Source organism: Salmo salar, chromosome ssa20, assembly GCF_905237065.1.
Source record: "Salmo salar chromosome ssa20, Ssal_v3.1, whole genome shotgun sequence".
NCBI classification, from domain to species: Eukaryota; Metazoa; Chordata; class Actinopteri; order Salmoniformes; family Salmonidae; genus Salmo; species Salmo salar.
Window position 1 is genome coordinate 29630076 of NC_059461.1, and position 144179 is coordinate 29774254.

General features: G+C 44.6%; 5 protein-coding genes and 1 pseudogene across 13 annotated transcripts; 4 read left to right on the forward strand and 2 right to left on the reverse strand.

The window, feature by feature from the left end:
• Positions 1 to 20800: 20800 nt before the first annotated feature.
• Positions 20801 to 34782, forward strand: LOC106580384 (tuftelin-interacting protein 11-like; annotated as a pseudogene).
• Positions 34783 to 36746: 1964 nt separating this feature from the next.
• LOC106580291 (THO complex subunit 5 homolog) lies at positions 36747 to 62813 on the forward strand. Its single transcript, XM_014161133.2, has 20 exons — positions 36747 to 36881; positions 40421 to 40543; positions 40678 to 40821; positions 47283 to 47396; positions 47506 to 47603; positions 47767 to 47913; positions 48005 to 48119; positions 48193 to 48325; positions 48455 to 48532; positions 48685 to 48731; positions 50432 to 50531; positions 55305 to 55413; positions 55817 to 55918; positions 56039 to 56135; positions 56248 to 56359; positions 56476 to 56579; positions 56801 to 56888; positions 57015 to 57130; positions 57270 to 57460; positions 62548 to 62813. The coding sequence occupies exons 2-20, from the start codon at positions 40451 to 40453 to the stop codon at positions 62609 to 62611; spliced, it is 2052 nt and encodes a 683-aa protein (XP_014016608.1). The 5' UTR covers positions 36747 to 36881; positions 40421 to 40450; the 3' UTR covers positions 62612 to 62813.
• Positions 62814 to 65754: 2941 nt separating this feature from the next.
• LOC106580290 (neurofilament heavy polypeptide) lies at positions 65755 to 71393 on the reverse strand. 3 transcript variants are annotated; one of them, XM_014161132.2, is made up of 5 exons: positions 70602 to 71393; positions 68687 to 68886; positions 68470 to 68594; positions 66678 to 68277; positions 65755 to 66617 (listed from the first exon to the last, which is right to left on the reverse strand). In XM_014161132.2, exons 1-5 carry the CDS (start codon positions 71386 to 71388, stop codon positions 66441 to 66443), a joined length of 2889 nt encoding a protein of 962 aa, XP_014016607.2. In that variant the 5' UTR covers positions 71389 to 71393; the 3' UTR covers positions 65755 to 66440. The 3 variants fall into 3 exon arrangements, with proteins under 3 accessions (XP_014016607.2, XP_045559134.1, XP_014016606.2); XM_045703178.1 differs by having other exon boundaries at positions 65755 to 66647; XM_014161131.2 differs by having other exon boundaries at positions 65755 to 68277.
• A 9702-nt stretch (positions 71394 to 81095) lies between these two features.
• On the forward strand, positions 81096 to 94523 carry LOC106580383 (transitional endoplasmic reticulum ATPase). Its single transcript, XM_045703181.1, has 17 exons — positions 81096 to 81334; positions 82620 to 82731; positions 82935 to 83107; positions 83209 to 83351; positions 85494 to 85624; positions 85859 to 85990; positions 87610 to 87712; positions 87832 to 87965; positions 88203 to 88338; positions 88442 to 88554; positions 89749 to 89913; positions 91633 to 91755; positions 92039 to 92251; positions 92422 to 92730; positions 92931 to 93086; positions 93204 to 93358; positions 93987 to 94523. The coding sequence occupies exons 1-17, from the start codon at positions 81318 to 81320 to the stop codon at positions 94090 to 94092; spliced, it is 2421 nt and encodes an 806-aa protein (XP_045559137.1). The 5' UTR covers positions 81096 to 81317; the 3' UTR covers positions 94093 to 94523.
• A 1151-nt stretch (positions 94524 to 95674) lies between these two features.
• On the forward strand, positions 95675 to 100648 carry akr1a1a (aldo-keto reductase family 1, member A1a (aldehyde reductase)). Of its 7 annotated transcripts, none has more exons than XM_045703182.1 (11): positions 95779 to 95832; positions 95924 to 96168; positions 96681 to 96794; positions 96887 to 97006; positions 97102 to 97253; positions 97378 to 97573; positions 97651 to 97700; positions 97833 to 97982; positions 98076 to 98148; positions 98348 to 98434; positions 98642 to 100648. In XM_045703182.1, exons 3-11 carry the CDS (start codon positions 96714 to 96716, stop codon positions 98705 to 98707), a joined length of 975 nt encoding a protein of 324 aa, XP_045559138.1. In that variant the 5' UTR covers positions 95779 to 95832; positions 95924 to 96168; positions 96681 to 96713; the 3' UTR covers positions 98708 to 100648. The 7 variants fall into 7 exon arrangements, 6 of the variants coding, with proteins under 6 accessions (XP_014016602.1, XP_045559138.1, XP_014016603.1 ...); XM_014161128.2 differs by having other exon boundaries at positions 95924 to 96080; XM_014161129.2 differs by having other exon boundaries at positions 95786 to 95832; positions 95924 to 95960.
• A 1672-nt stretch (positions 100649 to 102320) lies between these two features.
• Positions 102321 to 131426, reverse strand: LOC106580287 (dnaJ homolog subfamily B member 5-like). Its single transcript, XM_014161121.2, is given in 5 exon segments — positions 102321 to 104327; positions 128071 to 128715; positions 128717 to 128736; positions 129296 to 129532; positions 130956 to 131426. Coding segments are annotated over 4 exon segments (1110 nt in total). The 5' UTR covers positions 129507 to 129532; positions 130956 to 131426; the 3' UTR covers positions 102321 to 104093.
• Positions 131427 to 144179: the final 12753 nt, after the last annotated feature.

Genomic DNA, 144179 nt, shown 5'->3' on the forward strand with positions numbered 1-144179 from the left:
GTAGTAACCAAAACAGTGTTAAACAAATCAAAATATATTTTGGATTATTCAAAGTAATCACCCTTTGCCTTGAGTTTTGCACACTCTGCAGCAGTGGTAACTCTGGATCTTCCTTTCCAGTGGCGGTCCTCATGACAGTCAGTTTCATCTTAGCGCTTGATGGTTTTTGCGACTGCACTTTAAGAAACGTTCAAAGTTCTTAATTTTCTGTATTGACTGAACTTCATGTCTTAAAGTAATGATGGACTGTAGTTTCTCTTTGCTTATTTCAGCTGTTCTTGCCTTAATATGGACTTGGTCTTTTACCAAATAGGGCTATCTTCTGTATACTTCCCCTACCTTGTCAAAACACAACTGATTGGCTCAAACGCATTAAGGAAAGAAATTCCACAAATGAACTTTTAACAAGGCACACCTATTAATTTAAATGCATTCCCTGAAGCTAGTTGAGAGAATGCCAAGAGTGTGCAAAGCTGTCAAGGCAAAGGGTGGCTACTTTGAATAATCTCAAATATAAAATATATTTTGTGTCACGACACCTACGGAAGGTGGCGACCCTCCTCGCCCGGGCGGCGCTTGGCAGTCGTCGTCGCCGGCCTACTAGCTGCCATCGATTTATGTTTCACGTTCTGTTAGTTAGGCCTAGGTTAGTTGCGCACCTGTTTTGTGTTAATTGTTAGTGGGGAAGGGTATTTAGGCTAGCTAGTTAGGTTTGTTGTTTGTGCGGGATTGTTCGTTTGTCAAGGTGTGTTTTGTTATGAGGTTCTGTGTTTTGCCTTTTGGAGTGACGTTATTCGTTTTGGGCTGCGTCCCTGGTTACGTTCTTTTAAGGGTGGTGCGTTTTCTTTCTGCACACCTTGCACTCCGTACCTTTTTGCATATTTTTCCGTGTGGTTATTTTATTAAATTCATTCACGGAATCATTCTGTCTCCTGCGCCTGACTCCACCTCTCCTTTATCCACAAGCCACCTGTTCTGACATTTTGATTTGTTTAACACTTTTAGGTTACATGATTCCATATGTTATTTCATAGTTTTGATGTCTTCACTATTATTCTACAATGTAGAAAATAGTAAAAATAAAGAAACCCTTGAATGAGTAGTTGTGTCCAAACTTTTGACTGGTAGTGTGTGTGTCACCTAGCTATATTAAGAAGAATGCACTAACTGTAAGTTGCCCTGGATAAGAGCGTCTGCTAAATGACTACAATGTGTATGTTGGTGCATTTGTATGTTCATGTGTGAGCGGGACAGGCCTGTGTCTGTAGAACTAGAAGAACTAACCATAATGCTCATTGTAATATGGCTTATCTTCTATCCTCTGTTCCAGAGTCCTACTCCCTGAGGTCAGCAAGGGTTCATCTGGCTCGTGTGCTGGAGCTGCTGAGAGCTGTTGGCCCTAACAACGCTTTAACAGAAGGACGATCACCTAGCCTACTGGACTCACTGACACACACACACTCTACAGGTACACACACGGCATGTGCAAACACACAAACACATTGTAAGCGAACACACACGTCATATTTCCAGGGTAATTCTTCCTAACTAGGGCTGTTGTGGTGACCATATTACCACCACAGGCGGACACAAGTCATGAAGGAAGTAAAATTCCACATTACCTTTTAGTTACAGTAATTAGACTTCTCCAAACTCTGATGCTGCTGCTGGTCATTAGTAGCCTACCAAACTTGCTAACTGCCTGGTACTCAGCACTCTATTGTCCCTCTAATCACTCTGACATCAATGCAAATGTATTCAAAAATCTAATCAAACACTTCATGAGAGCCCATGAGCTCTTGTTGCGCAACATTTCCATAGGCTATGCATGTGCGTGAGAACAGATTGATGGCAGCTAATAAAACGAGGAAGATCCCATCAGCTTTCTATAGGCTAGGCCTACTATATTTATTTTTTTGAGTTTCCTAATATTAATATGATAATGGTGTTTTCCGCAAATGGAACATTCGTGCTTAATAGCCTAGATGTAATAATTTTTTATTTTTTTGAGGATTTGTTTGTTTTTAATTTTGACTTGCTCATTTAATGTGTACATTGCTGCGGTTATAATGTGAAGAAATAGTCTAACGTGCTGACCAGACAAGCTAGTGCGCCATTGCGCGCATGTTGATTTTTGTCCACACACACCAGACGAGATCAGGACACGCAGGTTGAAATATCAAAACGAACTCTGAACCAACTATATTAATTTGGGGACAGGTCAAAAAGTATTTCACATGTATGGCAATTTAGCTAGCTAGCATGCTAATTTGTCCTGGTATATAAACACTCGGTTGTTATTTTACCTAAAATGCACAAGGTCCTCTACTCCGACAATTAATCCACAAACCAAGTTTGTTTCTAGTAATCGCTCCTCCTTCAGGCTTCTTCTTCTTTGGACTTTATATGGCGGTTGGCAACCAACTTTAAGGTGCATTACCACTATTAACTGTACTGGTGTGGACTGCAGTTCATCTTTCAATCACCCATGTGGGTTTATGCTCAAAAAAACAATGAGGAGATGGGAGGGGCGGGACTTGCAGCACGTCATGCGTCACAAATAGAACAAAGTTCTAGTTTAGCGCCTGGCTACGCAAATGCTCGCGAGCAGTGTGGGTGTAATCATTGAATAACATGTATGTGTAACTTTTTTTTGCAATGCGAGAGCACGTGGTGTGGTCAGCATGTAATAGTTTATCGACATTTTAAGCTAAATGTTCTGATCAGCTGCGTCAGCCATATTGCATTAAAAAAAAAACATTTGATGCTAGTGGTTGTATTAATTTGGGATCTATCGCATCCCACAATGGTCCCAGACTATGTTTGGAAAATGTATTTCTCGCACAGAATAGAATAGGTCGACTTTTGTACTACGGGGGATAGTAGATTAATAGTTCATCCAATATCTTCAATATGCACCTCGGAATTGGATAAGGACACGTGCAGATGTCGGTCTTTACTTGTAGCCTGTGAGAAAGACCAGATCACATGACAGATCATTTGCAGCACTCCAGCTGCAAAAGGCCTGGATTTTTTTTTAGGGTGCATTACGGCCACAAAGGGGATGCCGCTGTGAAATTAGAGGCATTATCAAGTGCTTTTGAAATTGTGAATGAGAGATTGTTGGAGTGTGTATGTAACCGATGTGAAATGGTTAGTTAGTTAGCAGTGGTGCGCGCCAATAGCGTTTCAATCAGTGACGTCACTCGCTCTGAGATCTGAAGTGGTTGTTCCCCTTGCGTTGCAAGGGACACGGCTTTTGTGGCGTGATGGGTAACGATGCTTCGTGGGTGTCAGTTGTTGATGTGTGCAAGGGTCCGTGGTTCGAGCCCAGGTTGGGGCGAAGAGAGGGACGGAACCTACACTGTTACATGTACAGCCTGTGCAAAAAACAAAGAGCTCATGCATTTCAAGCTTCTTTCAAATCATCATTAGTCTCATCATGCAGCCTTACAATGTATTCAAAACATATAGCCCAACATAGATTAATAACTATAAATGAAGCATATAGGAGTACCTATTTCTTTGTTAACCGCTCAACACAAAATATCCACATGTGCACACTCCCTCAAATCGTTTGGAGAAAATATTTATATTTTATTCAGCTTTGTTCAATTGTATTCTTCATACTAAAATAATGCCACGGAATTATAAACAAATCTTGTCTGGTAAATGAACTAGTGTAGCCCACAGCCATTTGGCATAGCCACATCAGGACCGAGTATGTATGTGTGTGTGTGGACCACTCAGAGTATGCTATTATTTTCTTCTGAAATAGACTACATTTTCTTCATATCATGCTTCTTTAGACCTGTCTAAAATAATGGATTTATTTTGAAGGTGTAGGCTATATTACATGGATTTATTAGACTTTTTAAAATGGCTTGTATGCTTTGTGTACAAGCCAGGAGATGCTAAATGTGTTTATGTTAATTAACGCTCAATTACCGTGAGATGGACAGTTATTTGCTTTACAATCACCAGCTGACAAAATTTTGTGACCGCCACAACCATATTCCCAACCGGCTCGAAGGACCATGAAAAAGAGCTCCTCCATTGGTGCAGCTTAGAACACTAACATAATGCCCATTCTCTTCTCTCTCTGCATGTTTTGTAGACTCTAATGTCCCATCCAAAGGGAAAGGCCTGAAGGGCTCGTTCAGCAACACAAAGACCGAGCCGGCCAATCAGGATGGAGTTCCTCCTGAGTACCTCCTACCTGGAGCCTCTGAGAGACCACTACTGGCTATGCTGCCTCACAACACTCAGCCAGAGGTACACACACACACGCGTACATGCATACATATATATATATATATATATATATATACAGTGAGGGAAAAAATAATTTGATTCCCTGCTGATTTTGTACGTTTGCCCACTGACAAAGAAATGATCAGTCTATAATTTTAATGGTAGGTTTATTTGAACAGTGAGAGACAGAATAACAACAACAAAAATCCAGAAAAACGCATGTCAAAAATGTTATAAAATGATTAGCATTTTAATGAGGGAAATAAGTATTTGACCCCTCTGCAAAACATGACTTAGTATTTGGTGGCAAAACCCTTGTTGGGAATTACAGAGGTCAGACATTTCTTGTAGTTGGCCACCAGGTTTGCACACATCTCAGGAGGGATTTTGTCCCACTCCTCTTTGCAGATCTTCTCCAAGTCATTAAGGTTTCAAGGCTGACGTTTGGCAACTCGAACCTTCAGCTCCCTCCACAGATTTTCTATGGGATTAAGGTCTGGAGACTGGCTAGGCCACTCCAGGACCTTAATGTGCTTCTTCTTGAGCCACTCCTTTGTTGCCTTGGCCGTGTGTTTTGGGTCATTGTCATGCTGGAATACCCATCCACAAGCCATCTTCAATGCCCTGGCTGAGGGAAGGAGGTTCTCACCCAAGATTTGACGGTACATGGCCCCGTCCATCGTCCCTTTGATGCGGTGAAGTTGTCCTGTCCCCTTAGCAGAAAAACACCCCCAAAGCATAATGTTTCCACCTCCATATTTGATGGTGGGGATGGTGTTCTTGGGGTCATAGGCAGCATTCCTCATCCTCCAAACACGGTGAGTTGAGTTGATGCCAAAGAGCTCCATTTTGGTCTCATCTGACCACAACACTTTCACCCAGTTGTCCTCTGAATCATTCAGATGTTCATTGGCAAACTTCAGACGGGCATGTATATGTGCTTTCTTGAGCAGGGGGATCTTGCGGGCGCTGCAGGATTTCAGTCCTTCACGGCGTAGTGTGTTACCAATTGTTTTCTTGGTGGCTATGGTCCCAGCTGCCTTGAGATCATTGACGAGATCATTGACAAGATCCTCCCGTGTAGTTCTGGGCTGATTCCTCACCGTTCTCATGGTCATTGCAACTCCACGAGGTGAGATCTTGCAGGGAGCCCCAGGCCGAGGGAGATTGACAGTTCTTTTGTGTTTTTTCTATTTGCGAATAATCACACCAACTGTTGTCACCTTCTCACCAAGCTGCTTGGCGATGGTCTTGTAGCCCATTCCAGCCTTGTGTAGGTCTACAATCTTGTCCGTGACATCCTTGGAGAGCTCTTTGTTCTTGGCCATGGTGGAGAGTTTGGAATCTGATTGATTGATTGCTTCTGTGGACAGGTGTCTTTTATACAGGTAACAAACTGAGATTAGGAGTGTGCTCCTAATCTCAGCTCGTTACCTGTATAAAAGGCACCTGGGAGCCAGAAATCTTTCTGATTGAGAGGGGTCAAATACTTATTTCCCTTATTTCCCCATTTCTTTGTCAGTGGGCAAACGTACAAATAATTGTACCCCAGTTCATACTTTAGATGGTACCTTTCTCCACAGGTACAAAAGTATGCTTTTTGCCTTTTGATATACCACCACAGTGACAAAACAATTTGTTCTTTGTAAGTGGCAAAAATGTTGCTCTACCAAAGACCACTTAAATTGGTACAACACTTCCACTCACTCCTTACCTTTTTTTAAGTGAATTGTAGATTTACCATCCATGCCTGTATTTGTTAGTGACAGTGACATGGTTGTTGAATTTGTTAATTTTCAGTTCTGTGGCCTTCACCAAGTGAGTTTCTAGGCATAAATTAAACTCTTTATGACAATACATATCTCATAAGGCCTTATTTGAGATTCACCCTAATAAAGTGGCCTAAAATGCATGGCTTACAGGCCACATCAGGCATGCAAGTAGGCTTGCAAAATTCCTCTAACTTTTCCATATTTGTGAGGAGACTACCTAAGCCATTTAAACGCTAACAACCATTTCAGTAACGGGTGAAAAACAATGGGATTTCTTTGTTTAGCATAAGCTTAATCAATCAGTCAATGTACACTTAAAAAAAACAATAAAATAAAAAAAATCTACCTGACGTAGAGTTTGCTGAGAAATAAACTCAGCAAAAAACGAAACGTTCTCTCACTGTCAACTGCATTTTTATTTTCAGCAAACATAACATATGTTCACAGAAATATTTACACAACAAGATTCAACAACTGAGACATAAACTGAACAAGTTCCACAGACGTGACTAACAGAAATGGAATAATGTGTCCCTGAACATAGACTGTTACTTTTGATTTTGCCCCCCCATCTGGTTTGGCCACCAGTTGCATTAAGTACTTCAGTACGCTCATTCCTTCGACGATAAACGCGAATCTGACCATCACCCCTGGTGAGACAAAACCGCGACTCGTCAGTGAAGAGCACTTTTTGCCTGTCCTGTCTGGTCCAGTGACGGTGAGTTTGTGCCCATAGGCGACGTTGTTGCCGGTGATGTCTGGTGAGGACCTGCCATACAACAGGCTTACAAGCCCTCAGTCCAGCCTCTCTCAGCCTATTGCAAAGAGTCTGAGCACTGATGGAGGGATTGTGTGATCCTGGTGTAACTTGGGCAGTTGTTGTTGCCATCCTGTACCTGTGCCGCAGGTGTGATGTTCGGATGTACCGATCCTATGCAGGTGTTGTTACACGTGGTCTGCCAGTGCGAGGACGATCAGCTGTCCGTCCTGTCTCCCTGTAGCGCTGACTTAGGCACCTCACAGTACGGACATTGCAATTTATTGCCCTGCAGTCCTCATGCCTCCTTGCAGCATGCCTAGGGCACGTTCACACAGATGAGCAGGGACCCTGGACATCTTTCTTTGGTGTTTTTCAGAGTCAGTAGAAAGGCCTCTTTAGTGTCCTAAGTTTTCATAACTGTGACGTTAATTGCCTACCGTCTGTAAGCTGTTAGTCTCTTAACGACCGTTCCACAGGTGCATGTTCATTAATTGTTTATGGTTCATTGAACAAGCATGGGAAACAGTGTTTAAACCCTTTACAATGAAGATCTGTGAAGTTATTTGGATTTTTACGAATTATCTTTGAAAGACAGGGTCCTGAAAAAGAGTTTATGATAATTATGGTTCAAATGTGCCTTTTTCAGGGTACCACCGCATTGACAAAGACGTTAGTTCCCTTTAGGTGGCAACAATTCATAATTGTACCATATGGTGAGTATTGAGGGTTCGCAATGTTTTTGAGTGAGAGTTTGATTGTACCTTTGTTTAATATAAAAAATATGGGGTACAAAAATGTACCATTTAAACTCTTTATATGTACCCCAAAAGGTATGGAACAGTACAATGTCAGATCATTGTGTATTTTAGATTTTGTTTTGGTACCCCAGGGAACAATATCATACCCTTATGTCTATTGTAAGAGTGTAGTGCCATTAGTGAAATGTAGTGTCTGCCCCTGTCTCCCTGTAGGCCCCAGCTGCCCCCAGTAGAAGTTATGCCGACTCCCTACCGCACACTGAGCTGGCTGGGTCCCCCATCAGCCTCCCACTCCCACAGAAACCCTCTCAGCAGACTGGGACTGGATCAACATTCTGGAGCACAGGTCTTTGTCTCACACACACAAGGAAAAACCAACTGGCTGTCTGACCGATTGATTGATTTGATGTTTGTGATGTGAAGGCTCCAGACTGGAACGAGGAGCTGCAGGCAGCCAGAGATCTGCCTCAGGGGAGTATGGAGGAGAGACTACAGAGAGACAGAGCTCTTCTACAGGTACACATTTCACACTCACTTTAGGAAGTATTCACTGCTGAAAAGGTATGTTTTTTTCCTTTTATTTTTATTTATTTTTACCAGGTAAGTTGACTGAGAACACATTCTCATTTACAGTAATGACCTGGGGAATAGTTACAGGGGAGAGGAGGGTGGATGAATGAGCTAGGACTGTAAAATGATTTTGTATTTTCTAGAAATGTCTATCTTCTCTTTCATCACCCTTTCAGGTGAACAGTGCGTTTGTGTGGGCAGTAGCGAAGGGTGCGGAGACTGTTATTGACGGCTGTGTAGAGCCAATCAGTGGATGTCCTGATAATCCTGCCTTCCTGTGGGGCGGGCTGTTCCTGAACCAGGGAGGGCCAGGGGTGGCACTAGGGGGCGAGAGGGGACGCAGGTAAGCTCTTATTCTGCTTGTCTACAGCCGGTCTAATTGTATGTAGATGGAGAATGAAGTATTTTTCATAATGTATAATCATAGAAAATCCTGTTAAAGGCACCATGCTGCTGTATAACACACCCCTCCCCAGAGCAGCCCAGAGGCTGGAGCTGAGGGGTATACAGTCATACAGTGACCTGGAGGGGGAGCTCCAGGGCCTCCACACCCTGCCCACTGCCACCGTGGACTACAGGGGGATCCGCCTGTCTGCCCAGGGCCTGGCACCTGGCCTGGAGGGCCCCTCTGCTCCTACCAGGTAAAGCTCAATAGCAACATAAACATTAGCTATTATACGATCATACTTTCCAGGTCTATGCCCAAACAGTTCGAGCTCCTAATTAAAAAAATGAATCTCTCCAGAAATAAGTCTCTCACTGTTGCTGCCTGTTATAGACCCCCCTCAGCTCCCAGCTGTGCCCTGGACAACATATGTGAATTGATTGCCCCCCATCTATCTTCAGAGTTTGTTCTGTTAGGTGACCTAAACTGGGATATGCTTAACACCCCGGCAGTCCTACAATCTAAGCTAGATGCCCTCAATCTCACACAAATTATCAAGGAACCCACTAGGTACAACCTTAAATCCGTAAACATGGGCACCCTCATAGATATTATCCTGACCAACTTGCCCTCCAAATACACCTCTGTTGTTTTCAATCAGGATCTCAGCGATCACGGCCTCATTGCCTGCATTCGTTATGGGTCCACGGTCAAACGACCACTCCTCATCACTGTCAAACACTCCCTAAAACACTTCTGCGAGCAGGCCTTCCTAATCGACCTGGCCCAGGTATCCTGGAAGGATATTGACCTCATCCCGTCAGTAGAGGATGCCTGGTCGTTCTTTAAAAGTAATTTACTCACCATCTTAAATAAGCATGCCCCTTTCAAAAAATGTAGAACTAAGTACAGATATAGCCCTTGGTTCACTCCAGACCTGACTGCCCTCGACCAGCACAAAAACATTCTGTGGAGGACTGCACCAGCATCGAATATCCCCCACGATATGCAACTTTCAGGTAGGTCAGGAACCAATACACACAGTCAGTTAGGAAAGCAAAGGCTAGCTTTTTCAAACAGAAATTTGCATCCTGTAGCTCTAACTCCAAAAAGTTTTGGGACACTGTAAAGTCCATGGAGAAAAAGAGCACCTCCTGGCCATGCTTTCCTTCTGGTTACCCCGGCCAACAGCTCCGCACCCACCGCAGCTACTTACCCAAGCCTCCCCAGCTTCTCCTTCACCCAAATCCAGATAGCAGATGTTCTGAAAGAGCTGCAAAACCTGGACTCCTACAAATCAGCTGGGCTAGACAATCTGGATCCTCTCTTTATAAAATTATCTGCCGCTATTGTTGCAACCCCTATTACCAGTCTGTTCAACATCTCTTCCATATCGTCCGAGATTCCTAAAGATTGGAAAGCTGCCACGGTCATCCCCCTCTTCAAAGGGGGTGACACTCTAGACCCAAACTGCTACAGACCTATATCTATTCTAGCCTGCCTTTTCTAAAGTCTTCGAAAGCCAAGTTAACAAACAGATAACTGACCATTTTGAATCCCACCATACTTTCTCCGCTGTGCAATCTGGTTTCCGAGCTGCTCACGGGTGCACCTCAGCAAACGCTCAAGGTACTAAACGATATCATAACCGCCATCGATAAAAAAACAGTACTGTGCAGCCATCTTCATCAACCTGGCCAAAGCTTTCGACTCTGTCAATCACCGTATTCTTATCGGCAGACTCAGTAGCCTTGGTTTCTCAAATGACTGCCTCGCCTGGTTCACCAACTACTTCTCAGATAGAGTTCAGTGTGTCAAATCGGAGGGCCTGTTGTCCGGACCTCTGGCAGTCTTTATGGGGTTACCACAGGGTTCAATTCTCAGGCCTTCACCATTTTGTGTACATCTGGCCCTTCTTTGGACACTGTGTTAACAAACGAGCTTACATTTACATTTACATTTAAGTCATTTAGCAGACGCTCTTATCCAGAGCGACTTACAAATTGGTGCATTCACCTTATGATATCCAGTGGAACAACCACTTTACAATAGTGCATCTAAATCTTTTAAGGGGGGTGGGGGGTAGAAGGATTACTTTATCCTATCCTAGGTATTCCTTAAAGAGGTGGGGTTTCAGGTGTCTCCGGAAGGTGGTGATTGACTCCGCTGTCCTGGCGTCGTGAGGAAGCTTGTTCCACCATTGGGGTGCCAGAGCAGCGAACAGTTTTGACTGGGCTGAGCGGGAACTGTGCTTCCTCAGAGGTAGGGGGGCCAGCAGGCCAGAGGTGGATGAACGCAGTGCCCTTGTTTGGGTGTAGGGCCTGATCAGAGCCTGAAGGTATGGAGGTGCCGTTCCCTTCACAGCTCCGTAGGCAATCACCATGGTCTTGTAGCGGATGCGAGCTTCAACTGGAAGCCAGTGGAGAGAGCGGAGGAGCGGGGTGACGTGAGAGAACTTGGGAAGGTTGAACACCAGACGGGCTGCGGCGTTCTGGATGAGTTGTAGGGGTTTAATGGCACAGGCAGGGAGCCCAGCCAACAGCGAGTTGCAGTAATCCAGACGGGAGATGACAAGTGCCTGGATTAGGACCTGCGCCGCTTCCTGTGTGAGGCAGGGTCGTACTCTGCGAATGTTGTAGAGCATGAACCTACAGGATCGGGTCACCGCCTTGATGTTAGTGGAGAACGACAGGGTGTTGTCCAGGATCACGCCAAGGTTCTTAGCACTCTGGGAAGAGGACACAAGGGAGTTGTCAACCGTGATGGCGAGATCATGGAACGGGCAGTCCTTCCCCGGGAGGAAGAGCAGCTCCGTCTTGCTGAGGTTCAGCTTGAGCTGGTGATCCGTCATCCACACTGATATGTCTGACAGACATGCAGAGATGCGATTCGCCGCCTGGTTATCAGAAGGGGGAAAGGAAAAGATTAATTGTGTGTCGTCTGCATAGCAATGATAGGAGAGACCATGTGAGGATATGACAGAGCCAAGTGACTTGGTGTATAGCGAGAATAGGAGAGGGCCTAGAACAGAGCCCTGGGGGACACCAGTGGTGAGAGCGCATGGTGCGGAGACAGATTCTCGCCATGCCACCTGGTAGGAGCGACCTGTCAGGTAGGACGCAATCCAAGCGTGGGCCGCGCCGGAGATGCCCAACTCGGAGAGGGTGGAGAGCTTCAATGCCATACAACACTCCTTCCGTGTCCTTCGACTGCTCTTAAACGCTAGTAAAACTAAATGCATGCTCTTCAACCGAACGCTGCCCGCACCCGCCCGCCTGACTAGCATCACTACTCTGGACGGTTCTGACTTAGAATATGTGGACAACTACAAATACCTAGGTGTCTGGCAAGACTGCAAACTCTCCTTCCAGACTCATATTAAGCATCTCCAATCCAAAATTAAATCTAGAATTGGCTTCCTATTTCACAACAAAGCCTCCTTCACTCCCTCTGCCAAACATACCCTTGTAAAACTGACTATCCTACCAATCCTCGACTTCGGCGATGTCATTTACAAAATAGCCTTTAACAATCTACTCAGCAAACTGGATGCAGTCTATCACAGTGCCATCCATTTTGTCACGAAAGCCACATATACCACCCACCACTGCGATCTGTATGCTCTCGTCGGCTGGCCCTCGCTACATATTCATTGCCAGACCCACTGGCTCCAGGTCATCTCTAAGTCTTTGCTAGGTAAAGCTCCGCCTTATCTCAGCTCACTGGTCACCATAACACCCACCCGTAGCACACGCTCCAACAGGTATAGCTCACTGGTCATCCCCAAAGCCAACACTTCCTTTGGCCGCCTTTGCTTCCAGTTCTCTGCTGCCAATGACTGGAACGAATTGCAAAAATTGCTGAAGTTGGAGACTTATATCTCCCTCACTAACTTCAAGCATCAGCTATCTGAGCAGCTTACCGATCGCTGCAGCTGTACACAGCACATCTGTAAATAGCCCGTCCAACCACCTACCTCATCCCCATATTGTTTTTATTTACTTTTTTTTTTGCTCTTTTGCACAAAAGTGTTTCTACTTGCACATCTATCACTCCAGTGTTAATTTGCTAAAATGTAATTACTTCGCTACTATGGCCTATTTATTGCCTTACCTCTTTATGCCATTTGCACACACTGTATATAGATTTTTCTATTGTGTTATTGACTGTACTTTTGTTTATCCCACGTGTAACTCTGTTTATCGCTTTGTTTTATCTTAGCCAGGTCGCAGTTGTAAATGATAACTTGTTCTCAACTGGTCTACCTGGATAAATAAAGGTGAAATAAAATAAATATGCTCTCCAGTGATTTGTTTTATTTTGGACAGTGTTTGCGCCTGCAATTAGTCTTTGTCGGGAGCATGAAGGCCACCCTCACCTCTTCCCCCCAGGGGTATTCTGTACGGGTTGGGCGCTGGGCCCCAGGAGTCCCCCCCCATCGACGTCATCTTCTGGAGCTGCTGGCCCAAGCGGCTAAAGGCCTCAGTCTGCAGGGACACGCTGTAGTGGGGCCCAACGGCCATCAGGTGCCGCTGTTCACCGCGCTGGATGCTCAGGGCCTGCTTGGGGCTGATGGGAGGTTCTACCTGCTAGACCTCTTCAGGAGCCTTCCGGCCGATGCCAACTACTGTCCTGACGGAGTAAGAGAGAGGGGGGAGGAGGAGTGGTCAGGGGATGAGGGCTGGCCAGAGCAGTACCAGAGCACTTCAGGTCTGCCCAGGAAGTTCCCTCATGGCCTCTGCAGGCTGAGATCAGAGCTGCTGCAGGCCTTCATCCAGGACAAGTCAGTACTGTACACCTCTAGTTAGTTATACTGTAGGAATAGTTTGTATGTATATGGGACAGGCTGGTGTTTACAGTAACATTTTCTTTTAACACAGCAGTAACATGTCAAATAAAAAATGGTATTGTGTCCATTCTAAGATTGTTCCCTCTGTTGCAGACAGTCCCAGTTCACTCGACGCTGCGAAGAAAGGATGGAAGAGAATGGAGGTGTGGAGGAGTGTGGAAAAGCAGGTGAGGGAAGTTTATTTTCGCTCTAGGTTTCAAGACTACATGTAATAACATCAGAGCTGACATATTATTTTATGTCTCTCCTCAGGTGATCATCGAGGTACAGACGCAGTGAGAGGTGCTTGTAAAGACGTGGGATCAGTCAATAACATCATCTTTGAGATGCGCTTCCCTCCCACACACACGACGTCTGGTCCCCACAAGGATAGTAAAAGAAAACGCACACACTCCCCTGTCCAATACAGCTGCTTCTCAGCCCGAAAGAACCTGAGCCAAAACCACTGTTGTGACATTCCAGAGTGAAAAGGTTTACCCTGTCCCTCTCTCACCCCTCTGTGTGTTCAGACGTGGCGTTCTCCAAGATTGACCGTGAGGCTGTGGCGCTGCAGGAGAGGCTACAGAGAGAGGCTGCAGCCTTCATCATCACACAACAGATACCTGACCTGGTGGGTGGAACTCTCTATTGCTGGAGTTCAGTTTGTCAACCTGTTGTAACCTGTCTCTTACTCCAATTTCCTGTGTGTGTCTCAGGTGGAGGCGTGCCTGCGGGGCAGTGAGATGCCTCTAGATGGTGTTACGCTGAACCAGGTGCTGCACCAGAAAGGTATCAACCTCCGATACCTCGGCCAGCTGACCATGGTTATCAGCCAATCGGAACACAAGGACTGGCTCCGACACATAACGGTCAGACTCAACTCACACGTACACCAACACAACGGTGCTCATAGGACAGGATGTACGCGCTGTGATAAGTGACTTTTCTAAGCTTCATGCTCTTTCTTTTTTCTCTCTCAGAGGTTGGCTGTGGGAGAGATTGTGGTTCGTTCCTCCAGAAGGATCTTCAACAACTTCCTCCAGGTACTGAAACAGTCTTCATTACAGTCCTTATTAACTGGTCTGTGATCAGTTCCCCATAGTGGGTGACGGGAAACAAAGATTGTCTGTTATATTGAGTCAATACATGTCCATCCTGATCTCGACTCGTCCTGCCTGCCTTCCATCTTTGAGGACCATTCTAGCCAATGAGAAGGCTGATACGAGTGTGAACAACAGGCCATAAAGATAGAGGACTCATCTTTGTATCTGTGCCATTATAGCATCTGTGACAGCATGGGCATTTTAAAGTAGTCCATTTTCTTCTTCATTGGCTGATTTTTCTCCCAACATAGAAATCCCCACCCAGTTGACTGCTTTAAAATGGAAACCCTCAATGGCAATGTCTATGCTAAAATGGATTATAGCCATCTATCTGACAACAGGCGTTTTTTTTCAAAGTTGCAGAAATGCCACTTGTGTTCACTTCTATCAGTGCATTCGTAACAACCTAATCATTAAGAAACTTATATTAGATCAAATAAGCCTCATGTAGCATATTAGCAATTTACATGTTCGTTGACCAAATTCGACACGCTCATTGACCTCCATACAAAAACTCCTCACTTCGTGGGCTTATTTTCGTGGACAGATTTTGGGCAAAGTAAAACCTCTCGCTTCGCCTCTTCCTACCTGAGGGACTCTTCCTCTCCTCTGTCTGTCCGCAGAGTGTGGAGGTGTCAAGTCTCTCTGCAGCCGTCAGTCACATCCTCTGCTGCCTATTGGTTTCCCACTACAGCAGCACCCCTGCAGGGGAGGAGCCTAAGAAAAGGTTCAGAAGGCGGGGTCGTGGTGGAGCAGCTTCAGACGGCGCAGCCTGGAGTGCGCTCAATGGAGCCGCGGTCTGGAACCTGATTGGCCAGGACGCAGCGTAGACCTATGATATCACTCACAGCCTGGGGTTGGCACATTCAATAAATTCCTCAGTCTGTCACTAATTATTTGTACAGTTCAGTAGACACCTAATGTTTAAAGTATAACACTGCCAGTAGTTACAGTATGAGCTGATGTATTATGTGTCTGTGTTGCAGTTCTACTGCTGACCACCTGGTGGAGACGTATGGGCTGCAAATGGTCTCTCTGCTTAGAGAGTTCTGTTTGAAGGCTGGAATACAGGTACACAAACACATACATGCACGCACACACAAACACACCTTCTCACACTGAGACCTCATCTTTGTGTCCCTCAGCTGCGACTGAGAGAGTACTTATTCGACAACCAAACGAAGGCTCCCGTTGGTCCAGACGACGTGCTCAACATCTTCCCCATTGTCAAGCACGTCACTATGACGACACATGATGCCTCGCGAGCATTCCGAGCTGCTCAGAATAGTGTTCAGAAAGGTAAGGTGGGTGGGTCACTGCTTTGCTTAACACACCTGGTTAGGGTGTGTTTCTTTCCTTGTCAGTTGATGCAAGGACAGATAGCCTAGTGGTTAGAGCTTTAGACTAGCAAGATTGAATCCCCGAGCTGACAAGGTAAAAATCTGTTGTTCTGCCTCTGAACAACTGTTCCTAGGCCGTCATTGAAATAGGAATTTGTTCTTAACTGACTTGCCTAGTTAAATAAAGGTAAAATACAAAATTCTCTGAGACCAAGTTTTTTTTATTATTCTTTACGTGAATCCAAAACGCTCCATTTAGTATGATATGTTCCATTTCCTATGGTATGTATTCATTTGTGGTTGTCCATCACCCATTTTGTATTAAAGTATATGTTACGAATTTGCAAAACCTATGATATGTTACAAGCTATGCTAGGGGTTAAGGTAGGAGTTAGGTTAAAGGGTTAGCTAAAAGGGTTAGGGAAAGGGTTAGTTAAGTAGTTGAAAAGTTGCTAATTAGCAAAATTGTCCATGATGAGATTTGAACTCGCAACCTTTTTGTTACTAGACGTTCACGTTATACGCCCACCCTTCCACCTCAACCAACTACCCACCCTTCCACCCCGACCAACTACCCACCCTTCCACCCCGACCAACTACCCTACTTTCATTTTTGCCTTAAGTAACCATCTGTGTAACCATACCAAATGTTACATTTCATACTAATTTGAGTGTCCCGGATGTCTTGTCTTAACCAATCATAGCACAGTATGATATGGCGGTAAAATGTATCCAATTATAATTCAGTATGTTTACACATATGACTATTACACCGGAATGTACATTTTACTATGTTACATCTAGTCTATCTGACCAGGCTGGTGGATGTGGTGTGTTTCTGTCACCCAGGCGTGATGGACCAGGCGGATGAGCGTCTGAAGGAGGCAGCGTACCTGTTTGGCCGTGTGTGTGATGACCTGAACCCAGAGGCCTGCTCCTGTCTCAGCTTGATGGCCAGAGTGGCTTACCTACGAGGCCAGCCCGCAGAGGTACACAGTCTAGAGGTCGACCGATTTATGATTTTTCAACGCCGATACCGATTATTGGAGGACCAAAAAAAGCCAATACCGATTTAATTTTTTTTTTTATTATTATTGTTTTAAAAATAATATATATATATATATATATATATATATATTTGTAATAAGAAGAATTACAACAATACTGAATGAACACTTTTATTTTAACCTAATACAATACATATAAATAAAATCAATTTAGTCTCAAATAAAAAATGAAACATGCTCAATTTGGTTTAAATAATGCAAAAACAGTGTTGGAGAAGAAAGTAAATGTCACGACTATCAGTGTAGCAGGAAGGGTCAGAGTCAAGGGCAGGAGACTGAGGTCCAAAAACACAGATGTTTATTAACACTGCTTGGAAAAAATAGGCAGCCGTAATACTGGGTGCGCCTAAACACCCGACAGGAGCACAGCTCCAAAACAATAAAGAGAACGGGGCGCAGCCCGGCAATAATAAATTGACAGCTCCACAAAACGCTGCATAAACAGGCAGCGTAAATACGAACAGCCCTTTGACATGACACAAAACAATCCCGCACGAATACCTGAACAAAAAGGACAAACTAAATACCCCCCCACACTAATTACAAACAAGGAACAGGTGAAGACCAAGACAGACAAAACCAAACAACACAGAAACATAGATCGGTGGCAGCTAGTAGGTCGGCGACGACGACCGCCGAGCGCCGCCCGACCGGGGAGGGGCGCCACCTTCCGTGGAAACTGTGACAGTAAAAGTGCAATATGTGCCATGTAAAAAAGTTAATGTTTAAGTTCCTTGCTCAGAACATGAGAACATATGAAAGCTGGTGGTTCAATATTCCCTGTTCTTCAATATTCCCAGTAAAGAAATATTAGGTTGCAGTTATTATAGGAATTATGACGCGTCAACTATTTCTCTCTATACCATTTTGTATTTCATATACCTTTGACTATTGGATGTTCTAATAGGCACTTTAGTATTGCCAGCCTAATCTCAGGAGTTGATAGGCTTGAAGTCATGAACAGCGCTGTGCTTCAAGCATTGCTAAGAGCTGCTGGCAAACACAGTACATTTTGAATGAATGCTTACGAGCCTGCTGCTGCCTACCACCGCTCAGTCAGACTGCTCTATCAAATCATAGACTTAATTTTAATATAATTATCATAGAAATACGAGCCTTTGGTCATTAAAATGGTCAAATCCAGAAACTATCATTTCGAAAACAAAACGTTTATTCTTTCAGTGAAATACGGAACCGTTCCGTATTTTATCAAACAGGTGGCAACCCTAAGTCTAAATATTGCTGTTACATTGCACAACCTTCAATGTAATGTCATAATTATGTAATATTCTGGTAAATTAGTTTGCAGCGAGCCAGGCGGCCCAAACTGTTGCATATACCCTGACTCTGCGTGCAATGAATGCAAGAGAAGTGACACAATTTCCCTAGTTAATATTGCCTGCTAAAATTAATTATTTAAACTAAATATCTAGGTTTAAAAATTTTTACTTCTGTGTATTGATTTAAGAAAGGCAAAAGATGTTAATGGTTAGGTACATTCGTGCAACGATTGTGCTTTTTTCACGACTGCGCCTTGTTAAATCATCACCCATTTGGCGAAGTAGGCTGTGATTCGATGATAAATTAACAGGCACAGCATTGATTATATGCAATGCAGGACAAACTAGTTAACCTAGTAATATCATCAACTATGTGTAGTTAACTAGTGATTATGTGAAGATTGATTGTTTTTTCTAAGATAAGTTTAATGCTAGCTAGCAAATTACCTTGGCTCCTTGCTGCACTAGCTTAACAGGTGGTCAGCCTGCCACGCAGTTTCCACGTGGAATGCAATGTAATTGGCCATAATCGGTGTCCAAAAATGCCGATTAGCGATTTCTTATGAAAACTTGAAATCGGCCCTAATTAATCGGCCATGCTGATTTAATCGGTCGACCTCTAGTCCACACACCTCCAATTATGGCCTCAAGTTTAAGGCGTAGGCTTGTAGGGCTTTGTAACTATTATCCTGTGCCTCTACCCTCACCCACAACTACCAGGCCCGCAGTGTCCAGCTCAAGTCTGTGGTCATCAGTGAGAGGGTCCTGGGCTTTGACCACCCCAACACTATCCAACAATACGTAAGTACCACATTGTCATCCACTACTCTCATTTAAACCACCACCCACAAGTTGGAGGAAATCAAAACACCAATAAACAAGTTAGCCTTTGTTTACCTTATTTATTTGTAATCTGAGTAATCCCTAGCTAAGTGAATGAGCTATGTGTATCCTGTAGGCTCTGTTGGCGGTGTATGTGTTCGCTGGAGGAGAGTCTACTCTAGCTCAGAGGTGTCTGTTCAGAGCACGTCTCCTGACGCTCACAGTCCATGGAGAAGACCACCCCTACACTGCTACACTAGATGTAAGTCTGCTACTCTCCAAACCCACAAATATAGCTTTATACTGGACAGGATTCTGCTATACCTACCCTCCCCACACTGCTACACCCCCAACTCCAAGACCTCTACTCTGCTTGAGGGGATTAACTCTCTCTCTCTCTCTCTCTCTCAGAGCTGTCTAGGTTTGGTTTTGCCAAATGAACAGGCAGGGCAGTTCCTACAGAGCTCGCTCAAAATCAATACTTCCTTCTTTGGCCCCACCGACGTGCACACCGCTCTGAGGTATCTATCACTCAAATCATTCTCACAATTTACCTATCAATCAATTAACCAATCAACCAACCAACTAACTATTCAATCACTTCACCTCCCCTTTCTTCAGTCAGCATCTGTTGGCCCAATGGATGTGCGGAGTGGGAGACTATCGTTCTGTCATGAACCATGAGAAAGAGGCTCTGTCTGCTTTCACCAGCCTGGTCAGTACCTATCACACTATCTGTGTGTGTGTGTGTGTGTGTGTGTGTGTGTGTGTGTGTGTGTGTGTGTGTGTGTGTGTGTGTGTGTGTGTGTGTGTGTGTGTGTGTGTGTGTGTGTGTGTGTGTGTGTGTGTGCACAAGCAAGCAAGGAAGGAAGGAAGAGAGAGAGAGAGAGAGAGAGAGAGAGAAAAGTCCCCATTGGAATAAGGGCACAATTAAGTGGCGCATGCAGAGAGAAACAACACAGAGCATTATGTATAGGGCGAGAGTCTCCCTTTCTTTCATACCAAATCACTGCATCGCCTAGGAATGTCATGACATGATTTTTTTTATCATAGAGGTGAACACGAAATACATTTTCTTATGTGTTTCATCAACATGGCTTAGTAGCTGTTCATTTTAGTCTACTTCATTGTTTTATGGCAGTATGCATACCAGTATTAGGTGCATTACCGCCACCTACCAGGCTGGAGTGTGATAACCAATCAACCAACCAACTAACTATTCAATCACTTCACATACCCTTTCTTCAGTCAGCATCTGTTGGCCCAATGGATGTGCGGAGTGGGAGACTATCGTTCTGTCATGAACCATGAGAAAGAGGCTCTGTCTGCTTTCACCAGCCTGGTCAGTACCTATCACACTGTGTGTGTGTGTGTGTGTGTGTGTGTGTGTGTGTGTGTGTGTGTGTGTGTGTGTGTGTGTGTGTGTGTGTGTGTGTGTGTGTGTGTGTGTGTGTGAGTGTGTGTGTGTGTGTGTGTGTGTGACCCTGTTGTTTCTCTCAGTATGGTGAGGACCACCCCCAGAGACGCTACAGCTACGAATTTCTGCACTCCATTACCCAGCAGGCAGTGCGTGTGGAGCGCTCTCTGAGGAAAGGCGGGGACGCGCTCACAGCTGAGGTAATAACAGACTATTCTATTCTCTTTTTGTGTATGAAATAAGGTCTGGAAGAGGTGACCAATAAGACCCCTTCTGTCTGTCTCCTCTTTCCACAGGGTCAGTCTGTTTCTCCCTCACCTGAGACCACTCTGGAGCAGCTGGCCCTGGTCACAGGCATCAGGACACCAAGCCACAGTTAACACGGAAGAGAAGCACCACACCCCTACCATCCCACAGTGTGTGTGCGCACGTGTAATAGTAGACATGAATCTAAACATAGGCGCGTTCTGGTCTCTTAGTGAGAGGCTTCTGGAGTTCAAACAGAAGCTGATGGAACAGAGAGAGGCAGCTAACGCCAAACCAGAAAACACACGCACAGAAACAGTGAACGAAGAAGAAGCAGAGGGGACATCTAAAGGAGAGGAGGCTGTGGCAGTCCAGGAGACCAACAGCGAGGTGCTCTCAGTAGAGGCAGGTCACGATGAGAACCCAGCCAACAAACAGACAGTGGACTGCCATCAACAGGAGCCCACTGAGGAGAACGTAGAGGAGGGCTCAGTAGTAGAGGGGTCAGCAGTAGAGAGTGGCGCTTTTGGAGAATCCAGTGAGGGAGATGAAGACCGAGCTGCCCCAGAGGCTGAGCAGCACACAGGGACAGAGGATGGAGAGGCAGAATTGATGGTTACTGAGGAAACTGAACCAGTATAGAGGAGAGTCTGACACAAAATGGAGGTTTGGAATCTGACGGAAACAAATCAGACAGTGAGATGGTCAATGATAAGCCAGGGTCAGAAGTGAACGGATCACCAGTGATGACCAATCCTTGATAACCATCGACCAAGCAAAACTAACCCTGACCACAGCAGAGGGTGAGATGCTAGCTAACGGAACATCTGTCAGAGAGGGAGGACTGAGAGGGAAGGACCTTTTTTATTTTACTTCAAAAAAAAATTTAAGGGATTAACAGAACAAATAACCAAAGAAAAGCCATAGGACAGACAAGGCAGTAGCATATTAAAGGGGCTGTTGATTCAGCTGGATCAGAATCCTGAGAGCAGATGGCTGTAGAGGATGAAAGGGAAAAACAAGGAGAAAGAATATAGAAGTGTACCACTGTACCATTCTCTTTTATCTGGGTTCTTTACTGATATTGGGAGAGGGCTAAACTTAGTTGGTCTTTATCACCAATGTTTTGGCATCACTGTGCCATCAGGGTTTATTCAACATTAAACATGTAATTCCATTGACTCTAAATAAACCTGTGTTTTTTTAATCTTACTGCGTTGTTTGATTTAGTAACAGATGGCATATAACTGAATGTTAATTCTTAAACTGAATAAAAAACATGAGCTGGAGCACACCCAGAAAAATTATTTTATGTCGAGGTGCTGACTAATGGCAAATAAACTATAAAAAGAGTTGCGCACTTCATAAACTCCCAGTAATTTATATATGGAGTGTGCGACTCTCTTTATTTTTATAGTTTATAATTCTTACAACTGAACCAAAATATGAAAATGTATTTTTTTTTTAACATTTCATACATACTGTGCATTCAGAAAGTATTCAGACCCCTTTACTTTTTCCACTTTTTGTTGCATTACAGCCTTATTCCAAAATGTATTTTAAAAAAAACAATCCACATCAATCCACACACAATACCCCATAATGACAAAGCAAAACAATTGTTTTTTTAAATGTTTGCAAAATCACATTTACATAGGTATTCAGACCCTTTACTCCATACTTTGTTGAAGCACCTTAGGCAGCGATTACAGCCTCAAGTCTTTTTGGCTGTTCATCAAGTATTTTGCTCCATTCATCTTTCCCTCGATCCTGACTAGTCTCCCAGTCCCTGCTGCTGAAAAACATCCCAACAACATGATGCTGCCATCCGTCTTCACCTTAGGGATGGTACCAGGTTTCCTCCAGATGTGACACTTGTCATTCAGGCCAAAGAGTTCAATCTTGGTTTTATCAGACCAGAAAATCTTGTTTCTCATGGTCTGAGAGTCCTTTCGTGCCTTATGGCAAATTCCAAGTGGGCTGTCATGTTCCTTTTACTGGGGAGTGGCTTCCATCTGGCCATTCTACCATAAAGGCCTGATTGGTGGAGTGCTGCAGAGATTGGTGGAGTGCTGCAGAAATGGTTGTCCTTCTGGAAGGTTCTCCCATCTCCACAGAGGAACTCTAGAGCTCTGTCAGAGTGACCATCGGGTTCTTGGTCACCTCCCTGACCAAGGCCCTTCTCTCCCGATTGCTTAGTTTGGCCGGGCGGCCAGCTCTAGGAAGAGTCTTGGTGGTTTCAAACTTCTTCCATTTAAGAATGATGGAGGCTGTGTTCTTGGTGATCTTCAATGCTGCGGACATTTCTTGGTACCCTTCCCCAGATCTCTGCCTCGACACAATCCTGTCTCGGAGCTCTACAGACAATTCCTTCAACCTCATGAATTGTTTTTTGCACTGACATGCACTGTCAACTGTGGGACCTTACATAGACAGGCGGGTGCTTCTCCAAATCATGTCCAGTTAATTGAATTTACCACAGGCGGACTCCAATCAAGTTGTAGAAACATCTCAGGGTTGATCAGGGGAAACCGGAAGCAAAGTAACAAAATGTGGAAAAGGGAAGAGGTCTGAATACTTTCCGAATGGAGTGTGTGTGTGTGTGTGTGTGTGTGTGTGTGTGTGTGTGTGTGTGTGTGTGTGTGTGTGTGTGTGTGTGTGTGTGTGTGTGTGTGTGTGTATTTATTTATATTCCACAGATGAATAAACACAAGTTATACAGCACTTACACACAGCAGCCTGAGAGTCGGACTATAGAAATCCAACTTAGCTAACAGGATGTCCAGTATCCCACAATCCTTTTATTTTAATGAACTGGAAACCATAGACTACATCATCATTGTCTCTCCATCATCCACTCAGTAATTACTTCATCCTCCACCCCTCCCCTCTCAGCGCTGTGGTTCCCTCTGTATGATCGGGGCAGTGTTGATATTGGGGCTCTGGCACCTCAGCCAAGGTTGATTGTGGGAGTCTTTTTAGGCTGCTGGGATTGAAAGCGATGAGGCCAGTGTAATTGAAGACGTCTGGCTGGGCATGGGAATTGCCACTCCTTATACACACACACACACAGCCTGACTGAGGGAGGTTCAAACACCTCCAGAGACAGTGGATCATATGAAGCTCACTTGATTTCTACTGTATATATCTTGAGTTCTCTATGAAACATCCTGAAGAAAAAGACAATTGTTTAAAGGCAAGGTTTCACATGTATGTGTGCGCACACAGACCTGTCCTGTATACTAGCAAAGCTGTTTCCTATGATAGTCAGTAAAGGCAGCGTTTCTCTACAGCAGGCTGTTTTACAGAGCCTTCCCACAATGCATCAGGTAGAAAAGAGTTGGCCTCGACACAGCTCAGCTGAATACAACAGTACTTCATTAGTCCATCTGCAGAGACCCACATTGTCTTCTGTATTACTTCCCCACACACAACAAACCTACCTCATTTTCAGTCAGCACGGTGAAGTCAAGCTGTCTCAGTACCGCCAACTCCCCTTAGGAGAACAAAGGGTCGTACACACTGCACAGCTCCATAGGGATCTAGACAGGAATACAGTTTATATGACATATAGTATGGAATACAGTGTCATTACACACCACACTGCTCCGTGGGGATCTAGAGTGGGCCAGGATAAACTGTGAAGCTGTGTCTTTTGAGAGAGAGTGTGTGTACCTGTAGTGATTCCAACAGCAGTAAAAGCATGACAAGCTGGTAATGAGCTGTTACACAGGAAAAGAAGGAGCCTAGACCATAACACACAGACTCTGGCGGGCCGTTGGGGCTTCAGGGGCCAGTTCCCCTTCCTCAGGCCCTGGGTCACAGCCTGCTGCTGGGGAGTCTGTCTTTACCACAGCCGTCAGTTGCTCTGAGAAAGATAGGAACTCTTATCATAGTGTTTACACTTATCCAATCCTTTTTAGTTCAGCCCTACAGGGGGAGAAAGAGGGACGTGAGCAACAGTTTATCATTTTGTGTCAACTGCCGTGACTAGATAGGCCTACTGTCCAACATGTAGAAACTATTCTAAAATACTACTTATGAATGGAATTTAGAATGGTCATACGCATTGAAAAAGTGTGATTTATCAAACACTGGTCATATGCACACTGGTAAGAGATAACCATTGATAAATACCAATTGTTCTCAGACTAAGTGCTCACACACAACTTTGGCTTTTTGCATTTCGAAAGTCCCCAATTAACCATATATGGTCAATCATCCCTTTAAAGCTTGTGGGAAATATACAACACCGTACCATGAAATACAACGGCGCAACCAAAAAAAGCTAATACATTGTTTATTTTTTTGAGAGTGAAATAAAGGTGCTAGTGTCAGAGATTGAGTACAACCAAAAGGTTTTATTTGGCTCGCTCAGTTGAGCTTGACCATGAAAAATAAAAACATAGCTACAAAGAGAGGACCATTAGGACAATTAAGTTGCTTTAGCAATGGTAAATATACACTGCTCAAAAAAATAAAGGGAACACTTAAACAACACATCCTAGATCTGAATGAAAGAAATAATATTATTAAATACTTTTTTCTTTACATAGTTGAATGTGCTGACAACAAAATCACACAAAAATAATGAATGAAAATCCAATTTATCAACCCATGGAGGTCTGGATTTAGAGTCACACTCAAAATTAAAGTGGAAAACCACACTACAGGCTGATCCAACTTTGATGTAATGTCCTTAAAACAAGTCAAAATGAGGCTCAGTAGTGTGTGTGGCCTCCACGTGCCTGTATGACCTCCCTACAACGCCTGGGCATGCTCCTGATGAGGTGGCGGATGGTCTCCTCAGGGATCTCCTCCCAGACCTGGACTAAAGCATCCGCCAACTCCTGGACAGTCTGTGGTGCAACGTGGCGTTGGTGGATGGAGCGAGACATGATGTCCCAGATGTGCTCAATTGGATTCAGGTCTGGGGAACGGGCGGGCCAGTCCATAGCATCAATGCCTTCCTCTTGCAGGAACTGCTGACACACTCCAGCCACATTGTCTTGCATTAGGAGGAACCCAGGGCCAACCGCACCAGAATATGGTCTCACAAGGGGTCTGAGGATCTCATCTCGGTACCTAATGGCAGTCAGGCTACCTCTGGCGAGCACATGGAGGGCTGTGCGGCCCCCCAAAGAAATGCCACCCCACACCATGACTGACCCACCGCCAAACCGGTCATGCTGGAGGATGTTGCAGGCAGCAGAACGTTCTCCACGGCGTCTCCAGACTCTGTCACGTCTGTCACGTGCTCAGTGTGAACCTGCTTTCATCTGTGAAGAGCACAGGGTGCCAGTGGCGAATTTGCCAATCTTGGTGTTCTCTGGCAAATGCCAAACGTCCTGCGCGGTGTTGGGCTGTAAGCACAACCCCCACCTGTGGACGTCGGGCCCTCATACCACCCTCATGAAGTCTGTTTCTGACCGTTTGAGCAGACACATGCACATTTGTGGCCTGCTGGAGGTCATTTTGCAGGGCTCTGGCAGTGCTTCTCCTGCTCCTCCTTGCACAAAGACGGAGGTAGCGGTCCTGCTGCTGGGTTGTTGCCCTCCTACGGCCTCCTCCACATCTGATGTACTGGCCTGTCTCCTGGTAGCGCCTCCATGCTCTGGACACTACGCTGACAGACACAGCAAACCTTCTTGCCACAGCTCGCATTGATGTGCCATCCTGGATGAGCTGCACTACCTGAGCCACTTGTGTGGGTTGTAGACTCCGTCTCATGTTACCACTAGAGTGAAAGCACCGCCAGCATTCAAAAGTGACCAAAACATCAGCCAGGAAGCATAGGAACTGAGAAGTGGTCTGTGGTCCCCACCTGCAGAACCACTCCTTTATTGGGGGTGTCTTGCTAATTGCCTATAATTTCCATCTGTTGTCTATTCCATTTGCACAACAGCATGTGAAATTTATTGTCAATCAGTGTTGCTTTCTAAGTGGACAGTTTGATTTCACAGAAGTGTGATTGACTTGGAGTTACATTGTGTTGTTTAAGTGTTCCCTTTATTTTTTTGAGCAGTATACTTCAAATGAGTAAACAACACTGACCAATAAGCCATCCATCCTCAACAGCTCCCTCCTGTAGGCGTATAGGCTAACATTACTGTTCAGCAGAATGAACGAGTCGTGTGTTCCACCTGGCCACCACTTTCAGCAGGGTCTTTAGCGCATCACATAACCTATCACCTGCACATAAAGAGTGGAAGCCTTTTCTGTTCACATAGTTTAAATCGTTTTGGGTGCCGTCTATTGCTCCATTCGTATTTGGGAACCTATTGATGGCATCATGGCAAAGAAACCCCTCTTGACCTCAACCTGTTGTGCGATGGGGTATGAGGGGGCTGTGAGATGCCGATAGGCAAGCTGAAAAGTATCCACTGCCAAAACAACAGAGGGGTTGGATTTGGATGTACATCGGAATGGCATGTGTTTGCCTTTTTAAAGTAGGTCTTAAATCCTCCCAAAAATCCTATAAGATTGGTTTTTGGAAGCTATATCTGATGAGCTATTCAGTACTTTCTGTATAAAAAGGCCCACATGTCTCTAAAAATGTGCTCTCTGCGAAATGCAGCATGTGCCAAATCTTCAAACCACAAGATCAGCCATCTCTCATTTGATTTCCAATTATCTCAGTCTTTTATAGTATTTCAACAATGGTTTCACTTTTACAGTACCTCTCATTTAAGAAATGACTGTACTTTATATGGATTATTATTGTAACAAATGCACCTGATGTGGTCAAATTATATAGCATGTCAAAATATGTTGCATGAATTCACAAAGGAAGTACAGTGAAATCAAAAATGCATTTACTTAATACTCTCACAATTTCACTTTTTTTACATATACAGTGCCTTTGGAAAGTATTCAGACCCCTTGACTTTTTTCACATTTTGTTACGTTACAGCCTGATTCTAAACGTATAAATAGTTTTTCCCCCCTCAATCTACACACACAATGAATAAGCAAAAACATTTTTTTTGAAAAAAATATAAATAAATCACATTGTACATAGGTATTCAGACCCTTTACTCAGTACTTTGTTGAAGCACCTTTGGCAGCGATTACAGCCTTGAGTCTTCTTCCGTCTGGCCGTTCTACTATTAAGGTCTGATTGGTGGAGTGCTGCAGAGATGGTTGTCTCTGTGGAATTTCTTTCTGCATGCGTTTGACCCAATCAGTTGTGTTGTGACAAGGTAGGGAGGTATACAGAAGATGGCCCTATTTGGTAAAAGACCAAGTCCATATTATGGCAAGAACAGCTCAAATAAGCAAACTGGAAATATCACATTGTACATAAGTATTCAGACCCCTTGCTCAGTACTTTGTTGAAGCACCTTTGGCAGTGATTACAGCCTTGAGTCTTCTTGGGTATGACGCTACAAGTTTGGCACACCTGCATTTGGGGAGTTTCTCCCATTATTTTCTATAGATCCTCTCAAGCTCTCAGGTTGGATGGGGAGTGTCGCTGCACAGCTATTTTCAGGTCTCTCCAGAGATGTTCCATCGGGTTTGAGTCTGGACTCTGGCTGGGCCACTCAAGGACATTCAGAGACTTGTCCCGAAGCCACTCCTGCGTTTTCTTGGCTGTGTGCTTAGGGTTGTTGTCCTGATGGAAGATCTGACGTCCTGAGTGCTCTGGAGCAAGTTTTCATCAAGGATCTCGCTGTGCTTAAAAAAATGTTTTACCTTTATTTAACTAGGCAAGTCAGTTCAGAACAAATACTTATTTACAATGACAGCCTACCCCGACCAAACCTGGGCCAATTGTGCGCCGCCCTATGGGACTCCCAATCACAGCTGGATGTGATACAGCCTGGATTCGAAACAGGGACTGTAGTGACGCCTCTTGCACTGAGATGCAGTGCCTTAGACCGATGTGCCACTCGGGAGCTCTGTTCATCTTTGCCTAGATCCTGACTAAGTCTCCCAGTCCCTGCCGCTGAAAAACATCCACACGGCATGCTTCACCTTAGGGATGGTACCAGGTTTCCTCCAGATGTGACGCATGGCATTCAGGCCAAAGTGTTCAATCTTGGTTTCATCAGACCAGAGAATCTTGTTTCTCATTGTCTGAGAGTCTTTTGGTGCCTTTTTGCAAACTCCAAGCGGGCTGTCATGTGCCTTTTACTGAGGAGTGGCTTCCGTCTGGCCACTCTACCATAAAGGCCTCATTGGTGGAGTTCTGCAGAGATGGTTGTCCTTCTGGAAGGTTCTCTCATCTCCACAGAGGAGCTCTGGCAAAGTGACCATCAGGTTCTTGGTCACCTCCCTGACCAAGGCACTACTCCCCTGATTGCTTAGTTTGGTCAGGTGGCCAGCTCTAGGAAGAGTCTTGGTGGTTCCAAACTTCTTCCATTTAAGATTGATGGAGGCCACTGTGTTCGTGGGGACCTTCAATGCTACAGAAATGTTTTGGTACCCTTCCCCAAATCTTTGCCTCGACACAATCCTGTCTGAGCTCTACGGACAATTCCTTCGACCTCATGGCTTAGTTTTTGCTCTGACATGCACTGTCAACTGTGGGACATTATATAGACCGGTGTGTGCCTTTCCAAATCATGTCCAATAAATAGAATTTACCACAGGTGGACTCCAATCAAGTTGTAGAAACATCTCAAGGATGATCAGGGGAAACAGGATGCACCTGAGCTTAATTTCGAGTCTCGTAGCAAAGGGTCTGAGTACTTATGTAAATAAGGTGTTTCTGTTTTTCATTTTTAATACATTTGCAAAAATTTCTAAACCTGTTTTCGCTTTGTCATCAAGGGATATTGTGTGTAGATTGCTGAGGATGTTTTTATTTAGTCAATTTTAGAATAAGGCTGTAACGTAACATGTATCTGGGTTAATGATGTATGCCTTACCATACTTTCACCCCCCCCTTTTTATTCTAGGAGTTCCAGAAGGAGCTAGCTCAGTGGCGTAGGGATCCTGTGGGTGGGGGAGGGAAGAAAAAAACAAAGTATTCCTACAGGACTGTAGAAGAGCTGAACGGACCACACCGACACCAGCTGGAGAACTGGCTCAGGTCAAGGTGAGGGGGAACACGCGCACAAACACACATGCATAGTTGCTCATTTAAGTATCCAGAAACAGATTTCAACATGTGAATTGCTGTTTTTATCTCCCCCTCTCTCTAGGTGATAGATATGACAGGCAGGGAACAGAAGGTGTATTACAGCTACAGTCAGATGACTAACAAACTCAGTGTACCAGAGGAGGCTCCAATGAGCGTAGCCGCACGTGAGCAGAAGACGTCTGGATTTGCCCTGCCAGAGCTGGAACACAACCTGCAACTACTGACCGACCTGACGGAACAAGACAAACTACAGGTGACCTCTAACCCCTGACCCTTTAACTTCTTTGGGATAGGGGGCAGTATTTTCACGGCCGGATAAAAGACATACCCGATTTAATCTGGTTACTACTCCTGCCCAGAAACTAGAATATGCATCTAATTAGTAGATTTGGATATAAAACACTCTAAAGTTTCTAAAACTGTTTGAAAGGTGTCTGTGAGTATAACAGAACTCATATAGCAGGCCAAAGCCTGAGAAGATTCCATACAGGAAGTGCCCTGTCTGAGAATTTGTTGTCCTTCTGTTGCATCTCTATCGAAAATACAGCATCTGTGCTGTAACGTGACATTTTCTAAGGCTTCCATTGGCTCTCTAAAGCCGCCAGAAAGTGGAATGTGTTGTCTGCTGTCTCTGGGCAAAGAACAGCAGCAGAATTTGTAAGTGGTCAGCCTGGGGACAGTGAGACTGAGATGCGTGTTCACGAGACTACTCATTTTTTTCTTTCAGCCTTTGAATGAATACAACGTTGCCGGTTGGATAATTATCGCTATTTTACGAGAAAAATAGCATAAAAATGGATTTTAAACAGCGTTTGACATGCTTCTAAGTACGGTAATGGAATATTTTGAAATTTTTTGTCACGAAATGCGCTCGCGCGTCACCCTTCGGATAGTGACCTGAACGCACGAACAAAACAGAGCTATTTGAATATAACTATGGATTATTTGGAACCAAAACAACATTTGTTGTTGAAGTAGAAGTCCTGGTAGTGCATTCTGACGAAGAACAGCAAAGGTAATCCAATTTTTCTAATAGTAATTCTGAGTTTAGTGAGCCCCAAACTTGGTGGGTGTCAAAATAGCTAGCCGTGATGGCCGAGCTATGTACTCAGAATATTGCAAAATGTGCTTTCACCGAAAAGCTATTTTAAAATCTGACACCGCGATTGCATAAAGGTGTTCTGTATCTATAATTCTTAAAATAATTGTTATGTATTTTGTCAACGTTTATCATGAGTAATTTAGTAAATTCACCGGAAGTTTTTGGTGGGTATGCTAGTTCTGAACATAATATAACATGCTAATGTAAAAAGCTGGTTTTTGATATAAATATGAACTAGATTGAACAAAACATGCATGTATTGTATAACATAATGTCCTAGGCGTGTCATCTGATGAAGATCATCAAAGGTTAGTGCTGCATTTAGCTGTGGTTTGGGTTTATGTGACATATATGCTTGCTTGGAAAATGGCGGTGTGATTATTTGTGTCTATGTACTCTCCTGACATAATCTAATGTTTTGCTTTCGCTGTAAAGCCTTTTTGAAATCGGACAATGTGGTTAGATTAAGAAACAAAAACTTTTAACCCAGTACCACACATCTCACCCATTGCTATAACCCTATTTCCCGAGAGCTCAGAAACTCGTATAAACTAACTATATATTCCCGTCTGTCCAATTGTCTGTAGTCTTCACGGCGTCTGCAGCGTGGTGGTGACTCTGAGCCACGAGAGCTCCTGTCTGCAGATGAGGCTGGGGTCGAAACGAGACGCCATCCAGAGGCTGTAAGCAGTACGTGTCAGAGGAAGGCCCTAAAAATTGTCAAAGACCCCAGCCACCCCAGTCATAGACTGTTCTCTCTACTACCGCATGGCAAGCGGTACCGGAGTGCCAAGTCTAGGACAAAAAGGCTTCTCAACAGTTTTTACCCCTAAGCCATAAGACTCCTGAACAGGTAATCAAATGGCTACCCGGACTACTTGCATTGTGTGCCCCCCCAACCCCTCTTTTTACGCTGCTGCTACTCTCTGTTTATCATATATGCATTGTCACTTTAACTATACATGTCACTTTAACTGTACATACTACCTCAATTCGGCCGACCAACCAGTGCTCCCGCTAACCGGGCTATCTGCATTGTGTCCCACCCACCAACCCCTCTTTTAAGCTACTGCTACTCTCTGTTCATCATATATGCATAGTCACTTTAACCATATCTACATGTACATACTCCCTCAATCAGCCTGACTAAACGGTGTCTGTATGTACTTTTATAGCCTCGCTAATGTATATAGTCTGTCTTTTTACTGTTGTTTTATTTCTTTACCTACCTATTGTTCACCAAATACCTTTTTTGCACTATTGGTTAGAGCCTGTGAGTAAGCATTTCACTGTAAGGTCTACACCTGTTGTGTTCGGCGCACGTGACAAATAAACTTTGATTTGATTTGAGTACTGCAGCTGGTGGATCGCTTTCAGAGTGGAGAGACTGCACCCGGGGTGGGACCCAGCTTGCCGGTATACACACACACAAGTATTTGTGCTCTCTCAGGGCAGGTCATTGTTGAAGATGGAGAATAACAGTGGTCCCAGTATTGAACCTTGTGGTATACCCTTTTCTCTCTCTCTTTCTCTCTAGGAGTGTGCTGGTATCTTTGCGACCCTACAGAGTGAGTTCTGAGAGGAGTATAAGGTTTGGGATATCAGGCTGCGGTTGTAGTACATCCACTTATCAGAGAGAAACTATACACATGGGACCCTCTCAAAGTACACACACACTCCCTTGTTTGCTCCACCTTCAGTTGTGGAGGCACCACCAAGTGCTAGAAACACTCACATGTACTCCTAGTTTCCTCCACTGACTCCTGCTGTTTGTCTGTAGGATAGTTCATATGGTCTGGAGGAGGTGGGTCAGTGGCGAGCCATCCAGGAGTCAGGTCAGCTACACCACGCCAACGCCCCTGAAGCACACATGGACCCCTACCACAGGTAAGTCAATACCATGTCACACCTCAGAGGTGTTTGTGTGTCCCCAGTAGGCAAGTGGCAAACATATCAGTGTGTGTGTGTGTTTACAGGCTGCTGTGGGAGGTGTGGATCCCAGTGCTGCGAGTGTGTTTGTGTCGGGGTGGCAGCCTCGTATGGTAGGACCCATGGTGGACTGTGTGGAGGTATGGGCCCCTCTGCTGTCCCTCTGGATACTAAACCACATCCTGGAACAACTCATCTTCCCCAGGCTCCAGAGAGAGGTACAATCCCACAGACAAACATCAGCACTATACCAGTGATACAAATATGAAGACTCATGTCATGGTGCCAAGCTGTCTGTTGAAAAAAAATGGATAAACCTTTCAGAACCTTAAAGTAGTAGTAGCTTGGTCTTGGTAGGGTAGCTCAGAGTGTCTGCTCTTTTCTACCCAGAACCCTAAACATCATGAACACACCCTTTCGATCTCCACTAACCCCACACCTCTGTGATAGGTGGATAGCTGGAACCCCCTGACGGACACCATGCCCATCCATGCCTCTGTACCCGCCCATCCGCAGTAAACTGGCCAATGCACTGCAGCGCTGGCACCCAAGTGACGGCTCTGCCGCCTCATCCTTAATTTGTGTAATTTCTTTCCTTCTTAATGCGTTTGAGCCATTCAGTTGTGTTGTGATAAGATGGTAGGGGTATACAGAAGATAGCCCTATTTGGTAAAAGACCAAGTCCATATTATGGCAAGAACAGCTCAAATAAGCAAAGCGAAACGACAGTCCATCATTACTTTAAGACATGAAGGTCAGTCAATACGGAACATTTCAAGAACTTTGAATGTTTCTTCAAGTGCAGTCGCAAAAACCATCAAGTGCTATGATGAAACTGACTCTCATGAGGACCGCCACAGGAAAGGAAGACCGAGAGTTACCTCTGCTGCAGAGGATAAGTTCATTAGAGTCACCAACCTCAGAAATTGCAGCCCAAATAAATGCTTTAGAGTTCAAGTAACAGACACATTAACTGTTCAGAGGAGACAGTGTGAATCAGGCCTTCATGGTCGAATTGCTGCAAAGAAACCACTACTAAAGGACACCAATGATAAGAAAAGACTTGCTTGGGTCAAGAAACTCAAGCAATGGACATTAGACCGGTGTAAATGTGTCCTTTGGTCTGGAGTGAGACGCGGTGTGGGTGAACGGATGATTTCCACGTGTATTTCCCACCGTAAAGCATGGAGGAGGAGGTGTTATGGTGTGGGGGTGCTTTGCTGGTGACACTGTCTGTGATTTATTTGGAATCCAAGGCACACTTAACCAGCATGGCTACCACATCATTCTGCAGTGATACGCCATCCCATCTGGTTTGGGCTTAGTGGGACTTTCATTTGTTTTTTTTTAACAGGACAATGGCCCACCTCCAGGCTGTGTAAGGGCAATTTACCAAGGAGGAGAGTGATGGAGTGCTGCATCAGATGACCTGGGCTCCACGATCATCCAACCTCAACCAAATTGAGATGCTTTGGGATGAGTCGGACCGCAGAGTGAAGGAAAAGCAGCCAACAAGTGCTCAGCATATGTGGGAACTCCTTCAAGACTGTTGGAAAAGCATTACAGGTGAAGCTGGTTGAGAGAATGCCGATAATCTACAAAGCTGTCATCAAGGCAAAGGGTTGCTATTTGAAGAATCTCAAATATAAAATGTTGATTTGTTTAACACTGTTTTGGTTACTACATGATTCCGTGTGTTATTTCATTGTTTTGATGTCTTCAATAGTATTCTACAATGTAGAAAATAGTAAAAATAAAGAAAAACCTTTGAAAGAGTAGGTCTTTTAAAACTTTGAACCGGTAGAGTGAGAAAGCACATAGGTTGTGCTTAATAAGAATTGACTTACTCATTTCTGATTACCTTTGCTGTTGCTTAGACCTAAAATAGTGTAAATGCAGATAACTGTTTTTTTGTGTGTGTAGGTGCCGTTTCCGTGGCTCGGTAACAGTCCTAACTATGAGGAGATTACTAAGTGGTACCTGGGCTGGAAGTCCATGTTCAGTGATGCTGTTCTGGCTCAGCCACTCATAAAGGACAAGTTCAATGAATCAATCAATTAAATGTATTTATAATGCCATTCTTACATCAGCTGATGTCAAAGTGCTGTACAAAAACCCAGCCTAAAACCCAAAACAGCAAGCAATGCAAGTGTAGAAGCACGGTCGCTAGGAAAAACTCCCTAGAAAGGCCAGAACCTAGGAAGAAACCTAGAGAAGAACCAGGCTATGAGGGGTGGCCAGTCCTCTTCTGGCTGTGCAGGGTGGAGATTATAACAGAACATGGCCAAGATGTTCAAATGTTCATAGATGACCAGCAGGGTCAAGTAATAATCACAGTGGTTGTAGAGGGTGCAACAGGTCAGCACCTCAGGAGTAAATGTCAGCTGGCTTTTCATAGCCGATCATTCAGAGTATCTCTACTGCTGTCTCTAGAGAGTTGAAAACAGCAGGTCTGGGACAGGTAGCATGTCCTGTGAACAGGTCAGGGTTCCATAGCCCTAGGCAGAACAGTTGAAACTGGAGCAGCAGCACGGCCAGGTGGACTGGGGACAGCAAGGAGTCATCAGACCAGGTAGTCCTGAGGCATGGTCTTAGGGCTCAGGTCCTCCGAGAGAGAGAGAATTAGAGAGAGCATACTTAAATTCACACAGGACACCAGATAAGACAGGAGAAATACTCCAGATATAACAGACTGACCCTAGCCCCCCGACACAAACTACTGCAGCATAAATACTGGAGACCTGGAGGGGTCAGGAGACACTGTGGCCCCATCCGACGATACCCCTGGACAGGGCCAACCAGGCCAACCCCATCCACTTTGCCAAAGCACAGCCCCCACACCACTAGAGGAATACCTTCAACCACCAACTTACCATCCTGAGACAATGAAGCTATGGACATCATGAATCGCGCTGTCTTCTCTAGCCTAGGTTAGTATTACACATACACACACACACACAGCACAAGACAACATGAACTGAGAACTGACCTTTGTATAGGTTAGTATTTATTAGGATCACCATTAGCTGCTGCAAAATCATCTGCTACTCTTCCTGGGGTCCACAGTATGATACTCACCCTTCTCGTTCTCCTGTAGGTGGGGGGGGGGGTACATGCAGCCCAGTGCGAGTGAGAACATAGCGCATCACACACACACAGAGCGTTGTAAGGACTTCCAGTACGAGGCTTTGCAAGAGAGTCAGGATGCTGAGAGCGATGCATCGGTGCCAGCCTGTCCACCAACTTCAAAGACCTTATCCAGACCAAGGCTGAGGAGAACAACATTGTCTTCATGCCGCTGGTTGCCAAACGCCACGAGGGCAAACCGCTGTACACCTTTGGACGTATCATCATCTACATCGACAGAGGAGTGGTCTTTGTACAGGGAGAGAGTTTAAATAGTTAACTGAAAATTCCAGATAAGCATTTTTGCTGACTGAAACCCTTGTGTATACCTACCACTGTGGCACAAATAATATTTTTTACTGAGGAAAAATATAAATGCAACATGTAAAGTGTTTGTTTCACGAGCTAAAATAAAAGATTTCTGAAATTTTCCATATGCACAAAAAGCTTATTATTCCCTGTTAGTGAGCATTTCTAATTTTCCAAGATAATCCATCCACCTGACAGCTGTGGTGGCCTCACAACTGCAGACCAAGTGTAACCACACAAGCCCAGGACCTCCACATCTGGCTTTTTCAATTTCAGGATCATCTGAGACCCGACAGCTGATGAAATTGAGGAGTATTTAGGTCTGTAATTAAGCCCTTTTGTGGGGGGAAACTCATTCTGATTGGCTGTGACCCTGCCCAGTCATGTGAAACCATAGATTAGGGCCTAATGACTTAATTTCAATTGACTAATTTCCTTCTAAGAACTGTAACTTAAGTAAAATCGTTGAAATTGTATTTATATGTTTGTTCAGTATAGACGAGAACAGACCGAGACAGTCGAGATACTGTACTCTGAGGTTCGGGCCTCCAGTACCCTAAGCAGCGGTATGCATCTCTCCTCGCTAAACTACCTGCTGTTGCAGACACCAACGAAGAAGGTCGTTACCCACAGTGCTTTGCGTTGGAACTGGAAACAAAGTGTCTAGAAAACTTGTGCACGAGATGAATGTTCTGATTTAGTTTTTCGTATTTTATATTGTTTTGGTGAGTATGTGTGGCGCCTGTAATATTTGTTATCGCTACTTTGATAGCTACCTGGCTTGTGCATTTGATAACTTTATTAACTGTCTCGCTTGCCACAAAACACCATCCTGGCTTGCCTAATACATCTGACTTTTATACCAATACTTGATATACAGTCAAACATAGCATTGCAAAATCGTCGAAGTGTTCCTTAAAAGCCAGAAGGTAGAATAAAATTACATTTGAACTCAATCTAACTCAATTGTATGGTAGCCCAACCGGCCGCAAGATGGAGCTACTATGTAGTTTACGCCGTTTGTCAATGTGCTCAGCCAGCAATACACTGGTGTCCCCCATCGACCGGCTCGTACATCCTCCATTTAGGCTGAAAATGCGTCGTTTTTCTCCTTAATTTGATTTAATGCTTAGTTATTGGAAAAAGGGTAAAATATGCGTACTGCCTTATAAAACCATTTTTTACCACTATTTTCCGATAGTCTTGATGTTGCACACGGCGTGAGTCTTGTTTACTGCTGGCTAAATTCACACCGCAACATCAGGAAGTAAGTTTTTCGGCAAGACAACGGTCCATGCTGGACTTTAACTAGGCAAGTCAGTTAAGAACAAATTCTTATTTACAATGACGGCCTACCAAAAGCCTCCTGCGGGGGCTGGTATTAAAAATATAGGACAAAACACACATCAGGAAGAGAGACCTAAGACAACATGGCATGGCAGCATCACCACATAACATGGTACAAACGTTATTTGGCACGGACAACAGCAGCACAAAGGCAAGAAGGTATAGACAACACATCACACGAAGCAGCCACAACTGCCAGTGTCCATGATTGAGTCAATGAATGAAGAGATGGAGATAACTGTCCAGTTGGAGTGTTTTTGTGTAACTCGTTCCAGTCGCTAGCTGCAGCGAACAGAAAAGAGGGGCGACCCAGGGATGTGTGCTTTGGGGACCTTTAACAGAATGTGACTGGCAGAACGGGTGTTGTATATGGAGGATGAGAGCTGCAGTAGGTATCTCAGATGGGGGGGAGTGAGGCCTAAGAGAGTTTTATAAATAAGCATCAACCAGTGGGTCTTGTGACAGGTATACAGAGATGACCAGAGTATAGAGTACAGTGATGTGTCCTATTAGTACCATTGGTGGCAAAGCTGATGGCCGACTGGTAAAGAACGTCTAGCCGCTTGAGAACACCCTTACCTGCCAATAGTATATTACCCTGTGGGTTGCCTGGAAACCCAACATTGCATTGAATTCTACATCTGGCAGAAATGTGCAATTGAATCAGGAAAGTTTACTCTCAGGACCTCTACAAGCCAGAGTGTTGAATAAAATTATATTTAAACTTTATCGGTTGTCCATGCGGTTGGTCCTTTTACAGGTAGGAATGAGACAATATATCAACAGGGAAGTATAATTAATTCAACTATTCAGATTGCTGTCACCTGAAGCATGTACACACGATGAAAATACATGTGTGCATACTTGCAGAGTTCTGCACATGTTTCAGGTGATAGAAATCTGAAAGCACTACCAGCACTTCGATAAGGTGACTTAATTCTACTTTCCTGTGGATATATAGTCTCGTATTCTTACCTCCGAAAGGACCAACAGCGATAACGGGTAGAATATGTTTCGGCTAGGCTCACTGCATGGACACCTAGGGGTCTAGGCGCTAACTGTGCAGTTGGTCCTTCATCCACTCAAAATTTTTTACAAAATATCAACAGGAAAGTATTGTTTACCCAACTTTTTTGAGCACCCGTACTGCCGTTTAAATTTAAATCACCTGGTAAAAGCATATAAGCCCCTACAGACTTTGGTTACATGCAGGCGTTTTCTTCTGACTTGTGTTCAGCAGCTGCCTTTGGTCACAAGAAAACTAATCTTGATTGCCACACACATAGACCCATGTTTTGAAGACGGGTTAAGAACACTATCCTGTGGATATTTTGTCTCAAATTTCGACCAACTGAAGGATCCAACACCACAGACAATTAGCAGAGTTCAAATTAAGTTTATTCAACATTCTGAATTGTAAAGGGACTGTTTGGAATTGTTTAACATAAATGTGCATGGTGTTTCCTACATAATTTGAAGGCATCACCAAGTTTCGTACCTACATCATGGCTAGTAGTGCTGAGCGGTTAACCACCATTTCGGCGGGGGGGTTTGGTTATTAAACAACTGATGAACCGACGTCGGTTCAATTGCTTGAATTCCATTCATTTTTTTTTTTTTTTTTTGTGAGGCCAACGCCATTTTCTAGAGCGAAATCAAATCATCCACGAGAGAAATCAAGGCAAGAACTGTGTGGGACACTGGGCTGAAGGGAATTGTAGTCTTCATTAAGGAACTATTCAACCTAGTCGGATATCTTTTTATAATGACGAGATGCTCATGTCTCCCCCCTAACAATCGTCGTTCCAAAGTTGGGAAAGGGTCGTCCCAAAGTTGGTAAGGCAGGCGACAAGTTTAGGTCCAAAATAAGTCCATAGAAATGCATTGGGATTATTTTGGCAAGTGAAACCTCTCGCTTTGCCTCTTTTCCTTTCTGACCTAGGTCAGCAAATAACTACGATGACCATAACCCATTGCACCTGTTCTTTCCGGCTCAGAGACTAATACACTTTTACGCCTGCTACATTAGGTTTGATACACACAGACCGCATGAAAGAGGAATGTACACAACACAACCATGAGAAGGATAGACACAATTCGTGAAAGTATGCCTTATCTACTTTGAAAAACGAGTACAATTATTTAGTCAGACTGCTCTACAGCATACTTAGGCAGTCAAGCCTAGCAAAATTGGATGACTTAAGACAGTACAGAGATAACGTGAGATGGTTGTCTGGCTGAGATTAAGACTTTAAGGAATTAAAAATAATAAAGTCATAAGTAATATACACAACTGAAATATTGTATTATTTCAGTCATTTCATTTTTTTTGTATTGATGTTTACCCATTGTGGACCTGACAGAGACAATGGAGTATTTTCAATGTTTTGGCAATTGAATGTTTGCTATTTTTGGCTCAAATCTAACGGAAAACGAACCGATCTCAAATAGTAGTAATCGCTCAGCACTACTACCTAGCTAGATCCTCTCAGTTACTGACGTTGACTTTGTTTTTAGAACAATCATATGGTCACTTATGATTAACATTTGTTGAACTTTGGTAAATAGCTATTTATGTGAAATGCATTAGTAACAAATAAAATGTTATTTGTCACATACATATGGTTAGCAGATGTTAATGCGAGTGTCGCGAAATGCTTGTGCTTCTAGTTCCGACAGTGCAGTAATATCTAACAATTCCCCACAACAACCTAATACTTAGAAATCTAAAGGGGTGAATGAGAATATGTACATAAGTATATGGATAAGCGATTGCCGAGCGGCATAGGCAAGGTGCAATAGATGGTATAAAATACAGTTTATACATTTGATATGAGTAATGTAAGATATGTAAACATTATTTAGAGTGGCATTGTATTTGTTACCGGTCTGTTTCCATACCAAAAACCTGCTAAAGTGTCCTAGACTAGTCTGACGTTGACCAGCCATGTCTGACGCCCTGAAGAAGCGCAAGTCGAAGGTGCTCCGCAGCGAGATGGGCACACCGGAGGTGAAACGTGGCCGCGGAGAGGGGGACCAGGTGAGCACTGGAGAGGAGAGGGGTGGACAGCAGGTATGGTGGAGGAAGGGAGGGGGGTATGGGGTCAAGGTGGGAACTGTAGAGAGGAGGGAGCATTACCGAAATTGACTACTTTGGTGTGTGTGTGTATTCAGGATGTACGTGTGTACAGTGAGGAGGTGGAGCTGGATGGCAGGGACCCAGAGGAGGACTACCAGCAATATAAACTAACCTGCGAAGCTCTGGCCCAACTGATGAACGATATCCAGGAGCTGAAAGCCAACGGCGCCAAGGATGGGGTAAGAAACATACACACACCAGGGTTTTTGTTAGCCGGTAATTTGCAGGTTTTTAAAATGTAATAAAAGCCAATAAAAAAAAAAAATATGTAGCCGGCCATATTGTCCGGAGCTGTCTATCATACCCCCAGATCTTGCGCTTAAGCGCCATTCTCTCACTCCTTGGCATTGCCCACTGCCTTACGTGCGTGCACCTGCTGCTGAGGAAAGAGAAAGAGGAGCCTTGGCCTACGCTACTGTTGATTGCAAAGATGGGGGGCCTTTTTCATTGACGAAAAGCGAAAGTTAGAGTATGCCTATATTGAATAGCGTAGAAGGGGCATGTCCTCGTTAGCGGGGCTAAATGTAGGCTACTGTGCAACTCTATTCGGGTAGAAACTTTTATTTATAAAAACATTTGTATTTATAATAATTTGTTTTAGCATTATTATTGTATGTCGTTGTTGTCGTAGGCCTATTTATTAATATAAACCAGTTCTTTAAATATGCTAAATGTGTTTAGTTTAAGATGGGTGTTAAGTAGGCTTGTTGTAAAATAGATACAGTGGCTTGCGAAAGTATTCACTCCCTTGGCATTTTTCCTATTTTGTTGCCTTACAACCTGGAATTAAAATTGATTTTTTTTGGGGTGGGTTGTATCATTTGATTTACACAACATGCCTACCACTTTGAAGATGCAAAATATTTTTTCTTGTGAAACAAACAAGAAATAAGACAAAAAGAAACAGAACTTGAACGTGCATAGCTATCCACCCCCGAAGTCAATAGTTAGTAGAGCCACCTTTTCCAGCAATTACAGCTGCAAGTCTCTTTGGGTATGTCTCTATAAGCTTGGCACATCTAGCCACTGGGATTTTTGCCCATTCTTCAAGGTAAAACTGCTCCATCTCCTTCAAGTTGGATGGGTTCCGCTGGTGTACAGCAATATTTAAGTCATACCACAGATTCTCAATTGGATTGAGTTCTGGGCTTTGACTAGGCCATTCCAAGACATTTAAATGTTTCCCCTTAAACCACTCGAGTGTTGCTTTAACAGTATGCTTAGGGTCATTGTCCTGCTGGAAGGTGAACCTCCTTCCCAGTCTCAAATCTCTGGAAGACTGAAACAGGTTTCCCTCAAGAATTTCCCTGTATTTGGCGCCATCCATCATTCCTTCAATTCTGACCAGTTTCCCAGTCCCTGCCGATGGAAAAACATCCCCACAGCATGATGCTGCCACCACCATGCTTCACTGTGGGGATGGTGTTCTCGGGTTGATGAGAGGTGTTGGGTTTGCGCCAGACATAGCGTTTTCCTTGATAACCAAAAAGCTCAATTTTAGTCTCATCTGACCAGAGTACCATCTTCCATATATTTGTGGAATCTCCCACATGCCTTTTGGCGAACACCAAATGTGTTTGCTTATTTTTTTTCTTTAAGCAATGGCTTTTTCTGCCCACTTCTGTAAAGCCCAGCTCTGTGGAGTGTACAGCTTAAAGTGGTCCTATGAACAGATACTCCAATCTCCGCTGTGGAGCTTTGCAGCTCCTTCAGGGTTATTTTTGGTCTCTGTTGCCTCTGATTAATGCCCTACTTGCCTGGTCTGTGCGTTTTTGTGGGTGGCCCTCTTTTGGCAGGTTTGTTGTGGTGCCATATTCTTTCCATTTTTTTTTATAACGGATTTAATGGTGCTCCGTGGGATGTTCAAAGTTTCATATTTTTTTATGACCCAACCCTGATCTGTACTTCTCCACATCTTTGTCCCTGACCTGTTTGGAGAGCTCCTTGGTCTTCATATTGCCTCTTGCTTAGTGGTGTTGCAGACTCTGGGGCCTTTCAGAACAGGTTTTTAAACTCAGCAAAAAAAGAAACATCCCTTTTTCAGGACCCTGTCTTTCAAAGATAATTCGTAAAAATCAAAATAAATTCACAGATCTTCATTGTAAAGGGTTTAAACACTGTTTCCCATGCTTGTTCAATGAACCATAAACAATTAATGGACATGCACCTATGGAATGGTCATTAAGACACTAACAGCTTACAGACGGTAGGCAATTAAGGTCACAGTTATGAAAACTTAGGACACTAAAGAGGCCTTTCTACTGACTCTGAAAAACACCAAAGAAAGATGTCCAGGGTCCCTGCTCATCTGTGTGAATGTACCTTAGGCATGCTGCAAGGAGGCATGAGGACTGCAGATGTGGCCAGGGCAATAAATGGCAATGTCTGTACTGTGAGACGCCTAAGACAGCGCTACAGGGAGACAGGACGGACAGCTGATCGTCCCCGTAGTGGCAGACCACGTGTAACAACACCTGCACAGGACCGGTACATCCGAACATCACACCTGCGGGACAGGTACAGGATGGCAACAACAACTGCCCGGGTTACACCAGGAACGCACAATCCCTCCATCAGTGCTCAGACTGTCCGCAATAGGCTGAGAGAGGCTGGACTGAGGGCTTGTAGGCCTGTTGTAAGGCAGGTCCTCACCAAACATCACCGGCAACAACGTCGCCTATGGGCACAAACCCACCGTTACTGGACCAGACAGGACTGGCAAAAAGTGCTCTTCACTGACGAGTCACAGTTTTGTCTCACCAGGGGTGATGGTCAGATTCGCCTTTATTGTCAAAGGAATGAGCGTTACACCGAGGCCTGTACTCTGGAGCGGGATCGATTTGGAGGTGGAGGGTCCGTCATGGTCTGGGGCGGTGTGTCACAGCATCATCGGACTGAGCTTGTTGTCATTGCAGGCAATCTCAACGCTGTACGTTACAGGGAAGACATCCTCCTCCCTCATGTGGTACCCTTCCTGCAGGCTCATCCTGACATGACCCTCCAGCATGACAATTCCACCTGCCATACTGCTCGTTCTGTGTGTGATTTCCTGCAAGACAGGAATGTCAGTGTTCTGCCATGGCCAGTGAAGAGCCCGGATCGCAATCCTGTTGAGCATGTCTGGGACCTGTTGGAGCGGAGGGTGAGGCCTGGAGCTATTCTGGGAACTTGCAGGTACCTTGGTGGAAGAGTGGGGTAACATCTCACAGCAAGAACTGGCAAATCTGGTGCAGTCCATGTGGAGGAGATACACTGCAGTACTTAATGCAGCTGATGGCCACACCAGACACTGACTAACTTTTGGTTTTGACCTTCTGTTAGTCACATGTCTGTGGAACTTGTTCAGTTTGTCTGTTGTTGAATCTTGTTATATTCATACAAGTATTTACACAGTTAGATTTGCTGAAAATAAATGCAGTTGACAGTGAGAGGATGTTTCTTTTTTTGCTGAGTTTATATACTGAGATCATATGACACTTATAGGCTGACCACACCACTCGCATCGTCTGCGTTGCAACATAAATTTAGAAATCCATGTTATTCAATTATTGCACCCACGCTGCTCGCGCGCACCAACGAGCGTCTGCGTTGCCAAGGGCTAAAATAGAAATCGGTTCTATTTCTGACGTAGATCGCGCTGCAAGTCCTGCCTCTCCCATCTCCTCATTGGTTTGTAGACGCAGGTACCCACGTGCCATCTCCTCATTGGTTATACCCATGTGGGTGACTGAAGATGAACGAGGTCAGTGGCGCTAATGCACCTAATTTATGAAAGTTGCCAATCGCAATATAAAGTCAAGAGAAGAAAAAGCCTGGAAGGAAGAGAGATGACTAGAAACGATTCGGTTGACTGTTTTATGTGTGGATTAATTGGCGGAGTAGAGGACCTTGGGCATTTCAGGTAAAATAACAACTCAATGTTTATATCCCAAGACAAATTAGCTAGCAACAGCAAGCTAGCTAAATAGGACAAATTACCTAGCAAGTGCAAGCTAGCTAGCTAAATTGCCATGCATGTTTAATGCTTTTCGACCTGTCCCCAAATTAATGTAATTGGTTCAGAGTTTTAAATATTTTAACCTGCGTTTGGTGTGGGGGGTCAAAATAAATCTATGCACCATGGCGCACGCGCGTGCGCAGCCAGTTTGGGTTCCGTGTTAGATTACACACAGGTGGACTTCATTTAACTAATTATGTGACTTCTGAAGGTAATTGGTTGCACCAGATCTTATTTAGGGTGAATACATATGCACACGCCACTTTCCCATTTTAATATTAATAAAAAAAATGTAAACAGGTTATTTTTTTCTTTTCGCTTCACCAATTTGGACTATTTTGTGTATGTACATTACATTAAATCCAAATAAAAATCTATTTAAATGACAGGTTGTAATGCAACAAAATAATAGGAACAACGCCAAGGAGGATGAATACTTTTGCAAGGCACTGTATCATTAGCTTGTTGCTGTCATTTGTTGGGTATGGTAGGCACTAGTCTTTCTTGATAATTGCTGCAATATAGCCTGTTCAAAACTTTTGAAGGTTTAAACTAGTTAGCAAGTGTTTTCTTTTCCTTCTGCTGATCCATTTTCTTTGGCCAAATGAACTCTTGTGTTTACCACAATATAATATTCTGCTTCTATTTTCCCTATAAACAATGACTTACTTTTGATATTACCCTAATAATGTTTATAAACTTTTTTCAAGGTTTGGTGTGGCTATTAGCCTATTATACTGCAGGCCGATGATATGAAGGCAGTGTGCATTGGCGCTCCGACTAACTCCAACATAGAGCTGGGACGATAAACCTAAAATTATCAAGACCGATCACTTTTATCGCAGACATTTTTCAGATATCGTTCATTATCATAAGTAGCCTATACCAGAGAGATGTGAAGATTGAAATTGAGTTTGCTAATACGGGTGTTTGTTAATGTGAAAATGAATGGCTACAACCATCAAACTAGTGGTACAGAGTTTCCCAAACTCTGGCCTGGTGCCATATGGATTTTTGTCCATATTGCCCAGCTCTACTCTGACAGTTAAACTTGAGGTGAGGAAGAATGTTTTAGGCCTACCAGAGTAACTCCTATAATTTAGAATATAATGCTTTAAGAATGAACCTCCTCCTGTATGCCTATATCTGTTAAGCAGACCGAAGCACCGCCGCGAAGCGTTCTATGGCGAATGCTGCAGAAGAAGCAAAGTCCTTCATATGTGACTCTTTCGTCCGCGCGCACAGACACGGCTGGCTGTTTAAACCTGTCTGAAAACAGCCTATACTATATCTTTGCCTATAAAAACTCTGAGCTGCATGCAATTGAACAAGTCACAGAAGGCATGCGCTCCTTTCGTTGCCTTCCTTGTAGAAAGAATAAAACGGGGTTGGGCGGATTATTTGAAACATTTACTCGCCTAATCCGTAAACCTACTAATACATTTATGAATAAATTAAAAACATGCACTATGCACAAATTCAATAGCTTAGAAACCTAAAAAATATATTTTAACCCGGTAATAATAAATCTTCTTCAACTGGCTATAGAATCTAATTATCAATAGTAAAACTAGGCCTATGATATTTCATTAAAGTAGACTCCAACAGCATATGTCGGATGGGAATTGCCTTTAGCAAGGCATTGCGGCTGGTACTGGCAGATCGCCTCGAACTTGTCAGCAGCACACCGAATTGCTCCAGCAATTGGAGGAGTTGTAGGCTACTAGTGATTGGCACCAATATGTGACGTCTGACTTTAGCCTGTTACCAGTTGCATTTTTTTCAATATGAAAAGACTGAATGCGACTGACCTGCACACGTAGGAAAGTGTCCAGATGACTGTGTGCTGATTGACCAGTAGGTGTGAATGTTCTGAAAGATGAATTCCCTAAATTGATGTTGGTCATCTGCTAACAGAAGGCAAGGATGTTTGGAATGGGATTACTTTTTTTTTTCTTCATTCAATTGAGTAGCTTTTATTTTGGTTGTGAGGACTAAACTGATATATCGCACTTGTCTGCCAAATGTGTAGGTGTCCACATAATGTTTAATTGAGTGTGATCATAAGTTATTTTAGCGATCCACAGTAGACGTCCTTGCTAATGAAAAGGCCCCCCCCATCCCACTGACGTGAGCTGCTGAACAGCGCACTTGCACTAATTTATGGATGAGAAAGTGAACTTGCCTTCTCCAAAAAGTTTTAAATGTAGGCCATTCATATGAAATATGTGCGAAATACTTTGTTTTAAGCATCAATTTATTCTAATCAGTTCTTGTTGTCTGGCTCTAACTGCGAGCAGCACCTGTCAAACTCAGTAATGTCTCTGAAAACACAGGGATGTTGGATTTTTGCAGCATTCCATTGGAAATGAATGTACTTCTGGTGTACCAAAACACGATGCTGTTTGTCTCATTGAGGCAATCCTCGACAAAAAGTAGTGTTGCGTGGGTGGACGGTCTAATGGGTTACGCACCCAATGCATATGGATGACTGGTAAATTCTTTAAATGTCCGATAAATGTAAATCTTCCCAGTTGCTTGTCTGGCGGCAAATTTTCCTGACGGAAACCTTGACACAGAGGCTACTCGGTGTTAAACGAGAGTTGTTGCTCTAACCCCCATGTTGTCTGCCCTTCCCTCCAGTGTGCTGAGGTAGAGCAGAAGAGGATGCAGAGCTGTATCCACTTTATGAGTCTGAAGAAACTCAACCGCCTGGCTCACATGAGACTGAAGAGGGGGAGAGACCAGACACACGAGGTATGTATATATACACACACATGCATACTCTCTTTCACACTCACAGTTCCCTCTACACACACACAGCAAAAGCAGTTATTGACTCTCCTCACCTCTCTCCCTCCTCCAGGGCAAGCAGAGAGTGGATGTGTTGCACCTGCAGCTCCAGAACCTGCTCTATGAGGTCATGCACCTGCAGAAGGAGATCAGCAAGTGTCTGGAGTTCAAGTCAGTACCACTGAGAGAGGGGGTTCTAATTCACGTCTGCTCCAAGTCTGCCGGCATTTGTCCAGGAATGAGAAGCTTAGAGTTTTGAGGCACAATGTCTAAAGTTAATAGTATATTTTCAAAGTTGATGTTGTTCTCTGTGTGTGTGTGTGTGTGTGTCCAGGTCAAAGCATGAGGAGATAGATCTTGTGAGTGTAGATGAGTTCTACCAGGAGGCCCCCGCTGAGGTATCCCGCACCCCCATCACCAAGGACGACACCCACCAACTCACGCTGGCCAGGCTGGACTGGGAACTGGAGCAGAGGAAGAGGTGCCACACACACTGAGAAACCTTTCTTGCTCTGTAGGTTAGCTGAGCAGTACATGAGCTCCCACTGTTGTGTGTGTGTGTGTGTGTGTAGGCTGGCTGAGCAGTACAAGGAGTCTCTCTCCAGTAAGGAGAAGATCCAGAAAGGCATTGAGATGAAGAAGGAACACCTGAGTTCTCTACAGCCTGGACTCAACGCTATCATGCAGGTAACATACCTCTTTGTAACTCACACCCATGTGACCTTCCAGGCCTGAAGCCTAAACCTGTCCCCTTCCCCAGGCATCCCTCCCAGTCCAGGAGTATCTCTCCATGCCATTTGAACAGACCCAGAGACAGACAGAGATCGCCCGCCACCTTCCCCCCTCTCTCTATGTCCTACTGGTACAGGCCAGTGCTTACGGACAGGCCTGCGGTGAGTGTTTGTGTGTTCACTTACATTTGTGAATACGACTGTGTGCCAGACTTTTTTTTAAATTGTCACATTATCCATTTTGATGAGGACATGCGGTTTTTATGCGTTTTGTGTTTGTGTGTGTTTCAGATAAGAGCCTGAGTGTGTCCATCAGTGGAGACGTGGACGAGGCCAAAGCTCTGTCTAAACCTCCAGAGGACTCCCAGGGTAAGACTGCATCACACCTGCCTGGCTGCATGTTAATGACCCTATACTATGTGTGAGTGTTCGACAGGGCAGTGATTAAGTAGAGAAACGTGTGTGTGTATTTTGACTGTGTGTATCTAAGTGTGTGTCATTTGATTGTCTCTCCTCTCTAGATGATGATTCTGGTGATTCTGATGCAGAGGAGGAGCAGGAGAAAACGGTGAGTGTGAGAGTGTCCCACACCATGCTGCCACTAGAGGCCCCTGTAATACCACACACACACACACACACACACACACACACACACACACACACACACACACACACACACACACACACACACACACACACGCAAGCAAGCATGTGTCAGGGTCAACGAGTTCACCTCTCCTACACCCAACCCTCCTACCTACCCACATTTTAAATTGCCTATTGTTATTATTTATTGATTGATTCATATTTCTGCTGAAAGCAACTGTCTGTGGTTGCCTGGTCACATTACTGCTGCTCTGCCACACCTCAGCTGTACCTCCTTTTCACCCCTCCTCCCTCCCTCCCTTCCCACCAGCTAGTCCTTCTCTTTCTCTGTGAAATATGTATGATCTGATTGTCTCTATTGAATACTCCTCCTAACATCTTAATGACAGATGATCACTTAGGATTATAGATTGCTTCCCAAGTGGCACCCTATTCCCTATAACAAGGGTTCCCAAACTTTTTCACTCAGGCCCCCCTTCCAGCATTGATGAACATCCTGCGATGTCTATTTCTATAGACACAAGCATTGTTCATGACACAAACTGTTTACACCCCTCTTGTTGGCGGAAATAAAAAACATATATAATAATCTTGGAATTCTAAACATTTTGCCATGTCTAATGTGTATTCTTGTGACATTTGAGTGACTCCAACATTACCACAAAAAACCTAGTTAAAAAACATTATCTGACATGGGCTAGTTGATCTGGACATTTCTGACTAGTTATAAATGGTTCTTTAAGGTATGCAGCTGATGGTGCACTACCCAATTTCAAAATTGCAACTTGCATTCTACTATTACAACTTTAAGTAAGTTGAAAGCCAGACTGAGTTCCCCCAAAAATGTGTGTGTATGGGGCTTTGTCATTATGGGGTATTGTGTGTATTTTAGAATAAGGCTGCAACCTAACAAAATGTGGAAAAAGTAAAGGGTCTGAATACTTTCCAAATGCGCTGTACCAGCGCTCTGGTCTAAAGTACTGCAGTATATAAGGTAAAAAAATATATATATTTACACACTGAGTATAGAAAATAGGTGAATCCAGGTGAAAGCTATGATCCATTATTGATGTCACTTGTTAAATCCATTTCAATCAGTGTGGATGAAGGGGAGGAGACCGATTTTTCTATTTTGTATTTTTTTCTTTCTTTCTTTTTATTTTTTTTAATATATATTTATTTTAATTTTTTAAAGAATGGATTTTAACCCTTGAGACAATTGAGACATGGACTGTGTGTGTGCCGTTCAGAGGGTGAATGGGCAAGACAAAATATTTAAGTGCCTTTGAACGGGGTATGGTAGTAGGTGCCAGGTGCACCGGTTTGTGTCAAGAACTGCACCGCTGCTGGGTTTTTCACGCTCAACAGTTTTCCATGTGTATAAAGAATGGTCCACCACCCAAAGGACATCCAGACAACTTGACACAACTGTGGGAAGCATTGGAGTCAACATGGGCCAGCATCCCTGTGGAAAGCTTTGGACACCTCGTAGAGTCCATGCCCCAACGAATTGAGGCTGTTCTGAGGGCAAAGGGGAGGGGTGCAACTCCATTTTAGGAAGGTGTTCCTAATGTTTGGTTAACTCGGTGTAGACATCAGTACATCTGATTAATGAGCAGTAGAACATGACAGCGTGATGTAATGGTAATTCTCTGTGTGTAGAAGAGGAGGAGACCTACTACAGGTGGTCAGCTGGATGATAAGAGACGTGAGATGCTGAAGAGACACCCTCTCTCCCTCTGCCTAGACCTCAAATGCAAAGGTACACACACACACTTTCTATTCCAGTAGTTTCTGTGTGTCAGCCTTTCACAGATAGTGCTGTTTTTCTATCTCTGTGAAAGACTGCAGTATTCTGTCACTGCTCCTCAGTGACACACACACTGTTCCTGTGTGACAGGCAGCAGGACGCTGTCACTGCTTCTTAGTCTCTCTGGGACAGTAAAGGGGAGATGACATCATTCAGAACTACAGTTGAAGTCGGAAGTTTACATACACCTTAGCCAAATGCATTTAACCTCCGTTTTTTACAATTGCTAACATTTTAATCCTAGTAAAAATCCCTGTCTTAGGTCAGTTAGGGTCACCACTTTTATTTTAAGAATGTGAAATGTCAGAATAATAGTACAGTGATTTTATTTCAGCTTTTATTTATTTCATCACATTCTCAGTGGGTCAGAAGTTCACATACACTCAATTAGTATTTGGTAGCATTGCCTTTAAATTGTTTAACTTGAGTCAAAAGTTTCAGGTAGCCTTCCACAAGCTTCCCACAATAAGTTGGGTGAATTTTGGCCCATTCCTCCTGACAGAGCTGGTGTAACTGAGTCAGGTTTGTAGGCCTCCTTGCTTGCACACGCTTTTTCAGTTTTCTATAGGATTGAGGTCAGGGCATTGTGATGGCCACTCCCATAACTTGACTTTGTTGTCCTTAAGCCATTTTGCCACAACTTTGGAAATATGCTTGTGGTCATTGTCCATTTGGAAGACCCATTTGCGACCAAGCTTTAACTTCCTGACTGATGTCTTGAGATGTTGCTTGAATATATCCACATAAATGTCCTTCCTCATGATGCCATCTATTTTGTGAAGTGCACCAGTCCCTCCTGCAGCAAAGCACCCCCACAACATGATGCTGCCACCCCCGTGCTTCACGGTTGGGATGGTGTTCTTCGGCTTGCAAGCATCCCCCTTTTTCCTCCAAACATAACGATGGTCATTATGGCCAAACGGTTGTATTTTTGTTTCATCAGACCAGAGGACATTTCTACCAAAAGTACGATCTTTGTCCCCATGTGCAGTTGCAAACTGTAGTCTGGCTTTTTTATGGCGGTTTTGGATTAGTGGCTTCATTGCTGAGTGGCGTTTCAGGTTATGTCGATATAGGACTCGTTTTTCTGTGGATATAGATACTTTTGTACCTGTATCCTCCAGCATCTTCACAAGGTCCTTTGATACTGTTCTTGGATTGATTTGCACTTTTCGCACCAAAGTACGTTCATCTCTAGGAGACAGAACGCATCTCCTTCCGGAGCAGTATGACGGCTGCGTGGTCACATGGTGTTTATACTTGCGTACTATTGTTTGTACAGATGAACGTGGTACCTTCAGGTGTTTGGAAATTGCTCCCAAGGATGAACCAGACTTGTGGAGGTCTACATTTATTTTCTGAGGTCTTAGCTGATTTCTTTTGATTTTCCCATGATGTCAAGCAAAGAGGCACTGAGTTTGAAGGTAGGCCTTGAAATACATCCACAGGTACACCTCCAATTGACTCAGGCTAATTGACATCATTTATCAGAAGCTTCTTGTCATACACAAAGTAGATGTCCTAACCGACATGCCAAAACTATAGTTTGTTACCAAGAAATTTGTAGAGTGGTTGAAAAACAAGTTTTAATGACTAAGTGTATGTAAACTTCTGACTTCAACTGTATATGACTGTTAGAAATGGATATTAATGGAGGTGATAAGGATTTTGTGGTGCAGTGTATATGGTGATGGTTCAGTGCATAGATTGAACAAGAATCATTAATTTAGTGTAATCAACAATAACATCACTACTAAGGCTACACAATGTCGCTTCGTCTCTCCTGGCTCTGCAGTCAGACAGAACCCAATGGCACACTGAGAGAAGGACACATACACACACTCACTCTCTCACAAATATACACACACGCACACAGCTTTTACTGCTGCAAACCTCCAAAAGCTGCTTCATGGTTTAGAGCAGTGGTTCCCAACCTTTTTCGGTTACTGTACCACCAACTGAAGCCTATAGTCTCATGAGTCTTCTCAAATACCCCCTGTGGATAGGCCCAGTACCCCCCCCCATGGGTCCCAGTACTCCTGGTTGGGAACCACTGGTTTAGAGGACAACAGAGAGCGTGAGAGGAGGCTGATGTAAATGTGCTTAAAATAAGGTGTGAGTGCTGCAGCGCAACATTGCTGCCAGCTCCACACACACATACCGTCCTCTCCTCCCTGCCTGCAGTTCAACATTGCTGCCAGCTCCACACACACACACACATATATACCATCCGCTCCTGCCTGCCTGCTTGCCAGTGGATAGTTACACCTGCAATGCAGAACATCCCCCTCCCCTCTCACCTCATCCCTTCTCTTTGCCGTCTCTCCCTCCCCTCCTCCTCTTCTCCATTCCCCATTTCCTCTCTTCCTCCCCTCCTTCCCCTGTCAGCAAGATAATGCCTCACTTCATCCTATATAGTACCTGTGGACTCTGTTTTTGGCTGGTATTAAGCCAGCTCTCTTCTATTTTCAAACCCTAGCGCCAGGATTGGTTATTTACCTGTCGTATATGAGCTCACTTGCACTGAAGTGGGAGGGGTGGCAATATCTGAGGTGTGTCCTTGAAAAGGTGCTCCGAAGTGCCACTTTCATTATGCGCTGGTAGGGCTATTTAAGACCAACTGAAAGCTGGTCTTAGTGCTAACACTGTTGGTTATGGCATGAATTTTAACATTGGTTATGGCATGGATTTTAACATTGGTTATGGCATGGATTTTAACATTGGTTATGGCATGGATTTTGACATTGGAAGTGCAGCCTATCTAGCCGTGAAGCACAGTGCCCATATACACATGGAAAAATGTTATTTTTGTGCCCATAAACCTCGTATTTAGAAACAAACTCGTGTTTTTTTTCCCCCCTCTCAATGAAGGCTGTTTTTTTTCTTCTCCTGTCCAATTCATTCGCCAAGTAGTCAAGACTGTCGATGAAGAGTTTGACTCATGAGTCCGCTTTGAAATTAGTCTTAATCACCAACGTTTGGCAGCAGCAAAACAGTGAGCGGACATCCCCTTTTTATCTATGTAGGCGATTGTACATTATTTTAGCCAGCTCATGTTATTATTTTGGATGTGCTTAAAATACCCTCCATGTAGGCTATATGCCCATCATGGAACGAGAGATGAGATAATCCAGTGACGCTTATATTCAGAAACCTGCAAGCCCTTAGGCTACCCTTACCCTACTATAACGAAAGCTAGTTCTACACCTATGCATCTGCCGTCTTCCTTATCCTGGCCCTTCATTAGCCACGTAGCCTATCCATAAAGGGCTTCTAAATGATCTACTCATGAAGCTTTTACCGTCATGCTTTTGCATTATTCACATAGGCCTACCTGCCATGCATCCTCCATTCTACTTTTATCCATCCCCATTTCCAAAGAGAGCCTCTTGTCTGGTTACCAAAGACGCGCTCCTACAAACAAATTCAAATGTTAATTCCTATAATGCCATATCCACGGTAGGCCTTGCTTATTGAGAATGTGCCTCACATACAATTTACAGGAGCCTATAGTATTTTTTTATTTAAGGAGAAGTGCGACGCGTAAAGGCCTATACTTGTTGAAGCCAATTACAACATCGTTGACTGTCAACACTCAAAGCATATTGAGAAAACACTAGATGTTGCTCTTACTCGTTACTGTAACCTATGCTATTTGATAAACTGTGGTATCAATCCACAATGGACCAGGATGAGAATATTCTGTGCCCCCCGCAGAATTGGAGTTGATGACAACGCAAAGACCGTCAGTAACCTACAGAACTTGAGACAAACGCATGCAGTATTAAGCCATGGAACTCCTTGATTGGCCAGAGAGTGGCCAAGCCTTTGTCACATCTACAACTTGTTTATTCATCAAAACCCAGCCCTTTCGCACCACCACTAGCTATTGCGCTCATAATAACGGCTGTGAAAATGGCACAAATATTTCTGACCCCCCCCCCGAACCTATAGCGCTACTTTTACGTAAGGTTTGTTAAAATGAGCCCTGAGTAACCGTGTCATAGCTAAGAATCTAGTCATCCTCTTTGTGTTAATTCACATTGACATCACCCGTGAACCGGTTGGTGCCTGAAACATTCTCCTTTCAGGCTGCAAAGTCTTCAATTTCCTCAACTTTATTTAATGCAGAAAAGATGGGGAAAAAAACAGGGAAACTATGCATACTTTCCTTATAAAACATAATTTTCCACCATCATGCTAGAGTGGCTAAATGCTAATCCCAGTTGTTGCATATGGCATTCAGCCAATCAGGTAACAGCAGTCTGTTGTTTATCACTGAATGAACGCGGGGCGCAACATCAGAAAGTAGCATTTCTAGGCGTTAGCCACTCTAGCATGGTGGTAGAAAATGGTGTTTCATAAAGTACGCATATTTTCCTTTTTTTATTTATGTATTTTTTTATTTTTTTTGCCTTCTCCCCATTAAATACAGTTGAGGAATTTCAAGCCTTTGCAGCCTGAATGGACAATGTTTTAGGTACAAACCAGTCCACGGGGGATACAAGTGTATTGCTGGCTGCATACAATGCTTTTGAAAGCTAAGATTGCCATCTCAATATTGCCATCTGCCAGCCTTTGGGCTGTTTGTGGCAGATGCAATTTTCCATCCACGATACATGCACACCCACAATGTCTCATCTCCCTGTTTGCTAAATGGCATATTATGTATATATTATAAATAGATCGCATCATACCCAGTGACCCCTGTCCCTCTGTCTCTAGACGGCAGTGTGCTGCATCTGTTCTTCTACTACCTGATGAACCTGAACATCATGACTGTCAAGGCCAAAGTCTCCACCGCCACAGATCTCACTGGAGCTATCAGCGCCGGGTGCGTGTGTGTGCTTCGTGTGTGTGGAGTTTGGGGAGTGTGTGTGTGCTTGCGAGTGTGGGGAGTGTGTGTGTGCTTGCGAGTGTGGGGAGTGTGTGTGTGCTTGCGAGTGTGGGGAGTGTGTGTGTGCTTGCGAGTGTGGGGAGTGTGTGTGTGCTTGCGAGTGTGGGGAGTGTGTGTGTGCTTGCGAGTGTGGGGAGTGTGTGTGTGCTTGCGAGTGTGGGGAGTGTGTGTGTGCTTGCGAGTTTGGGGAGTGTGTGTGTGCTTGCGAGTGTGGAGTTTGGGGAGTGTGTGTGTGCTTGCGAGTGTGGAGTTTGGGGAGTGTGTGTGTGTGTGTGTGTGTGTGTGTGTGGAGTTTGGGGAGTGTGTGTGTCTGTCTTGTATTGATTCTATTTTCTGGCAGGGAGCTGTTAAACTCTGACACGCTGCTCAACTGCCTGTATGCCAAGGACCAGGGGCGCGAAACACCCAACCCCTCTAACCGTTACCAGTTTGATAAAGTGGGGTAAGGATGCTGTCCTAAAGCCCAACACCTATATACACAGTGTACAGTTGCTTCAGTATCAATACAGATATTGTTTAATTGTAGGATCAGTATTAATTTATATATTTTGTGTTCTTGTAGGATCAGTTCATTTGGAGACTACGTGGCAGAACTGGGTCATCCCTACTTGTGGGTGCAGAGTCTGGGAGGACTGAAGTTCCCCAGTGATGCACCAGAGGTGTGTGTGTGTGGCCCTCCCATTGCTATTAGTAAATTGTCTGCTGCTATGGTGTGCTTCTTTCTCTCTGTCTCTCTCTGTGTGTGTGTTAAGCCTACCGTGTGTGTTTCAGGGTTTGCGTGCAGGCAGTTCTCTGAGTGCCAGTCACATGGAAAGCACCATGAAGCTGCTGAGAGGACGAGTCCAGTCACGCCTGGCCCTGCAAAAACAATTCTCCTCACTAGGTATACACACGCCTGGCCTTTCACAAACAGTCCTCCTCACATTTCTCATCACTGGGTACACGCACACAGACAATAAAATACATGTTTAAGGTATTGTATGCTTGTGTGTTTTTCAGAGCACAGTATTGTTCCAGTGTCCAGTGAGTGCCAGCACCTGTTCCCTGCTAAGGTTCTCTCCCGCCTGGCTCGCTGGACTACCATCACACACCAGGAGTACACGGTACGAACACACAAAACACTTCCTCACACTTTGTTTGCTGTCAACACAACTGAGGAGTACACAGGAAGTACACAACTTTGACTACAACTCAACCACACTCAATATAACAATTTCTGACTCATTGTAGCTGCTGTGTAGATGGCGTGGCTATAAAAGGCATTGTGGTTTAATTAAATAAACCATATAGTTTACTGTTCTTTGTGTTCTCTCTCGATCTATAGAATCTGGTGTTCACGCAGCATGTGTCAGAAGCAGGTTTGGCTCGGGAGACTGACCTGTTCTTCATGGCCGTGTTGGAGAGAGGAACAGGTAAATACCAGGGGTTAAAGTGATGATTCACTGCGTAATATATTAAGACATTCCTGAAGAATTGGAGGCCTGTCTGCTTTGTTTGGACAAATTCTTTAGAAAATAAATGATCTCTTTCCCTTCCAGCTCGTCTTCAGGCTGCGGTGGTGTTGAATCCCCGGTACCCAGTCATTTCTCCTCTCTTTGCTGTCTCACTCAGCTGGAAGGGGGAGCGCAGTGGGCGTACTGACGACAACCTTCGAGTGAGTATACACACCCATCACACGCTGTGAATACGAGACCCTATCACAAGGGAGGGCAAATCTATATGCTGTTATGCCCTTTGATGTTAGTGGTTAGACACTCACCGGCAGTGATTGACACGTCTAACCCCTCCCCCAGGCCATGGAGAGTGAGGTGAACGTTTTCAAATCAGAGCTCCAGGGGCCCCGCCCAGGCCACCAGCTGCTGACCAATCAGGTAGCTCGTCTGGGTGTCTGTCTGGATGTGTACCTGGAGACTGACGGACAGGACGACAGCGTGGAGGGACCACGGGAGTTCCCCAGAGAGAAGATGTGTCTACGCACTGTCAGGTACATGTACACACACAAAGTTGGCACCGATCGACATGGCCCTCCTGCTTCTGGCTCCTAAGCAACTTTGTAGTATGTATTTTTGTTGTTGTTCTCACATTATTAGCCCAGAATGTTTTTTGCATTATTACATACAGCCAGAAATGACTTTTGGATATCAGAACGGCAGTAACTCGCCAGCATTTCGACCAGAAATACGACTTTCCTGAATTGGATCCTTTGTTGGTACCCCCCAAAGCAATTTAACTTATCCCAGTGGCTGCTCCAAGACGCTGCCAGTGGAGAAGAGTTATTTGGAGTGGAGGCATGCACACCATCCACCGCGTCCGAGTATATTACTCGCTAATGTTCAGTCCCTGGACAATAAAGCAGACAAGCTCAGGGTGAGGATCTCCTTCCAGAGAGACTTCAAGGACTGTAACATAGGCTCTTTCACGGAATCATGGCCCTCTCCGGATATACTGTCACCTTCCATACAGCCAGCTGGGTTCTCAGTACATGTACTGGGTTCTCAGTACATCGCGCAGATAGGAATAAAGAAGAAAAGTGGGGGTCTATGCCTCATGGTGAGATTGTGGTAACGTACAGGAACTCAAGTCCTTTTTTTTCACCCGACCTAGGATACCTCACAATCAAATGTCGATTGCATTACCTCCTAAGATAATTGTCTTCGGTCATCGTCACAGCCATGTATATTCCCCCTCAAGCCGATACCACGACGGCTCTCAAGGAACTACGCTGGACTTTGTGCAAACTGGAAACCGCATATCCTGAGGCCACATTTATTGTAGTTGGGGACTTTAATAAAGCAAATCTGAGGAAAATGCTACCGAAGTTTTATCGACATATACTCGCGCTTCAAAAACTCTGAAACATTGTTACTCTTCCTTCCAGGATGGCTACAAGACCCTCCCTCGCCCTCCGTTCGGCAAATCAGATCATGACTCCATTCTGCTCCTCCCTTTCTATCGGCAGAAACTCAAACAAGAAGTACCTGTGCCACGGTCTATTCAACGCTGGTCTGACCAATCGGAATCCATGCTTCAAGATTGTTTTGATCACCAGGACTGGGATATGCTCTAGGTTGCCTCTGAGAATAACGTTGACGTATACACTGACACATGGTGACTGAGTTCATCATGAAGTATATAGGGGATGTTGTTCCAACTGTGACAATTAAAACCTATTCAAACCAAAAACCGGGGATAGATGGCAGCAATCGCGCAAAACTGAAAGTGTGAACCACCGCTTTAACCACAGCAAGGTGACTGGGAATATGATTAAATAGAAACAGTCCAGTTATGCCTTCCGCAAGGCAATCAAACATGCAAAATGTGAGTACAGAGACAAAGTGGAGTCGCAATTCAACGGCTCACACACGAGATGTATGTGGCAGGGACTCCAGAAAATCGGGGGTTATAAAGGGAACCCCAGCCACGTCGCGGACACTGACGTCTTGCTCCCGAACAAGCTAAACAACACCTTCACCCGCTTTGAGGATAACACAGTGCCGCTGACACAGCCCACCCCCGAGAACTGGGAGCTCTCGTTCTTCGTGGCCGACGTGAGTAAGCGTGTTAACCCTTGCAAGGCTACCGGCCCAGGCAGCATCCCTAGCCGTGTCCTCAGAGCATGTGCAGACCAGCTGGCTCGGGTGTTTACAGATCTATTCAATCTCTCCCTATCCCAGTCTGCTGTCCCCACTTGCTTCAAGATGTCCACTATTGTTCCTGTACTCAAGAAAGTGAAGTTAACTGAGCTAAATGACCATTGCCCCTAGCACTCACTTCTGTCATCATGAAGTGCTTTGAGAGGTTAGATAAGGATCATATCACCTCCACCTTATCTGACACCCTAAACCTACCTCAATTTGCATACCACCCCAACAGATCCACAGTTGATGCAGTCTCTATTGCAACCCACACTGCCCTTTCCCACCTGGACAAAAGGAACACCTATGTGAGAATGCAATTCATAGACTACAGCTCAGCGTTTAACACCATAGTGCCCTCAAAGCTCATCAATAAGCTAAGCACCCTGGGACTTAACACCTCCCTCTGCAACTGGATTCTGGACTTCCTGACGGGCCGCCCCCCAGGTGGTAAGGGTAGGTAACAACACATCTGCCACGCTGATCCTCAACACAGGGGCCCCTTAGGGGTGCATGCTCAGCCCCCTCCTGTACTCCCTGTTCACTGATGACTGCACGGCCAGGCACGACTCCAACACCGTCATTAAATGTGCAGATGACACAACAGTGGTAGGCCTGATCACTGACAACAATGAGACAGGGAGGAGGTCAGAGACCTGGCTGTGTGGTACCAGGACAACAACCTCACCCTCAATGTGATCAAGACAAAGGAGATGATCGTGGACTACAGGAAAAGGAGGACCGAGCACGCCCCCATTCTCATCAACGGGGCTGCAGTGGAGCAGGTTGAGAACTTCAAGTTCCTTGGTGTCCACATCACCAACAAACTAACATGGTCCAAGCACACCATGACAGTCGTGAAGCGGGCACGACAAAACCTATTCCCCATCAGGAGACTGAAAAGATTTGCCATGGGTCCTCAGATCTTCAAAAGGTTCTACAACTGCACCATCGAGAGCATCCTGACTGGTTGCATCATTGCCTGCTATGGCAACTGCTCGGCCTCCGACCGCAAGGCACTACAGAGGGTAGTGCGAACGGCCCAGTACATCACTGGGGCCAAGCTTCCTGTCATCCAGGACCTCTATACCAGGCGGTGTCAGAGGAAGGCCCTAAAAATTGTCACACTCCAGCCACCCTAGTCATAGACTGTTCTCTCTGCTACCACACGGCAAGCGGTACCGGAGCACCAAGTCTAGGTCCAAGAGGCTTCTTTACAGCTTCTACTCCCAAGCCATAAGACTCCTGAACATCTAGTCAAATGGCTACCCAGACTATTCGCATTGCCCCCTCCCCTCTCCACACCACTGCCACTCTCTGTTGTCATCTATGCATAGTCACTTTAATTAATTAACTCTACCTACATGTACATACTACCTCAACTAACCGGTGCCCCCGCACATTGACTCTGTACCGGCACCCCCCTGTATATTTTGTTATTTTTTGCTGCTCCCCTTTAATTACTTTTATCTTTTATTCTTATCTGTATTTTTTTTAAACTGCACTGTTGGTTAGGAGCTCATAAGTAAGCATTTCACTGTAAGGTCTACACCTGTATTCGGCGCATGCGACTAATAAAATTTGATTTGATCAATCTACACACAATACCCCATAATGACAAAGCGAAAACATTTTTAGAATTGTTAAAAAAAAAATATTTTGCACATATATTAAAAATAAAAAACTGGTTACATGTGTAAATAAGGTTTCAGACCCTATGCTATGAGACTTGAATTTAATCTCGGGTGCATCCTGTTTCCGTTGATCATCCTTGATGTTTCTACAGCTTGATTGGAGTCCACCTGTTAAATTAATTGGACATGGTTTGGAAAAGCACACACCTGTCTATATAAGTTCCCACAGTTGACAGTGCATGTCAGAGCAAAAACCAAGCCATGAGGTCGAAGGAATTGTCCGTTGAGCTCCGAGACAGGATTGTGTCGAGGCACAGATCTGGGGAAGGGTACAAAAAAATGTCTGCAGCATTGAAGGTCCCCAAGAACACAGTGGCCTCCATCATTCTTAAAGTGGAAGAAGTTTGGAACCACCAAGACTCTTCCTAGAGCTGGCTGCCCTGCCAAACTGAGCAATCAGGGAAAAGGGCCTTGGTCACTAAGGTGACCAAGAACCTGATGGTCACTCTGACAGTGCTCCAGAGTTCCTTCCTTTGTGGAGATGGGAGAACCTTCTAGAAGGACAACCATCTCTGCAGCATTCCACCAATCAGGCCTTTATGGTAGAATGGCTAGATGGAAGCCACTCCTCAGTAAAAAGAACTTGACAGCCCACTTGGAGTTTGCCAAAAAACATCTAAAGGACAAAATTATCTGGTCTGGTGAAACCAAGATGGAACTCTTTGGCCTGAATGCCAAGTGTCACGTCTGGAGGAAACCTGGCACCATCCCTACAGTGAAGCGTGGTGGCAGCATCATGCTGTGGGGATATTTTTCAGCAGCAGGGACTGGGACACTACTCAGGATCGAAGGAAAGATGAATGGAACACAGAGAGAGATCCTTGATGAAAACCTACTTCAGAGCTCTCAGGACAGACTGGGGTGAAGGTTCACCTTCCAACAGGACAATGACCCAAAGCATACAGCCAAGACAATGCAGGAGTGGCTTCGGGACAGGTCTCTGAATGTCCTTGAGTGGCCCAGCCAGAGCACGGACTTGAACCCAGTCGAACATATCAGGAGAAACTAGAAAATAGCTGTGCAGCAACATTCCCCATCCAACCTGACAGAGCTTGAGAGGATCTGCAGAGAAGAATAGGAGAAACTCCCCAAATACAGGTGTGCCAAGCTTGTAGCGTCATACCCAAGAAGACTTGGGCTGTAATTGCTGCCAAAGGTGCTTCAACAAAGTACAGAGTAAAGGGTCTGAATACTTATGTAAATGTGACATTTCAGTCGTTTTTATAAATTAGCAAAAAATTCTAAACCTGTTTTTGCTTTGTTATTATGAGGTATTGTGTGTAGATTGAGGGGAAAATAACAATTTAATCAATTTTAAAATAAGGCTGTAACGTAACAATGTGGAAAAGTGAAGGGGTCTGAATATGTTGTGTGTGTGTGTGTGTGTTTATATGTACACACACAGCACCAGTCAAAAGTTTGGACACATACTCATTCGAGGGTTTTTCTTGATTTTTACTATTTTCTACATTGTAGAATAATAGCGACGACATCAAAACTATGAAATAACACACATATGGAATCATGACGTAAGCAAACAAAACAAAATATATTTGAGATTCTTCAAACTATCCTGTGTGTGTGTATATTATTAGATATTACTGCACTGTTGGCGCTAGGAACACAAGCATTTCGCTACACCCACAATAACATCTGCTAAATATGTGTATGTGACCAATAAAATGTGATTTGATTTGACACTCACACACTCTTCTCTCTCTATCTCTGACGTTGTGTTTCAGGGGTCCGAACCGTCTGAAGCCGTTCAAGTACAACCACCCCCAGGGCTTCTTCAGTCACCGCTGACCTCTCCTTTACCCCTCTCCCTTCCCCTGACCCCCTCACCCCAGATCTCTTACCCTACCTCAAGGCTTCTTCAGTCACCAGTGACTCCTGAATTTACCCTCTGTCATGCCCCTGCCCTCATATCCCCATATCTTGTTTAACACACTGTTTGACACATTCTGTGTGTCGGTTGGACAATAAAAAGCTAGTGATCTTGTTTGGATCTGCAAGTTCTTTTGTCTTTTTTAATGTTATTCTTCACTGCTGACTGATTTATGCTCAGCTTTATTCTACTATGAATTCTCTCTTTTAGCTAGTACATATTTATTTCCTCATCTCTCCCTCCCATCCCTTTTTCATTCCTCTCTGTGTGTGTGCGTGCATCAGATCACATAGTTATGTCCTTTATTATCATGGCTCAGCACTTCTCTAAGATGACTCATTCCTATTGGTTCTGGAAATACAGCGTCTACACTATCACACACACACTTAGAAATGTTCCCTATCCTGTATTTATAGTGTAATAAGAGATGATTAAATGTGTTCCCTATCCTGTATTTATAGTGTAATAAGAGATGATTAAATGTGTTCCCTATCCTGTATTTATAGTGTAATAAGAGATGATTAAATGTGTTCCCTATCCGGTATTTATAGTGTAATAAGAGATGGTTAAATGTGTTTCTTATGTATTTACAGTGTAGTAAGAGCTGATGAATAATACAGGACCACTTGATCATTGCCCTGGATGTAATCTGACATTAGTGCAGCATCACAGAGCCCCAGTAGCGCTCTCTCCTCCAGGACAAGCTTGCCACTGTTAGGATGTAGCCGATGTGTTTTGTGGGTTCCATACCATGGTGATCATTAGGGGAAGTGGTGTTCTGAGGATGTTTTTGCTGCAAGTTGTGTCTCCTGTTAATACCCAGTCATCCATCAGACATAAAGAGATTACATTAAAACCCCAAGGAGAATGATCATCAGGAAAGAATTCAAGGAGAAACTTAACGAACGTGATGATATCCTGTCAGAATTCAGGGAGATTCGCTACATGGCCAAAAGTATCTGGACACCTCTTCGTCGAACTTCTCATTCCAAAATCATAGGCATTAATATGGAGTTGGTCCCCCCCCTTTTCTGCTATAACAGCCTCCACTCTTCAGGGAAGGCTTTCCACTAAATGTTGGAACATTACTGCGGGGACTTGCTTTCATTCAGCCACGAGCGTTAGTGAGGTCGGGCACTGATGTTGGACGATTAGGCCTGGCTCGCAGTCGGCGTTCCAATTCATCCCAAAGGCGTTCGATGGAGTTGAGATCAAGAGCTCTGTGCAGGCCTGTCAAGTTCTTCCATACCGATCTCTACTAACCATTTCTGTATGGGCCTTGCTTTGTGCACGGTGGCATTGTCATGTTGAAAAACGAAAGTGCCTTCCCCAAACTGTTGCCACGAAGTTAGAAGCACAAAATCGTCTAGAATGTCATTGTATGCTGTAGCGTTAAGATTTCCCTTCACTGGAACTTAGGGGCCTAGCCTGAACCATGAAAAACAGCCCCAGACCATTATTCCTTCTCCACCAAACTTAACAGTTGGCACTATGCATTGGGACAGGTAGCGTTCTCCTGGCATCCGCCAAACCCAGATTCGTCCGTCGGACTGCCAGATGATGAAGCGTGATTCATCACTCCAGAGAACGTGCTTCCAGTGTTCAATGGCGGTGAGCTTTACACCACTCCAGCCAACTCTCGGCATTGCGCCTGGTGATTTTAGGCTTGTGTATGGCTGCTCGGCCAAGGAAACCCAACGAACAGTTCTTGTGCTGACGTTGCTTCCAGATGCAGTTTGGAACTTGGTAGTGAGTGTTGCAACCAAGGACAGACAATTTTTATGTGTTTCAGCACTGGGCTGTCCTGTTCTGTGAGCTTATGTGGCCTATCACTTCACGGCTGAGCCGTTGTTGCTTCTAGACGTTTCCACTTCACAATAACATCACTTGACCGGGGCAGATATTGGACAAACTAACTTGTTGGAAAGGTGGCATCCTATGACGGTGCCACGTTGAATGTCACTGAGCTCTTCAATAAGGCCATTCTACTGTCAATGTTTGTCTATGGCGATTGCATGGCTGTGTTCTCAATTTTATACACCTGTCAGCAACTACACAGCATATCACAACCACTCCCCCAGTGCAGCTGATTAGTGTTGTTTCCATGATGATTATGGACCACTGTGTTACATCAAGGAAATGACAGAGACCGACTCAAACATATCAAAATCAACAATAGACCTTTTTCTGTTCTGAAATAAAGGGTGTGTTTTTTTAGCACTTCTCATACTGCGCTCTATCTTTTGCAGCACTTGCATGGATCTTCAGATTAGCATGTGTAGATTCTCCCCTGGCTGGGCAGGTTACTGCAGTATCTCTACTTTATGGCTACTGTTTTAGCAGGCTGGCTATGTAAAGCAGGTACAGTGTGTGATATGGAGAAAGAGATAAAAGAAGGGAGAGGTGAGATAAGGAGAGACCTGAACTAAGGACAAGAGCGAGATGTGAAGGGGCAGGTGTATTCTCTAAGTCTTGGATGTTGTGTGGAAGATGGGAACAGTTCTGTTCAGGTAGCACTATTCTCCAGACCACCTCCGGATGTATGAACCAAAGTTAGGCGACGTCAGAGCAGGGAGTGGAGGGGAGGAGGGAGCGGTGTTGGGAGGGTGCTGCAACACCGGTCACTGCACCCCTCAGCCGCAATGCAGCACCACACACACACACACACACAGTTTTAGGAGATCCACACCCCTCTCACACCTCAACTTCCTCCCTCACACACACACCTCATCTTCCTCACCTCCACTGTGCTTCTCTTCATACCACCTTAGCACTCAGACAGTGTACTGTTCAGAACTGTTCCTTTCCTTGTAGTGTGTATGCTGAAATGTACATGAGAGGAATAGACAAGCTCTATAGCATTTACATCGTTTAGTTCAGTATCTTAGTACTGTACCAGTAAATGATCTATTTTAGCAAGCTAGTTTTTCTCTCTCAAAGTGAGCACATCAGGTAACGTCAAGACCATCACAGCAGCCATCAGTATCATTCCCACCAGAGTAATATAGTATCTCTTTGCATTTGTATTAGAGTAATATAATAATGACAACACACAGAAATCTTTCGGTTTTAACCTTTATTAGTTCATCAGTTTGTATTGCATACTCTCAGCAGTTTATACATAGCACAGTCATCCCTGACTTCAGAGTTCTCCTCACTGGCCTAGGTATCATTACTGACCACAGCACAGTGAGTCAGCACAACCATCGGACAGGGAGCTGTTTAAGATGCACAATGAGCAGGTTTGTAGTCTTTCTCTGCTTTTTATAGTCGTTAATATAATATACGCATTTATATCTTCATAAATATACACATACAGTACAATATATTCATCTTTCACAATCTTTTATAGACATTTTGTTGACATCGCTACCCTTGAAGGCTTCAGAAGGTGCATGGCCCTGTGCTGTGCTCCCAGCCAAGGCAATGGTGCTGTTTTAATGCACTTGTTATTATTGACGGGCAGTCAGATAGACACAATTCAGATAGAGTTTAGAGCATTCTGCATTCACTACAGTCATAGATTAGAAGAAGCATCATATCAGGGTTGAGTACCCGGGGATAGTAACTAGAGAGAAGCTATTGCTTTGTTTGTTTACTGTTTGTCTCCTGCTCTGCTATGCTCTGGCTTCCCTTTACAAAGGTTGCTCAGGTCTTCAGTAGCGTCCCTTCCCCCCCTTCCCATCCCTCCCGATAGTTCTTTGGCGTCTCTCTCTTCTCCTGGCTCATACGCAGTGTGTTAGTGACTCACTTCTTGGCTTTCTCGTCTTTGACCTCAGTGCTAGAAGACTTCTCGTCTTTGACTTCAGTGCTAGAAGACTTCTCGTCTTTGACTTCAGTGCTAGAAGACTTCTCGTCTTTGACCTCAGTGCTAGAAGACTTCTCGTCTTTGACCTCAGTGCTAGAAGACTTCTCGTCTTTGACCTCAGTGCTAGAAGACTTCTCGTCTTTGACCTCAGTGCTAGAAGACTTCTCGTCTTTGACTTCAGTGCTAGAAGACTTCTTGGCCTTCTCTGCCTTCCCTACCTCCTTCGTATCCTTTGCCTCTTTAATGTCGGATGCTTTAGAGGCCTCCTTCTTGTCCTCCTTCTTATCCTCCTTCTTCACCTCCTCTTTGGGCTCTGGTTTCTTCTCCTCCTTTGTGCTCTCTGTTTTCTGTGGTGATTCTTTGGGGGCTGGCTTCACCTCTACCTGGGGTGTGTCATCTGTTTTGGCTTGTTTCTCCTCTTCTTTCTTAGCAGGGCCGTGGCTCTCCTTGGCAGGGGCGGGCTTTTCCTCTGCAGGCTTGGCCGGGGTGGCAGCAGAGGGGGCAGGTGTTGGGGTCTCAGTCTTCTTGGGATTCTCCTCTGGCTTGCTCTCCTTGGGATCTGGTTTGTCTGTCTTCTCCTCAACCTTCTCCTCTTTAGGCTGGCTCTCACTCTTCTCCTTCTCCTTGGGTTCTGGTTTGTCTGTCTTCTCCTCAACCTTCTCCTCTTTAGGCTGGCTCTCACTCTTCTCCTTCTCCTTGGGTTCTGGTTTGTCTGTCTTCTCCTCAACCTTCTCCTCTTTAGGCTGGCTCTCACTCTTCTCCTTCTCCTTGGGTTCTGGTTTGTCTGTCTTCTCCTCAACCTTCTCCTCTTTAGGCTGGCTCTCACTCTTCTCCTTCTCCTTGGGTTCTGGCTCTTGTTTCTTTTCCTCCTTTACAGGCTGGGGTTGTTCCTTCTCTTTCTTCTCCTGCTTGGCCAGTTTGTCTTCTGCAGGGGGCTTGGCCTTCTCCTGGATGGGGGACTTGGGTTCAGGAGACTTTGGGAGGGGGGATTTGGGAGGGGGAGACTTAGACTCTGGGGATTTGCTGGGGGGAGATGTAGATGTTGGTGATTTCACAGCTGTGGGAGATTTGGGGGCGGGAGATTTGGCAGGTGATTTGGGGAGGGGAGATTTGGCTTGGGGTGATTTGGATTCAGGTGATTTGGGGGCGGGAGATTTGGCAGGTGATTTGGGGAGGGGAGATTTGGCTTGGGGTGATTTGGATTCAGGTGATTTGGGGGCGGGAGATTTGGCAGGTGATTTGGGGAGGGGAGATTTGGCTTGGGGTGATTTGGATTCAGGTGATTTGGGGGCGGGAGATTTGGCAGGTGATTTGGGGAGGGGAGATTTAGCTTGGGGTGATTTTGATTCAGGTGATTTGGGGGCAGGAGATTTGGGCTGGGGGGTTTTGGGGGGAGACTTAGATTGGGGAGATTTGGATGGAGAAGAAGCAGCCTTCTCAGGTGACTTAGACTTCTCTTCCTCTTTCTCCTCACCTTCCTCCTCTTCCTCAACTCCTTTCCCTTCTCCCTCCTCTGCCTCAGCTTTGGTCTCATCCTCTTCCTCATCCTTTTCTCCCTCTTCCTCTTCCTCTTCTTCCTTTTCTGTCTCCTCTCCCTTTTCCTCTTCCTCATCTTCTGCTTCCTCTGTCACCTCAGTGACCTGTGTCTCATCCGTCTGTTCCTCCAGTATGACTGTGTCTGAGAGCTCCTCCCCCTTCAGCTTCAGGTGGGCAGAGGAGTAGGAGTACAGGCTTGGCCCAGGTATGAACCGAGTCTCCTCCCCTTCCAGCAACTTCCTGTTTAGGGGAAGAACACAGGAAGTACAGTCTGAATTGTGTGTGTCAATACAGTCTCCTGTTCAAAAATGTATCAGTAGTTATTCTGTGATAATCATGTTTTTTTCACAAGAGCAGGCCTTATTCAGAGATAATCTGAGTGCATGAGTGCACTAACAAAAAAATATCCCCCACCCTTAACCTCTGACCCACCTGTAGGCTGCTATCTCTATGTCCAGAGCCATCTTGACGTTCAGCAGCTCCTGGTATTCTCTCAGCTGACTGGCCATCTCCCACTTAGTACTCTTCAGTTCACCGTCCAGCTGATGAATAGTCTCCTACACACACACAAATTTTGGTGAGAAATGCGTGTCAAAGTGCAGGGAAAGAGAAGAGCCAGACAGACAGCCAGACTGGCAGAGGAGTGTACCTGTAGTGAGTGGATATCTCCATGGTGTCTGTCCTCAGTCTCCATGCATTGTCTCTCCAGGGAGTCCTTGGTTCCTCTGAGGGTCTCCAGTTCGATGGTGCGGCTCTGCAGCTGCCGTCTGTACTCTGCTATCTCATCCTGGGCACCACGGATCGCATCTGTGTTAGAGTGAGCTGCATCTGCCAACCGCTCCATACGCACTACAGGGGTTTGGGAGAGGTGTGAGGTTGGGGAACAGGGTCAGAGACAGGGTTTTAGAGGTCATAGGGACAGGGGCTATAACAACCCTATACTCTCAGATAGTGTCCTTTCCTTGTATCCTCTCATTCTCTTTTCCTCCGTGACCACCACAGAGGTCGGTCATTGAGAACACAAATCCTCTCCTCCAGGAGTAACCTTGACAGTGCCTGTCTGTCTGTCTGAGGTCTGACTCAGCTACAGGACACTGATCAACAGGCTGCCAGAGTCAGCTGGACAGCTCCATCACATTCGGCTGCAGAGCTACAAAGAGAGGGAATGGTCACTGGTAGGAGGAATGTTAACTCAATGAGGTGGTGGACCAGTACAAATCAACATTTATCCATCCATTCAGAGAGTTTAACTAAGGTCTCTAATCCTAATTCTAGCACCAACACTGGTACATAACACAGTTAGGACACAATAGCATTGCTTGTGTATCTATGGGGACAGGTCATGACCCTGATGGCTGAGCTAGAGGTGGAGGACTGCATTAGCCATGATCTTATTGTTATTGTCCTCTGGTCTCTTCTCTCAGGTAGAGGCAGTAGCCCTCAGGAAATTATATAATGTTATGAAGGTTAGAAAACATACACAACACTCACTGGAAACCACACACACAGGGCCACAACATCTTCAAACACATAATCACCAAACACAGGCAAACCCCCACAGTCACATTAATAGAAATATAATCCATTGATTCTATTTCTATGGTCACATTAACATGCTATATACACAGTGTACTCAGACGCCCCCTACACGTGTCATCTCACCCTGCTGCGTCTGACTCTGCAGAGGAGCGCTCCCCTTGTGGTAGGAACATGGCATGACACTCAAGAGACTGCAAGTTATAAGAAAAGGTAGGACGGTGAGATAAGATATGTGACTTTGAGGGGCAAAATATATCTAATTATGGGGTTAATACGTACATTCACCAGGGCCGTGTCGGGAATGATTGAGAGACATATTTAATATCTTATGAGGTAGGGATTGGGGGGGGGGAGTGTCCGATGCTTTCTTGGCAAGATGCATTTCCAAGGACACTAGAATGCGCCATCAGTGTTTCTAGGGACCTAATACTGCTGACTCATAGTTGCCTGCGGCAGGAATGCATGATCGGACTCAGAGCAGCAATAAGGCTTTCAAAACAGGACTGTAGCAGACACAAATTTACATCAGACAGAACACTTTCTCCTCTCCATAAAATAAACCAGTAGGCTATTTCACCACATTATTCACATCTTTTATTTTTCCAAATGCAATCAGAGCCTATAACTCCATAACTATGAATGGTTCCATTCGATACTACCCTTGGGTAACACAAGCTGTCATTACAGTCATTGGTGCGCACTGGATGATGTTTATGCAGTGATTTAACTGAATATATAGCCTAGAGTCTAATACAGTTTGCTTCAAATGGTGACCTTACAACGAATCAATGTCCCAAATAGGATTGATATTAGCCTATAGGCTATGCACCACTATGTACCAAGAGCCTATTTGATAGTAAAACAAACGAGATCCATAGCCAACTCCTCCAAAGTTCAGCACCATGGACAGCAAACTGCACCGTAACATCAGAGCCCTAAAACTCTATAAACCTGGCTTTCTCTCACTGACACATCGCTGAGTAAAACCAGGTAAAGGTAGATTGATATAAAGTTGCGCCTCTCACCTTTGAACCATTCCTCCGCGTGCGTTGCGCTCTTGGTCGCGTGGCCATCCAGCTGAGCGCGGATCTCCCGCAGGGCGTTCGTGACGTCCGCCTTGATTGTGTCTCGAGCCTCGAAACTCACCTGTGCACCCTGGATCTGTGATAGCAGCTCCGCCACCTCCTCCTCGTGGTTCTTCTTCAGGAACGCGGCTTCTTCCTGCAGCGCGCTCAGCTTCTTGTCCAGCTCTAGCCGTGCGAGCCCAGACTCATCCACATACTTGTTCATGAGGCGTGCCTTGGCTTCCAGCTCCTCCCTGCTGCGTGCCTCGTCCTCGAGCCTGGTCCGCACATGCTGGATATCCTCTTCCAGGTGGTCTTGCTCCAAGAGTGCGCGTGCCTTCTCCCCGGTAAGCTGCTGAACCAGACCCCTCAGGTTCCCCAGCTCGCGCTCATAGTGCTCTCCCACGGTAGCGCGCCCGGTCTGGCTCTGTCTCAGCGCAGCCGCTTCCTGCTCCAGATTCGAGTTCATCAGCTCGAGGTTACGGACCTTGTCGATGTAGCCGGCGAACCGGTCATTGAGTGTCTGCAGAATCTCCTTCTCGTTCCTCCGAGTCATGTCGCCGTTAAAGATCTCCAAGCTGTCGGCGGAGGGTGTCTGGCTGTAGGCCTGGCGGCGGCGCTGAGAGGTCGTCCAGGGCTGGGAGTGGAAGCCGGAGGAGGAGAGGGAAGCGGCAGGCCGGGCAGAGAGGCCCTGCGGTGCCCTGCGGTAGGAGCCGTGGCCGTAGAGGTGGTCCAGTGGGTAGCTCATCTCTAAACCGGATGCAGACTGCGGCAGGATGGAGAGAGGTGAGCTTTTATACCGCGGGAAGAGAAACTCACAACTCAGCATGGCACTCTCTCTCTTTAAGGATACATCATCTTCGCTATCGTCATGCACCACTCCTTCCTCACACAGACTAACTACAGAAGAACAGTATGATGCTTGAATTTTTACCCAAATGTCCAATTGACATTAGTCAGTCACTTGCATGATTTAAACATGATGTCTAATAACTTCAGACCGCAAGAATCTTGTCGGGACATTGGGTTTATGCAGATGGTTCCTACTATATATCTAGTTTAAGGATCCATCTGTGTAAGGATCCATCTGTGTAAGAATCCATCTGTGTAAGAATCCATCTGGGTAAGGATCCATCTGTGTAAGAATCCATCTGTGTAAGAATCCATCTGTGTAAGGATCCATCTGGGTAAGGATCCATCTGTGTAAGAATCCATCTGTGTAAGAATCCATCTGTGTAAGAATCCATCTGGGTAAGGATCCATCTGTGTAAGAATCCATCTGTGTAAGGATCCATCTGTGTAAGAATCCATCTGTGTAAGAATCCATCTGTGTAAGGATCCATCTGTGTAAGGATCCATCTGTGTAAGAATCCATCTGTGTAAGGATCCATCTGTGTAAGAATCCATCTGTGTAGGAATCCATCTGTGTAAGAATCCATCTGTGTAGGAATCCATCTGTGTAAGAATCCATCTGTGTAAGATATGATTGTACGATCTTCGTTATATTAGGCCAACATAATGATATCCACAATACCATGTTGACAAGAAGAAATATAGCTGATGTAACATTTCCATTTCAGGTTTCAATCATTTTATTGTGTTTAGACTAGGCTGAAAGTTTCATGTGGAGCTCTTCATTCTCTCTGTCAGTGCTCTGTGAATACATTACAGTGTGTGTGTGTGTGTGTGTGTGTGTGTGTGTGTGTGTGTGTGTGTGTGTGTGTGTGTGTGTGTGTGTGTGTGTGGTTCTGTCAGTTGGCCAGGTGTGTGTCCCAGGTGGGTTGTATCAGGATAAGGTAAGACCCAGATGTAGACCGTATCGAAGTAACAATGTTTATTACAGCGAACAGAGGCAAAGGTACAGGACGACAGGCAGGCTCAGGGGGAGTCGTCAGGGTCAGGACAGACAAGGGTCAAAAACCAGGAGGGCAAGAAAAAGAGAGGATGGGAAAAGACAGGTGCTGACAGGACAAACACTGGTAAGCTTGACAAACAAGACGAACTGGCAACAGACAAACAGAAAACACAGGTATAAATACACTGGGGATAATGGGGAAGATGGGCGACACCTGGAGGGGGTGGAGACAAGCACAAAGACAGGTGAAACAGATCAGGGCCTGACAGGTTGAAGTGGATCTGCAGACTCACACTGCAGCGGTAATCACACCGCTTATCAGCAGAACATTTTACATTTTAGCCACTTTAGCATGTCAGTCATTGCATACCTTAGAAAGTTATTCATAACTTGTCAGAAATGTCAAGATCAACTAGCCCATGTCAGCTAATGTTTTTTTGCTAGGTTTTTTAACCCATAGATTTTGTTGTCTGAGATGTTCCCAAATGCTGGAAGGGGGTCTCTCTCTCGCTCTCTCTCTCTCTCTCTCTCTCTCTCTCTCACACACACACACCTGGCCCACTGACAGCTTTACACATCGTAAGAGTGTTTGAGGTTTGATGTCATAATCTGTTTTCATCATGCTCATCAGAAATTGATAAAAGTGAATGGACCAGCTCCAATGCAGTAGTTGAGACCAGACATACCTCTGTCAATAGCCCTGTTAAAGGAAGGGGAGATGACTGAGCATTAAGTACGCACACACAAGCACACTTGCTATTTTAGTTCAGTCCTAGTAAGTGTGTGTCAGCTGATTTGGAGGAATGTGTCTGAGGGGGATGATTCTGTCCCTACAGCACCTATTGATCAAACTCCTTTAGGATCTATACACACACACACACACACAGGAACATGACAGAAGCTATAGCATTTACATCGTTTAGTTCAGTATCTTAGTACTGTACCAGTAAATGATCTATTTTAGCAAGCTAGTTTTTCTCTCTCAAAGTGAGCACATCAGGTAACGTCAAGACCATCACAGCAGCCATCAGTATCATTCCCACCAGAGTAATATAGTATCTCTTTGCATTTGTATTAGAGTAATATAATAATGACAACACACAGAAATCTTTCGGTTTTAACCTTTATTAGTTCATCAGTTTGTATTGCATACTCTCAGCAGTTTATACATAGCACAGTCATCCCTGACTTCAGAGTTCTCCTCACTGGCCTAGGTATCATTACTGACCACAGCACAGTGAGTCAGCACAACCATCGGACAGGGAGCTGTTTAAGATGCACAATGAGCAGGTTTGTAGTCTTTCTCTGCTTTTTATAGTCGTTAATATAATATACGCATTTATATCTTCATAAATATACACATACAGTACAATCATCTGTCACAATCTTTTATAGACATTTTGTTGACATATCTACCCTTGAAGGCTTCAGAACGTGCATTGTTTCAATTATATTATTGTGTTCGGAATAGTTGAAAGTTTCATGTGCAGCTCTTCATTCTCTCTGTCTTCCAGTGTTGTGAATACGTGACAGTAAACACACACACACACACACACACACACACACACACACACACACACTTTGTCATGACCTTCTCCTCCTCAGAGACATAAACTCTGTCATTACATATCAGTCAGACAGACAGAGCATCACAATCAGACCAGAAATAAACACTCAACACGCTCCTAGTCCCAGTTACTCACTACATCCATTATATATGAGGCCACTGCAAGTGGAGATCACTGAGCCAGAATGGAGGGGTGGAGCCAGTCCTGTATTCTCAGTCCTTGGAATATCACTCAGTTTGATGTTTGAGGAAGGGAGGGGAAGGTGTTGATGTAAGAGGGAGAGAAAGAGAAGAGGGGAGGAGGGAGATGAAAAGAGGGGAAGGGAAAGATGAGAGGGAGAGGAAGAAAGAGCGAGACCTAATGGACATGGAGGGAGGAGAGAGATGATGGAGAAAGAAAAGGAGGAGGAAAAAGAGAGGTGAGAGAAGAGAGTGACCTTGGGAAGACAGAGCTCTACTGGCAGGCCTCATATAGATGAGTCAGTTTCTATACAATTAAGCTTTTCGATTGTATTACATTGTACCGATCTGTCTGTCTGTCTGTCTGTCTGTCTGTCTGTCTGTCTGTCTGTCTGTCTGTCTGTCTGTCTGTCTGTCTGTCTGTGTGTGTGTGTGTGTGTCAAATCAAATGTTATTTGTCACATGCTTCGTAAACAACAGGTGTAGACTAACCGTGAAAGGCTTAAACTTACTTAACCAACAATGAAATAAAAAAACTATGAAAACATAGAAAAATAATAACAGAAGGAATAAATAGAAAAATAATAACAGAAGGAATAAATACACAATGAATATTAATAACTTGGCTATATACATGGGGTACCAGTACCGAGTCGATGTGCAGGGGTACAAGGTCATTGAGGTAGGTAAGGATAAAGTGACTAAGCAACGGGATAGGCAATAAACAGTAACAGCAGCGTATGTGATGAGTCAAAAGCGATTAGAGCAAAAAGGTTCAATACAGATATTCCAGGTTAACTATTTAGCAGTCTTATAGCTTGGGGGTAAAAGCTTTTCAGGGACCTGTCGGTTCCAGACTTGGTGCATCAGTACTTCTTGCCATAACTGTAGCAGAGAAAACAGTCTATGATTTGGGTGGCTGGGGTCTTTGACAATTTTTAGGGCCTTCCTCTGACACCACCTGGTATAGAGTTCCTGGAGGCCAGTGATGTACTGGGCCATACGCATTATCCTCTGTAGTGCCTTGCAGTCGGATGCCAAGCGGTGATGTAGCCAGGCAAGATGCTCTCAATGGTGCAGCTGTAGGACTTCTTGAGGATCTGAGGGCCCATGCCAAATCTTTTCAGTCTCTTGAGGGGGAAGAGGTGTTGTCGTGCCCTATTCACGACTGTGTTGATGTGTGTGGACCATGTTAGTTCCTTAGCGATGTGGACACCGAGGAACTTGAAGCTCTAAACCTGTTCCACAACAGCCCCGTCACTTTGGATGGGGGCGTGCTCGGCCCTCCGTTTCCTGTAGTCCACGATCAGCTCCTTTGTCTTGCTGACAATGAGGGAGAGGTTGTTATCCTGGCACCACACTGCCAGGTCTCTGACCTCCTCCCTGTAGGCTATCATCATCATCGCTGAGCAGGCCCACCACTGTTGTGTTGTCTGCAAATGATGATGTTGGAGTCGTGCGAGGCCACGCAATCGCAGGTGAACAGGGAGTACAGGAGGGGACTAAGCACGCATCCCTGAGTTGTTGAGGGTCAGCGTGGTGGATGTGTTGTTGCCTACCCTCACCACCTGGGTGCATCCCGTTATGAAGTCCAGGATCCAGTTACAGAGGGAGGTGTATAATCCCAGTGTGTGTGTGTGTGTGTGTGTGTGTGTGTGTGTGTGTGTGTGACAGACAGAGAGAGAGGGCAATAACTGTACACATGACACACACAATGACATAAACTGGAATTCTAAACTCATCAGAGGGTCCCTCTAATTTGAGGAATTATGTTGGTACTCTCCTAAATTTCTCTTCACTGTGGTCATCTGGCGCCATCTCATGGACACTCAGTCAGGACTGTTTCCAAACTCCATACTTCTGTACAAAGGAGAAGGGTGTAATTGCAGACCGCATTTAGGGACATTTTTTACTACTTATTTTTAATATATCAAGTTACACCCATTGATCCTCGCCATTGGTCCATGGCTGTTTCATTCGTGCTGGGGACGCCCGAATTGCGGTCTGAAATCACACCATCTTGGTACCCAGGCCTACACAATGATTTATATATACACTAGATGACTAACAGCGGGTGCTGTGTTGAAGCCACTATGCCTCCATCTTGGCAGTCCCTCACCGTTGTTAAAAATATTTTGGAAGCTAATCAACTAATCATCAAGCTTTGATCATTTGAATCAGCTGTATAGTGTCAGGGCAAAAACCAAAATGTGCAACTCTTGAGGTCCCAAGGACCTAGTCTGGAAAACGCTAGCCTGGGGAGAGATAGGAAACCCCAGACACCTTAACCGTGACATGACTAGGTTTGATGCTGTAGTAGTGATGTAATGCAAATAATGATGGAGAGGAAGAAAGGAAAACACTGTCTTTTCAATAGTCTCTCTCCTTCCCCCATCTATCTTTGACCTCTCCCCCATCTCTCTCACCTCACCCCCCAACCTTTGTGCAGCTCTAGGGGCTGTAGGTTGTGACCGTCCTCCTCCCGACCCCCTAGTGTTCTAGGGTACGGTTTTAATGTCCCTGGGCTTCACGTTTTCCCTGCTGCTCTGTCTGCACTAGACTGTGTGTGTGTGTTTGACACCCCTCACATGTAACTGGACAGGATTAGAGTATTAGGTCATGGTAAAGTAATCAGGAATGAGGTCATGAAACAATAGCTCTTTGACAGTTACACACTGACATCACATCACAAATGTTCACGTTGTTTTTCTGGTTCCTTCTGTCTGCAGGAAGAGCTGCTTTCTCTCTCTGAGGGACTGGGGGCAGGAGAGAGGGATGTTCGGAGGAGGGCAGGAGAGGGGGATGTGGAGATGAGTGCCGTCAGGCCAGCGGTGGTAGTGCACCCCAGGGAGCTGAAGGGCCTCCTTCATATCTGCACTGTCATCGCTCAAGGTCTGACCATTTAGAGCTCTCCATGCTGGTTAGTTTAACCTGTCCAGGGTAGAGAGGTTAACCCTTACCTGTCCAGGTGCTGAGCTGCTGTCTGAGGGGCGGTGTTCAGAGGCCCTGACTGTTCTTCAGAGAGACCCCTCCCCCTTGGCCCCAAGAGACCTGCTGGCCCAGATACACACCCTCAAACGCCTCTGCCTCAGTGGCAAGGTACACACCTCACAAGCCTCTCAGATGCATGGTGAGAGAGTGTGACGACCAACGGTGTGCGTGTGTGTGTTTATGTGTAAGGTCGTCCCGTCAGTGCTGTGCTGTGTTATAGGAAGGCTTTGGAGACAGACGTGGGGTGTGTGTGTGCACTGCACCAAAGCCTCCTGGTTAACAGACAGCTGGGAAACACACAAGCAGAGATCCAGGCTCTACACCTGATACACTCAGTGAGTAACACGACGCCAGGACAGCGGAGTCAATCCCCACCTTCCGGAGACACCTGAAACGCCACCTCTTTAAGGAATACCTGGGATAGGATAAAGTAATCCTTCTAACCCCCCCCCTTAAAAGATTTAGATGCACTATTGTTAAGTGGTTGTTCCACTGGATATCATAAGGTGAATGCACCAATTTGTAAGTCGCTCTGGATAAGAGCGTACGCTAAATGACTTAAATGTAAATGTAAATGTAACACACACACACACACACACACACACACACACACACACACACACACACACACACACACACACACACACACACACACACACACACACACACACACACACACAGAATAAAGGCATCTGTCTGATGCTGCAGTTGACTGAGGTGTGATGGATCTTGTCTCCGTGCCAGGCTCTGATGATGCCACCTGCCACTCAGCCTGCTGTGGTCCTACCTCCTCTCGTCTGCCCCGCCTCTCTGCTCCCTGGCCAATCCTTGTCCAGCCTGCTTTCAGTCCCCTCCCACCTTAGCATACCACACAATCTGGCTCAAAAGTGTGTACTCCCAGACAGCCGACATTGAATATTTTTTTCTCTATACAGCCAATATGTAATTTATAGGCATATGCAACGTATTGCATTGGGACCCATGAAGTGGGTGGAGTAGAAAGTGCTGCTAGGTATTTAGACCACATTCCCCCATGAAATAACACCATATATAGATTCTACAGGCCCCACAGAGTAATCCCAACCCCACTTTTACCTCGACACAGAGAATCGTTTTTTCTCTACAGCCCAATATTGTGAACAGTCTAAACATTGTAGCCTAGTGGTTAAGAGCTCTAGACCCAAACTGTTATAGACCTGTATCCATCCTGCCCTGCCTTTCTAAAATCTTCGAAAGCCAAGTTAACAAACAGATCACCAACCATTTCGAATCCCACCGTACATTCTCCACTATGCAATCTGGTTTCCGACCTAGTCATGGATGCACCTCAGACACGCTCAAGGTCCTAAACGATATCATAACCGCCATCGATAAAAGACAGTACTGTGCAGCCGTCTTCATCGACCTGGCCAAGGCTTTCGACTCTGTCAATCACCGCATTCTTATCGGCAGACTCAATAGCCTCGGTTTCTCAAATGACTGCCTTGCCTGGTTCACCAACTACTTCTCAGATAGAGTTCAGTGTGTCAAATCAGAGGGCTTGTTGTCCAGACCTCTGGCAGTCTCTATGGGGGTGCCACATGGTTCAATTCTCGGGACGACTCTTTTTTCTGTATATATCAATGATGTCGCTCTTGCTGCTGGTGATTCTCTGATCCACCTCTACGCAGACGACACCATTTTGTAAACATCTGGCCCTTCTTTGGACACTGTGTTAACAAACCTCCAAATGAGCTTCAATGCCATACAACACTCCTTCCGTGGCCTCCAACTGCTTTTAAATGCTAATAAAACTAAATGCATGCTCTTCAACCGATTGCTGCCCGCACCCGCCCGACTAGCATCACTACACTGGATGGTTCTGACCTAGAATATGTGGACAACTACAAATACCTAGGTGTCTGGTTAGACTGTAAACTCTCCTTCCAGACTCACATTAAGCATCTCCAATCCAAATTAAATCTAGAATCGGCTTCCTATTTCGCAGCAAAGCCTCCTTCACTCATGCTGCCAAACATACCCTCGTAAAACTGACTTTCTTACCGATCCTTGACTTCGGCGATGTAATTTACAAAATTGCCTCCAACACTCTACTCAGCAAATTGGAGGTAGTCTATCACAGTGCCATCCGTTTTGGCACCAAAGCCCCATATACTACCCACCACTGCGACCTGTATGCTCTCATGGCTTGCCCTCGATACATGTTCGTTGCCAAACCCACTGGCTCCAGGTCATCTATAAGTCTTTGGTAGGTAAAGCTCCGCCTTATCTCAGCTCACTGGACACCATAGCAACACCCACCAGTAGCACGCTCTCCAGCAGGTATATTTCACTGGTCATCCCCAAAGCCAACACCTAATTTGGCCGCCTTTCCTTCCAGTTCTCTGCTGCCAATGACTGGAACGAATTGCAAAAATCACTGAAGCTGGAGACTTATATCTCCCTCCCTAACTTTAAGCATCAGCTGTCGGAGCAGCTTACCGATCACTGTACCTGTACACAGCCCATCTGTAAATAGCACACCCAACTACCTCATCCCCATATTTTTTGTTTGTTTGTTTCTTTGCTCTTTTGCACCCCAGTATCTCTACTTGTACATTATCATATGCACATCTATCACTCCAGTGTTAATGCTAAATTGTAATTATTTCGCCTCTATGGCTTATTTAATGCCTTACCTCCCTAATCTTACTACATTTGCACACACTGTACATAGACCTTTTCTATTGTGTTATTGACTGTACGTTTGTTTATCCCATGTGTAACTCTGTGTTGTTGTTTTTGTCGCACTGCTTTGCTTTATCTTGGCCAGGTCGCAGTGGTCAACTGGTTGAATAAAGGTGAGAAAAAAAACATGGTGCTGGAGACCAGAGGTGTCCGTTGAGAGAAAGGCAGGTTGAGGTTGCCAAGATCAGAGTAGTACATAAGGTGTCGTACGCTGAGGAAGTGAAGAGAGTAGTAAAGGAAGATGGGTCCAGGGCCTGGGAGCCTAGGAGGATCCCTGTGAGTAGGCCGAGGCCAATAGAGTGATAGGAATAACATGAACTTCAGTAAGGTTGGCTTCTTAGCGTTCATTGCCATGGTTATCAACTGTACAGGAGAAACGGAATGTAAATCACAGAAAATAGCTGTGGTGGTGGCAACTGCAGAGAAGTACTTGGGTGTACGAGATTTTACTGCAGAGGAGTTACAAGGTGTGTTGAGCGATAGTGTCCCGCACTACCAGGCTGCCGGCTTGGTGTAGGATCAGATAGGGCCAAGTAGTGGAATAGTGGGGATGTTTGTTAATGGGTGTAGGTTTAGTTGGTAGGGCAATTTTTCGACGATGTCTAATGAACTCACACACAGAACTAGATAAGAGGAATACATGAATAGGGAGGCCTTGAATGCGGTGCGAGAGAGGCAGGTTGAGGTTACCAGGGTTAGAGTAGAGCAGAGGTTGTCATATGTTGAGACAGTGAAGAAAGTTGAGGAAGATGTGTCAAGGGGGAGGGATCCTGAGAGGATTCATGTGAGTAGTAGATCTGTATCAGTACAGAGGGATAAGCCAATGAGTGATATATGCTTCAGTAAGATTGTCTTTTTAACGTTCATAGTAATGGTTATCAACTGTACTGCAGGAATGGAACGTAAGTTGCAGAAAATAGAGGTTATGGTTGCAGCTGTTGATTGGTGGTGTCCCGTCCTTTCAGGCTGTTGGCATGAGGTAGGACTAGATAGGTTTAAATAGTGGAGTTGGGTGGTGGGTTTTTAAATGAGTGTAGGGATAGGGTAAATGTTGATTTATTTTCCTTTTTTCAAGTAAAGTATAAGGAAGTTATAACCCAGTCTAGTTGGTGGTGGTAATGCAACATTTATTGGATGCCAACCGCATCGAAGAAGAAGAGGCCTTGAATGGCATCACACTCCACTACTGTAGGTGGTGGTGTATGCACTACACGGTTGCGATCCGCCAATACAAATGTAAAGAAGAAGAAGAGCTCAAGAGAACGTTGTGAAGTTACTTTGCGGACAAAGCTTAACAAATAGCTACAGTAGCTACTTTTTATTTATACACACTAGCTATTTCAGGAGGAGTACCACCATGGCCTCGGGAGGAGAGTAAGTATAAATAGATACAAAGGTGTCATTTTTACAAGCGAATTAGCTAGCTTAGCTACTAGACTCTTCTGGTATTTTACCTCAGCTAGCTAGTTAGCATATTGGATGTCATGCCATACTAACATTACGGTTTATGTAATACTCTTACTACGAGTGAATTTAGCTAGCTAGTTAGGTAACCAAGTATTAGCTAACGTTAGCTCGTAAAGTTGTACACTGTAATTGGGACCAGTCAATGGAATGACCAAAACGACCGTACATGACTGACAGGCGTTTGTATCTAGCTAGCTAACGTTAGCCAACTTAACCTGACAAAACGTAACTAGCTGGGCCTACCGGCACAATTTGCTAACCAATGTTAACATATGTTGCTAACTAGCTAGCCTGTGACTCTCTGGCTTGACAAACTCATCCAAGGACCCATGATGATGAGTGGTTGGGTAGCTAGCTAACTGTCAAAGCTGGATGAAAATGCCGGCCATGTCACTAACTTACTGGCTTAGCTAAACTAACGTTAACATGTTATCCTAACGTTACCCGTTTAGTTAGCTAATAAACGTATCATTCAAAGTGTAATGACGGTTTAGGTAATTTAGGAATATGGCATATTAACTAGCAATCTAGCATATGCAATAACGTTACCAAATTATCTACACCTCTGTTTTAGCTGGTGTAGCTAATAAATAGCCGTAACTTGACAACTTGGGATCTCAAAAGGTGTGTCCTTTTGCTGTGTCATCTGCTGTTTGGCTACTAGTAGCTAGTTAGCCAACATTAGCTGGCGATGAATGAACAGTATTTCGGATTTAGCTAACGTTAGCATAGTCTAGCATAGCTATTTAGCTGATCATGAAACAAAGTGTACAATATGAAAGTTGGTCAAGTGATTGCGCGATGTTAACTTGCAAGCTTTGCAAAGATGGCATTTATAGCCAGCTATACTTATCTATCTAGTTAGCTAGTTAATGAGGTTGTTAATCAATATTCCCAATAGGACAAGGATTTTTAAAATTTTATTTAACCGTTATTTAACTAGGCAAGTCAGTTAAGAACAAATTCTTATTAACAATGACGGCCTACACCGGCCAAACCAGGACGACGCTGGGCCAATTGTGCGATGCCCTGTGGGACTCCCAGTCATCGACGGTTGTGACGCCTCTAGCAATGAGATACAGAGCCTTTAGACCTCTGCGCCACTCGGGAGCCCAAGAATGAATGTGTATGTAGTAACTGCGAAATATCAGACAGTCAGTTTTAACTTATCGCTTTTGTTTGTTTCACCCAGATCCAGAAATGATGATCTTTCCACTGCGATTCTGAAGCAGAAGACCAGACCTAACAGATTGATTGTAGATGAATCCATCAATGAAGACAACAGTGTGGTCTCTCTCTCTCAGGTAGGCACATGTGATTGGGTGGACTTGTATCCACATCCTCTGTTCACAGTCCCAGAATGTAATTATTCTGGCGCTAAGCAACCATGTGTTATTTTGATTCTCTGCTGCTGCTGTGGCAAAAATCTGTAAAAGATCTGATCCTGCTGTACTAAAAGTATTTAGAACATCTAGTGAAACTCATGGTGTTCATGCTCTGTTTTTAGGCAAAGATGGATGAGCTGCAGCTGTTTCGTGGAGACACAGTGCTGATGAAGGGGAAGAAGCGCAGGGAGTCAGTATGTATTGTTTTGTCTGACGACACCTGCTCTGATGAGAAGATCCGCATGAACCGTGTGGTCCGCAACAACCTCCGCGTCCGTCTGGGGGATGTCATCAGGTACAAACACAGATGCACACACTGGAACAAACAAGTTTGTTTTGTACATATGCCCAAAGCAAATTTAGATGAGTGATGTTTCTCTATTCTTCCTGTTGCAGTATCCAGCCGTGTCCTGATGTGAAGTATGGGAAGAGGATCCACGTTCTGCCTATTGATGATACAGTGGAGGGAATCACTGGCAATCTATTTGAGGTCTACCTCAAACCCTACTTCCTAGAGGCCTACAGGCCCATCCGCAAGGGTCAGTACACACACTAGGGATGAGCATTTGAAATTATTTCACTATTCACATAAAATATATTTTTCCGGATAGTCATATAGTCAAAATTAGATATAATAATCTTTACTCTCTTGACCAATCAGAATTAGAGGTCGACCGATTTAATTAGGGCCGATTTCAAGTTTTCATAACCATCGGTAATCAGCATTTTTGGATGCTGATTACATTGCATTCCACGAGGAGACTGCGTGGCAGGCTGACCACCTGTTACAAGAGTGCAGCAAGGAGCCAAGGTAAGTTGCTAGCTAGCATTAAACTTCTCTTACAAAAAACCATAATTAATAGTTAACTACACATGGTTGATGATATTACTAGGTTAACTCGCTTGTCCTGCGTTGCATATAATCAATGCAGTGCCTGTTAATTTATCATCGAATCACAGCCTACTTCGCCAAACGGGGGATGATTTAACAAAAGCACATTCGCGAAAAAAAACTATCGTTGCACGAATGTACCTAACCATAAACATCAGTCTTTCTTAAAATCAATATACAGAAGTAGATTTTTTTCAAACCTGCATATTTAGTTAAAAGAAATTAATGTTAGCAGGCAATATTAACTAGGGAAATTGTGTCACTTCTCTTGCGTTCATTGCACGCAGAGTCAGGGTATATGCAACAGGTTGGGCTGCCTGGCTCGTTGCGAACTGTGTGAATACCATTTCTTTCTAACAAAGACCGTAATTAATTTGCCAGAATTTTACATAATTATGACATTGAAGGTTGTGCAATGTAACAGCAATATTTAGACTTAGGGTTGCACTGAAAGAATAAATGTTTTACTTTCGAAATGATAGTTTCTGACCATATTAATGACCAACGGCTCGTATTTCTGTGTTTATTATAATGAAGTCTATGATTTGATAGAGCAGTCTGACTGAGCAGTGGTAGGCGGCAGCAGGTTCGTAAATGTTCATTCAAACTTTACTGCGTTTGCCAGCAGCTCTTAGCAGTGCTTGCTTCACAGTGCTGTTTATGACTTCAAGCCTATCAACTCCTGAGATTAGGCTGGCAATACTAAAGTGCCTATTAGAACATCCAATAGTCAAAGTCCTGTGTGGCTCAGTTGGTAGAGCATGGTCTTTGCAACGCCAGGGTTGTGGGTTCGACTCCCATGGGGGACCAGTACGGGGGGGGGGGAATATATATGTTTGAAATGTATGCATTCACTACTGTAAGTCGCTCTGGATAAGAGCGTCTGCTAAATGACTAAAATGTAAAGGTATATGAAATACAAATGGTATAGAGAGAAATAGTCGACGCATCACAATTCCTATAATAACTACAACCTAAACTTCTTTACTGGGAATATTGAAGAACTGGGAATGTTGAACCACCAGCTTTCATATGTTCTCATGTTCTGAGCAAGGAACTTAAACGTTAGCTTTTTTACATGGCACATATTGCACTTTTACTTTCTTCTCCGACACTGTGTTTTTGCACTATTTAAACCAAATTGTGCATGTTTCATTATTTATTTGAGACTAAATTGATTTTATTTATGTATTAGGTTAAAATAAAAGTGTTCATTGTTCAAGTCGGCCGATTTATTCGCTATCAGCTTTTTTCGGTCCTCCAGTAATGCCATTTTTCCCACTTCAAATAGCAGTTAGCTAACAGGCGCGCACCAACAGAGGGTCCACAAGACCTGACACAGATTAATGCAAAACACTAACCAGAAAACGTGTATATATATCGATATTGGCGTTGAAAAATCATAAATCGGTCGACCTCTAATCAGAATGATGCCACAGCAGCAGTGTACAGTTGTTTTCAGGGTGCTATTCCGGTAGTTTTTAGCTAACAGTAGTTTTTAGCTAACAGTGAACGTGAAGTCTAATGTTCGCCATAATATATATATATATATATATATATATATATTGTCCATTTGTGTGTAACATGGACAATTTCATTTAAACAGCTTTTTCATTGTTAAATTATCCCAAAATGTGTTCAAATACTAATATCTGTTCGGATGTCTGTATAGTCGATTAACTGTGCCCATCCCTAACACACACCTGTTACCAATCGTTTTGTTTCAAAACGTCACCGGTGAACAATTGTTTGTTCTATATTTGATTCTGTAATATGTCATTGTGTGAAGGTGATATCTTCCTGGTTCGGGGGGGTATGCGTGCGGTGGAGTTCAAGGTGGTGGAGACTGACCCCAACCCCTACTGCATCGTTGCCCCCGATACCGTCATCCACTGTGAGGGAGAGCCTATCAGGAGAGAGGTGGGTCACAACCTCAACCAATTGCTTGTGGGCAGAGCACTCTTAATTTAGCCTATGGAAATCTAGGCGTTGTACTTTTAGCCAATTAGCGTTGCTTTTCTCCAAGTCCACAGCAAGAGGCTCGGGTGGGATTCTGTATTGAATCTGGACCTATGTATCCTGAAGTCCCTGCCAATACCTAGCCCTAGTAAGCAAACCTACTCTCAAGCCTCAGACTTATTTCTGTGTGTGTAGGATGAGGAGGAGTCCCTGAATGAGGTGGGCTATGACGATATCGGAGGAGTGAGGAAGCAGCTGGCTCAGATCAAGGAGATGGTGGAGCTGCCACTCAGACACCCTGCGCTATTCAAGGCTATAGGAGTCAAGGTAACACACACAGTTCACTATCTTCAAGGCCTTGTGTTAGTCTACACACGTTCTTGAACAGTAAGGAGTTTAAAAACACACTTTCCAGACTTGAAAGTCAACCATTTCAATTGGCTTAACCTCCCTGGGCAAGGTGGGACGTTTGCGTCCCACCTAGTCAACAGCCAGTGGAATTGGGTGGCGCGAAATACAAATACCTCAAAAATGCTATAACTTCAATTTGTCAAACATATGACTATTTTACACCATTTTAAAGACAAGGCTCTCGTTAATCTAACCACATTGTCCGATTTCAAAAAGGCTTTACAGCGAAAGCAAAACATTAGATTATGTCAGGAGAGTACCCTGCCAAAAATAATCACACAGCCATTTTCAAAGCAAGCATATATGTCACAAAAACCAAAACCACAGCTAAATGCAGCACTAACCTTTGATCTTCATCAGATGACACTCCTAGGACATTATGTTATACAATACATGCATGTTTTGTTCAATCAAGTTCATATTTATATCAAAAACCAGCCTTTTACATTAGCATGTGATGTTCAGAACTAGCATACCCACAGCAAACTTCCGGTGAATTTACTAAGTTACTCACGATTAACGTTCACAAAATACATAACAATTATTTTAAGAATTATAGATACAACTCCTTTATGCAATCCCGGTGTCATTTTAAAATAGCTTTTCGGCGAAAGCACATTTTGCAATATTCTGAGTACATAGCCCGGCCATCACGGCTAGCTAATTTGACACCCAGCAAATTTGGCGCTCACCAAACTCAGATTTACTATAAGAAAAATTGGATTACCTTTGCTGTTCTTCGTCAGAATGCACTCCCAGGACTTCTACTTCGACAACAAATGTTGTTTTTGTTCCAAATAATCCATAGTTATATTCAAATACCTCCGTTTTGTTCGTGCGTTCAGGTCAGTATCCAAAGGATGACGCGCAAGCGCATTTCGTGACACAAAATTTCGAAATATTCCATTACCGTACTTCGAAGCATGTCAAACGCTGTTTAAAATCAATTTTGATGCTTTTTTTCTCATAAAATAGCGATAATATTCCAACCGGGCGACGTTGTATTCATTCAAAGGCTGAAAGAACATTTTTTTGAATTCACATGAATGCGCATCTCCAGTGTCACTGTTCTCAGCCTGACCACTCACAAAATCTCCTGCTGTTTTTCGCCCAGAGACAGGAGAGACGTCATTCCACTTTCTGGCGCCTTCTGAGAGCCAATGGAAGCCTTAGAAAATGTCACGTTACAGCAGAGATGCAGTATTTTCGATAGAGATGCCACAGAAGGAGAACAAATTGTCAGACAGGGCACTTCCTTTATGGAATCTTCTCAGGTTTTGGCCTGCCATATGAGTTCTGTTATACTCACAGAAACCATTCAAACAGTTTTAGAAACTTTAGAATGTTTTCTATCCAAATCTACTAATTATATGCATATTCTCGTTTCTGGGCAAGAGTAGTAACCAGTTTAAATCGGGTACGTTTTTTATCCGGCCGTGCAAATACTGCCCCCTAGCCCCAACAGGTTAAGAAGTAAGCATTTTTCACTATTGGAAATGTTTTAATGACTGACATGCACCTGTACTCCCCTCCAGCCCCCCCGTGGTATCTTGCTGTATGGACCCCCCGGTACAGGAAAGACCCTGATTGCCAGAGCTGTCGCTAATGAGACCGGAGCCTTCTTCTTCCTCATCAACGGTGAAATTCTAAACCTTACCCTTTCCCTGGCAGAGGTTCACTGTTCATGATATGTCATTGTACTCTTGCTGTTTTGATGTTTCTCTGTATGACCCTTCTGTCTGTGTGCCTGTCCGTAGGTCCTGAGATCATGAGTAAGCTGGCTGGAGAGAGTGAGAGCAACTTGAGGAAGGCCTTTGAGGAGGCTGAGAAGAACTCTCCTGCCATCATCTTCATTGATGAGCTGGATGCTATCGCTCCAAAGAGAGAGAAGGTGTGGGGGAGAGAGAATGGGTATTAACAGTGTCCATCGGTTGATGTGCAGACCAGGAGAATAAAAATGGAATACAAAGGAACCGGAAAAATCCTTCTAAAGGGTCACCCAACTATGACGTATCACTTCAATAAAAACAAAGTCCAGGAGCTATGAACTGATCTGACATTTTCTGTAGACCCATGATTAGATGGAGAGGCATATCCTGCTGTTGTTGACATGCGTGTGTGTTTGTAGACCCATGGAGAAGTGGAGAGGCGTATCGTGTCTCAGCTGCTGACCCTGATGGACGGGCTGAAGCAGAGGGCTCATGTCATTGTCATGGCAGCCACCAACAGACCCAACAGCATAGACGCTGCACTTAGGAGATTTGGTACGTATACTCACTTTTTACCGGTTGGTTACAGGGTGTTTTGATGTTTTTATTGTGCAGTTGTATTGGTTGCTTTAATGCTCCAACGTGCTTGTGCGTCCAGGGCGTTTTGACAGGGAGGTGGACATTGGAATCCCTGATGCTACAGGCAGACTGGAAATCCTGCAGATTCACACCAAGAACATGAAACTAAATGACGATGTTGACCTTGAACAGGTGTGTGCTGACTCTTGTCCTGCGTCCCAATTGGCATCCTATTCCCTACCGCCCTGGTTAAAAGTGCTGCGCTGAGGCCTCCCGCAGCATTCTAAGGTACTGCATCGTAGTGCTTGTTGCATCACTACAGACCCGGGTTCGATCCCAGGTTGTGTCGTGACCGGGGGTCCCATAGGGCGCCGCACAATTGGCACATTGTCATTAAGGGGAAGGTTGGGCCGGTGGGGGCTTTACTTGACTCATCACGCTGTAGCGACTCCTTGTGGCGGGCCGGGCGCTTGCAAGCTTTTTGGCGGGTCGTCAGTTGAACAGTGTTTACTCCGATACATTGGTGCAGCTGGCTTCTGGGTTAAGCGTGTTAAGGTGCGCATTTTGGTGGGTCATGTTTTGGAGGACATATGACTCGACCTTCGTCTCTCCTCAGCCCGTTAGGGAGTGTGCAGCAATGAGACAAGACCCACATTGGATTGCAGTTGGATATCACGAAAAAGGGGGTAAAATACAAAAAAAATAAGAAAGTTCTGCGCTGGGACAAGGAAAAATAATTGTCAGATAAGAAGAATATAGATTTAAGTTGTCCGAATGGACAAGTAAAAAGAAAGTCACACATCACAATATCAAACAATTATTCCGATATGAATTGGATAAGAGAGGCTAACATTGGAACAATATTCATAGATTACTCCCATCCACCAACCCAATCCACAACACCCTAGTAAAACCCAAGTCTAATTGATGGTAATAGTGCTCACTGTTGTCCCTTGTGGCCGATTTTTGAAGGAGGATGTCGGGAAATAAACGTCCAATTTCAACGTCAATCTTGACCGATCTCCCTCAATAGGCAGCGTAGCCTACATTTTTGTCAGATTATCTATGGTAAAAAGATAGTAATGCTTTTTATTTTTAAAGTGGTTCTTTGCTTCATACAGTGATGTAAGAATGGTGATGGACCATTTTATTCGGGGACAAGTGACTTGAGCTTTTGCACAAAATAAAAAAATCTGTCCTACTTGTCCAAAGGACAAGTGGCAAAAAAAGTTGTCAATCCCTGATTGAAGGAATAGGGTGCCATTTGGAACACATCCTGGGTGTGTCTTGTTAGGTGGCTGACACACATTTCCCACACCCATTGAACTGGTAGCATTGTGTTCTGAGACTGGCCTGCATGTTAACTCACCCTGTATCTCTGTGTAGGTGGCTAATGAGACCCACGGCCATGTGGGTGCTGACCTGGCTGCCCTGTGCTCTGAGGCTGCTCTCCAGGCCATCAGGAAGAAGATGGACCTAATCGACTTGGAGGACGAGACCATCGATGCGGAGGTCATGAACTCCCTGGCCGTTACCATGGATGACTTCAGGGTAAGAAACACACTACCAAGTGTAGACTCACTACCTAGGGTAGACTACACAGACTACCACAACCCAGTACATAATAACTATACTACTCCTGGTTGTGTATACAGTTGAAGTCAAAGTTTACCTTAGCCAAATGCATTTAAACTCAGTTTTTCACAATTCCTGACATTTAATCCTAGTAAAAATTCCCTGTCTTAGGTCAGTTAGGATCACCACTGTTATTTTAAGAATGTGAAATGTCAGATTAATAGTAGAGTGATTTTATTTCTTTCATCACATTCCCAGTGGGTCAGAAGTTCACATACACTCAATTAGTATTTGGTAGCATTGCCTGTAAATTGTTTAACTTGGGTCAAATGTTTTGGGTAGCCTTCCACAAGCTTCCCACGATAAGTTGGGTGAATTTTGGCCCATTCCACATGACAGAGCCTGTGTAACTGAGTCAGGTTTGTAGGCCTCCTTGCTCTCACACTCTTTTTCAGTTCTGCCCACACATTTTCTATAGGATTGAGGTCAGGGCTTTGATGGCCACTCCAATACCTTGACTTTGTTGTCCTTAAGCCATTTTGCCACCACTTTGGAAGTATGCTTGGGTCATTGTCCATTTGGAAGACCCATTTGCGACCAAGCTCTAACTTCCTGACTGATGTCTTGAGATGTTGCTTGAATATATCCACATAATTTTCCTCCCTCATGATGCCGTCTATTTTGTGAAGTGCACCAGTCCCTCCTGCAGCAAAGCACCCCCACAACATGATGCTGCCACCCCCGTGCTTCATGGTTGGGATGGTGTTCTTCGACTTGCGAGCCTCCCCCTTTTTCCTCCAAACATAACGACGGTCATTATGGTCAAACAGTTCTATTTTTGTTTCATCAGACCAGAGGACATTTCTACAAAAAGTATGATCTTTGTCCCCATGTGCAGTTGCAAACCGTAGTCTGGCTTTTTTATGGCGGTTTTGGAGCAGTGGCTTCTTCCTTGCTGAGCGGCCTTTCAGGTTATGTCGATATAGGACTCGTTTTACTGTGGATATAGATAGTTTTGTACCTGTTTCCTCCAGCATCTTCACAAGGTCCTTTGCTGCTGTTCTGGGATTGATTTGCACCTTCCGCACCGAAGTACGTTAATCTCTAGGACACAGAACGCGTCTCCTTCCTGAGCGGTGTGACGCTGCGTGGTCCCATGGTGTTTATACTTCCGTACTATTGTTTGTACAGATGAACATGGTGCCTTCAGGCATTTGGAAATCGTCTACAGTTTTTTTTTTCTGAGGTCTTGGCTGATTTCTTTTGATTTTCCCATGATGTCAAGCAAAGTGGCACTGAGTTTGAATGTAGGCCTTGAAATACATCCACAGGTACACCTCCAAATGACTCAAATGATGTCAATTAGCCTATCAGAAGCTTCTAAAGCCATGATGGAATTTTCTGGAATTTTCCAAGCTTTTTAAAGGCACAGTCAACTTGGTGCATGTACATTTCTGACCCACTGGAATTGTGATACAGTGAATAATATAAGTGAAATAATTTGGCTGTAAACAATTGTTGGATAAATTACTTGTCATGCTCAAAGTAGATGTCCTAACCGACTTGCCAAAACTATAGTTTTTTAACAAGAAATTTGTGGTGTGGTTGAAAAATGAGTTTAATGACTCCAACCTAAGTGTATGTAAACTTCCGACTTCAACTGTATATGATATTAAAGGTGTGTTTGTATTTCAGTGGGCTCTGAGCCAGAGTAACCCATCAGCTCTGAGGGAGACGGTGGTAGAGGTTCCTAACATCACCTGGGGGGACATTGGAGGACTGGAAGACGTCAAGAGGGAGTTGCAGGAACTGGTGCAGGTACGAAGTGCGCGCACACACACATTTAAAATACTTTATTTGAATCCACAAATCGCATTAGTCGAAGGATTCAAACATTTCATAGGTCATGGATATATGGACACTTGTGGATGATAAAAAGCACCTTCTCCATACAGCAAGGCTGCCCATGACAGCTGACACAGAGCAGTACCTCGCTAGCTGCTCTGCCTTCGTCCAATGCAGGCCTGCAATCACACCCGCGCACAAAGTTTAACCGTACACACATTGTCATACCTAATCTCTATCTTTCTTTCCCCTATAGTACCCAGTGGAGCACCCTGATAAGTTCCTGAAGTTCGGTATGACCCCGTCTAAGGGAGTGTTGTTCTACGGGCCCCCGGGTTGCGGTAAGACCTTGCTGGCCAAGGCCATCGCCAACGAGTGCCAGGCCAACTTCATCTCCATCAAAGGACCTGAGCTTCTCACCATGTGGTTCGGAGAGTCTGAGGCTAACGTCAGGGAGATCTTTGACAAGGTATGACATAGACGTTACTCACCAAAGTTAACATTTGTATTAATGCGCTATGGTAGGTCATAAATCAACATGGAGAAAAACAGTGGTCTTGGCATTGAACCCTGTGGTACACCGCTACACCATTTTCAATAGTATGTGGTGTAATCTACTGTGTTTTTCTGTGTGTACAGGCTCGCCAGGCAGCCCCGTGTGTGTTGTTCTTTGACGAGCTGGACTCCATAGCGAAGGCCCGTGGGGGTAACGTGGGAGATGGTGGTGGAGCGGCCGACCGTGTTATCAACCAGATCCTGACTGAGATGGACGGCATGTCCAGCAAAAAGAACGTCTTCATCATCGGCGCCACCAATCGCCCTGACATCATTGACCCCGCCATCCTTCGACCCGGCCGTCTGGACCAGCTTATTTACATCCCTCTGCCTGACGAGAAGAGCAGGATCAACATTCTCAAGGCTAACCTCCGCAAGAGCCCCATTAGCAAGGTAAAACACACACCGCTCAAAAACACTACATCTTTCTACACCTGTCATCATGCTAATGTAACAAGAGCCCGATGGTAGTTGTATTATGTAGCAAGAGTTAGTGACTCACACCAATATGTAAGATGTTTCAGGTGCTATAGATCTGTCATATTATCCTGACGATGATTGGTTACACCCAGTCTCCTCCCTCCATCCTATAGGATGTTGATCTGGACTTCCTGGCTAAGATGACCAATGGGTTCTCGGGTGCTGACCTTACTGAAATCTGCCAGCGGGCCTGTAAGCTGGCCATCAGAGAGTGCATCGAGAACGAGATTCGCCGAGAAAGGGAGAGGCAGACCAACCCTTCTGCTATGGTCAGTTCACACATGCACACACCTCGTTCACGCCATCTCTCTTTCTCTCGGTCTACTTTTCTTTTTCAATTACCCCCCCCCCCCTTCCTTCCTCCCTCCCTCTATTCCCGTCTCCAGGAGGTAGAGGAGGATGACCCTGTGCCAGAGATCAGGAAGGACCACTTTGAGGAGGCCATGCGATTCGCTCGCCGCTCCGTCAGCGACAATGACATCCGCAAATACGAGATGTTTGCCCAGACACTGCAGCAGAGCCGAGGCTTTGGCAGCTTCAGGTACGTTTGTGTGTGACCTCAGGGGTGTGTGTGACAGTGTTTTAATGTGCTATAATTAAGCAATAAGGCCAGAGGGGTTTGTGGTATATTGCCACAAAAATCTGACCGTATACCACAGGTACACAAAACATTTGTTTTTACTGCTCTAATTACGTTTGTAACCAGTTTTAAATAGCAATATAAGGCACCTCGGTTTGTGGATATGGCCGATATACCACGGCTAAGGGCTGTGTCCAGGCACTCTGTGATGCGTCGTGCTTAAGAACAGCCCTTAGCCGTGGTATACTGGCCATATAGCACACCCCCTCGTGCCTTATTGCTTAATTATAAACTGGGTGGTTCAAGCCCTGAGTGATGATTGGCTGACAGCCATGGTATTTCAGACCGTATAACAGAACAGCCCTTAGCCATGGTGTATTGGCCATCTACCACGCCCTCTCTGGCCTTATTGCTAAAATATACCACGGCTAAGGGCTGTTCTTAGGCGCGAAGCGGAGTTCCTGGATACAGCCCTTAGCTGTGGTATATTGGCCTTGTATACATACGGCTTTAATGCTGTTTCAGCCAATCAGCATCCAGGACCCTAACTACCTGGTTTATAATGGTGACTATTGTCTTTCTCTCACAGGTTCCCATCCAGTGCTGCAGGGGGCAGTGGTCCAAGCCAGGGTACCGGGGGAACTGGCGGGGGGCCAGTGTTTAACGAGGATAACGATGACGACCTGTATGGATAGATGGATGGACAGACTGACGGATGGTGCCACATGGTGGCCAGCTCTTATGTGATCACACCTGTACAAACATTCAAACCTGATTGACCATTTTTAGGACTCTTCTTTCTTTCATGTGCTTTTTTGTTGTTGTTGTATGATTCCTCTCTGGTGGCGAAAGCGTGTAGCTGCCTGGTTTGATCCATCCTCAAACTGGAAGCTTCCGGTTTCTACAGACACCGCTCAGGCGTTTATTTTACGGCCTGCTACGGGAAAGCGGGGCAGTGGATAGAGGTGAAAAGTTAAAGGTGATTGGTTGACTGTGGGGGGGTTGAGTGGCCTCTGAGTTTATCACAACCCTGTGTTACCAGCTATAAGAAAGAAAGAAAACTTTTTTATGAATAGTAGCATATAATGTATGATGACAAGTTTGAAAATAAAATCTCACAAAATGACTGTAGTTTGATGTTATTGAATTCAGTTCCACACTAGGTTCACCATAACAAAGTTGTCAAACCAGTTTCTCATTAATTTAGATGAGATGTCAGAGGTTCGACTTACTATGTGGGACCAGGTATCGAACCCAGGCCATCCGCATGCTTTAGGACTGTGTTAGCCCACTGAGCTAAAAAGCCTATGTATTTGCTCTGGGAGCTAACTTGAGCCCTCAGGTCTACAGGGCTAGTCCTAACACAAGCTTGTTCACTGAACTACCTCTGTTTTCTAGTGGTCACTAAATGTCCCATGGCACTCGAGTTGAGTAGAAGTCTAAACCCTAGTGTCCTTCCCAACCTGGTCACCATACCACTATGGCCACTTAATCATCCTGGCCTTCAATGGTCTCAAATAGCATTAAATGCCTGTAAATTACAATGGAAAGGAGTTGCGTGCATGAGTTGTCATGAATGTGGGATCTGTCATGAATATTTGTATTCAAAATGGTGGCCATTATCTCAATGTCTACAATCCTGTATCTGTGTCACACTTACTAGACCAAACCCATCTCAGGTTGCGTATAAAAACAGACATTAAAGGTAAAGTTTTGTGAGGACTGTCTGGGAGTGGTTTGAGTGGGGAGGGAAAACTGAAAATGAACTGTTAATGGCAGAGGTTTGGAACTCTTTCTTATTGGTCCATTATTGCTGTGTTCACGGGCTAGTCAACTTGAAAATGTCCGACTTGCTAATTGGTTGAACGCGTCATGTATAATAACTACAACCAGTTAACAAGTCGGAAATTTCAGAGTTCCTACTAGCACATGAACGTGGCATAACTAATTTACCGCATGGTGATGTCACCATGGAAGACCAAAACTCAAACCCACAAAAACAGGCTGAGATTTCAGGTGGCCTTTTCAAACGGCTCTCACACTAAAAGTGAAAATTATGAAAAGGCTCAATTTCACAGTATTATTCCAACCTCCTGTGGAAATATATATAAAACATAGAAAATCATGTTTTTGACTGCACTGGGCCTTTAAGGTTGGCTCTTTTCTTGATTTGACACATGATATTGATGTTGAGTGTCTATGTTTTAATTCATGAGACCATGAGTGTGTTATTCTGAGACTGAAAATGGGTTATTTACATGTGGGCTATTCATTGCCTATTTGTCCTCTGTAGATGACCATAGTCAGTTTTAGAAGTTTCCCAACCGTTTGGGTTACAGATAAACAGATCCGTCCAGACTTTGACCTCTGTCTGTTTAAAACCAGCCTAACTACTGAGCATCACACACACTCTGACACTCACAGGCATCTGATCGGTAAGAACTATCACTCCTCACATATTCTTACTCTAGCATGATACACACGGACATAACTTCTCACATTAGAGAACCTTCTCTCTTTCCACAGGGGGAAAGGCACCAGGGTGTTCGTGTGACTCTGAGATGTACTATTGTGTATCTCTTCTCAGTTCTATCTTACATCACTATTTTCTCACATTGTGGTTCAGGCAATGGTGGACACGGTTACAGACTACTAATCTACTGGAACAAACTACATTTAAACTGTAAAGCTGAAGCTGAAAGAAGTAGCAGATTGGGGGGGGATTCTCATTTGATCAGCATGACCTCAGACCACAACCTATTTTAGACATTGTACTATACTTTAATACAATACTGTATCACATGACATAGTAGAGGATTATAATGCTATGATGTTAATCAGTAATGTGTAGCCTGTGACTGTCATCAGCTATTTAGCTATTTAGGTATAGAAACTAGGTTCTTATACAGTTACATTATGAAAGGTTCAGAAAGAGTTCAAAATGTTTGAAAGAGAAAGACTGTGAGAGAAAAGAGAGGATTTGCCTGTTTTAGCTGTTGTATGAATATTTTGGGTATATTATCTCTCTCGTTATATACGAACATGTCACACATCTGAGTCCCCTGTGCTGAGTTAATGAATTCAAACATGAGTGATAATCAGTAACACAGCATTAAGACTTAGTCATGGTGATTTGCAGCTGACACCAGGTCAACTGGGTCATACTCAGAGATCTATAGCGATGGTTTAGCCTCTAGAGCTGGAGACACCATGTTGCTACCGCATATCAAATTTCATTCGTCCATTCATGATGTGTGTTTCTGTGTGCCTGTCTGTCTGCCAGTTTCCCTGCCTATCAGAACCTCTGGACTGAACCATGAGTTCTTGCGTGACCCTGTCGTCAGGGCATAAGATTCCCCTGGTGGGGCTGGGCACCTGGAAGAGTGCCCCCGGACAGGTCAAAATGCTATTAATTCTCATTCAAAAAACGAACATCCACAGATAACCTAAACCTTAACGTGTGTGTGTTGACTCTCTGTGTCACTGTAGGTGAAGCAGGCGGTGCTGACGGCTCTAGACTGTGGCTATAGACACATTGATTGTGCTGCTGCGTACAGTAATGAGCAAGAGGTCGGGCAGGCACTGGCTCAGAGGCTGGGACCAGGAAAGGTGAGCCACACACTTTTTGATCAGAGCATTAGGAAAATCCTTCTGGAAAGCTGTGCATGTATGTGTGTGTGTTGATCCCCTGTTTTTCCCCCCAGGCCCTGCGTCGTGAGGATGTGTTTCTGACCTCTAAGCTGTGGAACACCCAGCATCACCCTGATGATGTAGAGACAGCCTGTAGGAAGAGTCTAATACATCTGGGACTGAACTACCTGGACCTCTACCTCATGCATTGGCCCATGGCCTTCCAGTGAGCAACACACACACCCCTACTCGCACCTCAATATGACTGTGCACATCTCAACGAGCACACTTGTACTAGAAACCCGTCCCAGACATGTTATGGTCCTCTGAGCTGCCTGTGTGTTCTCCAGGCGTGGGACAGAGCTGATGCCCAAGCGGGCTGATGGGAGTGTGTGTTACGATGACATACACTACCAGGAAACCTGGGTTGCCATGGAGAGCTTGGTTGATAAGGGGCTGGTCCGAGCCATCGGTCTGTCCAACTTCAACGCCAGACAGATAGACGATGTCATCAGCATCGCCAAACACAAGCCTGTAGTCAACCAGGTATGGGACTGTGTGTGTACAGTATGTCTGTGTAATATTCTCTGACTTTGTGTGTTGGTGTAACTGTGTCTTTGTAGGTGGAGTGTCACCCATACCTGTCCCAGGCCAAGCTGCTGAGTCACTGCAGGTAGGTTTGTGTGTGTGTAAGGTAGAGTGTGTAGTGGTGTGTTTGCACCTGTGTATGTCTGTAGGTTTGTGTAACTGTGTGTGTATTCCAGGGTTGTAGGTGTATGTGTGTAATAATTTGCGTATGTTCCAGGTCGGTAGGTGTATGTGTGACGGCCTACAGCCCCCTGGGTAGTGGTGACAGGCCCTGGGCCTCGCCTGACGAACTCTGCCTGCTGCAGGACCCTGGACTGGGGGCTATCGCCCTCCGCCACAGCATGACCCCTGCTCAGGTCATACTCAGGTAACACAGTACACTGTAACACACAAACACCTCCGTGTAACTAGCCACAGTGTAATGAGCGATTCTCAGGTGTGTGTCTGTCTGTGTCTCCAGGTGGCAGGTACAGAGAGGGGTAGTCTGCATCCCCAAAAGTGTCACCCCCTCCAGGATCCAGCAGAACCTACAGGTGAGGACAGCGCCATCTAGTGGAATGAATACACATTGACCTGCATGATTTTTGACCAGTTTGGAAACAACTAACCTCTTTCCCAAAATGCGACTTTTTGCGAGATCCAGGGCTGGCTGAGTTTAGGAAACTACAGGTTACAATTCTGTGTAGCTGCTGTGATTGTTTTCTAGATTGGGCGTTTGTGTCTGATTGACAGGTGTTTGACTTCTCTCTGTCGGATGAAGACATGAAGCAGATGGAGTCATTCAGCAGAAACGAGAGGTACATCGTCCCAGCTGTGGAGGTAAGTTCCGATTGTCTCAGATGAGACTTCAGGGTGCATGTCAATAGTCTTACACGGCCTCCTCCCCTGGTCACAACGAGACAGGTGAAGGAGAGTAGATGAGGATGCCATATGAGACTACTGAGATGCAGCCAAATTTAGCTGAGTTTCAGTTGAGACATGGGGTTTTCCGGTGGTACTGAATGGAACTGTGTGTTCTCGTCACAGAGGGATGGAAAGAGAGTGTGGAGGGATGCAGAGCACCCCCATTTCCCCTTCAATGATCCGTACTGACCCCACATCTAGAGACAGATCAACTGACCCCACATCTAGAGACAGATCAACTGACCCCACATCTAGAGACAGATCAACTGACCCCACATCTAGAGACAGATCTACTGACCCCACATCTAGAGACAGATCAACTGACCCCACATCTAGAGACAGATTAACTGACCCCACATCTAGACACAGATCAACTGACCCCACATCTAGACACAGATCAACTGACCCCACATCTAGAGACAGATCTACTGACCCCACATCTAGAGACAGATTAACTGACCCCACATCTAGAGACAGATTAACTGACCCCACATCTAGAGACAGATCAACTGACCCCACATCTAGAGACACATCAACTGACCCCACATCTAGAGACAGATTAACTGACCCCACATCTAGAGACAGATTAACTGACCCCACATCTAGAGACAGATTAACTGACCCCACATCTAGAGACAGATTAAGTGAACCCACATCTAGAGACAGATTAACTGACCCCACAATGAGACAGATTAACTGACCCCACATCTAGAGACAGATTAACTGACCCCACATCTAGAGACAGATTAACTGACCCCACATCTAGAGACAGATCAACTGACCCCACATCTAGAGACAGATCAACTGACCCCACATCTAGAGACAGATCTACTGACCCCACATCTAGAGACAGATCAACTGACCCCACATCTAGAGACAGATCAACTGACCCCACATCTAGAGACAGATCAACTGACCCCACATCTAGAGACAGATCTATTGACCCCACATCTAGACACAGATCAACTGACCCCACATCTAGAGACAGATCAACTGACCCCACATCTAGAGACAGATCAACTGACCCCACATCTAGAGACAGATCAACTGACCCCACATCTAGAGACAGATCAACCGACCCCACATCTGGAGACAGATCAACTGACCCCACATCTAGAGACAGATCAACTGACCCCACATCTAGAGACAGATCTACTGACCCCACATCTGGAGACAGGTCTACTGACCCCACATCTAGAGACAGATCAACTGACCCCACATCTGGAGACAGATCAACTGACCCCACATCTGGAGACAGATCAACCGACCCCACATCTGGAGACAGGTCTACTGACCCCATATCTGGAGACAGGTCTACTGACCCCACATCTAGAGACAGATCAACTGACCCCACATCTGGAGACAGATCAACTGACCCCACAATGAGACAGATCAACTGACCCCACATCTGGAGACAGATCAACTGACCCCACAATGAGACAGATCAACTGACCCCACATCTGGAGACAGGTCTACCGACCCCACGTCTGGAGACAGGTCTACCGACCCCACGTCTGCAGACAGGTCTACCGACCCCACATCTGGAGACAGATCAACTGACCCCACATCTCGACATTATTTATGAGAGGTATTGACATGTTGAATGCGCCAAGGTGTCTGTCTAAACTACTGGCACACAGCTCCGACACCCATGCATACCCCACAAGACATACCACAAGAGGTCTCTTCACAGTCCCCAAGTCCAGAACAGACTATGGGAGGCACACAGTACTACATAGAGCCATGACTACATGGAACTCTATTCCACATAAAGTAACTGATGCAAACAGTAAAATTAGATTTAAAAAAAAACAGATTAAAAAAACACCTAATGGAACAGCGGGGACTGTGAAGCAACACAAACATTGGCACAGACACATGCATACACACACACATACGATAACATACGCACTATACATACACATGGATTTAGTAATGTAGAGATGTTGTAGTGGTGGAGTAGGGGCCTGAGGGCACACATTGTGTTGTGAAATCTGTGAATGTATTGTAATGTTTTAAAATTGTATAAATTGCCTTAATTTTGCTGGACCCCAGAGGAGCTGCTTTGGCAACAGCTAATGGGGATCCATAATAAATACAATACACAGATCTACTGACCTCACATCTAGACACAGATCTACTTGTTTCATTTCTACACAACTCCTGACTGGAATTACTAGGCCTAGTCTCTATATTTGAATATTTGATTACAGAAGAATCATCTGTACTGCAGTTCCTGTTCCCTTCGTAAGAATCAACGTACAGTTGGAGTCGGAAGTTTACATACACCTTAGCCAAATACATTTCAACTCAGTTTTTCACAATTCCTTACATTTAATCCTAGTAAAAATTCCCTGTCTTAGGTCAGTTAGGATCACCACTTTATTTTATGAATGTGAAATGTCAGAATAATAGTAGAGTGATTTATTTCAGCTTTTATTTCTTTCATTATATTCCCAGTGGGTCAGAAGTTTACATACACTCATTTAGTATTTGGTAGCATTGCCTTTAAATTGTTTAACTTGAGTCAAACGTTTTGGTTAGCCTTCCACAAGCTTCCCACAATAAGTTGGGTGAATTTTGGCCCATTCCTCCTGACAGAGCTGGTGTAACTGAGTCAGGTTTGTAGGCCTCCTTGGTCTCACATGCTTTTTCAGTTCTGCCCACAAATTTTCTATAGGATTGAGGTCAGGGCTTTGATGGCCACTCCAATACCTTGACTTTGTTGTCCTTAAGCCATTTTGCCACAACTTTGGAAGTATGCTTGGGGTCATTGTCCATTTGGAAGACCCATTTGCAGTGGCTTCTTCCTTGATGAGCGGACTTTCAGGTTATGTCGACTCGTTTTACTGTGGATCTAAATAGTTTTGTACCCGTTTCCTCCAGCATCTTCACAAGGTCCTTTGCTGTTGTTTTGGGATTGATTTGCACTTTTCGCGACAAAGTACGTTCATCTCTAGGAGACAGAACGCATCTCCTTCCTGAGCGGTATGACGGCTGCGTGGTCCCATGGTGTTTATACTTGCGTACTATTGTTTGTACAGATGAATGTGGTACCTTCAGGCATTTGGAAATTGCTCCCAAGGATGAAACAGACTTGTGGAGGTCTACAATATTTTTTCTGAGGTCTTGGCTGATTTCTTTTGATTTTCCCATTATGTCCAGCAAAGAGGCAGTGAGTTTGAAGGTAGGCCTTGAAATACATCCACAGGTACACCTCCAATTGACTCAAATGATGTAAATTAGCCTGTCAGAAGCTTCTAAAGCCATGAAATAATTTTATGGAATTTGCCAAGCTGTTTAAAGGCCCAGTCAACTTAGTGTATGTAAACTTCTGACCCACTGGAATTGTGATAGTGAATTATAAGTGAAATAATCTGTAAACAATTGTTGTAAAAATTACTTGTCACGCACAAAGTAGATGTCCTAACCCACTTGCCAAAACTATAGTTTGTTAACAAGGAATTTGTGGAGTGGTTGAAAAGAGTTTTAATGACTCCAACCTAAGTGTATGTAAACTTCAGACTTCAACTGTATATACACCATACTAAATTATCCAGAATTCGATATTAGCGTAGCAAATGTATTTGCTACTAATCCTTGATATTGTTCCACTCCAACTGATCCGGTGTTCCGATGTATGTATATCTAATCTGTGAGATCATTGGACAAATAAAGAAAGCATTATGTCATCCCTCCCTTCAGTCCTTGAAGTAAGCACAGAGCCAGGAGAGATGGATAGGTGAAAGCAGAAGAGTGGGGTTAGGCTACAAATAACTTCACATAGACACACAGGGCCATACACTGCTCAGTATTTGGTTTATTGGTTGTCATTGTAAAATTCAATTTACACGAGAAACTTTGTCAAAAGTACAGAAGTTGTGGAAAAACCACATTCTCACACAGCACCATGCCAATGCTCACTTCCTACTTTAGCCCCACCCCCATCCAGCGACCCTGCAGCTTCTCTGATTGACAGGCATTATTAGATCAAGATGGAATTCCTCAGATGTTTGCCAATCTGTGTCTGTTCTGTATCTCTTGGCATTACCTATAGACAGGGAACAACCACTACAGTATCAACCAGTCCTGACAGATTCCTTCAATGTCCACATTCTTTCAATTGAACACATATCACAGCTGGCAAAAAGTGGACCAAGAAAAGGGTCTCCATTTGATAGTCCTGAATAGATGTATCATGTTACCAGTGCCAGACTGATAGGTCCATCAGCGTAGTACAGATGATCACTGCAGCACCAAAACAGTCAGTGCTTGACTTGTGCTGGAACACACTGGTACTGAGTACCAGTACCTCATTTTTTTACTGCTTGAGTAGCAGCACCTATAGAATATCAACTTTAAAATATTGCAGTGTTTCTGCTCCTAAATATAAACAGTACTGGCACCCAAAACAAGTACCAGAATCTATTTCACTGCATGACTTTAAGCACTGCATACAGTGTCACTCCCAGTATACTACCCACAGACAACATCCACAGCAGAACATTCATGACTCTCTGGGCAGGTTTACATTGAAAGTGTTTTACAAAACCTATTATAAAGGTTCATAGAAATGACTATATTCTCTGTGTTCATCCTGTGGACACTATCAGCCATTACAATAGTTATTCACATTGAGTATGAATCCTGGTGCATCCCTGGTACTTGACAGGTCCATAGGGTTTCTGTAGGAATGGGGGAGTCGTGTGTGTGTGTCTTCAGGTTAAGGCACTTACCAGTCCCTCAGTGAGTCGTGGAGAGCTTAAAGGCAGTTATTAAAGACTCAGTCATTCCCTCTGAGACACAAACACCACAGGGAGCAAAGCACCTATAGATGAGATGCCTGGATGAACCTCCTGAGGTACTAATATGATGACCCATAGTGGATTACACACAGCTGGGCTGCTGGGGGTCTCAGCCAGTCACAAATACAACAAACTGTACACCATGTTGAAACCAAACCGTCAACAATTACATGCTCATTTGCACTGAGTGCTGATTATAACAAGCAAATCCAAATCTGAAGACATGCTTGCCAAACTATGTTAATGGTTAGGCACTGGGAGGAGGTGGGGGTAGTGTCTGCTGTCGTAGCAGTGGCCTTGTCCAGCAGATAACCTATACAGTTCACACATGATGCTTTATTAAACATTTGAAACAGCTTATTGGGGTAAAATAGGGGAGCACAGACTGAAGCTGCTGGTTGGGTGTAGATAAACAAAATAATACACTTTCAACTTTCCTCTGGAAAATCCTGGACAAGCTATTCTTTTTCAAATAAAGTGTTCCTCTCATCCCATCCAAAAGAAGAGGAGGAAAGGCAGGGGATGTATAAAACCCTTGATAAGTCTGTAGGAAAAAAAGAGCATTAAGAAAAGTTCTGGTAAAAGCCAAAGCTGCGCTGAGCCATTCCTCCGTATCACTCCGCCATGTCCGTGTGCGCTTGGGCAGAAAGATAAAAAAATTAACAAAAACAACCTTAAACTGCAGTTCCTCTTGGCACTTCCGTCATTTCTAGACAAAAATAAAACTTTCCCTTAAAAATATAATTGTCCGTGGGCGATGGGGTGTTGTCCTAAGACTGGGGCAGGTGTTGTCTGATGATCTCTCTTGACTGGGGAGGGATCCTGTCTGGGAAGCGAACCGTGAACTCCACTATGAGGTCGCCGCGCTGGGTGGGGCTCTTAGGGAGGGGCAGGCCCTCCCCCCTCAGCCTCTTTACCGTCCCCGGCTTTATGACGTCATGGCAGGGTAGCGGGATGACGCGGTTATCCAGGGTGGGAATGTTCACCGTACAGCCACACAGCGCCTGGGGGAGGGGAATATGAGAGGGTTTAATATTGTATCATATGACTCAAACATGTTCACTATGTTTACTATATGACTGGTTCGTTACAACAGTGTTGTTCAATCGGTTCCTCTGGGAAATGAAGGTGTTGTACATATGTTCTATTCACACCTGATGACATGAAAAACAATAAAGTAATCGGTTGTTAGTTAATTCAGTGATTAAGGATAGGTGATAACGTGTTTCAGGAGCTATGGACGTAGAACACTAGTATCTGTTCTAGTTCAGCAGTCCAGAACACAGGCTCAGCTGGAGAACATTAGATAACATGATTTGGCACTGAGGCACTCAGAGTGGAACAGAATGACATCAGCTACAATGGATCACGCCCTCTCTGACACTAAAACAACTTTCACAGTCTTTCCAGGTGTGTGGTTCCTGTATAGGGTTGGTGGGTTATAGAGTGCACAGGGGGCTAATTTTAGAGAGTGGTCTCATTTTGAGAGCTAATGAAGTAAGACAGGAATCAGCTGAGCTCGTAAATAGTTGGACGGTTTGTCAGAGGGGCTGGGACACAGTCTCGTCTCCTTATCACAGTGCCTATTGAATGCAGGGAGAGCAGTGAGAAATAGAATGGGTTTGAGGAATGAAACCTGAGCACTCAAAGTAGTAGGATGAAGTGTCCCATAGCCACTGATATAAGGTCATTTTTTCACCCTAATTGTCAAGCTTAAAATTGAGTAAGAGTAACATTAAACTGATCTTAGATCTGCAACTTCTACCAAGAGCAGGCAGCACACCATACTAACTCCAACCCTAACCTAGACAGGTTGCCATGATGCTGGAGGCACACAGACAGCTAACCCACGGCCAGTTTAATTATATAAGCCTCAGCTCAGACAAGGGAGCACCAGAATAATATAGTCCACTCCTAATAAGTGCAAACTCTGATTAAGTGCAGTAGGCCTACAATTTTCCAGTCCCAATTCAATAACATGATACTATTTCATTGCATGTTCCAGTTAAGTACTTACAAGTTGCCCAATCAGATGTCAACAGTCCCATTTCACAGCTGCCCCTTTCGGTGTTTACCATCCCCCACGACCCCAACCCCCCCAACCCCCAGTATAAGGCATCCAAAAACTGTTATCACTAAGCGTTATCACATGCATATGTTGTCTAAGCCAATGCATAGAGCATATCTCTCTGTAATATCAGAAGTCAAGTTCCTCTTAAAGCTCTGCAGCTAGAGTTAGCAACAGCCTGCTAAGTGTGGATGGGGTGTCGCGTGTGTGTTTCCTTCCTGTTCTCCACACTGACACCGAATGTCAAACTGTCCTGATTTAGAGAGAACAGCCGTAGAGAGAGCAGGGCTTGAACCCCTGCAGTTACAGGGCAAGGCCACTGGCTCCTGTAACAAAGATCCAGAACAGTCATAGAACAGTCATATGGAGAAGCAGTGGTGTAAAGTACTTAAGTAAAAATTCTTGAAAGTACTACTTAAGTAGTTTTTTGGGGTATCTGTAATTTATTTTACTATTCATATTTTTGACAACTTTTACTTCACTACATTCCAAAATAAAATAATGTACTTTTTACTCCATACATTTTCTCTGACACCCAAAAGTACTCGTTACATTTTAAAACGCTTAGCAGGACAGAAAATGGTCAAATTCACACACTTATCAAGAGAACATACCTGGTCATCCCTAATTCCGCTGATCTGGCGGACTCACTAAACACAAATGCTTTTGTTTGTAAATGATGTCAGTGTTGGTGTGCCCCTGGCTATCCATACACTTAAAAAAACTAGAAAATAGTGCCATCTGGTTTGCTTAATATAAGGAATTTTACATGATTCATACTTTTACTTTTGATACTTAAATATATTTAAAACCAAATACTTTGACTTTTAAAATCTGGTTCATACTGTAGCCACATGATTGCTGTATTCAGAGCAGTTGGAGGGACATAAATTAGGTTACTTACATTGCCTACCAAAGCCCCAGGTATAATGTACATTTGCTGAAGCATTATGACAACTCAGCGACACAATGGTATGGTTTAACTGAGCCTTCTGATAAGTAATTGTCTCAATGCAGCCTTATAATGCTGTGAAAGGATCCCGGAACCCAAATGATTTGGGTGGATCCCATCCTCCTTATATAACGGGTTTTGTTTCCAAAAGGTATCAAATTTGTCAACAAAAGTTACACCCATTGATCTGCAATAATCACGTAGCCAGTTGTGAAGAGAAAGAATCCTGCTAAAGCGTCCAATGCCACGATTCAGAGGGCACAGGGCCATATACGATGGGTCTTTTATTAGTGTCTAGCAGAGAGTCAATCGGCTCTTTAAAATCCAGTTTCAACTGTTCAGAGCTGCCCTTCATAGTGTCATTAACACCTACATGGACTATGATAGAATGGATATTTCCATGTCCTGACGTAGTACATTTAGAAGCAGCTTAGTAATGTCATTTACACAAGCTCCGGGATAGGACATTGTTTCTGGTGCAAAAACAAATCAAATCACATTTTATTTGTCACTTACACATGGTTAGCAGATGTTAATGCGAGTGTAGCGAAATGCTTGTGCTTCTAGTTCCGACCATGCAGTAATACCTAACAAGTAATCTAACAACAACTACCTTATACACACACAAGTGTAAAGGAATTAATACAAATATGTACATAAAAATATATGAATGAGTGATGGCCGAACGGCATAGGCAAGATGCAGTAGATGTACAGTATATACATATGAGATAAGTAATGTAGGGTATGAAAACATTATATAAAGTGGCATTGTTTAAAGTGGCTAGTGATACAATTAATTACATCAAGATGGCAACATGCAGTAGATGGTATAGCGAACAGATATACATATGAGATGAGTAATGTAGGGTAGGTAAACATTATATAAAGCGGCATTGTTTAAAGTGGCTAGTGATTAATAATGGGAAAATTGCTGTAATAAATTTAAGTGTCTAAAGTTGAGTCAGTATGTTGGCAGCAGCCACTTAATGTTAGTGATGGCTGTTTAACAGTCTGATGGCCTTGAGATAGAAGCTGTTTTTCAGTCTCTCGGTCCCCGCTTTGATGCACCTGTACTGACCTTGCCTTCTGGATGATAGCGGGGTGAACAGGCAGTGGCTCGGGTGGTTGTTGTCCTTGATGATCTTTTTGGCCTTCCTGTGACATCGGGTGGTGTAGGTGTCCTGGAGGGAAGGTAGTTTGCACCCGGTGATGCGTTGTGCAGACCTCACTACCCTCTGGAGAGCCTTACGGTTATGGGCGGAGCAGCTGCCGTACCAGGCGGTGATACAGCCCGCCAGGATGCTCTCGATTGTGCATCTGTAAAAGTTTGTGAGTGTTTTTGGTGACAAGTCAAATTTTTTCAGCCTCATGAGGTAGAAGAGAAGCTGCTGCGCCTTCTTCACCACCCTGTCTGTGTGGGTGGACCATTTCAGTTTGTCCATGATGTATACGCCGAGGAACTTAACTTTCCACAACTGTCCCGTCAATGTAGATAAGGGGCTGCTCTCTCTCCTGAAGTCCACGATCATCTCCTTTGTTTTGTTGACATTGAGTGTGAGGTTATTTTCCTGACACCACACTCCGAGGGCCCTCACCACCTCCCTGTAGGCCGTCTCGTCGTTGTTGGTAATCAAGCCTACCACTGTTGTGTTGTCTGCAAACTTGATGATTGAGTTGGAGGCGTGCATGGCCACGCAGTCGTGGGTGAACAGGGAGTACAGGAGAGGGCTGAGAACGCACCCTTGTAGGGACCCAGTGTTGAGGATCAGCAGGGTGGAGATGTTGTTACCTACCCTCACCACCTGGGGGTGGCCCGTCAGGAAGTCCAGGACCCAGTTGCACAGGGCGGGGTCGAGACCCAGGGTCTCGAGCTTAATGACGAGTTTGGAGGGTACAATGGTGTTAAATGCTGAGCTTTAATCGATGAACAGCATTCTTACATAGGTATTCCTCTTGTCTAGATGGGTTAGGGCAGTGTGCAGTGTGATGGCAATTGCGTCGTCAGTAGACCTATTGGGGCGGTAAGCAAATTGGAGTGGGTCTAGGGGGTCAGGTAGGGTGAAAGCTGATATGGTCCTTGACTAGTCTCTCAAAGCACTTCATGATGACGGAAGTGAGTGCTACAGGGCGGTAGTCATTTAGCTCAGTTACCTTAGCTTTCTTGGGAACAGGAACAATGGTGGCCCTCTTGAAGCATGTGGGAACAGCAGACTGGGAAAATAATTGATTGAATATGTCCGTAAACACACCAGCGAGCTGGTCTGCGCATGCTCTGAGGACGCGGCCGGGGATGCCGTCTGGGCCTGCAGCCTTGTGAGGGTTAACACGTTTAAATGTTTTACTCACGTTGGCTACACTGAAGGAGAGCCCGCAGGTTTTGGTAGCGGGCCGTGTCAGTGGCAATGTATTGTCCTCAAAGCGAGCAAAGAAGTTGTTTAGTCTGTCTGGGAGCAAGACATCGTGGTCCGCGACGGGGCTGTTTTTTCTTTTGTAGTCCGTGATTGACTGTAGACCCTGCCACATAACTCTCATGACTGAGCCATTGAATTGCGACTCCACTTTCTCTCTATACTGACGCTTAGCTTGTTTGATTGCCTTGCGGAGGGAATAGCTACACTGTTTGTATTCGGTGATGTTTCCGGTCACCTTGCCCTGATTAAAAGCAGTGGTTCGTGCTTTCAGTTTTGCGCGAATGCTGCCATCAATTCACGGTTTCTGGTTGGGGAATGTTTTAATAGACGCTATTGGTACAACATCACCGATGCACTTGCTAATAAACTCGGTCACCGAATCAGCGTATTCATCAATGTTGTTGTTCGACGTTATGCGGAACATATCCCAGTCCACGTGATCGAAGCAATCTTGAAGCGTGGAATCCGATTGGTCGGACCAGCGTTGAACAGACCTGAGCGCGGGTGCTTCCTGTTTTAGTCTCTGTCTATAGGCTGGGAGCAACAAAATGGAGTCGTGGTCAGCTTTTCCGAAAGGAGGGTGGGGGAGGGCCTTATATGCGTCGCGGAAGTTAGAATAACAATGATCCAGGGTTTTGCCAGCCCGTGTTATGCAATCGATATGCTGATAGAATTTAGGGAGCCTTGTTTTCAGATTAGCCTTGTTAAAATCCCCAGCTACAATAAATGCAGCCTCAGGATATGTGGTTTCCAGTTTACATAGTCGAATGAAGTTCTTTCAGGGCCGTCGATGTTTCTGCTTGGGGGGGGAATATACACGACTGTGATTATGATCGAAGAGAATTCTCTTGGTCGATAAAACGGGCGGCATTTGATTGTGAGGAATTCTAAGTCAGGTGAACAAAAGGACTTGAGTTCCTGTATGTTATGATCACACCACGTCTCGTTAATCATAAGGCATACACCCCCGCCCTTCTTCTTACCAGAGAGATGCTTGTTTCTGTCGGTGCGATGCGTGAAGAAACCAGGTGGCTGTACCGACTCCGATAGCATATCTCGAGTGAGCCATGTTTCCGTGAAACAAAGAAAGTTAGTCTCTGATGTCTCTCTGGAAGGCTACTCTTGCTCGGATTCCGTCTACTTTGTTGTCAAAAGACTGGACATTGGCGAGTAGTATGCTCGGGAGCAGTGCACGATGTGCCCGTCTACGGAGCCTGACCAGAAGACCGCTCCGTCTGCCCCTTCTACGGCGCTGTTGTTTTGGGTCGCCGGCTGGGATCTGATCCATTGTCCTGGGTGGTAGGCCAAACAGAGGATCCGCTTCGGGAAAGTCGTATTCTTGGTCGTAATGTTGGTGAGTTGACGTTGCTCTTATATCCAATAGTTCCTCCCGACTGTAGGTAATAAAACCTTTAGATTTCCTGGGGTAACATTGTAAGAAATAACACATAAAAAAAAATAAAAAATACTGCATAGTTTCCTAGGAACGCGAAGCGGTCATCTCTGGTTCCAATTCTTACCACGGAGCTGCCCAAATTCACAGCTGGTAAGAAGGACAAGGAAATCCGCCCACTTCCACACTTCACAGGAGTCGGAGAACCCTTTAAGGATGGGCGAGAGGCAGGATAACTTGAGCCCGTAGCTCCCAGTGCTGGCCTCCGACAGATGGAGAAGCCCCGCTCGATCCAGAGCAGGGATGGAAAGTTGCTGATGTCCAGAGCGACTATTTCTTGTTTGTATCCACTCCGGGCCTCTCATTGGGAGTGTAGCCTGCTATGCGGGAGACTGCCGTCTTAGGCTTCCACTGCACGTGTCATGCAACCATTCATCGTTGATTGCCATGCACCTCTTGCTGTGCTCCTTCGACTCCGCTATCAGATGGGGGAGGAGAGGCAAGAAATAGCTCCGCTGGCGAACAAACTCTGGGCAACACCGGCCAGTCGGATAACGACAAACGTCAAGACGGAGATGCATCCAACAAGCGCGTCCAGCCACCGGCGTAGAAAAGGTAAACATTCCACTCTGCGTTTTCACCAGTTTCTTACATAGGCTGGCGACCTGCATGATCAAGGAAGCCATTTCAAGCGTATAATCCTCGGCAAGCAAACAATTGCTACATTGGAACTAAGTGATCCAGTTTGTCCCAAAACAAAGCGTAGTAGATACAGCGCCCACAGCACTGTAACCATTCATTTACTTCTCAACACAGAGGGCTCCATTGCAAAACTCATCTGGGACTAACTTCGTTAGCTTGATGGCTAGCAGCTTAGCAGGTGGGGTTTTAGAAGAGTTTCTAAAAGACCCTCATGGGGGTGTCCACTGAAAGTTGCATAGCAACAACAACTGGGTCCTAAAAGACACCCACCATGAGCGCCCACTAAAAGGCAAACAAAAGAAACACCCACACCAAACTTAAAGCCAGGAAGCAAAACAAAATTAGGGAAAGGATGGTTTGTCTAGAAATCAAAATAGTGAGCGCCAATTCATGGTGTTAACCCTCCGCATCTATCAAGACAACTGGAGCACTGGGCCAGCACCAGTGAAACACCTTCCCACTAACGAGATGGCAACCAGCACAGGTGTAACACATACTGACTAACGAGGTGACACCAATCGGTGCGCCCTACATGCTAACGAGTTATACGTGCTAAAGTAAAACCACAAAACATAAATGGAAAAACCAGTAGATTGTGATAGCGCTGATGTCATCCATGTATTCCTATGGAAAACTCCCGATGGCGCATAAAGCCAGAAGTATTTGAATTTGAAGGGCGCCATATTGCTGAATGGGGCTGAATGGCACCAAAAAAAATCACTAGGGATCATGGTGAAAGTGGCCAAAGGATCATGGTTGATGTAGTCATTTTCATCCTAAGAGAGCCTCCTCGTAGCCTGCCAGCCCTAGTTGGTATCAGCACATGGTCCTGTGGGACGACAAATGTAGTAGTCAGAATGGATCACTATTTAATTAATTCTCAATTTGTAACAAACTTTAAAATATTTAAATGTGGATATCAAACTTGATCATAATAAAACATATTTTAGAGCCCAAAACAGACGTCCCCAAAAATGTTGGGGGCCGTTCTGGCTATCATAATTTACATAGGCTTTCTAGGGCAGACCAGGGCTTTTGGCATCGCTAGGTTGCTACGCGGATACCCGACCAGCAGAGCACGTGACTTCACACTCCAGAGCGGACACTGAGGGCCTGGTGGAGTGCATATGTGTGTGTCTGTTCACAGTCAACGTTGTCATGTTTCATCAGTTTTTTAAAAACCTGATTTTACTGCTCAGCTCACTTGAATTACAGTACTTGATGTGGAAGAGAGTTCCTTGTAATCATGGCTCTAACTATGTAGTACTGTGCGTTTCCCAGAGTCTGTTCTGGACTTGGGGCCTGTGAAGAGACGCTTGGTAACAAACAGATTTAGCATCTCCTGGCTTCCACGCAAAGCATACAAGCCAAATGCAGATCTTTGGAACAGCTACTTTTGAAAAAGTCTCAAATCCATATAATATAGCCTACACCATCACAATAAATCCATTATTTATTTTAGACAGGTCTAAAGAAACCTGATATGAAGAAAATGTTGTCAATTTCAGAAGAACAGAATAGTTGTCCTTATGCTAGGCCCTGATCTGGCTCTGCCATATGGCTGTGGGCTGCACTAATTCATTTTGCAGACAAGATTTGCTTAGAATTCCGTAGCATTATTTTACAGTATGAAGAATGAAATTGAACAATAAAATAGAAAGGATATTTTCTCAATGATTTACGGGAGTACACACATGCAACTATTGTGTGGAGTGGTTAACAAACAGGTACTCCTATATGCTTAATTTAGAGTTATTAATGTAACTTTAGTTGTGATACAAACGTTGGGCTATATGTTAACCTCTATGGGCTAGGCGGGACGAATTCGTCCCACCTACGTAACAGCCACTTGAAGCCTGTGGCGCGATTTTCAAAACCTTAAAAATCCTATTACTTCAATTTCTCAAACATATGACTATTTTACAGCTATTTAAAGACAAGACTCTCGTTAATCTAACCACACTGTCCGATTTCAAAAAGGCTTTACAACGAAAGCAAAACATTAGATTATGTCAGCAGAGTACCAAGCCAGAAATAATCAGACACCCATTTTTCAAGCTAGCATATAATGTCACAAAAACCCAGAAGACAGCTAAATGCAGTACTAACCTTTGATGATCATCAGATGACAACCCTAGGACATTATGTTATACAATACATGCATGTTTTGTTCAATCAAGTTCATATTTATATCAAAAAACAGCTTTTTACATTAGCATGTGACGTTCAGAACTAGCATACCCCCCGCAAACTTCCGGAGGAATTCGCTAACATTTTACTAAATTACTCACGATAAACGTTCACAAAAAGCATAACAATTATTTTAAGAATTATAGATACAGACCTCCTCTATGCACTCGATATGTCCGATTTTAAAATAGCTTTTTGGTGAAAGCACATTTTGCAATATTCTAAGTACATAGCCCAGGCATCACGGGCTAGCTATTTAGACACCCGGCAAGTTTAGCACTCACCATAATCATATTTACTATTATAAAAGTTTGATTACCTTTTGTTGTCTTCGTCAGAATGCACTCCCAGGACTGCTACTTCAATAACAAACGTTGGTTTGGTCCAAAATAATCCATCGTTATAGTGGCGTTTTGTTCGTGCGTCCCAGACACTATCTGAAATGGTAAATCAGGGTCGTGCGCATGGCGCAATTCGTGACAAAAAAAATCTAAATATTCCATTACCGTACTTCAAAGCATGTCAACCGCTGTTTAAAATCAGTTTTTATGCCATTTTTCTCGTAAAAAAAGCGATAATATTCCGACCGGGAATGTCCATTTAGCTAAACTGAGGAAAGTAAACAAAGCTTTCGGTCGACGCGGGCACGAGCCTGAGTCTCACAGTACTGTAACCAGCCACTACCCAAACGCGCTACTTTTTTTCAGCCAGAGCCTGCAAAGCCACGATTCAGCTTTTTGCCGCCTTCTGAGACCCTATGGCAGCCGTAGGAAGTGTCACGGGACAGCTAAGATCCTCACTCTTCAATAAACAGAGACAAGAAGAACGACACCTTGTCAGACAGGCCACTTCCTGCCTGAAACCTTGTCAGGTTTTTGCCTGCCAAATGAGTTCTGTTATACTCACAGACACCATTCAAACAGTTTTAGAAACTTTAGGGTGTTTTCTATCCATATGTAATAAGTATATGCATATTCTAGTTACTGGGTAGGAGTGGTAACCAGATTAAATCGGGTACGTTTTTTTATCCAGCCGTGTCAATACTGCCCCCTATCCTAAACAGGTTAAGATTGTTAATACATTCTAAGGCTGCATGATGTGTCTAATGATGATTTGAAAATAATTGCATGAAAGGCATGAGCTCTGATTTTTTGTTGTTGTTGTGCAGGCTGTACACACTTCACCAGTCTCTCATTCACAATTTGACAAGCACAATGACAATTTGACATGCCTCGATTTTCCCGGCGGCATACCCTTTGTGTGGCCGTAATGCCCCCTAAATAAATCCATGCCTTTTGCGGCCAGTGGCAGTGGTGCCCTTGGGCTGAATATAATAGTTATAATTCCCTTCTCCCGGCTGCGTGCTCCGAAGCACCTCTCACTCACATGGCTCTCCATCACGTGATTGGGTCTCTCACAGACAACAAGTGAAGACCAACACATCGGGGACGCAACTCCGCACATCCTTATCCAATTCCACAGCCCTGCACCCCCCACAGCAACTTGACCAAGCCTCCCCATTTCTCCTTCACCCAAATCCAGATAGCTGATGTTCTGAAACAGCTGCAAAATCTGGACCCCTACAAATCAGCCGCGCTAGACAATCTGGACCCTCGCTTTCTAAAATTATCTGCCGAAATTGATGCAACCCCTATTAATAGCCTGTTCAACCTCTCTTTCGTATTGTCTGAGATCCCCAAGGATTGGAAAGCTGCCGCGGTCATCCCCCTCTTCAAAGGGGGAGACACTCTAGACCCAAACTGCTACAGACGTATATCTATCCTACTCTGCCTTTCTAAGGTCCTCGAAAGCCAAGTTAACAAAACAGATCAACGACCATTTCGAATCCCACCGTGCCTTCTCCGCTAATCTGGTTTCCGAGCTGGTCATGGGTGCACCTCAGCCACGCTCAAGGTCCTAAATGATATCATAACCACCATCAATAAGAGATAATACTGTGCAGCTGTATTCATCGACCTGGCCAAGACTTTAGACTGGTTCACCAACTACTTCTCAGACAGTGTCAAATCAGAGGGCCTGTTGTCTGGACAGTCTATGGGGGTGCCACAGGGTTCAAATCTCGAGCTGACTCTCTTCTCTGTATACATCAATGATGTCACTCTTGCTGCTGGTGATTCTCTGATCCACCTCTACGCAGACGACACGATTCTGTATACTTCTGGCTCTTCTTTGGACACTGTGTTAACTAACCTCCAGATGAGCTTCAATGCTATACAACTCTCCTTCCGTGGCCTCCAACTGCTCTTAAATGCAAGTAAAACTAAATGCCTGCTCTTCAACTGATCGCTGCCCACACCTATCCTTGACTTTGGCGATGTCATTTACAAAATTGCCTCCAACACTCCACTCAGCAAATTGGATGTAGTCTATCACATTGCCATCTGTTTTGACAACAAAGCCCCATATATTACCCACCACTGCGACCTGTATGCTCTCGTTGGCTGGCCCTCGCTTCATATTCGTCGCCAAACCTACTGGCTCCAGGTCATCTATAGGTCTTTGCTAGGTAAAGCCCCACCTTATCTCAGCTCACTGGTCACCATAGCAGCACCCACCCATAGCACGTGCTCCAGCAGGTATATTTCACTGGTCACCCCCAAAGCCAATTCCTCCTTTGGCCGCCTTTCCTTCCAGTTCTCTGCTGCCAATGGAACGAACTGCAAAAATCACTGAAGCTGGAGACTCATATCTCCCTCATTAACTTTAAGCATCAGCTGTCAGAGCAGCTCACAGATCACTGCACCTGTACATAGCCCATCTGTAAATAGCCCATCCAACTACCTCATCCCCATATTGTTATTTATTTTGCTCCTTTGCACCCCAGTATCTCTACTTGCACATTCATCTTCTGCACATCTATCACTCCAGTGTTTAATTGCTATATTGTAATTATTTCGCCACTATGGCCTATTCATTGCCTTACCTCCCTTATCCTACCTCATTTGCACACACTGTATATAGACTTTTTCTATTGTATTATGGGCTGTATGTTTGTTTATTCCATGTGTAACTCTGTGTTGTTGTTTGTGTCGCACTGCTTTGCTTTATCTTGCCAGGTCGCAGTTGTAAATGAGAACTTGTTCTCAACTAGCCCACCTGGTTAAATAAAGGTGAAATAAAATGTAAAAATTCCAAGGCGCATATTGAAGATACTGTCCACATTTAAATTTCATCAGCCAACAAGATGAGTAGGCCTAACGAACAGCAAAAGTACTAGCGGATGTCAATGTAGTATCCCCCATCGTACAAAAGTTTACCTATTCTGTGGGGGAAAATAAATATTTCAAAACATAGTCTGGGACAGTTGTGGGACGCGATAGATCCCAAATTAATACAACCACTAGCATCCCAATTTTTTTTAAGCAATGAGGCTGACGCAACAGATCAGAACTTTTAGCTTAAAATAACTATTAGGCTATTTCTTCACATTATAAGCGCAGCAATGCGCACACAGCACGCGAATGTTCCATTAGCGGGAAAACACCATTCTCAAAAGTGACCGCAAATGCGATTATGCATGTAATGCTTTTATTATAAAGGTGCATTTTTATAGTGAAAATGATCTTCCCCAAACTTGAAACTCATGCGCTGTGTATGCCAGTTACTCTACACCCTTTGTAAAGCTGATTGTGCTTAATTTTAAGAAGTTATTTGGCCACTTTAGTTGTGACAACCATTATCAAAACATATAGGCCTATGGGCTAGGCTACATGAGGTGTGCAACTATGATTTCAAAAAGGCATTTGTTGTTTCTGCAAACAAGAGTTTCTACTGGACAAATTCAGGTATGTTTATCCCAGTTTCGTTCCGTTTGCTTCTGTTTAAGAACTGTCATAGCAGCCACATACAAACAGAATGATCACTTTGATCGTTGTGGCTATAATTTCTTCTTGCATCTACACGCTCTCCTCCTCCCTTCGCTTGTGGACTTCAGTGCACAACACATCAGCTGTCTGTCACCAGGCAAAAAATATATTTCTAAGCCAAACCTTCATATCATTACCGCTACACACAGCCTACATTGTTGACACCATTATTAGCTAACGTGATAGCCAACATAGTTACTAGACCTAACGTGTTAGTAAACCCGCTACAATCATGCAGTACAGTGTAGTCAGCAAGCAGTTTAGCAGTTACACCGGTGGGCCCCGGTGGCAAAAAGATTTGAACAAAAAGCTTTCCTTGACTTGGAAGAGTTCCATTGTTGGATAGCCATAGCTAGCCAGTTAACATAGCATCCCTCTCTGTTTGAGCTGGGTGTTTGAGTACGCTAAACTAGCTAGCTGCATTCGCTAGCTAAGTAAGTGAAAGTGGAAAAAAATACCAAATAAGCGCTCTCACTATTTTTGTAGAAATACATTTTTTCAAAACTGTTCAACTATTGTCTTTACTCACCACAGTTTCAGTCACAAAGACAAGTAGTAATGCAGTCAAGTTCTCCTTTACTTTGAGCCAGGAGAGATTGACATGCATTATATTGACATTGGCCCTCTGTGTACATATAAGGGCCAGCCGTGCTGCTCTGGGCCAACTGTAATTTGCCTAGGTACTTCTTTGTGGCAGTTGACCATTTAACTGGGCCGTAGTCCAGGTGTGCGAAAGCTAAGGCCTGTAGGACTTGTTTAGTTGATTGTGATGTCAAGAAAGCAGAGCAGCACTTTATCACATTCAGACCTCTCCCCTTCTTAGCTACCATTGAATCAATATGTTTTGACTGTCAGTTTACAAATCTAGGGTTACACCAAGCAGTTTAGTCTCCTCAACTTGTTCAATTGCCACATAATTCATTACAATATTTAGATTAGCTTTAGTGAATGATTTGTACCAAATACAATGCATTTAGTTTTTGATATGTTTATGACTAGCTTATTACTTGCCACCCATTCTAAAACTGACTGCAGCTCCTTGTTAAGTGTAGCAGTGAATTCACTTGCTGTGGTAGCTAACGTGTATAATGTTGAGTCATCAGCGTACATAGATACAGGCTTTACTCAATGCTAGGTATTAGTAAAAATAGAAAAAAGTAAGGGGCCAAGACAGCTACCTTGAGGTATGCCAAACTCGTTAATGAGGCTTCCATTAAAGGACACCCTCTGTGTTCTGTTAGATAGGCAACTCTCAATCCACGATATGGCAAAGCCAAAACATTTTTATCAACAGCAGACTATGAACAATAAATGTCAATCTGCACTGAAATCTAATACAATTAATACATTTATTTCAGCCAATCATCTGTCATTTGTGTTCGTGCCGTAAATATTGAGTGCCCTTTCCTATAAGTGTTCTGAAAGTCAGTTGTACATTTCTTTACTGTAAAATAGCATTGTATCTGGTCAAACACTATTTTTTCCAAAAGTTTACTAAGGGTCGATAGCAGGCTGATTGGTCGGATGTTTGAAACAGTAAAGGGTGCTTTGCTATTCTTGGGTAACAGTATGACTTTTGCTTCCATCCAGCCCTGAGGACACACACTTTCCTGTAGACTTAGATTGAAGAGATGGCAAATAGGTGTGGCAATATAGTCCACTACCATCCTCAGTAATTTTCCATCCAAGTTGTCAATAGCAGGTGGTTTGTTATTATTGATAGACAACAGTAATTTTTCCACCTCTTCCACACTCACTTTACAGAATTCAAAATTGCAATGCTTGTCTTTCATAATTTGGTCAGTTATGCATGATATGAAGCTTCATAGTTTGTTGTTGGCATGTCATGCCTAATTTTGCTAATCTTACCAATGAAAAAGTAATTAAAGTAGTTTGCAATAGAGGATTTTGTGATGAATGAGACATCTGATTCAATGAAGGATGAAGCTGAGTTCGGGTGCTCCAAAAGCTTTATACTGTCATACTTTATATCTCTTAACCTTAAAAAAAAATAAAGCTTTGTTTCATAGTACAGTTACTTCTTTTTGTCTAGTTTAGTCACGATTTCTCAATTGACGGTATATTTTACAATTGGCTATGCAGTGAGAATTACTTGCCATTTGTTTTGCCTCGTCCCTCTCAGACATACACCTAGTTTCCTGAAAGGGGGTCACAAATTGTATGTCGCAAGTCACAACTTCACAGGAGAGCCATTTGAATGTAAAAATGTTTATCAAAGTGCGTTTTTTTGGTAGAAATGCCTTCTCGAACATGTGAACTTTCATATGCCTTAATAACAAACTTGTATGCCATCTGTAAATACGAATAAAATTGTTAAATTACGAGCCTTGTCGGTTAAGCCACAGAAAAAGAAGCAACCTTCCCACTAGCCATGATTGGCTGAGATAATGAGTGGGCTGGACATGCCGAGAGAGGAGTTTGGATTGGTCTGCCATAGAAGGCTTCCGTCTATTTAAGCTGGTCAGTCTGTTGGTAATCCTGTCGAACGCGGCTTTTTTTGTATTATGTATTGTGTAGTGGAGCTGCGTAAGTGTTGCTCTCCACTTGCTGGAGGATCAAGTTTTGAAATCAGTGGAATTAGAGTATGATAGCTAAAGACATGGAGAAAACACCTGTCTCCGGATTATATCTTCAAACTAAGGGCAACCGTGGCATGGCATTCGTGACAGATGCGTCCATCATGCATGATGATGTATACAGGTAAGATAGCTAGCAACATTTTCAGATATTACACATTTCTAATTTTGACAGGAAGTGGTTCCATTTCAAGCTGAAGTGTACTGTTAGCTAGCTAACGTTAGCTGGCTGGCTCCCTAGCTGACGTTATCATTCGTATCCCAGAGCCGTTTGCTTTTCTAGTTAGAGCCTAATGTTAGCTGCCTAATGTTAGCTAGCTAACATTAAACCTGGTTGGTTAGCTCCCAGCATATTCATGCAGGGTAGTAACAACATTATTTGGCACTGTATTAATTGTTATTTAACTAGCTAGCGTTAGCCGGCTGGCTCGTTAACTAAAAGTTACGTGTGTGATCTTACACTTTGTTTACCTACCTAGCTAGCTGTCTTAAGCTAAAGTGTACAACACCCGTTGAATATGGTCGGTATCTGTAAACGTCAGCAAAAAAGTGTAATAAAATTGTTGCCAGCGAAGCTGGTTAATCATTGGCCAGAGCATCAAGTGCACACTCTGAACGCTCCGAGAACGAAACAAGATGGGTGGGGCTAAAGCTTAAGAGGGTGTGAATGATGCTGAATGGGTGTAGACAAAGAAGAGCTCTTCACTAGATACCAAAACATTCAAGGCCATTTTCTCAAAAGTGAGTTTACAAGTTTAATCAACTTTCAAAGCAGAATTACTTTCCCATTGTTCCTCAAAAATGCAGTGTATGAGATACCATTTTGTAGCTCAATCTACTTTTATCCAATGTAAAAAACACAATTTCAAATTTTGCTACATAAGGCCAAATCCAGGTGGTGAGTCACATTTTTCAATTCCTCATCAATCCATGGGGATTTAGTAGTTTTTACAGTGAGTTTATTAATGGAAGCATGCTAGTAACTGGAAGAAGTAATTTCATAAATGTGTCAAGTGAAGGGCCTGGTTGCTCCTCATTATACACAACAGACCAGTAAATATTCTTTACAGCTTCAACATGGGAATCACTACAGTTCCTCTTGTATGTCTCTTATACACAATTTTAGGCCCAGCCTTGACTACTTTGGTTTTTCTAGATATGGCTACAATATTATGATCATTACATCCGATGGGTGGGGATACTGCTTTAGAGCAGATTTCGGCAGCATTAATAAATACACAGATACATGTCAATGATTTATTTCCTGTGCTGTTTGTGTATAACCTGGTAGGTTGATTGATTACCTGAAGGCACTGGTCACAGTTGAGCTTTTTAATGAGTGGACAGCTTGATGAAAACCAGTCAATATTTATGTCACCTAGAAAATATACCTCTGTTAATATATCCAAATGCCTTTGTTACGTTACAGCCTTATTCTAAAATTGATTAAATCTTTTTTCCTCAGCAATCTACACACAATACCCCATAATGACAAAGTGAAAACAGGTTTTTAGACATTTTTGGAAATGTATTAAAAATATGTAAATAAACAGATACCTTAAGTATTCAGACCCTTTGCTATGAGACTCGAAACTTAGCTCAGGTGCATCCTGTTTCCATCAATCATCCTTGAGATATTTCTACAACTTGGAGTCCCCCTGTGGTAAATTCAATTGATTGGACATGATTTGGAAAGGCACACACCTGTCTATATAAGGTCCCACAGTTGACAATGCATGTCAGAGCAAAAACCAAGCCATGAGGTCGATGGAATTGTCCATAGAGCTCTGAGACAGGATTGTGTCGAGGCACAGATCTGGGGAAGTGTACCAGAATTAAAGGTCCCCAGAACACAGTGGACTCCATCATTCTTAAATGGAAGAAATGTGGAACCACCAAGAGTTAGCCGCCTGGCCAAACTGAGCAACCGGGGAAAAGGGCCTTGGTCAGGGAGATACGAAGAACATGATGGTCACTCTGACAGAGCTCCAGAGTTCCTCTGTGGAGATAAGAGAACCTTCCAGAAGGACATCCGTCTCTGCAGCACTCAACCAATCAGGCCTTTATGGTAGAGTGGCCAGAGGGAAGCCACTCCTCAGTAAAAGACATACGACATCTAACTTACCTGACACCCTAGACCCGCATCAATTTGCTTACCGACCCAATAGATCCAGATGATGCAATCGCAAATCACACTGCGCTATCCCATCTGGACAAGAGGAATAGCTACAGTTGAAGTTGGAAGTTCACATACACTTAGGTTGGAGCCATTAAAACTTGTTTTTCAACCACTCCACAAATTTCCTGTTAACAAACTATAGTTTTGGCAAGTCGGTTAGACATCTACTTTATGCATGATGCAATAATTTTTCCAACAATTGTTTAGACAGATTATTTTACTGTATCACAATTTCAGTGGTTCAGAAGTTTACATACACATTTAAACAGCTTGGAAAATTCCAGAAAATGATGTCATGGCTTTAGAAGCTTCTGATAGGCTAATTAACATAATTTGAGTTAATTGGAGGTGTACCTGTATTTAAAGACCTACCTTCAAACTCAGTGCCTCTTTGCTTGACATCATGGGAAAATCTAAAGAAATCAGCCAAGACCTCAAAAAAAAAATTGTAGACCTCCACAAGTCTGGTTCATCATTGGGTGCAATTTCCAAATGCCTGAAGATACCACGTTCATCTGTACAAACAACAGTAAGCAAGTATAAACACCATGGGACCACGCAGCCATCATACTGCTCAGGAAGGAGACGCGTTCTGTCTCCTAGAGATGAACGTACTTCGGTGCGGAAGGTGCAAATCAATCCCAAAACAGCAGCAAAGGACCTTGTGAAGATGCTGGAGGAAACAGGTACAAAAGTATCTATATCCACAGTAACACGAGTCCTATAATCGATATAACCTGAAAGGCCGCTCAGCAAGGAAGAAGCCACTGCTCGAAAACCGCCATAAAAAAGCCAGACTACGGTTTGCAACTGCACATGGGGACAAAGATCGTACTTTTTGGAGAAATGTCCTCTGGTCTGATGAAACAAAAATAGAACTGTTTGGCCATAATGACCATCGTTATGTTTGCAGGAAAAAGGGGGAGGCTTGCAAGCCGAAGAACACCATCCCAACCGTGAAGCACAAGGGTGGCAGCATCATGTTGTGGGGGTGCTTTGCTGCAGGAGGGACTGGTGCACTTCACAAAATAGATGGCTTCATGGGAAAGGAAAATTATGTGGCTATATTATATATTTGTGGGCTATACTCTGCCTTGTCTCAGGATGGTAAGTTGGTGGTTGAAGATATGCCTCTAGTGGTGCTGGGGCTGTGCTTTTTGCAAAGTGGATGGGGTTATATTCTGCCTGTTTGGCTCTGTCTGGGGGTATTGTCAGATGGGGCCACAGTGTCTCCCGACCCCTCCCGTCTCAGCCTCCAGTATTTATGCTGCAGTAGTTTGTGTGTCGGGGGGCTAGGGTCAGTCTTAAATGTGGAGTATTTCTCCTGTCTTATCCAGTGTCCTGTGTGAATTTAAGTATGCTCTCTCTTTCGGAGGACCTGAGCCCTAGGACCATGCCTCAGGACTACCTGACCTGATGACACCTTGCTGTCCCCAGTCCACCTGGCCGTGCTGCTGCTCCAGTTTCATCTGTTCTGCCTGCGGCTATGGAACCCTGACCTGTTCACCGGACGTGCTACCTGTCCCAGACCTGCTGTTTTCAACTCTAGAGACAGCAGGAGCAGTAGAGATACTCTGAATGATCGGCTATGAAAAGTCAACTGACATTTACTCCTGAGGTTGCTGACCTGTTGCACCCTCGACAACCACTGTGATTATTATTATTATTATTATTATTATTAGACCCTGCTCGTCATCTACTAACATCTTGGCCATGTTCTGGCCACCCCTCATAGCCTGGTTTCTCTCTAGGTTTCTTCCCTACGATCTAGCCTTTCTAGGGAGTTTCCTAGCCACCGTGCTTCTACACCTGCATTGTTTGCTATTTGGAGTTTTAGGCTGGGTTTTTCTACAGCACTTTGACATCAGCTTATGTGAGAAGGGCTTTATAAATACATTTGATTGATATATTGAAGCAACATCTCAAGACATCAGTCAGGAAGTTAAAGCTTGGTCACAAATGGGTCTTCCAAATGGACAATGACCCCAAGCATACTTCCAAAGTTGTGGCAAAATGGCTTAAGGACAACAAAGTCAAGGTATTGGAGTAGCCATCACAAAGCCCTGACCTCAACCCTATAGAAAATTTGTGGGCAGACCTGAAAAAGCGTGTGCAAGCAAGGAGGCCTACAAACCTGACTCAGTTACACCAACTCTGTCAGGAGGAATGGGCCAAAATTTACCCAACTTATTGTGGGAAGCTTGTGGAAGGCTACCCGAAACATTTGACCCAAGTTAAACAATTTAAAGGCAATGCTACCAAATACTTAGAGTGTATGTAAACTTCTGACCCACTGGGAATATGATGAAAGAAATAAAAGGCTGAAAAAAAAATAAAAAAATTACTCATTATTCTGACATTTTACATTCTTCAAATAAAGTGGTGATCCTAACTGACCTAAGACAGGGATTTTTTACTCGGATTAAATGTCAGGAATTGTGAAAAACTGAGTTGAAATGTATTTGGCTGAGGTGTATGTAACAATGCTGTTCATTGACTATAGCTCAGCATTCAAACCATAGTACCCTCCAAGCTCATCATTAAGCTTGAGGCCCTGGGTCTGAACCCCTCCCTGTACAACTGGGTCCTGGACTTCTTGACGGGCCGCCCCCAGGTGGTGAAGGTAGGAAACAACGCCACTTCGCTGATATTCAACACTGGGGCCCCACAAGGATGCGTGCTCAGCCCCCTCCTGTACTCCCTGTTCACCCATGACTGCGTGGCTACCCACGCCTCTAACTCAATCATCAAGTTTGTAGACGACAACAGTAGTAGGCCTTATTCCCAACAATGACGAGACGGCCTACAGGGAGGAGGAGAGGGCCCTGGGAGTGTGGTGCCAGGAAAATAATCTCTCACCCAATGTCAACAAAACAGCTGATCATGGACTTCATGAAACAGCAGAGGGAGCACCCCTTTATCCACATTGATGTGACCGCACTGGAGAAGGTGGAAAGCTTCAAGTTCCTTGGCGTACACGTCACTGACAAACTGAAATGGTCCACCCACACAGACAGCGTGAAGAAGGTGCAACAGCGCCTCTTCAACCTCAGGAGGCTTTAGAAATTTGGCTTGGCACCTAAACCCCCCCCATTTTACAGATGCACAATTGAGAGTATCCTGTCGGGCTGTATCACGGCCTGGTACGGCAACCGCACCGCCCGCAACCGCAGGGCTCTCCAGAGGGTGGTGCTGTCTGCCCAACACATCACCGGGGGCAAACTGCCTGCCCTCCAAGACACCTACAGCACCCGATGTCACAGGAAGGCGCAAAAAGATAATCATGGACAACAACCACCCGAGCCACTGCCTGTTCACCCCACTATCATTCAGAAGGCAAGGTTAGTACAGGTGCATCAAAGCTTGGACCGAGAGACTATCTCAAGGCCATCAGACTGTTAAATAGCCATCACTAGCACATTAGAGGCTGTTGCCCTATATACAGACTTGAAATCACTGGCCACTTTAATAATTGGAACACTGGTTACTTTAATAATGTTTACATATTTTGCATTACTCATCTCATATGTATATACTGTATCTTAGTCTATGCCACTCTGACATTGCTCGTCCAAATATTTATATATTCTTAATTCCATTCCTTACTTCAGATTGTGTGTATTGTTAGATATTACTGTGCTGTTGGAGCTAGAAGCACAAGCATTTCACTACACCCGCAATAACATCTGCTAAACACGGGTATGTGACAAATAATATTTGATTTGACAGCCCACTTAGAGTTTGCCAAAAGCCACCTAAAGACTCTCAGACCATGACAAACAAGATTCTCTGGTCTGATGAAACCAAAATTGAACTCTTTAGCCTGAATGTCAAGCGTCACATCGGGAAGAAACCTAGCACCATCCCTACAGTGAAGCATGATGGTGGCAGCATCATGCTGTGGGAATGTTTTTCAGCAGCAGGGAATGGGAGACTAGTCAGGATTGAGGGAAAAATGAACGGAGAAAAGTACAGAGAGATCCTTGATGAAAACCTGCACCAGAGCACTCAGGACCTCAGACTGGGGTGAAGGTTCATCTTCCAACAGGACAACGACCCTAAGCACACAACCAAGACAACGCAGAGTGACTTTGGGACAAGTCTCTGAACGTCTGAGTGGCCCAGCCAGAGTCCGGACTTGAACCCAATCGAACATCTCTAGAGAGACCTGAAAATAGCTGTGCAGAGACGCTCCCCATCCAACCTGACAGAGCTTGAGAGGATCTGCATAGATGAATAGGAGAAACTCTCCAAATACAGGTGTGCCAAGCTTGTAGTGTCATACCCAATAAGTCTCAAGGCTGTTATCGCTGACAAAGGTGCTTCAACAAAGTACTGAGTAAAGCATCAGAGTACTTAGTTAAATGTAATATCAGTTTCTTTTATACATTTGCGAAAGTTTCTAAAAACCTGTTTTTGGATTGTAATTATGGGGTATTGTGTGTAGATTGGTGAGGGGGAAAAAAAAAAAGTTGAATAATTTTATTAATAAGGCTGTAACGTAACAAAATGTAGAAAAAGTCAAGAGGTCTGAATAGTCTCTGAATGCACTGTATACAGCAACACCTCCCCCATGGACATTCCTGTGTCTTCTATAGATGTTATAACTTTGGGCCTGTTATTTTTAGACCAAAAGCCTATGTAGAACATCGGGACTGAAACCAGCCAGCATAGCTAGCATAGGGTCTAACCAAGCTATCATAAGGCCAAAACCCAGGCAGCTAACAGAGTTTAAAATCAACCAGCACAGCTAACAGAGTGTATAAACCCAGGGAGCCAATTAACAGAGGCCCAGTGCCAGAACTCTGTAATCATAACTCCCATAGCTGCTGGATGGAAGCAAAGCTCCCTGGCAGTAGAAACGTAAGCTGTATTTGCTTTGGATACTAATTCAGATGACCCAGTTCCCTAATACTCTCTCCCTCCAACAACTCCCCTTCCTCCCTCCCCACCTCTCACTCCGGTCCATTTCCTTCCCTGGATTGAAGTTAACATACTAAATCTGTGCATTTCCGGAGAAAAGCAACTATGTAATTTAACACTGCACATTCCACCAACTGAACTGCCTCTTTACTGGATGCATTAACTATCTCATAACTAAAACATTTATGGCAGTTTGTGACACTAAGATAACTGTTTGACAGAAAGTAAGGACTACTGGTTAACATGCCCATCTGAGCACTGAGCTCCTTGTGTAAACTAATATGTACACAACAAGCGCCATTCGAGGTTCTGTTATTAGCCAGCTCATTAAAATAGGCAGCAGATGAATGGCAGCTATATTGGAACTATAAAAGAGTGTTTCATTTCACAGGCTGGTCACAGCTGAGCTTAGTGAGCACACATGAATAGAGCTTTAATTAAATAAGGTGGTACTCTGACAGACAGTTTAACTACACAATCCTGCTCTCTTTCTCTGTGTAGGTGTGTGTGCATGTATGAAAGAGAAAGAGCTGTCTAAATGTATAAATGCTTTATTGTCCGTTTAAGCAGCAGATGACTTAGTTAGCACTATAACGACTGTTGTGCTCATTAAAAAAAGCTATCATAAAGGAAGACATATGAGGCAGGACAGGGTAGAGTGTGAGTGGCCCTGTCACACAGGGCTAACACATTCCTCCATGCTCACTCACACTGCAGTGCCAGAGATACATTCTGCACAGCACTCAGTCTGCCCAGCCAGGGCTCAACTCAATTCACAGAGAGACTGGAGGGATGTGATGAGCTAGGTAGTGTATTCGTCAGAGGAACAGTTCCTTTTAGGTGCAGTACCGATGTGTAACTGCACACACACAGACATCTCCCGGCACTGCCCAAGAAGTAGTGCTAGAAACATAAACACCAGTGTACTGCTGTTAGAGGTGCCTGAGGCTCTGAGTCAGAGAGAGTGAGTAGGAAAGAGAGAGACGTGACTTCTGATGCACTTTATTAGAACATCCTCACTTACTAAAATAATATTAACACAGAAACACAGTTCCCTTGTGAAAACCTAGAGGTAAATAGACAGAAAGAGAGTGAGTGTTGTCTTGTGTTTAATTTATTATTATTATTTTTTATTTAAATCTTATTGTCTGAACAGGGTAATACCACAGGCCTCCAGTTCTGTGTGAGTGTTCTGTCGGGTATTTGTGGATAGAGGGAAAGCGGTAGAGAGAAAATAAAAAAAAAGTGTTTTGTAGTCTGAACAAAGCAATGCCAAAGGCAGCCAGTTTTCTGTGAAGGTATTTGTGGAGATGGGCTGTGTGAGAAAGAAAAAGAAATCAAGAAAGAAAGACAGTGACAGACAGACAGACAGACAGACAGACAGACAGACAGAGACAGACAGAGACAGACAGAGACAGACAGAGACAGACAGACAGATCCTACCTCCTTCAGACTGATATTGCAGGTGTAGATGATATTGGAGCTATCCCTCCTAAAGTGGGCATGTCCTTTGTCTTTGAGCACAAAGGCGATGTCTGCTGGAATGTTCTCTGGTGTCTCGTCCCCCTCCTTAGGGAAGGTGATCTTGGTGCCCTCCTTCCATCCCCTCTTTATCACGATGTTCAGGATCTTATCCTCTGTCTGGCTGCTCCTGCCATCAGGGTTCAGCCTCCTCCTGGTGATCTTCATCCGCTTGGTGCAACCATGGAAGATCTCCTCCAGAGATACCTTCAGCTCATGGACCACCGGGGGGTCCTGCTGCCTCCTGGACCCCGCCAGACGTTCCGACTGCACTCCCCTCCTCCTGCCCCCGACATGGCCAGGGAAGCCGTTGACCCCCCCGGGGAAGCCGAAGTGTGTGAATGAGGTGAAGGGGTCATCCTCATCCAAGTCGGTTTCCATGTCATGGTCATTGTGGTGGTTGGGGACCTTGGAGTGGAAGCCGTTGGAGCGGTTATGGTGGTTGCGGTGTGGTCCAAAGAACATGTCGAAGGGGTTGGAGCCGCCAAAGAAGGATGCGAAGGTGGCGTGGGGGTCCCCATGGAAGGTGTAGTGGTATGACCCGCCAGGAACCCCAGACTGACCACTACTGCCCCCCCGCCTTCAGACCTGACAGAGAGAGAGAGAGACACAGGGATGTGAGTACACACACACACCCAGATGGAGAGGTAGCCCAATTCCTCCTCTGTAGAATTTTAAAGTGTTTTTTTACAACAGTTAGGAGGGAGTTTGAGGAGCAGAGGCCCTGGAGCCATGAGCAGCAGTCAGAGAGAACCCACGTGGGCGAGAGTTCCCATGGGATCGGGTGGGGGGGGGGGCAGTGGTCTAGCAAAAGATTTGCTGAAACTGATAAGACTACCCGCAGCTTAAAACACACACACACACACACACACACACACACACACACATTGCTATTCTTATCTCTGCCACCTCATGGATTCAGGCCTATCTGAGAGGTGGAAACACACTGTGGAAAGAGCCGGTCAGACAGGAGAGAACAGTTAGACAGTAGAGGCAGAAGGGTGAGGTAGGGGGGATAGCTAAATAAGGAAAGGAGTCTGCTCAGTGTTCTCGCTCTATCACACAATGACACACACTGAAAGATAGACGACTTCATGACACTTATAATCACACCGACCACACTCAGAATAGTGAGCCTCTCTCTTACCCTCCTCTCCTAGCTGGTCGTAGATTACCCTCTTCTTGGGGTCACTCAGAACTTCGTAGGCCTCAGCGATCTCTTTAAACTTATCCTCTGCATTAGCGTCTGTGTTCTTGTCTGGGTGGAACCTCAGCGCCATGCGGCGATATGCCTTCTTGATCTCCTCCTCGCTAGAACCCTTAGGAATACCCAGCATCTTATAGTAGTCCTTCCCCATGGCAATGACCTCTCACACCTGGCTCTCTGGAGGTAGAGGAAGAGTGTGAGAAACGTTACTGGGTTAGGGATGCCCAGGGTTTTATACCATCTATGGCTGAAGAACTGATCCACACCAGCCTGACTCTCTGGCGAGACACGCACACCTATGTGAGTAAATAGGTGATTATTCTAATGAATAGAAGCATTTTCCCCATTGCAGATTAGATATATTTGTGGAACTTGCCATGTTGCTATAGTAATGCGGTATGGTTGTGTTGCCATGGCAGTGTAGTAAAAGCTCAAAGTTAGTGCATGTGAGGAATTTCCTTCCATCTGGCACTACTCACTCTGGTACTACACACACAAGCACAACAGGTATACACACTCACACACGCAGAGTGAGTTAGAGGGGTTACATGCTATAGCCTCATGAAACTGCAGAGCTGTTGAATATGACACTGACCATGCGTCTGTCAGTGTAGTAGACAGTCTCTTACCTACATTCCTTGCGAGCTTCTTTGAATAAACTACAACATATGGTAGACTATAGGCCCATGTATGGTTGTTATTTAGGTGCTTTACTGTTTCTGTTGTTCATGTATCCAAAATAACCTGCCCACACCGCTGTGAATCTCTACCGTAGAACGAGACAAAGAAACCGCACAGGTCACCAGCTTTGCAGAGCCGAATTTCACGAGCAGTTGCAGTTCCACCAGAGACAATAACAACTCTCTCCGTGTGTGAATCGAACCTATCGATTGGCAAATGCAGAGGCGCAACACAGCCTTTAATAGGCTTTAATTAGCCTATGACAGCAGTGGAAACTGACAGTAGCCGGCGCTGCGGATAAAAAACAACACTGGATGAGGGATGAAATTAAACGTTTCCTACCAGTGATAATTTTCAGCAGAACATCGGCAGATCAGACGAACATGTCCCTCTCCTGCCCTGGTATCCCTCTCCGGTCTTTATCATGTGCCGTCAGAGTTCAACCGCTGACGGGTCTGAAATAGCGGTCGTCACTAGTTAGCCTAAAAAAGCCACAAAAAGTCTTAATTATGGCTAAACCCCGCCTATTTCTAAAATGGTCCTAACCTTAACCACACTGCTAACCTTATGCCTAACCTTAAATTAAGACCAAAAAGCTCATTTTAACCTGAAATAGCCGGTGACCAAACAGAAGAACGCTCTGACGTCAACGAATAAAACGTTTTACTGCCAATCAATCAATGACTCCAAATCACATACCGTAGTTATGCGGTGTGTGACGTTCAATTAAATAGACCCTCGTCACTTTATTTCCACTTCCAATGTAAAACTTCACAGAAATCCTGCGTACCTAGACTACAGCGGCCAGTCCTGCAGTGAAGAAATCAAATCCCTGTCTATAAACGTAAATAGTCAGAGAGTCTATAACTATGCCTACTTTCAGTAAGTTAGTCCGTAGGTGGGTCCAGTGCCGTCTTACCTTGTCCGAGTGACTGTCTCTGGACTTCACTGACTGTTCTTCTCCGCTCCTCTGCGCGACAGCTGAGTATTTTACCAGTGGACTGTTCAATGCGCACTGTCAGCCACGGTGGACTCGCCCATCAATCGGTCGTACCCCCAAAAATGTGTTGCACTGAGGAGTTGATTGATTTCAGTTATCAATTTATCCAATCCATTAAATCATCGATCCACTCATTGAGTTGTTGGTTTACTTGAGCTCCCAGGAATGAAGTTTACAGCCTGGAGTTTAAGACTAGTCTACATTCCAGTTCTGATTCTGTCTGAGAGAGCTGGGATTCTTCTGTCAAAGAAAAGACTCCCTCTCTCTGACTGTGGGTATGTCTGTGTGTTCGCCCAGGCAGATTGATCCAATGCCCGTGGATGGTGCTGGAGGCTGGGACAGTGTGTGCATATTGTGCGTGAGTAGGCTTTGCCTGTGGTATAAACAGCGCTGGTACATGTGATAATGGCACTCAGGGACTAGAACCTTCTTCACCCACACAAACGAGGAGGAGAGGAGACTATTGAGATGCAGCCCCTGTCTCCTTCCCAACCTCCTGCTCTATATTAACTATCTTTTCTCTCTTTGAAGAGGATGTCATCAGTAGAGAGTTCTGCTGTCAGAATATTTTCTTTAATATTTTGACCATTAAGCACATTACCCCGCCTGCAAAGCACTTACAGCACATTTAAGAGTTAATTATAGTTCATTTCAACATTATGCATTTCCAAGAAAAGTCACTGCTCAGAATCCTGTAATGTAATCAGTAAATGTACCTCCGAGAGAAGAGAGAGCAGAACCATTAGGAGGTAGGGGAGAAGAGGTGGAGATAGGTGGGATGTATGGAGAGCCAGCAATGCAGGTGGGCATGTCAGTCAAAGTAGACAGAGAGGGAAGGGGGAGAGAGAGGCTGAGGCGAGCAAGAACGAGAAAGTGGGCCCAGGATGAGTCCAGCTATAGCTTGAGTCATCCCTTTCTCTTGGGTGGTGAGGAGGTGTGAAATAAACAAGTGACTCAGTAGTAAAGAGCAGAGCATGTACACAGGTGACTGGTCACATACCATAGTACATCTCCTGTTTACATTTCCTGAGACATTCCCCTGTGGCCAGCTGGGTTTTCCTGTGGCAGCAGAGACCCTGTAAATCTGTCAAGTCTGTGGGTAGGTGTATGTGTGTTTTGCTGTAGACATACAGTGGCAAGAAAAAGTATTTGAACACTTTGGAAATACCTGGATTTCTGCACAAATTGGTCATTAAATTTGATTTGATCTTCATCTAGGTCACAACAATAGACAGTCTGCTTAAACTAATTACACATTTTCATGTCTTTACTAAATACATCATGGGAAAAGTATGTGAACCCTTGGATTTAATAACTGGTTGACCCTCCTTTGGCAGCAATAACCTTAACCAAACGTTTTCTGTAGTTGCGGATCAGACCTGCACAACGGTCAGGAGGAATTTTGGACCATTCCTCTTTACAAAACTGTTTCAGTTCAGCAATATTCTTGGGATGTCTGGTGTGAACTGCTCTCTTGAGGTCATGCCACAGCATCTCAAATCGGGTTGAGGTCAGGACTCTGACTGGGCCACTCCAAAAGGCGTATTTTCTTCTGTTGAAGTCATTCTGCTGTTGATTTACTTCTGTGTTATGGGTTGTTGTCCTGTTGCATCACTCAACTTCTGTTGAGCTTCAATTGTCAGACAGATAGCCTAACATTCTCCTGCAAAATGTCTTGATAAACTTGGGAATTCATTCTTCCGTCGATGATAGCAAGCTATCCAGGCCATGAGGCAGCCCCAAACCATGATGCTTCCTCCACCATACTTTACAGTTGGGATGAGGTTTTGATGTTGGTGTGCTGTGCCTTTTTTTCTGCACACATAATGTTGTGTGTTCCTTCCAAACAACTCAACTTTAGTTTCATCTGTCCACAGAATATTTCCATCCAGGTGCACTTTTGCAAACTTCAGACGTGCAGCAATGTTTTTTTGACAGCAGTGGCTTCTTCCGGTGTCCTCCCATGAACACCGTTCTTGTTTAGTGTTTTACGTATCGTTGACCCGTCAACAGAGATGTTAACATGTTCCAGAGATTTCTGTAAGTCTTTAGCTGACACTCTAGGATTCTTCTTAACCTCATTGAGCATTCTGCACTGTGCTCTTGCAGTCATCTTTGCAGGACAGCCACTCCTAGGGAGTAGCAACAGTCCATTTAGACAATTTATCTTACCATAGACTGATGAACATCAAGGCTTTTAGAGATACTTTTGTAACTGTTTCCAGCTTTATGCAAGTCAACAATTCTTAGGTCTTCTGAGATCTCTTTTGTTCGAGGCATGGGTCACATCAGGCAATGCTTCCTGTGAATAGTAAACTCAAATTTTGTGATTTTGGGCAAGGCAGCTCTAACTAACATCTCCAATCTCATCTCATTGATTGAACTCCAGGTTAGCTGACTCCAATTAGCTTTTGGAGAAGTCATTAGCCTAGGGCAGGGCTGCCCAACCCTCCTCCTGGAGATCTACCGTCCTGTGGGTTTTCAGTCCAACCCTCTTCCTGGAGATCTACCGTCCTGTGGGTTTTCAGTCCAACCCTCTTCCTGGAGATCTACCGTCCTGTGGGTTTTCAGTCCAACCCTCTTCCTGGAGATCTACCGTACTGTGGGTTTTCAGTCCAAACCTAATTTAAAACCCTGATTCTACTTATTTGCTGCCAAACAAGACCTTAACTAGCTGAATCAGATACGCTAAATTAGGGTTGGACTGAAAACCTACAGGACAGTAGATCTCCAGGAAGAGGGTCGGGCAGCCCTGGCCTAGGGGTTCACATACTTTTTCCAACCTACACTGTGAATGTTTAAAGGATGTATTCAATATAGACAAGAAAAATACAATAATTTGTATGTTATTTGTTTAAGCACATGGTTTGTCTATTGTTGTGACTTAGATGAAGATCAGATCAAATTTGATGACCAATTTATGCAGAAATCCAGGTATTTCCAAAGGGTTCACATACTTTTTTTGCCACTGTAAGTGAGTGTGAGGGCAATAGGGTCATTTAAATTGATTTCATTGAATAAACTTTTATATCAAACAAGAGGACATTGGGTAATATTTCTGTGTGTGTATACAGGAAGGCTCTAGACCAGGGGTGGGCAATTCCAGTCCTCGAGGGCCTGATTGGTGTCACAGTTTTGCCCCAGCTAACACACCTGAGTCCAATAATCACTGAATTATGATTTTCAATTTAGAATGCAATTTGTTTAATCAGCTGTGTTTGCTAGGGATGGAGAAAAAGTGTGTCACCAATCAGGCCCTGGAGGACTGGAGTTGCCCACCACTGCTCTAGACAAGTAGCGCTGACTCAATGTTTGTTTCCATGACAACAGGAGGAGCTGCTAGACAGGTGCCCTCTGAGTGCTTTCTGTCTGGCCCTGTGTGTATGTGTGTGTGTGAGGGTGGTGAGGGTTTGAGAGCGGTGAGTGTGTGCTCGTGTCTCCCAGCCGAAGGGGTAACAGAAGTTGTCACATAGTGAAGGTGTAAACCTAACTGACTCATATACAGACCTGCTGGAGTCTAGCGAGACACATCATGTGTTTGTCTGTGTAACGTCTCTCCTCCATCTGATGGGCTTAGTACAGTACACCCCGTTCTCTTCTCCACTTCTAAGTTCTATCCATCCCGTATCCATGGAGACCGCTGGCATCTAAAGTGCAGCACACTCCTCTGTCAAACGAGCCACACAAACACATCATTGATAAAGACTCACTCGGTTTCATTTCAGAGAAAGTATTTATTCCAGATTGCAGATGTAGCCCATTTCTATACACCATATCACCAAGGGTGGAATTGGGGGAGAGTGTGTGGAAACACCTGTTCCCAAACTAAATTCCCCAGTGATTATTTTCCAATTCCACCCCCTACTTACAACACAGCTGCCCAGTGACACGAGCCTACCCGACAAGCTAAATGCGTTCCATGCTCACTTCGAGCCAAGCAACACTGAACCATGCATGAGAGCACAAGCTGTTCCAGACGACTGTGTGATCTCGCTCTCTGTAGCCAATGTGAGTAAGACCTTTAAACAGGTTAACATTCACAAGGCAGCGGGGCCAGAAGGAATACCAGCTGGCAGGTGTCTTCACTGATATTTTCAACCTCTCTCTGGCCTGGGCTGTAATACCAACTTGTTTCAACCAGACCACCACAGTCCCGTACCCAAGAACGCCAAGGTAACCTGCCTAAATGACTATTGGTCCGTAGCACTCACAATCTATAGTCATCATGAAATGCTTTAAAAGGCTGGTCATGGCTCACTTTAACACCATCATCCCAGGCACCCTGGACCCAGTCCATGGTCCACACACACCAACACAGTCGTGAAGAGGGCACGACAGAGCCTTTTCCCCCTAAGGAGGCTGAAAAGATTTGGCAAGGGCCCTCAGATCCTCAATAGTTCTTCAGCAGCAATATTGAGAGATTCTTCACTGGCTGCATCAACGCTTGGTATGACAACTACAAGGCACCCGACAGCAAGGAGCTACAGAGGGTGGTAAGTACGGCCCAGTACATCACTAGGGCCGAGCTCCCTGCCATCCAGGACCTCTATACCATTACCAAGAGGTCAGAGGAAAGCCCAAAAAACTGTCAGACTTTAGCCACCCAAGCCATAGACTGTTCTCTCTGCTACCGCACTGAGGCGGTACCAGTGCACCAAGTCTGGAACCAACAGGACCCTGAAGTGCTTCAAACCCCAAGCCATAAGACTGCTTAACAAGACTGCTAATCAAATGGCTACCCGGACTACCTGCATTTACCATTTTTTGCATTCATTCACTGACTTTGCACCCACACACAAGGGTTGGAACAGAACCGAAAACTGGAAAATACATTTTTCAAGGAACAGAAACATAACCTGGAACGAAAGTGATCCATACTGTTCCAGAACAGAACCGTTATTTTAATAGCATGGGACCTGGTTAATAACGTTATTTTACATTCCAGACATTTGTTTTTAGTCTCACAACAAAATACCTATGCAAAGCCCTCAATCTGTCACTCAGAAATGCATTATAGTGTCTGCCTGCTGCAATCAGAAAATATTTGCCTGTGCCTGTTTAGGCTAGCCCACTCCAAAGCATAGGCTACTGTACTGATGTTACAAGCTTGATTCAGAAGATAATGGAGAGCTAGAGAAGAATCGGTTAACTTTTTCAATGCTAGTTAAGGGTAACATAGGCCTAGATATCACCTTTCACGTTGTATTTATTAACTACAAAAAGGCAAGACGTGTTTTTAATTCTGGTGCTGCTCTCCACACACAAGCTTGTTAGCTAGCTAGCTCAAAGGACATTAAAAGTTCCTCCATTGATCCACTTCTCTAAGGTATAATTCTTTGGACATAATTCATATAATACATGTCATAAGATGCCCAGCGCTTCAAGCCTCCTCACTCTCTCCCTACCAGCAAAATTTCAGTTGCATCTTGCACCATAGACTACACTTGTCTGTCCATCACACATGTAAACAACTAGATTGCCTGCTCTATCCGCACTGATTGGTGTATTTAATTTAATGAGCTACAAAAAACTAGATTTCACAGGTAAGAAAATGTACAGAAAGGCACGATATAAACCAGTACTTTGGGGGGTTCGAACCGGTTCAGAACTTTATTTTGCTGGTCGGAACACTGGAACGAAACAAAAAAAAACAGTGGTTTTGTTCAGAACTAAACAATTTGAAAATAACTTTGGTTTCAACCCCTGCTGATATGCACACGCATGCTGCTGCTGCTGTTACTGCATCTATCCTGTTGCCTAGTCACTTTAACCATACCTATATGTACATAGCTACCTCATACCCCTGCACATCAACTCAGTACTGGTACTCCCTGTGTATAGCCATGTTATTTTTACTTGTTATTTTTATCCATGTATTTATTCCTCGTGCTTTCCATTCTATTTGATGGCGCTGTAACATTGCTCCCCCCTGAGCAAGCCCCTGGCAGCCCATATTGAGTGAGTCACACAGAAAGACACGTATGGCACTTAACACAGTCACCACATAATGAAGCACAGGCAGTAAGACAGGTTACATAAAGTTTTAATCATAAAACTGCTGCTACGTCACACCAGAGTCCTCTGAATACCTGGCTGCGTCTCAAATGGCACCCAATTACCTACAGTGGGGGGGAAAGTATTTGATCCCCTGCTGATTTTGTACGTTTGCCCACTGATAAAGAAAGGATCAGTCTATAATTTTAATGGTAGGTTTATGTGAACAGTGAGAGACAGAATAACAACAAAAATATCCAGAAAAACACATGTAAAAAATGATATAAATTGATTTGCATTTTAATGAGGTAAATAAGTATTTGACCTCCTCTCAATCAGAAAGATTTCTGGCTCCCAGGTGTCTTTTATACAGGTAACGAGCTGAGATTAGGAGCACACTCTTAAAGGGAGTGCTCCTAACCACAGCGTGTAACCTGTAAAGAAGACACCTGTCCACAGAAGCAATCAATCAATCAGATTCCAAACTCTCCACCATCGCCAAGACCAAAGAGCTCTCCAAGGATGTCAGGGACAAGATTGTAGACCTACACAAGGCTGGAATGGGCTACAAGACCATTGCCAAGCAGCTTGGTGAGAAGACAACATTTGGTGCGATTATCCGCAAATGGAAGAAACACAAAAGAACTGTCAATCTCCCTCGGCCTGGGGCTCCATGCAAGATCTCACCTCATGGGGTTGCAATGATCATGAGAACAGTGAGGAATCAGCCCAGAACTACACGGGAGGATCTTGTCAATGATCTCAAGGCAGCTGGGACCATAGTCACCAAGAAAACAATTGGTAACACACTACGCCGTGAAGGACTGAAATCCTGCAGCGCCCGCCATGTCCCCCTGCTCAAGAATACATATACATGCCCGTCTGAAGTTTGCCAATGAACATCTGAATGATTCAGAGGACAACTGGTGAAAGTGTTGTGGTCAGATGAGACCAAAATGGAGCTCTTTGGCATCAACTCAACTCACCGTGTTTGGAGGAGGAATGCTGCCTATGACCCCAAGAACACCATCTCCACCGTCAAACATGGAGGTGGAAACATTATGCTTTGGGGGTGTTTTTCTGCTAAGGAGACAGGACAACTTCACCGCATCAAAGGGACGATGGACGGGGCCATGTACCGTCAAATCTTGGGTGAGAACCTCCTTCCCTCAGCCAGGGCATTGAAAATGGGTCGTGGATGGGTATTCCAGCATGACAATGACCCAGAACACACGGCCAAGGCAACAAAGGAGTGGCTCAAGAAGAAGCACATTAAGGTCCTGGAGTGGCCTAGCCAGTCTCCAGACCTTAATCCCATATAAAATCTGTGGAGGGAGCTGAAGGCCCTAAACATCACATAAAGGTAGGTATACATCAATGAAACGGTGGTGTGTGTACCTGGCCTGCTCCTGCAGACAGAGGAGGTCCTGCTGTAGGAAAGTGGAGGCAGCAGCAGGGTCAATGAGGCAGGCAGGGGGACCTCTGGTACTGGAGCTCTCTGCGACTGCAGCTCAGGGAGCGACCGAGGGACAGGGTGCTTCTGCAGGTTAGACTGGATACGCTCCCTTGCTACACACACGAAAGGTTACAACAATGACAATAACAAGACAATAACTTTGTTGTGTACCTGCTATGTGCCGAGGCTGTGTGTGCGTTCATGTGTGTGTACCAGCGCTGGGGTTGGTGTAGTCAGTGAAGGCAGGGTTGTTGCTCTGTATGAAGGTGGGTTCACTCTTCACTTTGTCCCAGAGAGCCAGGACCTCCCTCTCATCATACTGAACACGCTCCTGGTCAAAATACTCCACCCACCGCTCCTACACTCAACAAATACAGTACATCAATACATACATCATTACATACATCAAAGGGAAATGAGAGGCAACAGTAGCAAGAACAAACTATCTACTGTAGGTACATGACACAGGACACACCTGTTGTTTATGCATGACCTTAGCCAGTCTGTTGTTTGTGCATGACCTTGGCCAGTCTGTTGTTTGTGCATGACCTTGGCCAGTCTGTTGTTTGTGCATGACCTTGGCCAGTCTGTTGTTTGTGCATGACCTTGGCCAGTCTGTTGTTTGTGCAGGACCTTGGCCAGTCTGTTGTTTGTACATGACCTTGGCCAGTCTGTTGTTTGTGCATGACCTTGGCCAGTCTGTTGTTTGTGCATGACCTTGGCCAGTCTGTTGTTTGTGCATGACCTTGGCCAGTCTGTGTTTGTGCATGACCTTGGCCAGTCTGTGTTTGTGCATGACCTTGGCCAGTCTGTTGTTTGTGCATGACCTTGGCCAGTCTGTGGGGGTCATACTGGGGAGGGAGAGAGGGCAGGTACACTTCCTTCTTCTGAAGGGTCTTATCGTCCAACCACATGGTAAACACACCAAACAGCCTGGGAAAACAACCAATCAGATCAGCTTGGGAAACAGCCAGCCACAACAGAGCTGAGGGGAGGGGCTTCCAGCTGTTACTACCTGACTGGCTCTGTGTGTAGCATTGGGGAGGTGAGAAAGGGAGGCGGGGGGGTTCAGGACTGTCCTCTCCCTGGCTGGGGGATGTATGTTGGGGGCACTCTCAGGGCCTGGCTGGCAGCATGGTGGAAGTCAGACACCTCCTGTAGTCTCTGTCTCAGATCTCTCAGTAACACAGCCTGAGACGAGGCCTGGAAGAACCAACGACCAATACAGACTCCTGCATCCAGACTGCAGACACCAGAACAGGGAGAGAGGGAGAACATTACTGTATCTATACCCAGATGCAGCCTAGAGGTTATGGTATGTGTGATGTACCAGACCCATACTCAGGACCTGGCTGTCTCAGGTAGAGCTGCAGGAACCTCTGCCAGATGAGGGGGAGGAGCGGCTGATCAGGGGGTGTGGGCCAAAGCCTGACACACCCACCGGTACACCTGCAGCCGCTGCAGAGGCGGAGCCAGTGGGAGCTTCAACCGCTGCTGAGCCTGCTGTCTCACACACACGGACACACGCAGGGAGACAAATGCACACACAACAAACACAAAGAGTCAAACACCATGCTGCCGTCACACAAACTTTGTGGGAAGCACCATGTGTTTCAGATGAAGGCTTATCTCTCAAAGTTTTATTTTAAGATCTACAGAGCAGCATGAGGATGTTCTGCTTAGTCAGGTGAGAGGTTGGGGTTGGAGTGTACAGTTGAAGTCGGAAGTTTACATACACCTCAGCCAAATACATTTCAACTCAGTTTTCACAATTCCTGACATTTAATCCAAGTAAAAATGCCCTGTCTTAGGTCAGTTAGGGTCACCACTTTATTTTACGAATGGGAAATGTCAGAATAATAGTAGAGAGAATGATTTATTTCAGCTTTTGTTTCCTGCATCACATTCCCAGTGGGTCAGAAGTTCACATACACTCAATTAGTATTTGGTAGCATTGCCTTTAAATTGTTTAACTTGGGTCAAATGTTTCAGGTAGCCTTCCATAAGCTTCCCACAATAAGTTGGGTGAATTTTGGCCCATTCTTCCTGACAGAGCTGGTGTAACTGAGTCAGGTTTGTAGGCCTCCTTGCTTGCACACACTTTTTCAGTTCTGCCCATAAATATCTATAGGACTGAGGTCAGAGCTTTGTGATGCCCACTCCAATACCTTGACTTTGTTGTCCTTAAGCCATTTTGCCACAACTTTGGAAGTATGCTTGGGGCCATTGTCCATTTGGAAGACCCATTTGAGATCAAGCTTTAACTTCCTGACTGATGTCTTGATATGTTGCTTTAATATATCCACAGGTTCTGCTGGGTTAGAACCCCCACCCAGAACTCTAGAACCGGGGAGGGAGAGAGTAAAACATGTTGAAGTTCAAACAGAGCAATGCCACAGGCCTCCAGTTTTGTGAGATTTTAGTTGGATTTTACAGTTTATGATAGGAAGGATTTAAAAAGGTAGTGAAAGTTAACTATAGAAGCTGAGGACATGAAGGAGGGAGGATGTTGTCCAGTAGATGGAGGAAATAGTGTGCATGATATCTTACCGTGTGTTCTTCAGCAGGTAGAAGCTGACAGGGTAGGTAGAAGGGAGGATGTTGTCCAGTAGATGGACAGCAGTTCTCAGATGAGGAGACTGAATGAGACTCTTCAGCAGATCCACTCCCTCTGTGCAGAACACCTTCAGACTGAGATGAGAGAGGGATTACACACACACACACACACACACACACACACACACACACAGTAGACTTTACACACACAGTAGTGTGTATGTATGGCAGGGTTCTCCAACTAGCGGCCCGCGGGTGGTTTTATTTGGCCCTCCAAGTCTTCTGAGCAACAAAAAAAGTAGCTTTAAAAATCTTCATTGCTGGACATTAAAAACTGTAAAAGGACCAGTTATTTACCTTTTGGAAATCTGTCCCTAAGTATTCCCACGCATAATAGAGAGACACGTGATTGTGTACAAATGTAAGAAAGGTTTAAAATGATCTTGTTTTTGTCAAATATTATATCTGTTTGGGATTCTTGCGGTCCAATTGCAGTCTACAAATGATTTGAAATGATGTTCTGGCCCCCGACCAGCCGCTCACGGAAAAAGAAACGGCCCACGGCTGAATCTAGTTGATGATCCCTGATGTATGGTGTCTGGTGCGTGTGAGCAGATGGTCATACCTGTGACCTACAGTTGTCATGGCGATGGACAGGTAACAGCCAATGGGAATGTCCGCCTTCACGGCCCCGAGAACAGGGTGCATATTGGGGGCGTGAGTGAGCTCAGTGGAGGGTTTAGGGGCGGATCCGGGGGTGGACCAGGCTGCTTGAGGGTACTGTGTGTTGCCATGCAGCTTCAGCCTTAGCAACAGTTGCCAGGCCCACTGGCTGAAGGAAGCCTCAGGAGACAGACCCAGACGGGGGAATACTAGCCAGGTAGGACACCTGAGAGACAGAGGAAGATGTGAGTGTGTGTTACTCTCTGAGATGAGACTAGTGCAGTGGCATTCAAAACTTTTTCAGTGGGGACTGATTTTCCTCTACAATTTCTGGGGACCCCATTTTTTTCACTAGATTTTCTCACGACCCCATCCCAAATCTAATGACAACCTTAAAATCATTAAATTTACAAATAACCTTCAATTCATTGCATTTTCATCTATCAAAATTAAAATAAACCAATAAATACATTTACTAAATACAATTGCATTTTTCAAATGACATTTCTCAAAAATGTTTGTATATTGTCCCATACAATAACCTGTACTCTTAATTTGTTGTTCCTAAAAAATGTCAAATAAATTATTACATTTTTTGGCGACCCCACTGCAGTTCCCCCTCGACTTTGAATACCACCGGACTAGTGTGTGTGCTTTACCTGTTTGATTCCCTCTGAGATGAGTCCATTGTATGGTTTGTCTGAGGTATTTCTGAAAGGCTTCAGCCAAAAGCAGAGCAACTTCATTGTGGAGAGAGGAGGGCAGGGCCAGACTCCCATCCTATAAGACACATACACTCAACATTACGCACTGTACACAGTCAACACACTAAAATACACACTCAAATTCAATGTAGGGTTAGGTGTGTGTGGTACCTGTGCATAGCCCCAGTCCAGTCCCTCCAGTATAACACAGGCCAGACGGATCTCCACAGCAGAGAGGGGGTGTTGGAGTAGCCAGCTCCAGATCACACACTTCTTCGGGGCTAGGATGCATTTTTACATTTTTTTTTAACATTTTAGTCATTTAGCAGACGCTCTTATCCAGAGCGACTTACAGTAGTGAATGCATACATTTCTTTTTTTTTTGTGCTGGCCCCCCGTGGGAATCGAACCCACAACCCTGGCGTTGCACACACCATGCTCTACCAACTGAGCTACAAAGGCACAGAGGCAGCTCCTTACAGAGGTATAGCTCCACCTTCATACAAAGGTCTCAGACCAGGTTAATCATCATGCAGGTTTACTTAACTGAACTACCTATGTTACACTTGAAGTCTTCATCTGCCTACTTTCCACAGCATCCTCAGCCGCTGACAGAGGTCACGCACACACGTACCGTGCCCACTGTCTCTATGGTCTCTCTGAGTCTGTCCAGCAGGACTGTCCAGCAGGACTGAGATGATGTAAGGATGAGCGGTTGCTATGGCGGCCAGCAGCTCCCGGCCCACCTTAGAGTAGGTTTCCCTTGTAGACACACTGACATAGGACACCTAGGGGGGGAGTGAGAGAGAGAGAGAAAAAAGACAGAAGGAGGGAGAGAAAGAGAGACAGATGGGGAGAAGAGAGAGGGGAGAGAAAGAGAGCGAGCGAGAAATAAATATAGGGTGACCCACAGTATAAACTGGAAGCCAGTGGCTTTGCTGTGCACTGTATTCATTCCGTGTGAAAATGTAGAAATAAATGTGAGGGTGTTAGAGCCGATTTGGACATATTTGTATTAAAGACAGAACATACAGAGCTCCATGTACATTTGTGTAAATATATGAAATATGAATGTATATGATGAAATATTAGGTATGTACCTTTATGATTTATATTTACCTGATTGAGATGTATTCATTTGTTGTTAGTGTAACTTAGTTTTTGGCCCCCCCTCTTGCCCATTCATTGTACTGTGGTAAGTGTGTTAGGATAAGGGCAGGAAGTTGGGCCTTCGGGGAGAGGAGTCCTTGCTAGACGTGGGAGCGGTATAGTTTTTTGACCATACAGACATACAGACATACAAACATACAGACATACAAATGTACAGACATGTCATATTATGTATTTCCCATATCAAGTAATCTATGCTTTAAGTTGATTGGATAATCATTTTTTTTTGTTAGATATATGAAGAATAAACATTTTTGTTGCACCATATCCCAGGATCTCATTGAATGTTTGGCCGTTTGGAAACCTTGAGTGTGGACTGTATGCGTACCAAACAACCCCGCTTCAGGCTTGGGCAGTGGCTATGGTAAAGAGGAAAGGAAGCCACTACAGAGGGTGTGTTACCTGGTAGATGAGGAGAGCTATAGTAGTGATGAAGGTGGGATCAGAGTGGTGGGTAGGCATGGCCATGTGAGCTAGTGCCGTGAGGAGAGATTCCATCAGAACTGTTCACCTCAAACAGCCACTTCTCAAACCTCTCCTGGTGACCCGGCTCCGCAATACATGTTAGTACGTCATTAAGGCATGGCTCCTGTCCTGGCA

Coding starts and splice junctions, on each gene's coding strand:
- LOC106580383 (XM_045703181.1), top strand. Junction 87,966..88,202: donor TCGCTCCAAAGAGAGAGAAG/GTGTGGGGGAGA, acceptor GTGTGTTTGTAG/ACCCATGGAGAAGTGGAGAG. Junction 92,731..92,930: donor GCAAGAGCCCCATTAGCAAG/GTAAAACACACA, acceptor TCCATCCTATAG/GATGTTGATCTGGACTTCCT.
- LOC106580291 (XM_014161133.2), top strand. CDS start 40,451: ATGTCTGACGCCCTGAAGAAGCGCAAGTCGAAGGTGCTCCGCAGCGAG. Junction 48,120..48,192: donor GACTCAACGCTATCATGCAG/GTAACATACCTC, acceptor CCCCTTCCCCAG/GCATCCCTCCCAGTCCAGGA. Junction 56,580..56,800: donor TCACACACCAGGAGTACACG/GTACGAACACAC, acceptor CTCGATCTATAG/AATCTGGTGTTCACGCAGCA.
- akr1a1a (XM_014161127.2), top strand. CDS start 96,714: ATGAGTTCTTGCGTGACCCTGTCGTCAGGGCATAAGATTCCCCTGGTG. Junction 97,254..97,377: donor CATTGGCCCATGGCCTTCCA/GTGAGCAACACA, acceptor TGTGTTCTCCAG/GCGTGGGACAGAGCTGATGC. Junction 97,701..97,832: donor AAGCTGCTGAGTCACTGCAG/GTAGGTTTGTGT, acceptor CGTATGTTCCAG/GTCGGTAGGTGTATGTGTGA.
- LOC106580290 (XM_014161131.2), bottom strand. CDS start 71,388: ATGAGCTACCCACTGGACCACCTCTACGGCCACGGCTCCTACCGCAGG. Junction 68,887..70,601: donor CGCGGAGGAATGGTTCAAAG/GTGAGAGGCGCA, acceptor AAACCCCTGTAG/TGCGTATGGAGCGGTTGGCA. Junction 68,595..68,686: donor GAGATATCCACTCACTACAG/GTACACTCCTCT, acceptor GTGTGTGTGTAG/GAGACTATTCATCAGCTGGA.